General features: G+C 36.6%; 5 protein-coding genes, 4 long non-coding RNA genes and 1 pseudogene across 40 annotated transcripts; 3 read left to right on the top strand and 7 right to left on the bottom strand.

Annotated features, from left to right (window-relative positions):
* Window positions 1-7,386: 7,386 nt before the first annotated feature.
* On the bottom strand, window positions 7,387-7,824 carry LOC147482647 (uncharacterized). The gene has a single exon (XM_086579368.1). It carries the CDS (start codon window positions 7,822-7,824, stop codon window positions 7,387-7,389), a length of 438 nt encoding a protein of 145 aa, XP_086435494.1.
* Window positions 7,825-10,217: 2,393 nt separating this feature from the next.
* On the bottom strand, window positions 10,218-10,712 carry LOC147482646 (uncharacterized). Its single transcript, XM_086579367.1, has one exon. It carries the CDS (start codon window positions 10,710-10,712, stop codon window positions 10,218-10,220), a length of 495 nt encoding a protein of 164 aa, XP_086435493.1.
* A 4,821-nt stretch (window positions 10,713-15,533) lies between these two features.
* Window positions 15,534-18,302, bottom strand: LOC147482645 (uncharacterized). 10 transcript variants are annotated; one of them, XR_015205871.1, is made up of 8 exons: window positions 17,962-18,252; window positions 17,828-17,877; window positions 17,663-17,714; window positions 16,721-16,847; window positions 16,407-16,463; window positions 16,164-16,318; window positions 15,929-16,073; window positions 15,534-15,851 (listed from the first exon to the last, which is right to left on the bottom strand). XR_015205871.1 is itself a non-coding variant. In XM_086580303.1 (7 exons), exons 5-7 carry the CDS (start codon window positions 16,429-16,431, stop codon window positions 15,603-15,605), a joined length of 429 nt encoding a protein of 142 aa, XP_086436429.1. In that variant the 5' UTR covers window positions 16,432-16,463; window positions 16,721-16,847; window positions 17,663-17,714; window positions 17,828-17,877; window positions 17,962-18,302; the 3' UTR covers window positions 15,534-15,602. The 10 variants fall into 10 exon arrangements, 6 of the variants coding, with proteins under 6 accessions (XP_086436429.1, XP_086436434.1, XP_086436430.1 ...); XR_015205870.1 differs by having other exon boundaries at window positions 15,929-16,044; XR_015205873.1 differs by having other exon boundaries at window positions 15,929-16,044; window positions 17,983-18,153.
* Window positions 18,303-22,297: 3,995 nt separating this feature from the next.
* On the bottom strand, window positions 22,298-23,744 carry LOC147482644 (uncharacterized). Its single transcript, XR_015205502.1, has 2 exons — window positions 23,323-23,744; window positions 22,298-22,608 (listed from the first exon to the last, which is right to left on the bottom strand). It is a non-coding gene; the product is annotated as an uncharacterized LOC147482644 (long non-coding RNA).
* A 1,458-nt stretch (window positions 23,745-25,202) lies between these two features.
* Window positions 25,203-28,804, bottom strand: LOC147482643 (uncharacterized). Of its 6 annotated transcripts, none has more exons than XR_015206731.1 (7): window positions 28,646-28,804; window positions 27,611-27,697; window positions 26,982-27,063; window positions 26,690-26,806; window positions 26,530-26,615; window positions 26,266-26,447; window positions 25,203-25,515 (listed from the first exon to the last, which is right to left on the bottom strand). It is a non-coding gene; the product is annotated as an uncharacterized LOC147482643 (long non-coding RNA). The 6 variants fall into 6 exon arrangements; XR_015206732.1 differs by having other exon boundaries at window positions 26,530-26,605; XR_015206734.1 differs by having other exon boundaries at window positions 26,705-26,806.
* Window positions 28,805-50,671: 21,867 nt separating this feature from the next.
* LOC147482641 (uncharacterized) lies at window positions 50,672-85,165 on the bottom strand. Its single transcript, XR_015204149.1, has 4 exons — window positions 84,799-85,165; window positions 84,588-84,710; window positions 52,356-52,411; window positions 50,672-51,082 (listed from the first exon to the last, which is right to left on the bottom strand). It is a non-coding gene; the product is annotated as an uncharacterized LOC147482641 (long non-coding RNA).
* Window positions 62,390-67,910, top strand: LOC147482642 (uncharacterized). Of its 18 annotated transcripts, XR_015204146.1 has the most exons (11): window positions 62,390-62,404; window positions 62,493-62,607; window positions 62,715-62,829; window positions 64,208-64,298; window positions 64,922-65,350; window positions 65,456-65,498; window positions 65,604-65,676; window positions 66,203-66,348; window positions 66,534-66,660; window positions 67,476-67,509; window positions 67,663-67,910. XR_015204146.1 is itself a non-coding variant. In XM_086576703.1 (5 exons), exons 2-5 carry the CDS (start codon window positions 65,471-65,473, stop codon window positions 67,716-67,718), a joined length of 378 nt encoding a protein of 125 aa, XP_086432829.1. In that variant the 5' UTR covers window positions 65,218-65,350; window positions 65,456-65,470; the 3' UTR covers window positions 67,719-67,910. The 18 variants fall into 18 exon arrangements, 2 of the variants coding, with proteins under 2 accessions (XP_086432829.1, XP_086432830.1); XR_015204141.1 differs by having other exon boundaries at window positions 64,922-64,955; window positions 65,070-65,350; window positions 65,456-66,348; XR_015204147.1 differs by lacking the exon at window positions 65,604-65,676.
* A 15,517-nt stretch (window positions 85,166-100,682) lies between the features above and the next one.
* Window positions 100,683-101,503, top strand: LOC147482640 (uncharacterized). The gene is made up of 3 exons (XM_086579366.1): window positions 100,683-101,100; window positions 101,197-101,327; window positions 101,405-101,503. The coding sequence occupies exons 1-3, from the start codon at window positions 100,683-100,685 to the stop codon at window positions 101,501-101,503; spliced, it is 648 nt and encodes a 215-aa protein (XP_086435492.1).
* Window positions 101,504-104,434: 2,931 nt separating this feature from the next.
* Window positions 104,435-105,043, top strand: LOC147482639 (pentatricopeptide repeat-containing protein At3g48250, chloroplastic pseudogene; annotated as a pseudogene).
* Window positions 105,044-106,401: 1,358 nt separating this feature from the next.
* On the bottom strand, window positions 106,402-109,244 carry LOC147482638 (uncharacterized). Its single transcript, XR_015206856.1, has 4 exons — window positions 109,136-109,244; window positions 108,563-108,651; window positions 107,565-107,639; window positions 106,402-106,659 (listed from the first exon to the last, which is right to left on the bottom strand). It is a non-coding gene; the product is annotated as an uncharacterized LOC147482638 (long non-coding RNA).
* Between the last annotated feature and the right edge of the window lie 34,935 nt (window positions 109,245-144,179).

The raw sequence follows: 144,179 nt of genomic DNA, 5'->3' as shown, positions 1-144,179 counted from the left end.
CATCGAAAATCGTCGAGATTTGATAAATTTGCGAGACACATCGGTTGATTTTCATTTCTGTTGCTCACTTTCGCACAACGTTTGAAAACAATCTCTTTTATCTTCTTCGTCGTATATGGGCCGGGTCACGAAAAGTCCATATCGAAAAATGAGCCCAACTGATCGTGATGGGTTTGGGCTTATCTCGTTTATTGCTTGATCAAAGTCATCAAACAAGAGTACGATAATCTGATCGTTCGACAGTACAGTTGTCGGTAGAATCTCTACGGATTTTGAATTCTTTTTGTTGACAGTATGTTGGTCGTTTGGCCAAACTATGCTATAATACCATCTAAAATTTGTAGCATCCAACACAAAACCAATTCCCAGTTAGGAGGAAAAGAACCACAAATCTCAAATTATTATCTATCTAATAAGATAGGGTTTTTTCCCCACTAAAAGACAAAATAACAGACAAAGGACGGCTCAGATCTGTTTGAACAAGATCAAACGACTGTTCTTCATCCTTACTTTTCTTCTCGACTCTTTCTCTCCAATATCGAGTCTCTATCCAAAAAAGCTCGAGCCCGATCTACTCTCTCTGATAGAAGGCCGTCTTTCTTCAAAAGAAGGAAGGAAGCTCCCGATCCACTATTCCTAAGGAAATCGATCGACCCTCCATGTCCGGTGAGTCATACATGTTAAGCATAGAAAAAAAGTTTCCTGAACTAATGATAGTTTGTGTAATCTTATGTTTTTTTTCTTGAACTTTCTTATAATAATTAGTTGTTTAGCTTACTCATTTAGTTATTTTGATTTTTGTTATAAATTTGATAACTATAAACGCGGGAATTGTAAGTTTACTGTTGGATTTGAAGTTTAGCAAATAGTAGGCGAATTTCTCAAATGTAAACATTGTGTTATCAAGTGCAATTGATTAATTATGCCGAAGTTTATAGCTGTTACCCCAAGTATATAGGCTCTCGATTCTATTAACTATAAATATGTTTGACAGAGTCGACTGCGTGTAAGTAGTCTAGCCTATAGTATACCACATGAAATTTAAATCTATGTTCAGTGTATATTTTTTCCTTTTTTAGTTAAGGTTTGTGCGGAACATAGGTTGGTTTACGAAGGGAGAAACGCTATGCTAGGATTGTAAAGAGAGGGTTTGCAGTAGATTTGTTTGGGCAGAATTCTCTAATTTATATGTATTCTTCGATTAGGAGAATTTGGGATGCGAGGAAGGTGTTTGATGAGAGGTGTGAAGAATGGGGAAGTTGGTATTGCAAGGGAGTGTTTTGATGTGCTGCCTGAAAGAGATTTTTAGAGCTAGAATTCGATGATTGTGAGGTATGTTGTAGTCAGCGATATGGAGGCTGCTCGAGAGCTCTTTGAGGGGATGGTGATTAGAGATGTTGTCAATGTGCTGATGCTTTGCGTTTACCTATCGTTTGTGACATATTACAAGTTTCTTAGAGTATTTTGGTTTGGTTGATCTATGAGGATTGTATTGTTTGATTTTCAGGTTATGACAGGATTTAGGTTTTTGAAATGTTGAAAATACAAAGGAGACTCTGTTGGATTTTTTTATTTTAAAAAATAAAAATAAAAATGATGATGCTCTTAATTGAAGACTCTCTCCCCTTATTTTCCTCATTCTCATTTTGATATGTGTTGAATTAATGAATGTATAAGGGTATATGTAATGAGTTGGTTTGTGAGAAATGAAATGCATAGAATTGCAATCATTAAGCTCACTTGAGTATGAGTAGTATGAAATGATTATGAAGTATAAAACTGTTGGAAATGGTTATATCATCGATCCAATGTTACCATAGAGATGGTCTCTTGGGGTGTTGTTCAAAAAAAAATGTGTCTAGAGTGCCGACTGACATGGGCATTCACAAGTATATAAATACTACAAAGATATGGCCTAAAGACATTATAAAAGCAGAACTTAAACCGTTGAACTATGAACTCAGTGGTGGGCTTTTTAGTGCGTGATTGTTCATATGTAGTTCATGCTCTTAATGTATTTGGATGTTGTGGTTTGTGTCTTACAAGATTAGTAGTTCAGTGTATAGTGACCCTAAATCTCTCTCCCACCCAATCTCTCTTTTTTCTCTCTTTTCTTCTCTCTCACGATTCTCTCCTCTCTTCTCACCCTCGCGGCCTCTCTTTTTCTCATCACACCTCTTCTTTATATATCCCTCTCCTCCCTTTCTAGGCCGTCTATCTGTCGCATCATCGCATGGCTCTCCTTCATACCGTACGTATGCCACGTCGCGGTCTAGGGTTCTGCGGTACTGATCTCCTACTTCCCCTCTTTTCCATCTTATGTTGCGTCCTATCCGCTGCACCGCTGACCCAATCCAACTTCCAACCCTATGCCACTACAAATGCCCCTTCTCGACTCCGCGGTCCTGTTAATGGATCCGGGGTCGAGAATTTTCCTGGTGACACTCTTTTCACTATGCACGTTTCCATTTCCTCGATTTGTGTGTGATGGGACTGCACTCATCACGCGCGTTTTCAACCGCTCCTCGTACCTCGCATTTCCATGTGTCTCAATCTGGCTGGCGGTCTACCCAACTCCTCGAATTCCCCAATGTCCATAATTTCCTCTTTGCCCTTCCTTTGTTTAAACTTCCTTCTTCTCCCTCTTTTTCATTTTATTCCCCACTTCATCTTCTTTTTTCCACTACTCCTCCATTTTTGCTCTCTTTCTACCTGTTTTCGGCTTGCATGCGCTCCTTCGGTCTTCCGGTGGTTCCTTCCCCTCACTGGCTCTTTGCTTAAGCATAACACTCTCTTTTTGGTTCTCGTCAGTACGTTTTCTAGGCCTTGCTTATTTTTGTCCAAGCTAAATAGTAAATTCTTTCCATTATTTGCGTCTGTCTCTCTGTTTTTCCGATGTTGGGCTCTAACTCCGGCGATTCTTCCACTTCCCGTTCACCCCAAGTCGCGTCTCCGCCTCCCTCTGCCCCTACAGCGGCCCCCTCCACCTACGGCTGCCCAGCCTCTTTGCTTCCTCCACCCTCACGTTGCCGCCGCCCTAATTTAGACGCCATTAGGGCTGCTTATGGCATCCCAGCCAACATAACTCTAGAGCATGTGCCATCCATCACACACCATAGTACAAAATATCCTGATATATCGCGATATTTGGGGATATCTATCCAGATTTCAGAGAAAGATGTATAAATATCACGATATGTTCAGAGATATATACGACTGCAAATATCGGCAATATTTCAACAATATTTGCAATATTTGGGGATATTTTGAGATATTTGGTGATATTTTGTGTATATAACAATTTTATTTAATATTTACCATTATATTTCAAATAAATATAAATAATATATCATGATATATCAAGAAATATCCACAATATCCACGATATTTGTTGATATTTTGGATATATCTATGATATTTGCATGTGAAACAATGTCAAATATCTCCAAAGAGGGGGATATATCTACGATACATACCCAGAAATTGAATATCGATAAATACCCATATCCTGATATTTTGTACTATGTCACACACTAGCCTCCCTTAGTTCCCAGTTGCCCCAGTCACCTTGTGGTCACGGTGGGTCAAATTGTTGCCGGTCTACGGCTGCCCCTCACTCTCTTGGATGTCAAGGTGTGCAATCACTTCAATATCCCCCCTTGCCAAGGCATAGGAAACTTTTGGAGGACTATGTATGCCGCGAATGCATACAATAGAACTGGCGAGCCCAAAATCACCAGCCAAGACATCTTCTCCCACTACTTCCTTAAGAAAAGCACTAAAGACGTCGGCGTGGGATACCAGTCTTTTTGTGTACGCCCTCAGAAGCTACCCCTCTTGCTCCGCATTACATCTTCAGACAAAGTGTGGCACCATTACCCTTTATATGTATCAGGACAATTTCTGTCCGTAGACCTTCCTTCTGATTTACATCTTAACCACCTTGCCTTCATCCCCTGCAGTAAGTAACCTTGTTTTTCTCTTCTTTATTATTGCACTGTTACCATTATGCTCTAACTCGCTATTTTTCTCTGTGTTGTAGGTTGGCGGTCGGACTCCAAATCCCAATTCTACTCCGGCATATCTTGTCCCATTTTCCAAAGACTCCGTGACCTCGGTCCTGCTCAAGCCAGTCACCTAGGCATCCACTCTACCACCACCACCCCGCTGTTGCAAATTCCCTACCTACAAACCTTCCGTGGCTTCTCAGCTCCCTTTTACCGCCCTCCCCCTCCAAAAGAGCGAAAACCCAGAGCCTCCCCGCCTACCTGAAAAAGATCCCATCTTTCGTCCTCCCACCGTCGTCGTCCTCGCACCTCCTCTTAATCCATAAGATCTCAAGACTCTCCCGCCACCTCAGCGCCCGAAGACATCCCCTCCTACCGCTCCATTTCCAACTGGAACAACCAGTATACTTCTCCTCACTCCCCCACCGACGACATGGACGTCCATAAACAGAAACTTTTTGACAGTGACTCTGAGGACGATGAGGTGACTGAAATTTCCCCCACCGAGGCGGTGGGTTCTACCAAAATGCCCCCGTCCAAGCGACAACGGACCTCAGCCTCTGACGGGTCAGTCCCTGTAGTTCTACAGACCTCCAAATCTGAAGCACTTGCCCCCCTCACGTCGTCACTTCCACCCGCAGTCCCTTCTCCATGTGCCCGCCGACCTGGCAAAGAACCGGTTCCACCGGCAGCTCCGGTTTCTGAATCAGCCCCCGCAGAAGACTTCTGCCCTATCTTCAACATGCGCAACCACTGAGTATCCACCGCTGACTCCGCCCTAGACAATGCGGCGATAGCCTCCTCCTTGTTCTACAACGCCCATTTACCTAGGGACATTGCCTACGCTGATGGGGGTTCGTTTGACACCCACCGTACTTCTTTTTACACTAACTGGGCACGAGTAAGCCCCTCTCTCTCTCTCTCTCTCTATAACTCTCTCTTTTTTTTTTTTTTTTACCTATCTATTTCTGTTTCTAGGTAAGCCTGGATATTTCCTTCATGATCCGTGGTCTTCTCAGCACCAAGAACAAATTGGCTACCTTGGAGAAAGAGGTCAACAGTCCCTCCGGTCTGAAGGCTGCCTACGTAGGGATTCAATATGAGTTAGCCGCTGCTAACTTAGCCAAACTTAAGGCCCAGTACGAACTGCAGTCCGCAGAATCTTCACACCAGCACTACATGGATACTGTCAATGACCGTCTGAGTTGCCAGGGGGAAATGTTCCTTGAACAACACCAGCTCACCCTATCTGCTTTAGCCCAGCAACACCAAGCTGCCCTTGACACTCTCTCTCAAGAACAGAAAGACGCTACCGCCGCCCTACTTCAGCAACATCAAGATGACATAGTTATTCTTCGCGAACGCTTCAAGCTTCTTGCTGACAAAAGGGTAACCAAGAAAATCCAGGAAGAGCTTGCCTGCCTCACCCAAGAAGGGCGGCTCCTACTTGAAAAGCTCGGCACCCCATAGTGGCCCCCTCCAGCGACGCCCAGGAAGAAGTGGTTGCCACCGATAACCTTCCCCGCTCCCCAGTGTATGAAGAGATTTCAAACCCTACCGCGGCTATCGTTGAGACCCTTGCCGAGACACTAGAGAACGTTACTGCCGCACACACCATTGCACCTTCTGAAGAAGCCTCTGATGTCCTACCAGCCGCCGACTCTCCCTCTGAGAAGCTCTAAAAAATACTCTATGTCTTCCACAGCTTTTGTAATAAGTCATTTTATCCCCTCTAGGCCACTAATGGCAGTACAATTGTTATGTTTATGTTTGAATATTAATCTCTTTCATGTGTGATGTTTGATTTTGGTTGGCATATTTATCATCTCTTCCCCTGTGGTTTGGTCTCTTCACTTTACTCCGATGTAACTCTTGCCTTGTCTTTTTCTCGATGTTTGGCTATTCCACCAACTTTAAGCCAGCCTCCATGCTCCTCGACTAGTTCCTTGCATTAGTGATGGGCTCGTTCCCCTCGTTGTTTTTATGATGGTTGAGTATATCTGCAAACGACTCTAACTCCCCTCTATCTCTATCCATGTTTGGGCCTCATGCCCCCATGTGGTGTTAGTATCCTTAGTCCGCGAAGGGCACGCCCCGCTCCGCAGACTCTACCCTGTTATCAGCGAAGGGCTCCTCCCCTCCGCTGTCTCTCTCCGCACTGGGAATTCGTGTCCCCTTTGCGATTTGCACCGCTCCCCCGCAGAGGGCTTATCCCACTCCGCGGTTCTACAATCTCAGTAAGTCCCTTAAGACAACTCATCTTGCCCCGGGCTCATCTCTAGCCTCGTATCAGCGAAGGGCTCATCCCTCCAGCTGTCTCTCCCCATCCTTGGGCTCCATGCCTTATGTACTATGTGCGCCTTTTTCCCGCTCTGTGGGTTTCATAGTTTTTGAAAAACGATTGGGGACCCTCCGCAGTCTCATTGGCATTTCACGTCTCGTAGTTATTTTGGACTCCTACCTCTATAAACAATGATTTCTTCTCAAAAGTGTTGTTGCATTATATATTTACATACAGCGCCAAATTCAGGCAATAGATTTCCATTACATTCAAGTGTGGAATTTTTTAACATTCTCACATTCCACGGCTTCTCTATCAGTTTGCCTTCCGATGTCCGCAACCTATAGGTGCCCGCCCCTCCAATATCCACCACCATGTAAGGTCCCTCCCAGTTTGGACCCAGCTTTCCATCTTTCTCTTTCTTGGTGCTAGGTGTCACTCGGCGGAGCGCCAAGTCGCCTATGTGGAGCTGCTTTGGCTTGACCCTCCTGTTGTACTGTTTTTGCAACCTCCAGTGGTACTCCTCCAGCCTTATACGAGCACTGTCTCTTCTTTCCTCTGCTAGATTCAGATCTGCTGCTAAGATTCTCCTGTTTGAACCCTCCTCTACGATCTTTGTTCGCGTTGTAGCTGCCACCATCTCCGACGGGATCACGGCCTCCACCCCATAAGCCAATGAAAATGGGGTCTCTTGTGTGGATGACCGAGGTGTGGTCCAGTAGGCCCATAATACATGACTAAGCTCGTCGGCCCACGCCCCCTTCTTATCCTCCAACTTCCTCTTTAGGTTGTTCATGATGGTCTTGTTGGAGGACTCCGCCTGTCCGTTGCCTTCAGGGTTGTAAGGGGCCGAGAACCCCTGTCTTACTTTGTAGGTTTGCAAGAACCTGGCCACCTTTGCTCCAATAAACTGAGTTCCATTGTCTGCTATGATGGCGTACGACAACCCAAATCTGCAGATAATATTCTCCCATAAAAACTTGATGACTTGCGCTTCCTTCACCTGCTGTAGGGGTACAACTTTAATCCATTTTGTGAAATAATCCGTGGCCGCGAGCATGAGCCTCCTTTTACCACTGGCCATGGGCAGCGGTCCCACTATGTCCATTGCCCACATAGCAAAAGGCCACAGACTTGAGACATTGTGAAGGGTTCAGCAGGGGCGAATATCAACTGTGCAAATCTCTGACATTTGTCACACCTCTTAGCATATTCCACGGCATCCCTCTTCATGTGGGGCCAAAAATACCCCTGTGTCAGTAGCCGATGTGCCGTTGTTCTCCCCGCAGAATGGCTCCAGCAATCTCCCTCGTGTAGTTCTGCTAATACCTCTTGGGACAGTCGCGGACTCAAACATTTTAGAAGTGGTCCACTGAAGTTTTTCAAATATAACTCTCCTTCCAGTAGGACGTATCTCTGAGATGTCTGCTCCCATCTCCTTCTTTCCCTTTTATCTATGACTTCCTTTCCTGCCAAAAAGTCCTTAATAGGCTCCATCCAACCCTCATCCTCTTCCCCGACACGGAAAATCTCCATCTCATCCTCGGTGCTTTCGGTTTCTCCAAAATTTCTTCCCACGTATTATTACTCTCTTCCGACCCGGGAATTGCAGCTGCTACATATGCTAGGGCATCGGCGTGTCTGTTCTCTCCCCGACCCAAGTGAAGGAAATAGAGTTTTGTGAATTTCTCGGCTCATCTACGCACCACATTCAAATATCTTGCCATCCTGGGACATCGAGCGGCGAACCCTCCGTTCACTTGACACACCACCAAGTTTGAATCAGAATAGACTGTCAGCTCCTTCACTCCCAAATCTTCGGCCATTCTCAATCCGGCGATCACCGCTTCGTACTCCGCCTCATTGCTGGACGCTGCGAACCCGAGTTTCATGGTTTGCTCTATTCTGCTATTATCAGGTGTAACCAACACGACTCCTAAGCCACCGCATGCATCGGTAGTTGATCCATCCACGAATACCCTCCACCCATTCCTCTTATCCCACGGGTCTAGAAGGTCTGGCTCACTCTCCCGCTCCGGTTCCATAATCATTTCCTCTCCCTACGTGGGATCCTCTGCAGGGAACTCTGCCAGAAACTCAGCCACCGCCTGCGCCTTCTCCGCAGTTCTTATCGATCATCAGATCTCATAGGAACTTCGGCATCGCGCCCACTTCAACATTCTACCAGATTTTTTCCGTTTCGGCTTGCCTCAAAGGCAAATTCGTTACCACCACCACCACATGCGCTTCAAAGTAGGGTTTCAGCTTCAGGGTTGAAAATACTAATGCCAAGGCATACCTCTCGATTCTACTATATTGCGTCTCTGCATCTAACAAAGTCTTGCTCTGAAAATATACCGGCTTCTCCACCTTGTCGACCACCCGAACTAGAATCGAGCTGACTGCATACTCCGTGGCCCCTAAGTACAAATACAACTTCTCCCCGATCTCGGGCCGCGACAGCAAATGAACTTTGCCCAAATATTTTTTCAATTCCTGGAATGCCTCCTCGCACTCTGCCGTCCATACAAAATCTGGTGTGCTCCTCAACAGTTGGTACAGCGGTCTGCACTTATCAGATGACTTGGAAATGAATCTATTTAGGGTCGTGACCCTTCCTGCTAACCGCTGTACTTCCTTCACATTCCGCGGAGATGACATCTCCACCAGGGACCTTATCTGCTCGGGGTTAGCCTCGATTCCCCAATAAGTAACGATCTACCCCAAAAACTTTCCTGTAGTCACTCCGAAAGTACACTTCTCAGGGTTCAGTTTCAAGTTGTATTTACGTAGTATCCCGAAGGTTTCTTGCAACCCCTCGATATGTTCCTCTTCTGACATACTTTTCTCCAACATGTTGTCTATATAAATCTCAATTCCCTTCCAAATCTTGCTTTCAAACATTTTCTCACCCAACCGCTGGAAGGTTGCCCCTGTATTTTTCAAACCAAACGGCATCCTCGTATAGTAGTAAGTTCCGCCCTCCACCACAAATGAGGTCTTCTCCTGATCGGGCCCATACATCGCGACCTGATTATACCCCATCGACGCGTCCATGAAGGAAAAAATCCTGAACCCGGCCGTCCTGTCCACCAACTCATCTACTCACGACATGGGATAGCTATCCTTTGGACACTCTTGATTTACATCAGTAAAGTCTACGCACATACGCACTTTCCCATTCTTTTTTGGTACCGCGACTACATTAGATAACCAGTCTGTAAACTCTACCTCTCGGATTATTGCCGCCCCTTTCAATCTTGCGACCTCTTCCCGGATCCTTTCAGCGTATTTTGGTATAATACTGTGCATCTTTTGCCTCACGGGTTTGGCTTTCTCTTTCATATGCAATTGATGACATGCGAACTCGGGGTCCAACCCAGTAACATCTCCTCTATTGTCCAAGCGAAGACATCTCTATTATCTGACAAGAACTGTATCAACTTACCCTCGGGCAAACTGGATCCTATCGATGTGAACTTCTCTTCTTCCCCTATCCCAATATTCACCACCTCTATCTTGTCGAGCGTCTTTGGATTTGCCGCTGTCTCACCCTCCCCCTCCCCCAAGGTACACTGTAATTACTATGCCAGCCTCTTCCTAAGATTGGAAGCCTCTCCTTCTGATCAACCGATCAACCGCTTCACGGTTCCCCAATGACTATTTTTTGCAGTAACCTGATCACCGTAGACCTCATACATGCCCGTAGGGGTGGGGAATCATATTACCTGATAATACGTTGATGGGACCACCTTCATCTCGTGAATCCACTGCCTTCCCAAGATCGCATTGTATTGCGAAGCCGAATCCACCACCATGAAACGGGCGAAAACTATCACCGGCCCAATTGTCACGGGTAGTAAGAGTTCCCCCATGGGCTCTATCATACTTCCGTTAAATCCATACAAATTAGTTCGCGAAGGACGCAGCTACTTAGGATCAACTCCCATTTCCTCTAAGGCACCTCTGAACAACAGATCTACCGCACTCCCACAATCAATCAACACCCTTTTCACCATGTAATTCCCCATTGCCACCGTAATAACCAATGCGTCTTCATGCGGTGAGTCCACTACTCGTAGGTCCGCGTTGCTAAACACGATTCTATCTTTTTCCACCACTGCCACCACTCGCTGTCGAGGCCTATCCGTTCTCTCATTAATCTGCTGGATGCTCGCAGTCCGCCGTATCTTGTCTCTATGAGCATTATGACTCATAACCTCCCCGCTGTAAATCACGTTGATGGTTCCCAATATCCTTCCCTGCGGCGACATGCGCTCCTCATTCCGATCGTCTCTCACAAATTCTCCCATCCTCCCTTTTTCCACCATTCTCTGAACCAAACATTTTAGAGCGTAACAGTCATTCGTCTTATGATTCCTTATCTGATGATACGCACAGAAGGGCTTCTCCAGTATCTCCATTGGCGTGGTTCACGGTCCCTCATACCCCGACAAATTCTTTATTAAGGGTAAGATCTCATTAAGCGGTTTGTTCAGTGGAATTTGTTCCATCTCGCGGTATGGCTTCCTCTCCATGTACTCTCTTCGGATTCCTTCTCGGCTTCCCTCTGCTCGCGCTCCGTACCCGCAGTATCTCCCACTTTTCTTTTCCGACGTCCCTACTTTCTGGCGTTCTCGATCCTTCTCCAAAGACAACACGGCCTTCCCCGTCCTCTTGGACTCCTTCTGCATAGAATCTTCATATCTTATATACTTCTCCACTCGTGCATACAGTTCATGTAGTGTCGCGATCTCATTCTTGGCCACAGATTGGTGCACTCTTGTCCCCAGGTGCAAGCCTCTCTCAAAGGCTATCACTGCTGTCCTCTCATCCAGATTTTCAACTTTCAATGTCTCTGCCTTGAACCGACATAGAAACTCCCTAACTGATTCCGTTGATCTTTTTCACACATTGAATAGAGTCGCGATGTCCACCACCCGCTTTTTCTGATGTATGAAGTGATTTGTGAACGCTTGCTCCAACTCCTGGAAATTCTTGATGCTCCCCGCTGGCAATCTGTAATACCAATCCGACGCCCCTCCTTTAAGACTAGCCGGGAACATCATACATCGCAGACTGTCATACCGAGCCTCCTGCCAGAGTGGCATCTGCTGCCGAAAATGATGAATGTTGTCCGCTGGATCCCCTTTGCCATCATACCTCTCGAACCTCGGCTGGGTAAACCGCTTTGGAACCTCTGAAGCCCATATGTCATCTGCTAGTGGGTTGCAATTCAACCCAGCTACCACCTGACTGGCCGCTCCCCTGCGTTCCTTCGTCTATCGCCGGTTCGCCTCCCTATCATTGTCTATCATTTCTTGGACTTGCTCCATTGTCAACCCCGCTACCGGGTTTTCTACTAGATTCGGTCCGGGCTCCTCCTCATCTTCAGATCCCTCATTTTTGGACCCCTCATTTAACTCTTCTCTGCCCTCCTCCTCCGTCTTCTCTCTCTCTCTTCTCTTCGCAGCTCATCGTTCTCCTCTCTCAGCCTCTCAATCTCCTCTCGCATCAGGCGTGTTTCTTCCGCTACTCGCCCTTCTTCTAGTTCTTCTCCCTCCTCAATCACCGCTTCCGGCGTCAGCTCATGAACCCTAACCTTCTTTGGCCTACCCACTGCTCTCTTCGGTGCCATTTCTAAGTTGCTTTTCTCTAGTCCCCACAGACGGCGCTAAATGTAGTGACCCTAAATCTCTCTCCCACTCAATCTGTCTTTTTTCTCTCTTTTCTTCTCTCTCTCACTATTCTCTCCTCTCTTCTCACCCTCGCGGCCTCTCTTTTTCTCATCCCACCTCTTCTTTATATATCCCTCTCCTCCCTTTCTAGGCCGTCCATCTGTCGCATCATCGCATGGCACTCCTTCATACCGTACGTATGCCACATCGCGGTCTAGGGTTTCGCGGTATATATCTCGTACTTCCCCTCTTTTCCATCTTATGTTGCGTCCTATCCGCTGCACCGCTGACCCAGTCCAACTTCCAACCCTATGCCACTACACAGTGTTTGCTATGCTGCCATATATTTGTAGCAGATCGTTAAGACTCAGGTCTTTAGATCCGTTCATGTCTGGAGTGTACAATTGTTTTAAATTGGAATCATTATATATAGGAGCCCCTTATATATACCATGTTTTTTTTTTTTCTATTTTTTATTATTGACAAGCCTGTTTTAAATGAGATCAGCAACTCATTGATGTGCACTAACCTATGGTATCATCAACAAAAGGTTTTACCAACTTCACCAGTTGGCACTTGCCATGTCATGGTTTTTTATTAGCATAATGCAGATATATTGTCCATTTACTTTAATTTCTATAATATAACCATACATCTAACTTCGTAAACATGAAAGTTAAGTAGCATGATTAATGTAAACAAATCTGATTTCAATGAGAAAACAGGAGCATCTTAATTCTTAATTATTAGTTATTCAACTTAAGTAGATTGTTTTCTTTTACATTTTTTAAGAACAGGCAGGTATGGGTGTTGTGATCTTTAAATCAAGCCAAGAAACTTAACTAGCTAGCTTAATTGATAATACAATTTTTTTATCTCAAAACCAATCTGGATTCAGGTGGATCACATCTTTCCAAATGTTATGTTAGAATTCTCCTTTTGATATTTCAAAAGACTTATGTGAGCTTGGTTGAGAAGATGAACAAGTGTGTTATTTCCCTCCTTGCATTTTGTGTGATAGTCCCACATTGGTTGGTAAACTCTTGGAAACTAGTTTTGTAGTCTATATTACAAAGACATAAACCCATCTTTTTCATTCAAGCTTTAGCCGCCAGAGAGAGTTGTGTTGCTGTTCTAGTAGAGTAGGCTATTGAAGTGTATCTTAGTCTACTTCAGTCATTGAATCCTGTGAGTAGAGACGCCTGTGAAGCTTTTACACCATCTGAAGGGGCGAAATCTCTTCTTAAGGACAGTGTATTCATACGCCTTGACAGTCTGTTCTTCCTCTGTCCTTTTGTTCTATTCGATTATCTAACCCTATTACAACAATCTTAAGAAGAGATTTTCGTAGAACAAAGGATAGTGTTTTCAGACGACAATCAAAAAGATAATTGTTTTACTTTTAATTATTGTTTGGTTTAATAAGTTATGGCTTTAGAAATTTTCTAATAATTTCGGTTTTGCTAGGGAAATTATTTAAAGGTTGAATTTTTATCGATCTTTCATGGTTTATCAAACCCTAGATGATTGTATATATTTCTCCTACATTTATGGGAGTCAAATATGGGTTTTTCAATCAAGAAAACGTCAAAGTTTGTCTTTTGGACTACTCCGTCACTCGTTACGGAAAATGCTATAACTTTCAGCTCAGAGCTCAGTTTGCAATCCGCTTTTTGGGTTGGATAGCTGATTCAAAGAGTTTTACAATGGTATATGGCTTGATATCTAGTTTGTCCTGAGCTGGTTCAGCTTCACAGTTCTTTGGGACTGTTTTTTCTAGATGGAGGAAAACGTGGTAATCAAAAAATTTAATCAGATAGGTATCATATTCTTTCACTCTTTTGCAATTCTTTTAATTTGATTATATGATGATATTCTTACCTAGAGTTGCATACTAGTTTTTATTCTTAGGAGGGAAATCCCTAAGCTTAAACTTTTTACTTTTAATAACCTAGTCAACAAGTTATACGTGGGCTTTGTTTATCATTAATGATATTATTTGGTTTGACTAGATGTAGTGTGATATTAATTTTTTTTGTGCATATGAAGATGTATGTAGATGGTCTAAGAGAGACCTTAAGTTAGTTAATATAAACCACATTCAAATCTTGGTTAGTAATTATAATGTATTCAATGCATAATTGCTTATCTTATCTATTGAGTGTACATGTTGTTATACGATGGTTATAATTATAATGTTGTGAGAATACATGTTAGATGAAATAACTTGTAGCTTATATCCAATATAGCATATGTTAAGGTTGTGTAGCATGTTAGCTTTGGATATTAATCATCGTGGATTTACTTTGAACTTTGAACTTGATGATAGTTTATTGGTAAATTTTTTTCTAGTTGAAGACATTAATGGGTTGAGCCATTAGATGTTGTGGTTGCACTCGAGGTTTTGTTGATCGATATGATATTCTATCTTACTTGAGCTCATGTATGAAGAGGAGGTGGAGTCCTATGTTATTTTGCATATTCAGTAGCTGGATTTGCTTAATATCGTATATCTTTTGTTGTAAATGGTACAGTTAAAGTTTACTTTTCTTGAACCAAGGGTATGATATTAAGTATGTTTGGCATGAAGCGTAACCATGTCATATAATTTTTAAATAATGAACATCGTTGTCTACAAGAGAAAACAATATGTGAAACAATCAATATCTTCTTAAACCTAATTTAGTCAAGGAGATATGATGTAATGTTATGTATTGTCTTATTAAACAATATCCTCCTGTGATTACTTTAGACAAAGAAATGTAACGTTTGTAGATTGTCTTATTAGGAATTATCCGCCTTTGACTATGGATAAATAGTGAAAGTGATGTACAAGTGTGTGGATTGTCTCACTATGCAAATTGAAATTTTGAACGATGAAAAAAAGATTGATAATGGTATGTATTATCTTGGAGAAAACTTTTTCATCTAATTCTTCTATTCCTTAAAATTCATTAGAATCATTTGTAGATTTCCTTTTACTATAAAAAAAAAAGACTTTATATCACTGTTAAAAACAGTAACAAAAAGTCTTTTGTCACTTTTTTTTTTTTTTCCAAAACCATGACGGAATGGAAGTCATTTTTTTTTCTCTCAAAACCGTCACAAATATTTGTTCCAAACTAACCTATCTCTACTATAAAAAAATAGTAACAACTACTCAAAAACCGTCACAACAAATCATATCATTTGTGACGGTTTTAAATAAATTGTTATGCATTCATCCTTTTGAAAGGTCATAAAAAATATCATTAGTCAAGACGGTTTAGGTAAAACCGTGATATGTATATTTTTTTTTATTTAAAAAAAAACGTAAAATATATATATATATATATATATGAAAACTCACAAAATTAGGGACCTGCAATAAACTACACGTATTAATAAACTACATACCTGAATATTTCAAATACCACTCATATATGTTGTTAATTTCATTGAAACAATTCCTTTGGATAATCAATATATATTTGTACTTAATCGTAAAATATAATGAAATAAATAACACATTTCCAATCTAATTCATATAAATATAATCAGCCTAATCCAAATCCAAATCCAAATCCAAATCCAAATGAAAAAATAACTTAATCTCGTCAAAATCGATCAACTACATATATGTCTTCAGTCTTATAGTTAATCTTCGTTTTGATGATAGTTCATAATACATTCTTGGATGAACATTACAAATTTCAACTTATCACCAACTGGTACAGGAAGAAGAGCTTGATCTTTACCTTCCAAAATCTTCCCAATTGCTACATGTGTGTTGTATTGCCCTAAGGGAACATTGTGCAACTCAGTTTCTGGTACAAGCTCCTCATAGACTATACCCTTAGCAACAACATTGGATTTGAAATCCACAGCCAAACTGGGACTCTGGCCCTAAGATGAATTGTAAAGTCATAACGGGTTTAATTGCAAATACAACATAAAATAGGAATTCAAGCATTAGTATTCACCTTTCCAAGATCCAATGTATGATTTCGTACTGCTGCACGACTTGTTAGTTACTTCAACATTTTCCTTTTTAAGAATTTTTTGCTGGTATCGGAGAATTAGTCTTTTTGGTCTTCAACTATTTTTAGGTGAGAATATTTAGAAACTCTAAAAAAAAAAAAAAAAAAAAACAAAACTAGACACATGAAAAAAATATTTTAAAGTACTTCAAAATAAATTAAAACTTAATGAAATTACCTCAATGCCTTTCAATACTGAGTGCTTTGACCAAACAACTTGTGATCCAAGAGCATCTTTCAAAATTACCAGCTCATCGCGAAATGGTATAGGAAGAGCAACATGATCTTTACCTTCCAAAATCTTATCAACTGATACGCGTGCGTTGTTTGGCCCTAAGAGAACATTGTGCAAGTTTCAAACTATGGACAAAACAACAAATAATTTCAAATGGACTAAGAAAAGGTTAAAGAAAATATATACCTTTAGCAAGACACCACAAGCACATGCCCTTCTTCTTCCTATACCTTGTTCCTTAACCTAAAAGATAGAATCAATTCAAAGGCATCTATAGTGGCCCAACACTAGACTACAAAGATAGACCAACTCGTATTATGCAAAAATCAAAAGCCAATATCATCATAATTATTGCCAGAGTTTATAAATTAATAGTTGGAACACAACAGATCCACTAATAAAGGTGCACATTGCTCCTACGAATTATGTTCTCAAGCGAATCAAAATTTGCTTTGTACCACAAATTATATTCTAAGGGTAAAATAAAAAACAATAAGCACCTCAAGCCACATGAATATTTGGTTCTTCTAAATTGACAAAGGCTTCTGCCCGAGCCATTCGCATTGTTGCCACATGCCATGAGACCAGGCTCTTCATAAACACATTCACGTACTTCCCTTTCTCATTCTGTTCAGCGTTCCAAAAAATATATATATTAGTGGATGAACTCAATATAGTCTAAACATATATTCTCATTTTTCGTTTATAGAAATATTTGAATTTTAAACAAGCAACAAAGACTTGTTGTTTACTGAAATAAACAACAACTTCACGTTGTTAATCCTAGCCATCTAGGGCTTAAGACCCATGATCTAATACGTCTAAATTTCATAGTTGCTAATTAACTGACCAATTGAAAACCAAGGCCACCATATTTGATTAAACTAAGATTTCATCTTTGCAGGAGAAATCAAATCATGAACTTAACCAGTTGGTTCAAGAGTACGAAAGATGAAAAGAAGTCACCAGCAAAATCTTTTACTACATAGGATAGTCGTCTGTGAGTACTCATGGTTTCTTCTCTTCATGCCAATTACCAACAACACAACGACAACAATAACCAAAAGGAATGAAAGAAAATCGCAATTAAGATATGAAATATTTCAAGCAAATACTCATTGTATTACTTGTAATTAGAGTGAGATACCAGTAAATTCGAGGCAACCAAAATTCACGAATAATACCAACACCCCATTTCTTCCATAAAGTTTATGTTCCAGAGCACATGTTAATCCACCTTAAAAGAGCACATAAATAGGTAGATACTAGTTGTGGATTGAAATGGGCAGGCTCATAATTATTATTGTATCATTTTCTTATGAATGACTATGGTGTGAAATATACTTCACACCTGACAGCTCGCAAAGACGACTACAGTGTTAAGCACTAAAGAATCAGATGGTTTGTTAATGTCAATAAATAAATGGAAGAAAATAACTTACTGGAGTTTATCAGCATTGAAAAATACTGTACAAGAAAATATCCAACCTCAAGCTGTTAAGGCCAAGAAGAATTTATGTTTCACAAAAAAAATTGTCTATAATATAAAATTAGGAAAGAAAGAGTTTACAAAAAGACCAAAAGCTGTAATAGGAATAATTACTTACAAGTCCTGCCTCCACCAACTATCGAGTTCGTAATCCTTGAAAGCCTGGTGCTGGTGAAGATTGAATAGAAGAGTTTCACAAACGAAGAGAAAAGGGAGAGACAATTAAAATTCAAGGGAGTCGAGGTCAATTACCACTGAAATTCGAAGACCCACCCAAACTAGAGTTCGATCAAAGTTGATTATCCATGTTGTAATTGACTTAAAATGCACCCGGATTTTGGAAACCCCAACTAATCTTGAAAGCCCTAAGGGAATAATTGATTTGATATTTTGATATGTGTTACCGAAGTGAAGTCTTTTGTTTCAACTTTTGTTTTTGGTAACTGTGTAGTGGAGACGGGAGAGTCGTGGACTTATGGTGCGGGACAGAGTAAATTTCGGTAGTTATCTTTTTTGTTTTTCGAGTTGGTGATTCGATATTCTAATGTGGGTAGTTATCTACTGAATCCTATTGTAACTGTTTATCTAAAAATAGTGGCTTAAAAGGTCTCCACACTTATATATATTATACTAGATTTTTGGACCACGAACGGAGACCCTTTTTATATCATTTTTTTTTTTTTTATTATGTATCAAAAATCTTACTTCCAAACCATATTGAAATTCAGAAAGTAAATTAATTGAAATTGTTTTATGATAAATGTTGGCTTAATTCTTAGCCCATTAATTAGTATACTTAACACGTGGTCTCACTTTCACCACTTGTATCTCTAATTTCCACACGTGTATTCCCACTCTCACTTTTTTAAGAAAGTAAATGGGTTAAGCTATTTATCGAGTATCTATCTTCAGTTGACTTTAGCGAATAAGTAAATTCAGTCACTCTTAAAGGTACTTTTATTTTTCTCAATATCCTTTGAACTTGCTCTTGTTTTTTATAGTTTCCTAATTTTCTATCGTTTGTTCATTGCCAAGTTCATGATAAGCGTACTGATGTACATGTAATGTGTAAAGTAAGGTTTTTCATCTGTCACGGAAAAGAAATCCAATGCTGAAATTTATAGGTTGTTGGTGGGTAAATTTATAGGTTTTTCATCTCTTGATTGATTTCTAAAGCATTTTTATTGGGAATGGCTAAAAAAAGTTAAATCTGTCAAAGTATTGATGTATTCTGAGTGGTTTATGGCTGGTTTATCTGCTGATGTCCTTGAGTGGTTGTTTATTTTTTTACTATTCATTTATGATGTGTTCTCATACTTGGACGGGTGCCGTTAAATGAATATATATTTTTTGTTAAAAGACTTGCAACTATTTGTAATTAAATGAATAACATTAGTTCTTTGTAGATGTCTGAAAATTGTTGTGTCAATTCTTTATGCGTGTTCCAAGTGATGTGTTACTGTGTCAAATTGTAGCAGCTCTAAGAACGATCTTTTTTCTTCTATTTATGGCTTGGATAGCTCTCTAAGAGTCTGGATATATATATTCATTGCTAAGACAAATCTTCACCCCTTCTAGATTCCAAGTATTTCTACCATATCCCTGAGTAGTACAACTGATGTTGCATTATGTAACAAATTTCACGATACAAAAGAAGCCTCAGCTCCTATCCAAAAAACTGTCGATTCACAATTTTAAAATAAGTGCACGTCTTAAGCTTTTTATTTATGGGGTCCTTTCTCATCCAATTCCTATTCTATTCCCATAATTAAAGATTTGGAACTCCTGAAATTCAACCAAGAGGAAGCATGACTTCAACATAACGTCATATATATATATATATATATATATATATATATATATATATATATATATATATATATATATATATATATATATATATATATATATATATATATATATATATATTGGGGGATAGAGCCACAGTCTTTGTAGCCACAAGGCACAAACAAATCCGCCCTTTATCTATGAATCCAACGGATGTGACATAAAGTCTTTCTCCAGCCAATCTCCGGTTTTTAAGTGAGAAATAAGGGAGGGTATTTTTGGAATAAAAATTTGATTTGAAACAAAAAGGAAATCATTTTCTCCCAAAAATTTGGTCGATCTCTCTTCCAAACATTATCTTCTTCACTCAACTCATTGACTCTCTCTCCAAAATCAGTATACACCACCCTCTCTCCACCATTCCAACTCCTCTATCTATCTTTCAAGAGTAAGCTGCAACTCTCTCTCCAATTTCAATTTCACTTTCAATTTGGTGGACTGTGATTTCAATTTCAATTCCAGATTTGGGGATTTCCTTCCTCTCTTTCTTCGATTCGAATCAAGGTGAGAGATTCTTGGTTTGATTTTTTTTCAGTATATGATGGTATCAAGGATCAATTTGGAAATTGCAACTGGATTTTGATATATAAAGCTCTTGTTTAGGTGTCAAGGATATGATGGTGTGAAACGGGATAGAAATCCAATCATTTTTTTTTCTAATATATATTGGTTTTGAAAAACTAGAGTTTTGGAACTTGTCATTATATATGTATGGGTGTATATGGTTGAATATTTGTTGATTTGGATGATGACACAAAGGTTATTTAAAGGAACATGAAGAGGGTTGGTGCGTGGCTGATTAAAGTTTTGGTGCTTGAGTCTATGTATATACCCTTATTTTGTATGGGGGCTTGTGGGGGAGAACTTGCTATGGGACTTATCCTTCGTTTCGGTGTTATGTTATCATGCTACCATGAATATAGTTCTTGTGCTTATGGTGCCCTATGATATAAATATGATTATGTTGGTTTTATCTAGGATTAATGAATTTATTTTGTATTTTGTTTAGCTTTCCTAAGTGGGTATTTAGGAGGAAATTTAAAGCAAACCTGAATGCATATTGTTCTTGTTGGTTTGTGGCCTATGATAAAAAGTCATTTTTCCATGGCCAGGTCCTTCGTACATGTAGTAAGAAGTTTCTTATTGGGATGGCCTAGGTTCTAAATAAAGGTGTGGGTCTAGTGATCTTAAAGGTTAGTTATATGTTCGATTTTGTGGATTCTTTTTTCAGCATTTGCTTTTGTATTATATGGGTGTATGCTATTTTTTCAAATGTATGATTGTCACCCCTTATTCCAAAATTTTCATGATCCATTTAGTTAGATGCAAGTCTGTGTACAAATATCAGCAGCAAGAAAAGCAGCCGTGGCTACGACAACACCAACAGAAACAGCAATTTCAGATATCGGGATCACTGGACTCAAGTTCATCATCCGAGGCCACCTTCACCGATTCTCTGAGATAGCTTACCACCGAGACTGTTAGCAATAAAAGGCGAGGTTTGAAGAAAATGTTAATTCAGAGCTACCCAAGACTGATTTCGAACCAAGAAGTTTAATGCAGGCAAAGGCAACTCTTGGGCCAATTCTCCGAGAGAACTAAGTCAGGGCAATTAGCGAGTTTGGAGAGGCTTTACGAACGGGCAGAGACAAAAGGCTGCTGCAAGTGGTAGAAATGGAGAAGCAGCCGGATGGGATTTGCCAATAATCTCGAATTGCAGAGAATGCAGTTCTTCACGAAGACTCAATTGGAGATTACTCACGGTGAAGCAAGAGAAAAGAGTTGGCAAAAAGTAGCCACAATCATCACCATTGCAATAACAACAGAAATAAGAGTGATTAGCTCTCTCTATTCATGGGTGAAAACTCCAAGTGAAGCTTGTACTAGATATAGCATATTAGATTTCACTCTTATTGTAGACCCTTCTAATGTGTGATTGGCGGAGCTGTATTTGAAAGCACAAATGTTTTACAAATTCTACCCTTCTATTTTGCAAACACGGGAGCCTTTTCGCTCTCTACCGGTTGAACAAAGAACTCGAACCGATTGCATGAAAAATTTCAGAAACTATGATGCTCGCATGAATACACACCACTTGCACACAGCCAGCAGCCCACACAATCACACAACAACAACCCACACAGTCACACAACATCACACACCACCAACACGCCAAAGAACACACACCAACAGCCCACATTGATCACACAAAGAACACACACAACAACCCAAGATAGCAAAGCACACACCTACACCACAAGCACATCGCACACACCACACCAAAGAAACAATTTGCTCTCGGGTGTTGAATTGGTAAGGCTAAGGTTAACGTGTTTTGAGGAGACGGTATTGAAGCTACCGTTCTGAGGTTGAGGTAAGTGCTCGACAAGTGTAGAATATAAGTGCTCACATTTTCATTAGAATAACAAGAGTGAAGATCACAAGATTACCAAAACCAGTGCTCTGCCATGTTTTACTTAAAAGTGCTCTAACATGTGTTGTTAATTGTGTGTTGCTCCAATTATAGCAAACCAGTTTTGAGCTGCAAATATAATGGAAATCAGTTTTGAGTTGCAAAATATAAGTTCTCGACAAGTTAAAACCAATACTCTAATAATCACAAACTGCCCCATAACACATGTAGAATCCACAAGATTGTGTTTGAGCTTCAAAATACAAGCTCGATAGGTTAAAACCAATGCTCTAACAGTCACAAACCGCCCCATAACATCAGTAACAATCACAAGCTCAAACACAAGATTTTATTGCCTTAACAAACAAGTAAACTAAAAATAATCCCATAACACTAACAGTCACAAAAGATCCAATAACACTCTAGAATAGACAAACACAAGTTACAACGCTCAACACTCTAATACAAAAAATACAAGCTTCAAACAATTTCAATCATCTTCGTCATCATTTGTGTCCTCGTCTCCGTTCTCCTCCTCGTCGAATACAACACAGTGTGGTCACCGAGCGACATTTCTTTGAATAACGAGTGGAATCACCACACCTGTTAAAGAAATTTCTTTCCACCTATGGCCAAACCTACAAACCAACATATAAATCAATATCAATTACTCTAAATCAACAAACCACACTCAAAATCAAAAACCAACAAACACATTTTGAGGATAATTAATTTACAGTAATTGTAAGTTACTATAAATGCAATTTCATTAGGCTAAGTCCAATGGTGTGGCAAAACATCAAATATCACAAAAATTGTTATCCAATGATGCATCAAAACGCTATCGGTATAAGTTTCGCTATGTATACCGCTAATTTTAACGATATAGTGTAGGCTTTGCACGCCAGAACGAGTGGCGTCCAGAGAAATAAATCGAAATAAATCTACTCGCTTCTGTGTGTAGCGGCTAGAATTTCCAAATAAATCTACACGCCTATCACTGTGGCGGCTAGAATCGAAAAATAAAAAGTGTTTTGCACCCGCCATTGCCAATGGCGGCTAGAATCGAAAAAAAAAATTGTTTTACTGTTTACGCTAAAACCCATTGGGCACCTAAATGCCATCCCCCTTAACCTATCTACTGTACTATTGTGATTTGGTGTTTTTAGACACCAAACCATTGGACTCAGCCTTACTGGAAATTTGTATCAAATATAGCTAGTCATATATTTTGTGTTCTAAATTTCATTACAGATCGGATTACTCATGCCAAGTTGCCAACTAAACATTTTGCAAGCACTGAAATCAATGTCACAGTGTAATCACAAGTTGAAAAAGCAAGAAGCACTCACCTATTTTCATCTCCTCGTGGGCTAGTGACCTATTTTCATCTCCAATGCTTCAAATCCATTCTCATTGTTCTTCTTTATTTGGTTTTGGGTGAATTCGAAAAACTGAAAATCGAGCCAACGATGCAACTTCAAATGACGATTTTGACAAATCTTCCCTTTTCGCTTCTCATTTGAAACTTACTCAAATCAGATAAAAGAAACTCTTAATTTTCACCCAATGCTTCAGATCCATTCTCATTGTTCTTCTTTATTCGGTCTTGGGTGAATTCGAAAAACAGAAAATTGATCGAGCCAGCGATGCAACTTCAAGTGACGATTTTGACAAATTAGAAGTTACGATGACACACCCATTTCTTACATTCTTTCATTTTGGTTTTAAACCATCGATTCTTTTGCAAATACAATGATTTTTGGAGAGCAAATGTTTTTTTTTGTTTCAGTTTTATTACAAAAATACGAAAATACCCTCTCTTATTTCCTCACTTAATTGGAGATTGCTAAAGCCGTTGGACCGTTGGATTGGAATAGATGAAGGGCCGGGATTTGCTGTGCCTATAATGTGGCTACAGTACCTGTGGCTCTATCCCTCCCCTATATATATATATATATATATATATATATATATATATATATATATATATATATATATAAATATATATATATATATATGTAAAAGTTTCAATGAAATATGCATGTGATAAAGGACTACTTGATATCTTGGTTGGCCCACTTAGCATAAAGAAGGAAAAAAAAAATTAGATCAAAATAAAATTATACAAACTTATAGTTCACGACTTCAAGTATCCACATTTAACCTCTTTTAACAAAATCAATATCATTATAGTTGCCTTTGATATAATATAATGGACTACAATATATATTATGCTACTATAATATTTAATTTTACAGTTACAGAAACTTGGAGCTAGGATTTTACAGTTGATTTCGCTCTGGCTACTTTATATTACGCCGAATACAACAATTCCGGCCCAGGATCAAATACTTCAAATAGAGTTACATGGCCTGGTTACCATATCATAGATGCCACTGATGCGGTCAAGTTCACTGTCTCATAACTTATAGTTGGGGACACATGGTTACCTCAGACTGGTGTGCCTTATACTAATGGCCTTGTAATTTGAACTTCTAGAGGCCGATTAGACGTTTACTCGATTGTTTTAAGTGCATTCTCACTTATTGCTTACGATATATATAAATGCTGTCTTACGCTTAAAACAAATAATAACAAACGCTTTCACATTAATAGAAGCCTTTATCTCTAGAGAATTTGATATCTAATTCATTACCTTTATATTATAGCCCATCAATGTCACCTATGTCCAGAAGTTTCTCTTGTGCTCATTATGTAATTCGAATGTCCTTTCATCTCAAGTTTTGTTACTGCCCTTTTTAATGATTATTGTCGCTAGTTCACTTCAATTGTTTATACTCTTCTCTTCTTGTCATGCTTTCTTTCACTACAAAAAAAACAGTCGATAAACGACAGTCAATGACTGTCGCTTTATGCCTAAAACAAGTGCTTCTGTCTATTGTTAGGGCCGTAATAATAATCGCTGTAGTTTTTGAAAAACGACGGACCGGGACACCTGTTAAATATATAAAAAAACGACGGCTTTTAACACTTGTTTAATAAACAACGGCCTTCAGCACATGTTAATTTACAATTTGTCCCGGTTCTTATTGTAACTAAACCACAGCCAATAGCCGTCATTTATGCACCAATAACATTTGTGATGAATACACCATTTTGCTGCATTGCACCTTGTACCTAATATTCATTCCACTCATATAAAGTCTATACACATAAAATGGAACATACACTGAATAAAAGCAATTGAAACACAGTAAAATTAATAAAATTAATAGAAACAATATATTTTCATACTTGCAAATTCAAAAAATCTTGATCCCATTTAACAATCTTCTTTACAAACAAGTCTTTACGAGAACTTAAAAGTATTCATGCTACATCAGTAAGTATGGGCTGGAGCCACAAAAGTTGTAGATCCCACTTCGTCAAACGTCATTCCTTCATCATCAAGCAACTCAACATGAAAATCTTAAACCTTGTCCACTAAGATCCCGTACACATTTCATAGGAGGTATTCCCAGAGCTGCAACAGCAGAAGACATGTTCAACCTCATAATCGTGTGACAAAACCAACACAACGGCTGCAGCCACAAACTTACAGTACTAAGCTTGTAATCACATTAAGCACTCATTGATAAAGCAATATTAAAATTAGGATCACTTATAATCAGATTCAATGGTCCAACAACGACATATATCAAATTGTAAGCTATCTAAAACTAATCAAGTTAACTGCTAACAAAAGTATCAAAGAAGTATTAGTGATCCACTGGAAGACAAGCACCATGCCAGGAAGTGCTAACAGATTACGGCCAAAGTACAAAACGGCTATTGGAAATATCGAGTTACAACCCTCATTAGAAAATAAATAAACATTCAATCACAACACTAAACCATAGTATGCAAACATGACAAAGGTGACCCACCTAGCAAGACAATATGCATAAGAAGTGATCCGTGTCACACTTTAGGAAGTAAATAATGAAAATGCACCCCACAAATATTATAAGGACACTATAACAGGGAACCAAATCTAGGAATACCTTTTCCATATAATATCCAATATCTACAGCAAAGATAAGTAATTAAATCCAATTAACCTAACCAAGGTACACAACAAGGACCTCATCAGGCTGGTCACAAAGAGTAACCTAATAAGGTATGCAACAAGGAATCCCCATAAATTCAATAAACCAATAACATATGCATACTTCAGTACTTTCCTTAGATAGTATCCAGGATGCATTAAACCATAAGTACTTCAATATATAAGCATATTGCAACTAGCTTGTAGATGTCACCCCATAGCCAATATTAAAAACTTAAGATACCTGATCAGATGTGGAGTTGGTAAAGATTCGATTGTGTTTGTGATCAACTCCTGAGTCCTGACTAATTTCTTGCATAGTGAGCAATGCGTTCACTTGTGACTGCATCCATAAGAGTACATGGTCTTGGAGACGCCACTATATACGCAAGTTTTGTCACGACCTTTTCCATCAACTCCAAAAACCTAACACAATTTTATCCCCATTATATTTTTAGCAAACTGTAAAACTGAACTCATAAAATTACACAAGAAATGAAAAACACACCTCTGAAATAGGGTCAAGATCCAAGTCTTTATATTTGATACACGGGTCACGAGCAAAAATTTCATGGATTTTTATCCTGTAAAATACTAAAATAAGAACAAAACCACAATCAATAAGATTAATTCCCTTGACCTTAAGAAAGTAAATATATAATTCATACAAATTTCTGTCTAACTTCATCTGAAACCACCGGTCCATTCTTCCTAGTATGAGTTGCATTGTGTCCACGTATATATTGATTAGTTCGGTAGGAAGGGTTAGGAGGATCATTAGCAACCTATGTAAAAAAAAAACACAAAGTCGTATCACTATTCATAGATTTGGCACACTAGACTAACCCGACAAAAACAAAGCATTGTAAAGGGTTTTTATTAACCTTGCTTTGGATAAATACACCATAACCAAAAAAATAAATTCACCATTAATAAAAAAAAAAATAAGACGGAGATTACCTTCTAATTGGATGACTGTCAAGAGAGAGGCTTCAAAATAGGGCATAAAGAAATCCACCAGAACTAGAATCAAAGTGACGAACTAACACCAAAAATTAATCAAAACTTTCACTTTGGCAATTAATCAAACATTGGCAATTGATTATAGAAGAGATACAAAAAAAGGAATTTTCTAAGAAATTGGCCGTCGTATATTTATTTTGCTATGCGACAATTATTAATTCTAAGGAACCAACGATATGTAAATTAAAATTTCTGTCAGTGAGTTGCTCAACTAACTTAGCTTCTGTCGGTGTTAAGTTTATTTAAGTTACGTAAGGTTAAAACGTTAACCCGACTTGCTAATTACCGTATGTGTCCGGTTTCGAGCGTAATTTACCAAATTACTCTTAACGAGAATTCAAGACTTTACATGTCCCTCAATATCAATGGCACATGGAGTCTTAACAAAACAAACATCTACAAGAGAGTTCAAAACCATCACAACTTCAATATACAAGACCAATAGAATCTATAAATAATTTCACCATATGCATACACTAAGTCTATGCATTACCTAACTACAAAAAAAAGCATGAGTCCATGCATTAATATTCAAAGATTCACATAAATAAATGCCCCACACTTACTAGTATTTCTGCTACCCCAGCTGATCCTCACCTACTTGTCGCGTGTGGTTCTTCTTCAACGGACTTGTACAATGCGCTTGTATGAACCTGTACAAACTGACGTATAATAAGTCTTACTAATAGCAATAAAATTAAATATTTTAACTAACATGACCTATTCATTGAATAATGCACAAGTGCACAACCAGGTGGTAATAGCTATAACCCATATCAACACAAACACTTAAGGTTTTTCTAAATTTCTATACTCATAATCAGTCCCAACAAAATTACATACTGATCCAAGATGATTAAATCTAGTTGTGGTCTACTTAACTTCATAGTGAGGAGGTCTAAAGTTAATTAATATGGATAGCATGTCATTCAATAGCATGCTAAAGTGAATTAATACACAACAGAAGTGAAACTGAGCTACCAATTGAGCCAATATAAGACTTATCATTTGCAATAGACTTCATAGGAATAGATAAATAACAGTGAAATTCAAGCCACAAACATCACACAAACTGATCCAACAAAAATCCAGTGAACAAAAAACAAGGCACCAAATAATAGCCTTTAGGTGATAAATAAAACTAAATATACTAATCATGTATATACAACCCAACAACAATAAAACATGTGAAATCAAAATCTATTATATAGAATTTTGTGGTGCAAAATATTTTTCAAGCTAAAACACACTAATGTGGCTTTATGACCAAGCTAAAAAATTTGTTTGTGAAACTTCTAATGCAATTAACAATGAACCTAACATCAAATTTATTAGCTTTTAGGAAAAATTCAACCGTTTTGAGAAAAAAAAAAAATGCAACGGAGTAAAACATAACAACAACAAAAATTAATTCTTTGACTAATAACAGCCATTAATAAAATAATAAGACGAAAATTAACTGTTAATTGGACGCACTATTATAAAGAGAAATCCACCAGAGCCAGAACCCAAGTGAAGAACTGAAAGCATAAAAAGAGAGGATAACGAGAAATTACATGAAACCTAAGTTCTTCAGACAAAGAGAACGAGAAATTACTTACCCGAAATCCTAGTTCTTGATGTTGAAGGAGAAGAGAGAGAACTTAAAACCCTAGCTCTTGATGCGAGGTGAAGAGAGATAACTGAAATTTTGAGAAGTTTTCACCATAATTTTCGAATGCCCTCGAAAAATCAAGCGTGACCACTCAATATTTCACTTAAGTCTTAAGCGCGAATGGGCCCAATTTCTTAGATACACACTACCACGGCCTTTGAGTTACACAACTTCAACCACTGGCCGTTGTTCTATTACAACAGCTATTAACCGTCATTTATCGCCTCATGCGGGTGTTGTTCTTTGGCCTATTTGGTGTAATTTTGATTTCCAAATTCTATGCGTATTCTTAATTTTCTTAATGCAGCAAAAATTCTTAAAACTGCTATGTTTTGTGCAACCATTTCCTTCTTGTTCTTCTTTCCCTTAAAATGCATCAAAATTTGCTTGTGACTTCTTCACGCCTTTGACACAAACATATCAATAATTGCATGCCATGTAAACAATTCCAATTTTGTTTTTGAGATCATATATATACATGTAGCATTTAGAGCATTCCATGATTATCGGGAAAAAAAAAATAGTGCACTCCACATCTGGAAAACCCACTAAGATCTGTCAAGATACCATTGGCAAATATATAGAATTCACAAAAATAAGTTCCAGATAGTTATCACTTAAGAGGTCTCTAATACGATAGAAGCCTTGTTGATAATTTACAATACAATATAAGTACCAGCCCACTATTACCAACACTAAACAGATTGAAGTGTATCGGAATACTATTAAGAATAGATTCACAACTCCAACTGCCTTCAAAAGTCTTGCTATTGGTCGCATTTATAAGCAATTTATAGTATCCTCTCACATGCGTGGGTTGACAACGCAACAACTATCACTAACTTTGCATCTTCATGGGCATAAAATCAGCTAGTTGCCAATCGTATCTGCAATAGCAGTTCCTTTGCTCCTACATCAAGTAATTGATAATAATAGAGTTAGCTTCAAGCTACACCTCAACTATTACAATGCATCGTGGAAGTCTATGTTGAGTATTTCAATCTCCTTTTATGCAAAATTCCTTAGAATAATATCCTAAAAGACTATTGCAAGCTAAAAAAAACAGAGGACTCAAAGGAGTCTAAAGGAATTCAAACCCTCATTCAATGGAGTATACATACAAATAAACACATTCATATCCATATGTAGAGATATAACATGCCCAACTTACCAACTTTTGTGTCTGACGACGCTAAAGATTGAAACACCGTAGCATCATGTACTTGAGAAGCAAAGCTGACCAACTCGTAAGACTTCCCTGCCATTATTCTCAAGTTAAAACCCACAAATTCAAAAAAAAAAAAAAAAAAAAAAAAAAAAATATAATCTTAAACGATAAAGTCTCAAAGCTAGCAAAATTTCCATTCCTTTGCAACTTAAGTGTTATCTCTTGCCCATCAAGATCAGTAGTCTGAAAAAACCGTACCAAAGCTCCTTATTCACATTAGTTTAAAAAAAATAAAAAATAAAAAATAAAAAATAAAAAATAAATGGGAAGACATAATTACTTGATTAATTGGCCATCGAATAAGCCAAAGCTCCTTATTATTAGTCATTGAAGATATATCTAAAAGTGGGTCCTTATCATCCTCTTCAAATTGTGGTGCATTCGGTTTTTTTGCCATTTGATCTACTTCGGACTGATAATTTACAATACAATATAAGTACCAGCCACTATTACCAACACTAAACAGATTGAAGTGTAGCACAATACTATTAAGAATAGATTCACAGCTAGTTGTCAATCGTATCTGCAAAAGCAGTTCCTTTGCTCCCGTATCAAGTAATTAATAATAATAGAGTCAGCTTCAAGCTACACCTCAACTATTACAATGCATCGTGGAAGTCTATTTCAAGATGAGCACCAAGGTCATACAAAGTCTCAAGATAGGTCATTACAGTAAGCATATAGTTTATTGGCATACTTATCACATTGTGGAAGACCTTGAAAAAATGAAACACTCTAGACATTTCTATCTCATGACTCACGTACATTTTTTATTTATGCTCAGAAAACTGAATCAATGAACCAACAACCTAAAAGTCATACATGAAAATCGATACTGACTACAATAAAGTTACAAATGCATTCTTGTGCACCTATAATGTTGAACATGAGCTAGTTTTTGAAGGGTGAAAATGCATGATGTATACTTACCAATGCATACTTGTATAAGTGCTACTATGCTTGGTGCGTGTAAACCCACTCATAATGCAATGAAACACCCAAATATAAATAATTAATGCCATGAAACTACAATATTTTTTACCTCAAAATACAACTGTATGGAGACGTTCAAACTCATCTAATAGATTAAGACGTGTCTATTAAACAATCATCATGACCATAAAGTATTCAATATCGAATTTACAAAACTGTCAAACCCATTTCACATGAAAACTCTAAACCCATTTCATTGCATCATGAGGAGTTGCACAAACATGATTCTATGGAATATGGACCCAATTTTTTGAGAATCAACTAATTATATACATTTACAATAATAGAAATGAAATAAAAACCTTGTAATCTTCTAGGCTATAGCATTAGCAACTTGAAATAAAAAATATAACGTAGAAAAACAATATAGATAATCACTAAAGAAATACAATCTGTGAGCATAATTACCATACACAGGATGATTGGTCACTCCAACTATTCTTCAATTTTGAATCCCTGGTGTGTTATGGTTTGCCTTCTTGGCTTTTGCCACCACAGCCTTCATAATTTTCATATGGGGTTACTCAGTTCAACTTTCCCATTGCCAGGTGCATTGTTGTATTTCCTTAGGTTATCTCTAAAGAGTTTTAAGAAATACATGTAATAAAAAAATAAAAAAATAATTGACATAAGAAACCACTAATGCCTAGCATGCATAGAATGACTAAGACTAAGCAACGTCAAATACATATAAAAGCGAGGACAAAAATGCTTTGGTACAGTACGATGCACAACTGTAAGCAAGCATTAAGTTTTAATATCCAAGTTTCTACTTAAAATTCAAAAATCTAAATACCCAATATAATATGGCCGGGCTTGTTAAATTTATTTGGAAACTTTATCTTCATAGCCTGAACATCATTATGTTACCGACAACAGGATCTCTTTTTTGCATGTTTCCAAATGTGTTGACTTAAGGAAAAAAAATATAAAAGTAAAAGACTATGCATTCTGCGCATATAACTATGTTAGAAATTTACAAATGACCACGAAACTATTATTGTGTAGCATTGTTAAGCACAAACAATATCTTGCACAACATGCACTATCAACATAAATAGTAGACCAATGAATTGCGCATGATAATAATTAATAAGTTTGTCAAATCTCCACTATGTCATTCAATGTACACCCTAAATCTGACATGTTTACACCTTAGTATGTCTTAGATTATATATCTAAGAGACCTATTCATATATACGTCAGCCACATAACAATTATATGAAAGACACCAATAACAACAAAACATAACTATATGATTTTATAACCTACAATATAGATGTGCTCTAACATCTTGCATAGCCATTCCTATCTATCCCGTTGATTATTCCAACTGGATCTAAATCCATTTAAAGTTCAATGATCTTGAAGAACTCGTCAAACAAAAATAATAAATACAATTTTCCACTCATCAAACAAATTCAAAGGAAGATGGATGTACATGTTTTAATGCACTTACAATGAAAAGATGAGTTGTGATATAGATTTTTGTCGGGGAAATATTTAAAAACAAAGAACCAAGGGCAATATGGATTGCATATGCATTACTCCCAACTTATTCTCATTCTTTAAGTGTGAAACTCCGTTTGCTTCAGTTTTGGAATGTGGTTAAAAAATATGTTTCTGTGAAACATAATATAAAAGCAAATCAGCAGACTCATTTACAGATCTTGTATTATAAAAAGCATCACGTGATAAAAAACCAAATAAAATCTATATGAAAACTAAAGAAAGTATATATTAAACGTGTACCACATATCAACGTAGACGTAATCAAATCAAAACCGAGTCTACAAATCGACTTTTAAGCTGCACAAAAGTAAAACTCATAGATGGCATGATTAATGAATTTAAGTGAGGGTGCACTTTTTATCTGAGTATTTTGCCATGAAATCTGTTACAACTTGCATTGCAAGAATAGTATAGGTTCATATATGTATGTTTGGTTGAGTAATCTTGCCTTGGATAAAGATCTTATAGTGTTCAATTTAGTGAAAATCCTCTCTTGGCAAAATAACCTCTTAATACTCGAGCTCTAGCACCGGTTTGTGGCACAAACAATTTAACTTTGAGCTTTCACTACCATGTTCCACTCCATCATTATTGAAATTGCTCCTCTTCTATCTAGACTTGACCATTCATTATTGAGATCAATCATATATTGGGCTTTAGGTGAAAATTAAGAATTAAATTCATGTGGTCTTAATAAAGAGAAAAGAAAAGTCTCCTAGACACAAACGCAAAATTTAAGTAGGATATATCATTCCCACATCGACACAAAAAAGGAAAAATATAATAAGAAGAAGAATATTATTACAAAACAAATAAGGCATGGCATGAGAGTTTCGACTTTCAAAATGAGATCCACACAATCTATATGATGTCGAAGCTCAACAATGAAACATTCTATCTTCAAAGCTATGATGAGTACAAAATTAGCTAGTTACCTAAAATTATTTGAATAGATTCATATGGAGATTATATAGGGCAAACTCCGTTTAAATAAATACCTTTTGATCTTATCCCTTACATAGTCAAAATAAATATGCATGTCAATAACAACATAGAACACCGTGAAACACAAAAGGTAGAACCTAACCTCATTTAGCTTATCTATTTACAACTTTAAGAAACAACCAATTAACGTGACGAAGTGTGTGGATGGCATAATCTCATAACAGTATTTCTAATTGGTTGAAAGGGACAATAGAAGTTGATAAGCCATGGTAAACTGATGAAGCTTATAAGTGGAGTATCATATATTTATTTGATTCCATGGTCTTTTAAGCTTAAGACCCTCCTCAACTTCATTATCCGAACATTTTTATTGATTATTAGTGCTATTTTCAAGTCAATAAAAGTCTAAAACAACCACCAAAACAAAAGTTAATACCAATTTGAACAATACATGCTAGTTCAACATTGAAATTGTAAAAGTAACCGAATCAACTCAAAAATAAGAGACTTACATAACCGATTCAAATGGTGCTATAATCCACCAATGACAATTGGTACTCTGCCAGGTATACTGACAAATTAACCCGGTATAGAGAAGAAGGATGAGAAATAGAGCCATGTATACTGACAAACTAACTCGGCATAGAGAAGAAGGATGAGAAATAGAACCACTGCAATAACACAGTAAAAAATTCATCAAAAAGGGTGGTCATGAACTTAAGTATATCCATAGGAAAGTGAAATACATAAAGCGTATAATTGTATCCTTTAACATAATGTCCAATGGCCTACTGGTAAAGTAATCAAAGTCGGGTCAAGTATCTCGCATTCGGAAGTCAAAGAGTAAGAATTCTCACAAAAATGATTTCAAGGGGTGTGTGTTATACATGGAATACCTAGCAAACCTATATGCCAACTAAAATTTGATATAATCAAGAACCTCGACATATCCTATAACATATTAGTTCTTGAAGAATGACAAAAACACCTTAACCAAAATGGCAAAGTCCAATTACAAGAAACAAAATTGAAATAACTAAAGGATTTGAGACCACTTTTCTCAACTCATGTACAACTTAGGTTCAATAACATAGCTCAACAGAAAACTCAAAGGGAACTCATAATGAGAAGGATCTACATCATTATGAGTATATATCCTAGGCGAGATCCTAAAATGGGGCCTATGTGGTAAAACAAATGAAAAAAATAATGGCTTTTACTATATCAAAGAATCAACTGAATGACATTCATGACGGTTAGACGTACTTCTAATGTCAAATGCATTGAGTACACAAAACAATCTATAAGCAAAAGAGATGCAGCCAATTCCAAGCCTCTCAAGACCTCTGACAATATGAAAATCCTCTTCCCATTCCAATTATTACAATCAAACTTCCCGAAACTTTTTCCAACTCATTTCAAAGTAGTGGCTGGAAAATCATAGCCCCTTTAATCAAATCAAATATTGCCAATTTCTTTTTTTTTTTCCTTTATTTTGATAATACCCATTTTCCAACTTCAAAACAACCCGTCTCAATGGTTGTATACAAATAGTAGAGATAAGATAAATTAAAGTTCAAGTTTCATTATGATTATAAATTAGTATTTATTTCATACAAAAGAAGAAGGGAATACAATTAAGAATATGGTTACGAATGAAGTTAAGAAAATATAATTATTTATAGAATACCCATTAATTATAATGATATAACAATATCTCACCTACTGGTTGAAATTCTCGGTCCTGTGGAGGAGGTTGTACATTATCCCTCTGGCTGTTCGAGTTAGGTGTTGGAAGTGGCGCGACTCTACCCGAGAAATTATGGTTCTGACTGGGATGCTGCATTGGTGCACTCTGGTGATTCCAAGTCTGATTTGGAGGTGGAACATTTCCATTATGATATCCTTGCCTCTCAATTGGTTGCTGCATGTCCCGATTTTGAAATTCTCGAGTCTGAGAATGTGATTGCGGATAACTATTCTGGAAAGTCTGATTCTGAATTGGAGGTGGGATATCTCTGCTCTGATAACTTTGATTCTGTAATGATGATTGTAGCATACCAGTGTTCTGAAAGTTCTGATTCTGGAATCGGGGTGCTAGCATGTCTCTATTTGGAGTTGGCGATGGTTCTGATTGGTTTTGGACACGACCATTTGCATTCCAGTTCATAGCATTCTTGCTCTGATTATTAGAGTTTTCTGATGGCCAATAAGGTGTGGGTGGTTGTGAGGGAGGAGGCATGTTATCCCTCCGCCTAATTGGTCTGTCCCATGGCGCGACTTTCTGTCTCGTCTATTCTGCGATTGGTGATAGTTCTTAACCCATTCCTCATGATATACAGGATCATAGGGTACAGCCTGCCCATTAATGAATGGTTCCCCTTAGCAGGTTTAAGTAAAACAGAAGAAAGAAACATCATTGTGCAGTACAAGGCAGACTAAAAAGTAAACACTCTCCACTCAAAACAAATGGATTCTCAAAGATATTTGTAAAACAAATACCAATACAAAAAGAAAATGACCAGCAAACAATTGACTTCTCAGAAAACAGGAGCATCAAATACCAACTGCAACTACACAACAAAAAAAGGTACAACATAAAACAAATGACATTCGAGAAAAACTAATCATACGATATTATTTAGAACCAAACCGAGTCAGCACAAAAAGAACTTGCAGTTACAATTTCTAGCAAAAACCAGATTCAAACCTTCGTCGGAGTGATGGATACGAATAGATATTTACCTTTTAGTCAACAAAAAGTTGGAGAGCGGAGAAGGAGTAAACACGTCGATCAAATCAAATCAAAACTACTATGTAGGTTTCAACTACTACATGGGGTTTCGTTTATTTTTGGGTACGGAAGAGATATTCCCTCTTTTAGATTTGAGTAATGTAATAGGTTTTCGGTAGAATGTGTATAAGGTTTATTTAATTTGTTATTTTTTTTTTAATTTGAAGAGGTCATAATAATATAAAAATAGATTAGGGAGATTTAAACAAATCTAGGGAGGTGTCACTAATTATTATTACATCCGATTTTGTAGGAGCCAATCATATTGCTTAGAGTGCAAAATGGAGCGATATGGTGAGGAGAGAGAATGTGCGCGAGATATATATATATATATATATATATATATATATATATATATCATTTAAAAAACATTTGTCACTGTCTACATTACCCCCGTGACAAATACTCGATAAAAACAGTCACAAAAACACTTTTCTACTATTTATGGCCGTTTCGAACAGGACAGTCACAAATAACTTTTTAAAACAGTCACAAAAACCCTTTTTTGTACTAGTGGATTTCATATAGATAGCATGAGCATAATATGACTATGTTTAATATGATCCATAATCATAAACTTAAGTAATGTATATTCTTGTCATAAGAGTGTATATTATTGCTGTAGTTTCTTTTAGTGTTTGTGGTATAATGTGTTTTGCATGTAAGTTTGATTAGGTTGAGTAACCATTGAACTGTGGGGGGTTGGGACCTATATGAATTACACTATTTTACCATAGTTTACCTCACAAGATAACTGGAAAGGCACTGACCTATAAAGTATCGAAAGGTCTTGTGCCTATAAAAAAAAATGCTTCAAAATGTAGGGGGTGCCTTGCCAAGGCTATTGTAAATGAATCTAAAAGAAATATTTTTTTGAGACCTAGAACTATCTAGTAGATGTTCATTGGTTAAACTTATAATAGTGATGCTTGGTTTCTGTTGTCATAAAAGATAACAATCATGCAGATGCCACACTATTATTGAATGTCTTATATGCTAATTTAATTGATGTTGTGCTTGCTGTGATGTTGGCATTGAGTGGTTGAATGTTCATAATGAACTACAAAAAGAAAATCCCATAATTTCTGAACAAGAAATTTGGAAGACTATCAGTGTGTACATCCACCAATCATGGTGATGACATTTACATGTTTTTTAAGGAAGATTCATTAACCTATAAGGGTGTTGTCTATTTATGAGAAGTAGTCATTTTTTTCTGAAGGATACAACTCCTCTAAACTGGACTCTTGATTTACACAATCATTAAAGGGAGGTAGTTAATCTACCTCTTGGGGGATATATAGGTTGAATTTGGATCTTCAAGAGGAAACTAAAACGTGATAGTTGTATTGCAAAATACAAAACTAATATAAATAGCCAAGGGGTTTTACTCAGAGAAAAGATTTATACTATTTTGGAATCTTGCTCATGTAACTAGAATTTCTTATTTAGAATTCTAAAGACTCTAGTTGAGTAGCTGTGATCCATAATTTTATTCACCATTCATCAAATGGTTTTCTAAAAACTTTTCCCTAAAACAGTAATCTTGATGAAGAAAAATATATAGATCAACTTGAGGAACTATAACACCAAGTAGTACCAGGTGATGAACTTAAGGTATATAATTTAGTTAAATATTTGAATGAGTTAATACAAGCACCTATAAATGGCATGAGAAATTTGACAGTATATTGGTGTCTTGTGATAGTTAATTATATTATTTTATCTCATTTCTGTAATTGCTATATTTAGTTGTTAAGATGTTGACGTTTGGATATGGTTGTAGCCCACAACGTACCTTAAACCAGACCGGCTGGATGGTATAGGGGAATTTTGGGTATTACATAATTGAATGACTAGTAAATATAGGAATTCATTATGTTGTTATAGCATTTAGTCGAAATATTTTTCATTAAAAAGTATGGGTATTATAATAGTAAGTATGTGTTAACACCTCTTGTGGCAAATATCTATCTTATGAAAAATAATCTACTTGTGTTTCTCATACTAAATATGTCAATATCATTGGTAACTTATTGTACTTGATGGATTATATATGTGAGACATAACACTGCCTACATTAATGGCATACTGAGTTGATAACCCATTGTCCTTATAAGAAACATTGGATGTATATTGTCATATTATCCAAGTACTATAGTGGAGCCACTGATTATGGACTTATATTTAGTAGATTTTCATCATTATTGGAAGGATAATGTGTTATAAATTGGATCCAGTAATGTTTATGTGTTTATCCTTGGTGGAAATTGAGTGTCTTGGATATTAACCAAGCTAATCGCCTTAGAAAAGGCATGTGATGATGCTGAGTGGGATAACAACCTCTTGGCAAATATTCCTATTGGCTCTGAACAACCTCCTAATGTGTATATGTTTTGCAATTGTCTCATTGCAATAACTAAGACATAAATAATATGTGTAATGGGAAAAATATACATATAAGTTTGAGATGTAACTTAATCAAGCAGCTGCTAGAGATTATGTTAGGCTAAACTTAGTTTGGCCACATGTCTAACCGCACCACTTATTTGGAGACAAGTGGTTATACGTCGAGAGGGATGGGACTTATGCCCATATATAGGGCGACACTGACGACAACCCTACCTATGTGATTGGAGATCCTATGAAGTAGGTTCAAAGGGAAAAACAAGTCGATTCATCGTCCAGCAGTACTATCATCTTATTTATTTATGAGACGTCCCATTCTATGGCGAGATGGTACTATAGTATACATTGTATAACCAGAATTGCAGTGAGTAAAGATGAGTTCTTTACCTCTTATTGGATTCCATAGCCCATATTTTAATGAGGTGGTGTATTTAAACTGCAATGTACACCTAATAGAAATCCACCCATGTGAATGTAGAATTGCGGTTCTTATGGATATTTGGGCAGATATTCTAGAGCATTCATGTAGCATAGGTAGCGTAGGGCCAAAAAGTGCAACACCGCAGAACAAACAATACAATGAAAGAGCAGTGTAGGTGCATGTCATCTATCTCGCTACAAGGGAATATTGGTTTAAAGATTTTATTCTACCACTTTCACATGAGATATGATTTGTTGCCCTATGACTGGTTCAAGCCCGTAAGGCACCAGTATTTTATGCATTATAATTTCGATTCTCTCTGGCACTTCGTTAACCATTTTGTCATATCCTATTCCAAAATAGTGGGGGACTGTAAGTATTATGAAAGATATGGTTTCCAAAAACAACGATATACATGTAATAGCCATATCTTCACAGATAATCCTATAAAAAAAACATATCTTCACAAATAAAACAATTATATATTGATCACTGCATGAATTTCGTGGATTGAAAATGCAAAATCAATTGAAAAAAGTATTTAAGTATTTTGAAGAAACACGGTTCATATCACATGCATTGATACTTACACATTTCAAAGTTCGAACTGTACGGTGGTCATCTCCATTCTTGGAGAAGTGTTTGTAGTTTTCTAGCACTATTGATTTGTTAAAGTCAACATTAGGGGATAGATTTGTATCATCGATTATGTTCGAACTTTGTGAGTAAAATAATCTTCACGAGCTTGTTCAATTTGTATAATCTGTTGTCAATTTGTTCAATTTTCTTGTACTTACTTGGGCTATTCACACAATCACACTCAACTTTTCAACTTCTTTAATTTGACCCCTAATTGTGATTCAAAAATGAACTATACTCTTCTAGATTGAGAAAAATGAAAGTCAGAATGCATGCAGTGAATACTAATCCAACTACAAGTCGATCAGACCACGTACATAACCATCAGAAGTGAAGGCCTACAAGTTTTTACACTAATAATCCAACTCCAAGTCTACTCTTCTTGAGTGACATATCTACTATGATGATTATATAAAATGTAAATTTCTCGTACAGTCCTACATTGAGCAAGGTCTTGCGCCGACAGCTCTAAAATAATAAAGTGCTATGTTTTTACCAACAAAAAAAAAATAAACAAAAATACTGGAAGACACGATAATAATAATTAATAATAATAATAATAATCTTATCTTATCTTATATCTATATAATAAAACAGCTTGGTTTTTATGTGTTTATATCGAGCGGTCCAGGAGAAAACAGTTTTGGGGATGATCCTATGGTGATAAATCAATTTCTTTCAAGAGTCATACTTATTCTGAAAAACTTGCCAAAATCACAACCGAAATAAAAACCCCTGCTTTTCCCCTCTTCATGTAAGAACCCTTCCTCCTTCTTGAAATAGTGGAAATAATAGGTACCCTCTTTGTTCTTTTTTAATTATAGTGGTTCTGCATACTAATCAGTTAATTGTTTTGATAGAAGTAGATATCCATGGGAATGAATTGATAACATGCTTCCACTTCAATTGCTCTTTTAATTTTCTATTTGTTTAATCCCATGGAATTGAAGTAATTGGAGTTTGGAGTTTTGTTAGTTGTTATTTCAATGTTTTTGACTTAATAAAGTGACTCGAGAATTAGATTATGGTGTTTACTTAACATGTGGCATGTTAATAATACGTACTATAATAAAGTTATTTCACTGTCTTTGCTTTAGGAACTTTAAAAACAGTGTTAGACATGTTAGTACTTCAGGCCAGCACATGTATATGACTATGTACTGATATGCCATAGTGCTCCATAGTGCTCAATCATTTCATATTTACTCTCCCATTAGACTTTACTCAACAAAGTGTTAAGCGGGGGGTAGGGCAGACCCCTACCTGTGAGAAACCAACTTATTGTATAACATTTTCCCCTGAAATCAGTTTTGGGATGATCTGACGGTGATTATAAGTTTATAATAACAATCGGGCATTTAGTGGGGAAAAAAAAAAAAAAAAAAAAAAAAAAAAAAAAAAAAAAACAACAACAACAACAACTCATTACTGAATAGCAATCATCACTAAAAACCTTTTGTTATTTCTCTTCATGCAAGCACTCAAGCTTTTTGTTTTTCTTCACGCTAATCGGCACTCCAAGTTCAACTCTACTATAATTTATGGTATATATATATATAACGAAAAAAAAAATAATCATTTTAGTAGTTTTCGAGGAACCAGAAAAAGTTTTTTCTATCAATGGCGACAGTGAAAGTGAAGTGGTTGGTTTTATCAATCTTTTTCACTATCATTTGTGTTAATGTTAACGGAGATGCAGGGGCAGAAACTGTAATTGCATCTGATGTTGTTTCTGATTCGTCTTGGAAATTGGAAATATAACAACTTAAATCTAAGATCTCTGTCCTAGGTCAGTTTAATAACTTCATTTGTTCATTAGATTTCATTTATAGTTGAAATAGTTAAGGATTACTAATTTGTTATTGATTTTGTTGTGGAGTTAAATGTTGAGGATAAAGATAGAGAATTGAAGAATAAAGATGAGAGCATTGTGAGGTTGGAGGTTGTTGATGAGAAGGCTGGTAGTATTTCATATTTGCATTGCAGGGAGAGATTGACTTGATTAAGGTAAATGTTTTAGTGTGACATTAAGTATTGTTTATTCAATCATTACTTGGTTATAAATGTATCATTTTTACACTATAGATTGTTATTGTTTAATGAGTATAAATATCGTGCACCTTTAATTTTATGCCTGACTTTTGGAGAATCAATTCAATCAATACTAGATTGATAGTTGGTTTTGGTTTATACTTATCATGTAAGCATTTTTGTTATGATTGTCGTTGTTTTGGGTGTTTGACGTATCACAGTGAATTCATCTCTTTGTAATAATGGTTTCGAAGAAGTTATCAGGGTTTGAGATGTTGGACCAAACAATTTGGGTTTGTTTATGCAGGTTGATGAATATATTTAAGTAGTTTTATACTAGATTGATAGTTGTCTTATATTTATTGTGTAAGCATTTTTGTTATGATTGTCGTTGCTTTGGGCGTTTGACGTATCACGGTGAATTCATCTCTTTGTAATAATGGTTTTGAAGAAGTTATCAGGGTCTGAGATGTTGGAACAAACAGTTTGGGTTTGAATATATTTCAGTAGTTTTAGCACAATATTTCTCCCCAAATTTTTAGGAAGTCTTCCAACAATCTTTCATAGTTAGTTGAAATATAATAAGTAATTCAAATTTTGTCTTAACATTGTTGGTTTGTCTATTTATGCAGAAAAAAGGCTCGATAGTTACTGAGGAACAAGTCGGAAAGGCACATGCACGCACAATTGAACTTGAAAAGCAGGTTAGCTAAGGATGGAAGAAGACTCCACCCTCTTGAAAACGATTATAAATGTTTAAGTTAGTTGATTATAAATGAGTGTCTTTTAACCATTTATTTATTTATTTTTGTTTTCTGCTCTACACACCTTAATTGAAAGTCGCAACATCTCTCTGAAATAACTCTCTTTCTCCCCCACTTTACTCGAGCTAAAAATATATATACCCACGAAATTAGGAAATGAGAATAAGAATCCTTCAATCCCCAGATCCCTAGGCACCTCTTGACAGAGCTAGAGTTTTTTCGTCCTGCTTAAGGTTACTCTAGGCAGTTAGGTTGTGCCAAAGCCTACCTAAGCTTCTAAAGTTCTGCCTATACCAAATCTACTCATAATAGTTATAATAACACATTGCATCTTAGATCTACCCCTTTGCGTTTATGTAAATAATTTACATATAAAAAATATTTTCTAACGACAATAAAAGGTGTTTTCATCCAATTCTTATGCGAGTTTTTAATTCTTAGTTTGATTGTCACCTTATTGCCTTATTCTTAGCAATTCACTTATGCTACCCCATCTACTTATACCGACTGGTGACTACAGTCCACCATATTCCTTGAGAAAGCTAGCTAGCTAGAGTATTTTCATTATTATTATTTTTTATTATTTTTTTGTATCGATCAACTTTACAATCTAGAATGGAGCCTCTAAATGAGTGTATGACTTAACTTATCAAAAACAATTCACTGATGCTACCCCAGTGACTTATACCCACTGGAGACTACAGTCCATCATATTCTTTGAGAAAGCTAGCTAGAGTATTTATTATTATTATTTTTTATTTTTTTGTATTGATCAACTTTACAATCTAGAATGGAGCCTCTAAATGAGTGTATGACTGAACTTATCAGAAACTTAAAAATAAGTGTTTTGGCAGGTTATCTCATGCAAGGAATGGACTCAATTTTTAATACTTTGCGCGACTTTGAGATAATGTAGTTCAAAAGGTTATTAGTTCAATAGTACCATGTATTTACGTTGTGGAATGTCCAAGCTAGGACACCAAGGTATTTGTGTTGGATGCTTACACTCTTTCTATCAAACAAAGGTGTATGCACTAGAAAGTTAAGGAGTATGCATTATCAGTGAAGACTAAGCACTACTGTTTTTGTGGGGTACCATTTGAACATTGATTAATTTTGGCCATTATTTAATTGGTTATGTGATGATGCAGGGAATCAAATGAATATGAAATGAAGCCTCTCCATTTTTCAACTTCAAAATTATGAATTAATAGCATTGATTAATAGAGAAAGCTATCCATAATTGCAGTTAATTTGTGGTGCTTATTAGTCAGATCTGCATATGGTTTCATGTGCCATCATAACTAATGTGGGTGCTTAATGTATATTTTTTGTTCTTGGTTGTTTGAATTGCTTGATGATAACGATTTTGAATTTCGTTAAGTTATTGTCATAGTTCATAGTGTTGCTCTGTAATTCTTTTCATTGTCTTTTTAGACATTTTTTGAGTTGTTGTATGCTTTGAAAAATGAATTTATAAATAACTTAACTGGCACATTGTCGTGTGAAGTTATTTATAATACATGTCATCTCTAATATCAATTCATCTCTAATATCAATATGACGCATACAAGTTCATTTCATATGTAAAAAAAAAGGGAAACCATGCCAAATTTTTAAAAAATAAATTGGTGTAAAATGGCGTTTGATTCAATAAATTCACCCATAATAACAATTGAGTGGCATCGCCACGGGTTAAATTCTAGTATAATATATAATGGGAAAACTTGTCGCCATTTATTAGTTCCCGTATTCTCGATTTTAACCCAATCTTTTAAATCAATAGGGTACCTGAAAGTTTCACCCCCTAAATTTTCGGACAGTTTTATGTTGAAGGGCATATTCGTCATTTAGAAACAAATCAGTTACAATCTATACGGTGCGTCTTTCAGTATCCAAGGCCATCTTCTCAACACTCATAATCAGATCGTCTCTCACTCTTTCTTCTCTTATCTAACTTTCTATTTTATCTCCGCAGAAACCAATTATTTCATTTCTATACGCAAATGCATTTTTTTCCCCTTTATTTCTGTAAACAATCCTGTAAGTACTAATCTACAACTTTGGTTTGATTAGGTTTTCTTACCTTTTTAAAGTGTTATTTTTCTTTTCGTTTTTTTTTTCTCTGTACTGTTCCAATCATTGAGTTAAAGTATTATTTGCACCCGACAACTTTCCCTTTAGACGTGAAGGTATTTTCTTCGGCCATTCTTCTTAGATTAAAGTTTTCTATTTCATGTCAAATAATTCATAAAATTCAAGTTAATGTAAATGGAACTTCATTTCAAATTTTTTGTTTATCTTTTTAGTTAGTTACTATTTTGTTCACTTATTGACTATACGTCAATCATGGTTTATTATTTATTTTTGATAGGTAAGCGAGGTTTTTAGAGAAGTCCCCTACCCCTTTTCATTAATGAAAGAAATAATTTTGTCATTATATTCATAGATATTCTTTCGCCATTGCATCTTCATATGCAATTTTCTTTACATCCTCAGCAAATGAACTATGTATAATATCAACGAAGCTCACAGTAGGTTCATTTACATCCAGTGCCTCTGCTATATTTTTTTTATTTCCATATACAAATGTACTATGGGAAAACAACAAAGTTCTTTTTGCATGTCTTGTATGGTCTTCATCAGTTGCTTAGCTTGCCACAGATATCTTAGGCCCAAACATCTAAAGTTCCAACATGCCGTATTAGTCATTTAATCTATTATAAGAAGATGGGTGACTATACCACAATTGGTCATGTGTGTTACTGTACGTGCTTAGCTTTAGCTAATCTAGGACTAGCAAGAGCTCTTGGGTGCCTACTAGCAGTAGATGCTCTCACTGCAGTCGTAAAGTTCGATCCAAGCTCCCCCTTTCCAATTGTACCAGTAGCCTCTCCCTCGTCAGTGGAGTCAAAAGGGCGCCCGCCCGCTGGTTTGCCTTGTTGAAGGGGCGTCCGCCCTTCCTTCACAGTCGCAATTCCAGTATTCTTGTGTGCGCCTTCCACCTTCGAATTCTTGTGTTCATGTCTCGCTCTCACCAATTCCACCTTGTGTTCAGGTCTCACCCTCACCATGTGCCTCCTCGTGGGTGACTGCCATTCACAATCATCTTCATCACCTTATTCTTTATTCAACAGACCTTAAGTGTGTTAAAAAAATTTTAGTGATAACTCCTATAAGTCATTTGTTTTTGACGTACTATATATTGTTGATTCTATTCTTCGTACTCTGTTCGATTTTGTTACATGTGGTTCAGTTTTATATACCTATAATTCCCAATAAATGCTATCTTCCAACCATTTAAAAAAAAATAATCACATGTATATTCAGACGCTACAACGATATAATATAATGCAACGGTTATAACCAAATTGTATGTGTTAGGTTGGAACACAAGTGTCAGTTCCTATTGTACAATCGAGTATTGAATGGTTGATTTATGGGAAATGTTTTATTGATAAGATGCGTAGGATGATAATCAGTATCTATTTAGGTGAAAAATTTATTGCATAGGATGATAATCACTATCTGTTTTGGTGACAAATTTAGAGTTAAAAGTTTCCAAGTAGTTCAGTACAACAAGTGGTTTTTCAATATACCATAGTTTCAAAACTGTACTTCAACCATATACTTTCAGAGTCATGCATGCAACCCTGTATAGAGAATCTTAGTATCGATAAAGATGAGAAGTAAACTTGGCATCATTATGTTAGCTTTATTCATCCTCACATTTTTTTTTATAGTGGGCAAATTAGTATAACTTTTATGTATTGTGTGTACTTTGAAAGGTGAGAATTCTTGCAAGAACATTGATCGACAAACCGATCGTGATGAGATGGAAGCAAATTCCAAATAGCTTTACTGTGTCAATGTACATGCCTAGCGCACGAAAGGAGACTAACCGATGAATCCACAAGGTTAGCTAGTTAGATGACTCCAGTCACAAACTCACAACACAAATTAATGTAGTTTTCTGCTAAAATCGTCGATAGTATAGTACCTCCTTTCGACTTTAATTTGATCTTGCTAGCTACAAACACTATATGTTTTGTGGTGTCTTTATTAGAGTTACTTAGTGCAATGATATATCCACATCAACTATCCTCTTTAACCCTCTCCTCTTCATACGTCGCTTAATTTGCAGTGATTTTTTACTTTGACAAATAGAAACTTGCAATAGGTATGATTTATTCACTCATTTTTTTTTTTTTTTTTATGTTTATTGATGTTCAAAATTGAAATAGCCTTTACTCTTGCAAGGTTCATAAGCTTTTATTTTATTGAATCAGTCCATATTTTGTAACTTTTTGTTTTTAAGTAGACAAGTAAAGTAGCCAATTATAGTTTGAATCTTTTTGTACGAGGTGTTCAGTCATAGTCATATTCAGGTGTAGATAAGCTTTTTGTACCATAGGATTCCTTATTATTAGTCTACTTTTTTCTATGGTGTTTGATCAGGGAGATAATTTGAGTGCTGGTATATTAGATTTGCATGTTTTTTAATTTCCATTTTCTTTATTGCACTATGGATGTCATTACATGAGATTGTTGCTGGTGAAGATAATGTTAAGAAGTGCATGCGTATTGTGCCATTCCTTGACAATAGAATTTTTTCCAGCAACATATGTCTTGATAAGAAGTAATTTTAGTTCTTTATTGTTGTTTTCTGAGTTTGATCATTGGTTATGTAGGTTCCCAAAAAAATGATATGATGGTAAATTTTAAAACTACACACTTCAATTTCAATGTTTCAATTGTCTTCTCCCTTGAAATGACTAATCAGAGAGCATGCTACTACCTGCAAAGCTAGCCATTCTCCACTAGCAACTAACAGGTATATGCTTTAGATCTCTTGGTTTTGAAGGTAAAACGTTATGCAACCATCAAACGGTGACTGAAGCCTAGCAAAAGAGGGCATCGGAAGACCTAAGAAGGAAGGTATTAGATATGAAGACTCCACATGTCACCAAACATTTAGCTGTCTAATGCACATGAACAACATATATCAACTTCTCATGATCAAAATAGCCTGCCAATACACCAGAATTTTAGAAATAGGACACACTCTTCTCATGATCAGAATAGGCTGCCACTACACCAGAATTTTAGAAATAGGACACACTCTTGGGACTATATACCCCATCTCCAATTAGGAATGAAAAATGTCGTTGTAAGTCCTTTGAACCCGTCGTACTTTTTTTTAAGGTTGACTAAGGTTGACCGAAGGACACTAGTTATCGTCCCAAAATAGAGACGAGATTTATTGTCTTTCCCGATTTCGGTGATCGTCGTAGATGAATTTTCTGAGAAGGTGATTGCCCACGCGCCCAATATTTCACTATCCCGCCCAATAATTCTTTCTTTTGGTAACCCTAACCCTACTAGTGTAAAAGGAAAATAAGGGGTTGGTGGGAGGGCTCTGAAGTAAAGCTTTGTTAGGAGTCACTTAATAGTGAGAGCTTCAAATCTTTCTCAAATTGGCAAGAGCTACATCTCTCTCTCAAGTTTGGTAACCCCCTCATCTCTCTCTCTCTCTCTCTCTATCATCAATTTTCGTTTTTGTTCAATACCTCAATTTCTAAACCCCAATTTCCATTCTAGGGTTTCTGAGATGTTTACTTTTATTTTCAGCTTGCAATTCTCGAGGGTATGCTCTACATGTTCACTTCAAGGTAACTTTTTTTTTCTTCTTTCCTGATTTTAGATCTGTTATTACTCATTTGTAGACAGATTAATGATGATTAGCTTAAAACTAGTATCTGTTGTACATGAAATGAAAACTTGGAAAGATGAGTTTTTTTATAAACTTCATTGCTGACGTTGTGGACTGAGGGAGCTCTCTGTTGTTGAAAGAGTGAACAAATCCCTTCACTAATTTGTCGACACAGTTTTAGCTACACACTCTACTGCCTTAAGATATATGATTTGCGTCTCAATATAGTATTGTTGTATCCCTGGGCTGCGAAGATATCGGTTGGGTCAGTGGGTTTAATCATTCTTTTGTTGAGGGTGGGTTATTTCAAATTGTTTTTTTGTTATGAAGATTGCAACTTTATCAATGTATACCTAAAAAATGGTCTGGTCAAATTAGCTGTACTGGTTTTTAATTTGGTATTAAGGTGTTGTGAAATGTGAACTTGGAAAGGAAGCTTTGGTTATCTTGATTTTAAGCTATTGAAAATTAAAGATATAGTTGTTCGTGTATGCTTATAACGAGGATAATGTGGAGATAATATGTCAAAATAACATGTTTATACTGGATATTTCTAGATATAAAAAAAATTGAATATCTTTCAATTTTATTTATAGTCGAGTGTCTGAATTGTTTGACTTTACCTTATTTATAGTAGTGTTTAAAGGTTGTCTGTTTAAGTTGTCTCGTTACTTTTGAGTGTACTTTTTTCGTGACTACATACTGATGCACATACTAAAGCACATCTTTTTCATGTAAAAAAGATATATTATACAGAAGAATTGGAGAATGTTCAAGCATCTTGAGAACCCCCACCCCCGGTAAAATAAACTCTCTAGTAACTGTTGAGTCTTTTTGCAGGAATGTGTAATGCAATTTTTGGCGCAAAAGACCGTCATATATGTCACTCATCAATTGGAGTTATTGGATGCTTCAGACCTTGTTCTGGTATGTCATTAGCATTAATTTGAGGGTTAACTAGTATTACCCCCCACTAGATGAGCCAATTAGGATTTCTCACTCAGTAGATGCCCCCCCCCCAAATACACACAAAAAAAAACACAGTCAACAGGTTAACCCAGTTTTTTTTGTGTGTATTTAGGGGGAGACCCTAATTTCCCATCAAGGGAAGAGGGGTTAATACTTGTTAACCCTTAATTTGATACCATATATTTCAATAACTCACCTCAATTTTGAATGGCACGCAATGGCGCCAATACTAAGACTATGTAATAGATGTTGTCGTACCAACATGACTTTAAGAGAAATTGCAGCACCCTTTATACTAACATTAAGTCACAATTCTTTTTTTGCATATCCCTCGATCCAAGGTAATAAAAGATGGGAGCATTGTTCAGTCAGGAATTTATGAAGATCTGATTGTAGACCATATGGTGAGCTGGTCAGACAAATGGCTGCCAACAAACAATCCCTAAGCCAAGTTACTCCACATGAAGATAACATATTGTTTACCGGTAGAACAAATCCGATCAATCAAACTGATCACACATAAGAAAAATGGGCGAATCTGATATTAAATAACAATAAAGAGGAAGTAACAGAAACCGGCACAATGTAGTGGCAAGTTTATTCAACCTTTGTGTCTTCAGCAGATAAAGGATCTCAATTATACCTGTTATTCTTCTCTGTCAAGTACTTTTCCAATTGCTACAGATAAGAAGCAATTATAATCATTGTCCGATTAAGGAAAATGTCATCTCCCTCCTTTTCTCTATATATATACATGTCTCATAGTTGTGTATTATGTCAATAAAACACATTAGGATTAGAGAAAAAACTTACGGTGAGAAACAAGTTCTCATTCGCCGTTCTACGTGTTTTATTTATTATAACTATGGATTAAGATATGTTTGTTTACATTTAATTATTGATTTATTATTATTATGATGTTGGTGAGTTTATGCGATTCAAGATCTTTGGTTTAAATTTAAGAATATGTTTACATATGCATTACTACCTCATTGATTTTATAGTTGTAGGATATCTTAGTTTTTTTTCAAGAATTTTTTTCGAGAATCAATTTTTTTCAAGAATTTCCAATTGCTACAGATAAGAAGCAATTATAATCATTGTTCGATTAAAGAAAATGTCATCTCCCTCATTTTCTCTATATATACACATGCCTCATAGTTGTGTATTATGTCAATGAAACACATTAGGATTAGAGAAAAAACTTACGGTGAGAAACAAGTTCTCATTCGCCGTTCTACGTGTTTTATTCATTACTAGGTATTACCCATGTCTACGACACGGTTTCTTATGGGAGACTTATATGTTGTTTGTGGCATTAATCTTGGTACACACACCCTGTATTTTAAAATATGTAACCTATGTGGGAATTTGTAGACAAATTTATCTTGAAATGGTATTACACATTAGATTAGATGACATACTTCCGTACTGTTGTTTATTGTGGATGAGCCTTCTGCACGAATATCCTTGAAAAGCTTTTGCCATGGTTAACTTTCACACTTAGAATGACATTTGCTTTCTAGCACATACCACTTGATATACAAATTGAATATTTTGCAATGGAGACGAGAGTCATATATTATCGCAATTAATTGAACTACAACTATCAGAAGGCATTCGCAATAAAAGTGAATTGAAAGAATTACAATAAAGTAAATAGTGAAATACATGCACTTATGTCAATTCTTAGATAGTTTCTTCGTGGGAACTCCCATTTCAATATCCATATGGCTTCTGTAGAATTTTTCTACATCCTGATGTGTTACCTAATTGCATGTCTAGCTGTCTGGTTGTCTATGAAAAGTCTGCTTCCCTCCTTAAGGCAATAGTGCAGCTCCTTGCATTCATCCCATCTTTGTTTAATTGAGCAGTCCAATCAACACATCTTTGCTTTCCAAGATTTATAAACATTCAGCCATGTAAGTGGTGTTCTTGTCATTGACTCATTGTTCCTGCAACTAACCTAGATAATTCACACATTAATTTTTTTTAAAACAACACCACTAAGCCAACTCATAACAAATTTGTGCTACGAAGTGAGCAATTTAATCAACGGATCAGAAAAGAGGGTAATTGTTTAAACCCATATACCAGAGCTTACAGATTGAAAGTCATATCTACTTCAAACAAACACATGCACATATACACACAACAAAAATTCCAATAATAATAATAATAATTGTTAACATAGATTAAGTTTTATAATTACACCAACTCTATTGATGAGTTGATATTTCAAAAAAATAAAAGTTAGTGTCAAAATAATAACCACCCAATCAGATACATCTAACATTTCGTACACTCACATTGAAATTAACAGAAAAAAAAATGTCATTATTTTCTAATCGAACAGCTCGCCGGAACTCAATGGGCACTTGGTGCAGGGGAATTGTTTTTTTTCTTTGTTGCATCTTTCTAATCAAATATACCAAATGAGATATTTAAGTTTTAGGTTTTTTTAAAGAGATATATAGATAGAGAGAGAGAGAGAGAATGTGTGTGTGATAACCTATAAGCGCCCCGCTTGTAACATACTAACATAATATATTATAGAAGGATGAATTCCCAAAAAAAAAAAAAAAATAAGTGAAATTTAAAGTAGAGAAAATGATAAAAAGATTTGTCAATAGTCCAAAATGAAATGATCGGCACTTTGAAATTCCTTGACAACTATTTTCTAGACATTTTTTTTACATTAGGGAGCTATAAAACTCCTAAAATAATTACATTTGTTGGACTTGCAATGAGAAGATTCTGCGCTTTCAAAATCGTTAAGTTAAAATCATACCGCAATAGTTAAAATCGTTTAGACAAAAAAAAATCCGAACAAAGAATGTTGCATCTTGGGATTCTTTACACTGATGTGAATTAAGGTGTTTCATTGCCTTTATCCAGTCATCTTCAACAAATAGTTAATAAACCAATCCCTCAACTTGATCTGATAAGTTAATTACTTGCTATTACAAAAGAACAATTAGGAAGCACGTTGTCCTACCATTTTGGTTGTAGAAATTTTATGGTGTAAATAGATGCATATATATATCCAGGTGATATGTGTGTCTACCTAATATCATCAAATTCAAAATTCAATAGCTTTGAGACATGGCAAACAGACTGTACATCACATACAATCACTGCCAAGTATATCCCACATCATAAGATTCTCCAATTATAAAGTAAACATGGTTTTGAAGTTATGGGTTGAAGTTTACATGACATGCAATATGTGGAAGTACCTTATTAGAACGGATGAATTATGAACTCTCTCCCCAACTTGAAAATAGATAAGGACCTGAGAGAATCAAAGCATCATAGTTATTTAGTTTCTAGGAAATCCAAAGATAAGTTTCCTACAGAAATACATAATAGTTATCACGTACATACTTTATTTTGTCCAGCAAAATCATTTCACAACAAATTCAAATTATATTGTCTTATACAGGGCTGCACTGGTTATATTCTTTATGTACTAAAAAGGTTCTTTAATTTAGACCAAACACGTAAATTGCTAGTCAAACTACAATTCAACCCATCATTAGATGGATGGGAGATTCACAGCGTCGAAAGAGCAACTTGAATATCATACTATGATATCTTGCGTTAAGAGGCAAAACTTGAAACCTATTCTTTTCATGAATAATTTAGTAGATTGTGTTGTCACAAAAAAACCAAACATTTAGTCACTTTTCGTGTAGTCTATATATCTATGTTTAGTGTTCGTGTAGTCTATATTTAGTCACCAAAACCCCACTATTCATACTATATTTCACTCTTACAACTGTGATTGTAGTCTATATATCCATGTAATTGGTAAAACCAAATGAACGTATGAAATTGGGTGTTTTCAAAGATCCAAGTATATAAGATGAGCTAAGATTGAAGATTGATCTATGCAAAACTTGTTTTATTATATCATACTAAGTACGTGCAACCTGTCAAACTAATGCATGTGTGATCAAGTCATTCACAAAGCTATGCAATAATATGTGCTTTAAGCTAGATACTCCGGATCCAGCCATCTGAAGTTAACATGCGCTTAAATTTTTTGGTGAGACGACAATTCTGTCTCCTTATGAATTAGTAATCAGTGAAGAGCAACTATCTAAACATCGTTATACATAGTAATAACCATAAAGAGTCGTGAGTGGCAGAGATGCCAAAAATCTGAAAACTAAACAATGGGTAAAAGGAAAGGGAAAAATCAAACAACAAACATAGAAGGTTTATAACTTAGCATCTCAAGATTCGACTACCCACATTAAAAAGCGTCAGTAGCCACATTCAAACAACAAACCACGACTCTTTTTACTAAAGTGCAGAATTTTTTTGGTAATGTAGTGAAGAAAACAAATAACACACGCAGGATGTCCAATGACCAATCTCGAATCCCGAATCCCCAAGATTGGAAAGATATGAATACTGTGATGCTAAGATTAGAAGAGGAAAACATTTTAGAATAAAAAAAAATGGTGAACTTTTTGAAACTACCATTAAAACCATGATCACTATGTATTAGCATTTACAAATGGTTTTGGTTACCATTATAGCTATCGGTAGCAACACTCACTACAAGAAAAAGGGGCTTTAGCCACGGACCAAAGCTGTAGAATTATTAGCCACGGTCACCAGCTGTTGACATAGTTATAGTTGTCGTAGCAGGGCGTGACACTATTTTGCAACCTTTCGCGACGGTAACAGCGCGTGGGTGTTCCCACGGCTTCGACCGTTGGATCAGATCTTGGCACAGTATGTTTTCACCCACGGTTATCTTTCCTCGGTATAGATCCAACATTGCTCCAAAGTTTTGGGCGCGGAGCACCAAAATTTCTCTCCCACAAAAATTAGATACCCACAGAGAAGTTGGAACTAATCTCACCACCTCTAGCTTCCACCGCCTTTGTAGCAAAAAAAAAAAAAAAAAAAAAAAAAAAACTTCCACAGCCTCTCTCACCATCTCTCTCATCTTCTTCCCTTACAGTTCGTGACTATTATCGGTTCTCTCGCCATCTCTCTCATCAAACACCAAAGTAAAGCTTAAAGGTATTTTTTTTAAAAGTTTTTAGTTTATTAAAAGTTTTTTTTTTTTTTTTTTTATTTTGGATGGAAATTGAGTAAAAGGTGTTCTTTTTATTGCTGTTACACACAACGAACGTCTGACTATACACAAAATCAAACTCTTGGGCTGGTGATATTGTAGGTAGATGGTACATGTTACTATTATCCTTCTAACTAGTGGGTAGCAGTATGGCATGTATTTTTCTGTTGGATTTTATTAACTGAACTTTGTTAGTCATTTCTACAGTTCAAGAAAATTAGCTAGTGAATTCGTAAAGCGCATTTTTGTTCCCGAATTGATTTAGATGGGAGCTTCATTCCTCTTACACACTGTGTCAACAAACATAATTTTCTTTTCAAATAACATATAATGAAAACTTTTTTAGATTAAGAAAAGTGGGATAAAGATAAAGAAAGGGAGAATGTGGACGTGAGTTTCGCCATTTTGTTAAGTTGTATATCTAAGAAAAACTTATATGACTCTGTGACTTCCTTTTTGAAGCTATCCACCAGTCCCAGTATATATAGAGAGAGCTCTAAGGGTGGGTGTTCTTCAGCTCGGCCACTTGTCTGGCAGGGCTAATGGTTTGCCTGAGACTTCTATAAGCGATAAAGTGGGTTGGCTTACTGCAAAGACAAATAAAATTGCAGTCCAATGCTATTATGTAGGATGGAAAACATTAACCGATGGCAGTGATGAGTCCGGTATAATATTACAGAAAACAAGAGCAGCAAGAGCTCTTATATGCTAATAACTCTAAGCTATAGATCTCATAATAATGTTGGGGAAAAGCGACTTATTATTATAGATTCTATATGTCAAATGTAATTGTGGAAATAGCATAACAGAATACTTCCAACAACAGTCACAAAATATATTCTTAAGTCTTTGCTTTGATTTATTACTTCATCTATAATAGCCATGCTAAACTTATTATGCCCTTTAAATTGAAATCCAAGAAACGCAAATAAAGGCTATCTAGATTTATAACAGAGGTTTAATTTAACAAACAAACAAATATTTTCATCTGAATTTCATTTTTGTTACAAAGTTGTTGAACTTTTGAAATGCTTTATTCTGTATGGGTTAAGCTTCACCTCTATATTCTTCTCACCGCACGAACATTACACTTTCGGTATACAATTTAGACTGTGATAAAGAAATGTACCTTCTCGATCTACATATGCATTCTTGACAGTTGATATGAGAAATTGATTTGCTCAAATGCCTTTGTTCCTCGTATAACTTTTGTCCGGCTCGTGCTCACATGGTGCGAGCAACTGGCTTCAACTTGGTACCAGTGTGTACTTCCTAACAGGTCACAGTTTCAGTCTCCAAGTCCACCACTAACACTGGGGGTGCGTTTTAATGAATGTTTTCTCTTAAAAGTGTTGTGGTGTTTGTTTACCTCTTAAGTCTTGGTCCCTTTGATATACATTTTTGTGCCCTTCTCCATAATCTCAGTTTTTTGGGGAAACATGGTATGAGTATGGCTTGTTCCTAGGACGTAGCTGAGTTTGAGTTTGCTCAGCATGAGAGCAATAATGCGGGTGTGGTGTGGTGTGTGTGTGTGTGTGTGTGTGTGTGTGTGTGTGTGTGTGTGTGTGTGGGTGGGTGTGGGTGTGGGTGTGGTATGGTATGAGTATGGCTTGTATATAGTTTGAGCATATTGCACACATTTATTTATTTCAAAAATGGATTTACATTGATATTTGTTTGGTTACTGTCTCTTTTGCTTTATCTGTTACAATTTTTTTTTCATTACTTAATTGCTTAGGTTTTAAATATATATTTATGTGATTTTTGCTAGTCCCAAAAAAATAATTCATTTTTAGAGATTTTGTTAATTTGGTTAGACATTTTTTGCTTGAGATGAGGATTTGGGATAGGTGTATTCATGAATGGATCATGCTATTTATCTTGTATATAGTTTGAAGTTTTGAACTTGTGTGATTCTTGTTTATTTGTAGATCGTCATGGAGGGTTTTCTCCAACCGATAGAAGTAGTTGGGTCAATTAGACTGCCATGACACCCGCTTTATAAATGGGGTAAACTATTTTATGGACTTTGTGGTAAAAACTACCGTAACAAGCTCTTAATGCCGTGTCCTTGTCGTGTGTGTAAAAATGGAGGGAAAGCAAAACCTACTTAACTCGTGAGGTATCACATCTATAAAACCGATTCGACCCAACATATTTACAATTTGGATATTTCATGGTAAAGAAAGACATGATCCAAATGTGGAGTCCCATGGGAACTCTAATCTGTATGAGATGAATATAAATGATGCATTTTACTACCCGTGATTGAAGAATTTGGTGGTGAAGAGTTAGATTCATTTCTTGGAGGTCTCGGAGTTGATAATGGAGAGGCACCGGAATTGATGATCTTTGAATCAATATTGTCGATAAGAACTTTGAAGAGGCCATGAGTGCTTTGTATCCCGGGTTGTAAGAATTTCACTGTCTTAAGGTTTGTCATAAAGCTGTTTTAGAATCAAAGTTACACGTGGGTGGTCCGACATAAGTTTTACCGAAGTTGTTTCGCCATTATTTAAGGCAGTGTTGCCGGCGGATAATAAAGTTTCGAAAGACACGTATCGATCTGAAAAATTAGTTAAGGAGTTGGGGCTAACTTATGAGAAGATCGATGCATGCCCAAATGATTGTATTTTATATTGGGGGAAGAAAAATGAATTGTTGCAAGAATGTCCTACTTGTAAGGTGTCGAGATATAAAATTGCAACAATTGAGGAGAGAAAAAATCGTGTAAGACTACCTGCGAAGCAGTTGCGGTACTTTCCAATTGGGGATAGGTTGAAGAGAATGTACAGTGTCGGTTGGGTAGCCAAAGCTATGTGTTGGCACTCCACAAATAGATTGGGGGATGGTGAGTTGGGTCACCCAGTTGACTCATCATCTTGGAAACACATTGATAGGACATACCCAAGCTTTTCTTCCGAGCCACGTAATGTTCGATTGGGCCTTGCCACTGATGGGTTCAACCCCTTTGGAATGCAAAACACATCGTATAGTTCTTGGCCAGTGATGTGTGTCACATATAACCTCCCTCCTTGGCTATGTATGAAACCGCAATTCACTATGCTAGCACTGCTCATTGAGGGACGGCAACAACCTGGTAATGATATAGATATTTATTTACAGTCGTTGGTCCATGAATTGCAATCCTTGTGGGATAAAGGAGTGCTAGTCAAAGATGCTAATAGGGGTGATGTCTTCAATATGCGTGCAGTTCTCTTATGGACAATTCACGACTTCCCATCTTTTGGGAACATCTCTGGATGTAGGACTAAGGGGAGATATGCTTGTCCCCCTTGTGGTCTAAATATATCTACTGTGAGACTTGTTCATGGGAGAAAAAATGTTTACCTTAGTCATAGACGATTTTTGCCGCAATTAGATCCAAATAGACTTGATGTGAGATAATCTACTTTCAACAAGGAAGAAGAGCTCAGGTCACAACCCCTGCGTCTGTCTGGGGAGAAGGTTAAAGAGTTAACTCATAATCTCAAAGTGAAATGGGGAAAGTTAAAGAAAAGGAAACGGGGAAAGTTAAAGAAAAGGAAACGGGGAGGTGGTGACTCTGAGGATGAGGAAGATTTGGTTGGGGAAGATGTGGACAATGATTCTAGTTTTTTTAAGCAGTCAATATTTTCTAAACTTCTTCCATATTGGGAAGAACTCCCCGTTCCTCATAACATTGATGTGATGCACACTGAGAAGAACGTATGTGAAATTCTTATTGCTTTGATGTTGGACACGAAAAAAACCAAAGATAATCTCAATGCACGCAAAGACTTGAAACTTTTGGGGATAAAGAAGAAGTATTGGGTGATAGACAATAATCGTAAAAAGCGTGGAGTGTTCTGTCTTACACCTGCCGAGAAATCTTTGTTTTTTACCACCTTAAGAAACATCGCTGCACTGTTGGTTTTAGTAGCAATTGGAGGATTATTGTCAAGGAGGGGTCCATGGAACTCAAAGGGATGAAGTCTCATGACTATCACATTCTAATGCAACATCTGCTTCCTGTATTGATCCAACACGCATATAAAGATCGGAAGGAGGCCCGGCTGTTATATTGAGTTTTTGTACTTTTTCCGTGCTTTATGCTCGAGGAGAATTGATGTTGATTCTTTGGTTATACTTGAGATGGGTATGGCGAGAACCTTATGTGAGCTTGAGAAGATGTGTCCTCCTCCGTCGGTTTTGTCATAATGATGCATCTTCCCATTCATTTAGCCTATAAGGCCAGCGTGTTAGGACCAGTGTTCTATCGATGGATGTATGTCTTTGAAAGGTATATTTAGATCAAAAACTTTTCACATGATTATTTGGTTTTATTTTTCGTACTTTCTATTTAAGTTTTGTTATTTAAAGGTTAATGAAGCAATTACAAGGATTATGTTACGAATAAAGCACATGAGGAAGGTTGCATTCTTTGAGCGATACTTGAAGGAGGAGACAATGATATAGTGTGGAGGATCTGAAGGAGGGGGGTGGCCTCCTTCAAAAGCTAGAAGAGTGCACCGAGGGTTTTGAGGTAACAATGCCTCCTGGTTTGCTCGATGAAGTTGATGAAGTAGGTCCTCTTGGTCCAAGTAAACATTACCTTTTAGAGGGTGTTGAGTGGGAGCAAGCACGTAAGTGGATATTGAAAAGTCATCCAAAGTATGAAATGTGGGAGAAGTAAGTCTATTGTAGTTTACGTGTATGTATTTTTCAATTACCAAAGTGACATTTTTATATTATTTATTGTGCTTTTATTAATGATATTGAACAGAGAGTACAATAACTTCCTCGAGGTCTGCAAGAGAAACACAGGAAGAAAGTCTAGCCAATTCAAAGTACCTGAAAAAGACGAGTTCATGCCATGGTTAAGGAGACAACTTGATGTTCAAAACCCGAAAGATGACGAGCTTATAGAAATAGCAAGGGGACCAGCACGTTTTGCTATAACATATGAGAAGTATGCAGTCAATGTTTATGAGTTGACTAGAAGAAACCAAAACAGTGGAGTTTGTACCAAGTGCCCAACTACCTTTCGCTCGAGTGCTAAGGATAAAAATTCTATAGAAGCATCTGTTGAATACTATGGTGTTCTTAGGAAAATTGTTCAATTGGAGTACCCAAATACTGATTACAAACCAGTGTTATTCAAGCGCGATTGGGTTAAGCTCCCAAACGGTGTAAAGGTGGATAACGAGTCAAAACTGTTGTTGGTCAATCTATCCAATATGCTTGGTTCATCTCAAATGAATGACAAACCATTCATTCTTACTGAGCATGTATCCCAGGTCTTTTACTCTAAAGACCCAGTCAATCTTGATTGGCATGTGGTTATTGAGGTTCCAAGAAAGGTTTACTCTGATATGGACTCAACAAGAGTAGTGTCAGAAAATATAGTTGTGGATGAATCGTTCGCAAGGCCTATCATTCCAGAACGTATGGAGGATGAGTTGATCTTTAATGAAGAGAATATGGTTGCTGCTGTTGAGGTTATCAACCGAAGAAAAAGACCTAGAAAGAAATGAGATGTTATTTTATTATATGAAGTCTTTTGTTCCGAGAATTACATATTTAAACCTGTTTTGCTACTTTTTTCTGAATTCATATTTAAATTAGTGGTTCACGTTTTTAAATTAGTGTTTCACATTTTGACTAATTTCTGAATTCATTTTTTGTTATTTGTACATTGATCCTTATTGTATTGATTATTAACTTAAATGTATATGCAAGTGCTTGCTTAATTTGCAGAGTTTAGTGATCGCTTTGTACTATGGCTACTAGCACATCCCCAGATTCAGCTCACCCACTAGAGGACTCCCCCAACACTAACACTGGTAATTAGTTAATAATTCATGATTATCTGATTAAGTTAATTATTTCCATTTCATCCTTGTATAACATCATCGGTTTTGCATTATCGGTGGATCGCTACTTCACGAATCCTTTCGGATAACACTAGAGGTCCTACTCTACCTATATCCGATCATTTGGAAGAGGGGCAAAGAATTGAACTTTGGCTTAATATCTATAACCAGCCTGATTTTCCTGAAGAAGGTGTCAGTAGGCTATCTAGTGAAGATGCTTGCCTTGCGGACCGTGAGATCCCATGCTTCTATAAGGATTGGCCAACTATGATGAAACTTAGTAAAGGAACTCACTATAACAGAATCATTAAAAGCTTGAACGACACTTTTGTATTTGTTAATGGTGACGAAGACAAGGGGGTAGACTGTAAGTATGTTCGGGATAAAGTCATGGCCGCATGGAGGAGCCACAAGGGTGAACTGAAAAAGAAATATGTTGCTGGTAAGGATCCAGAAATTGTGAAAATGAAGGCACCAGACGGAATCCCTTTGGAGGATTGGAAAGCTTTTGTGAATCATTGTCATTCAGATGAATTTAAGGTACTGTCTTAGACATTCTAACGATATACTATACGATATGCACTGCCCTTACTAGCTTATAAGATACAAAGCAAATTGTAACTAAATTTGTGTATGTTATGTAGGCATTAAGTCGCGAGAAATATTGAACCGTGCAATGAAAATTGAACCAAACTGTGGGGAGGACACCAAAGACAAGTTTATCGCCGTAAAATTGCAAAGAAACAAGGTGTGTCGGTGGAAGAAGTTGATCGGGTGATATGTAACGTAGAAATGCACACACTTAAAAAACCGGTACACCCCAACGCATGTGGTTTGGCAAGAAGTCTTTATTTTATATGTTTTTTTTCTTGGATGCTTAGTTAATGCATCACTTATATATATATATATATATATATATATATATATATATATATATATATATATATATATATAAGTGTATGCTTAGTCGATGATACATCCGTGTTATTTATATGCTTTTAGATTTTTTTATGTTTTCCATTGAATAGGATAAGATTTCTCAACGTTCCCCTTTGAACTCTAACACGACCTCAACTCCGACTTTGAAGCATGCGACAATGATGTTGTGACAGAGAGGTATGAATTTATACTTTGCTCAATTTTATTTTTATTCCTCAATTAAAATCTCCAAGTACATGTGTTGTTGGTAAAGACTCAAGAGGGCGATGCGGTCATGGGTTCTCGTGTCTCTAAGTCTTCATTTAAGCATTCACTCCTTATAGGAAGAGATATCGAAACAGATTAAGGTCACCGAGGAGTTAAAAAATCAGTTTGAAAAAGAAAATTGATGAGTGAAGGACTCATTTGATGGAAAAGTAAATCGATTAATGAAACGGTGCAGAATCTTGTCCGCCAGATGCCACCCACATGTAATTCCCCTGTTGGACCCTCTTCTTCTGGATCACATGATATATTCTCTCAGGTATGAATACGTATGACTTTATTTTATTCTCATAGTAATAGTAAAATTTAATGGTTTGTGTATTTGAAATTTTAACTAATGTATTTTATTTTATTTTTTATCTATTTTTGAAGGGACCTGATTACATAAATGTTGAAGTCAATGTGAGAGCCTTTTGGCCCTTGAGAAAGGTTGCATCTGGGAGGGTGAAAAAAGTTGATCCAACATTTAAGATTGGAAATAGAACTTTGGGGGATGGAAAATTCTTGGTTTACATTGAGGCGATTACTATAGGTTCTTGCGAATTGCCTGAGCCCTATAATCACTTTCGTACCCTTGGTCAAGTTGGGCAGAGACATGTTATTTGGCCTAAAGAATTTCTGCAGTTTCTCCCCCCTCGTTGTTAAAGGCCATTTCCCCTTTTTTAGTAGACACATAGTGTCATTTTCATCTTGGACTTGGAAGTATTTTATTTTGTATTAGTCAAGTCAGGATTTTGGACATGTTACTTTGCTTTCTGGATACGTTGTTTTGTTATGGATACTTCCGATGTGTTGTTTTGTTTTATGGATATTTTGGTTGCGTTATATGTTGGATGAGCTTGTTTTATAGATATTTTGGTTATGCTATATGTGGTACTTGCAATTGTGTGGTTGTTTGTTTACTTTTTCAGGTGGCGGGATTCTTTGTACTAATCTAACCCCTTTTTAGCTCCGCCAATGCAAACTAGATATTTGTGTTGCTGGTCCCAAGCCCAGATAAAGGATATGCAAACAATTCAACTAGATATTTGTGTTGCTGGTCCCAAGCAACCTCACTTGTCCCTTGAAGCACAAGAATATGCAGGTTTAGTTCCCGAGTTGAATAAGATAGTCTCTACAATTCAAGTGTTTGGTAAGTATTGCGTATAGCCTTGTTACTTTGATAATTATCCAGTTTTTTTCTTCCAACGAATACTGAATCTCTTGATAGTTTCTTGAAGGTGAGAATTTTTCGTAGCCTGAGAGGTTTGAATTTTCTGGAGGTTCTTCTTGGAATCCAGAAAATTCCAACCAGCCCGTGATGTGGAGATGGGAATTTTCTGCAGGCCAGTCACTGTAAGTACATCTACATTGATAGTGCATTAGTGCCTGCTTACGTCATTGACAATAATTTTTTCTCATTCAACCTCTTTTGTTCGCTTACGTCATGATTACTATGCAAGGAGGCTATGGGAGGAGCAGCAAAAAAATCACAATCAAAATAAGCAACATGTGGATATGGAATCAGTACCAAGTCTGCAGAAGGAATCAGCCCAAGTCTGCAGAGTACCACGGCTAGTAAGCTGTTCGATCTATTTGTTTATTTGTTTTGCTGAGGATATGCTTCACTAGTATCACCTCAAATCTTGACATATGATAACTGATAGAGGCTTGGAGACTTCTACAATACCAGCAAGCACCTCCTGTCCATTAATTATCTTCTCTTATCTCAAGGAATAAAATGCAATTGTTGCATGTCTTATCCCCGTTAACAAAGCTCCATAGAGTTAACCCTGTTTATACCTTTCATTTCCAGGTCAGCACTAGCACAGATCTGATCTTGTTACTGCCATTGTAAGCTAGCCATCATATATAACTTGGCCTTCATAGTCTCTAATAAATCCACCAAAGTTAACTTCACAGAGCAGTCGTAGTAGCATGCAACATGATACAAGCATAGCAGTTGCAACGTAGGGCAATAACGCCGCAGTAGTAGCACTACGTATTCATAATAATATTTCTCGTTACTAATTATTAGTAATAATGTATAGTAAATCTTAAGAAGACCATACCAAATTGGTTTTGTAGTTTTGTACATTTTCATTATTGGTGATGTCGTGATGAGATACACTTGATACTGATGAGTTTTGATATTTATGCCATTTTTGTATTTTATAAGTCGTGAATGAATAGCATTATATATTGCAGAGTTATCACTAATTCTTAAGGAAATATAAAACAATGGCCTATCTAGGGATGTTAGTAATAACCCTAGGAGCTCATCGACTAATAAGACTAGTAAGTCAGGCTCACTGCCATGTGATGATTCTGTAAAGTTGCTAAGTAATCAACAGGAACTGCTTCCTCAATTTGCCCGGCAGCAGAAAGTCCAACCAAATTGCACTCTGCAGACTTGGTACTGATTCCAAGCCGTGGTAGAATTTTAGGCGAGAAACCTTTGGAGAGAAGTTACAAAGATTCCAGCCCATTCATTGCTTCTGCAGCTCGGGTCCTATTTCTGGCTTTTGACTATATTTCCCGTCCCTAGATTTGGGTGTTTTGCCTATGGTTCTGTCACTGACACAATCTCTTTGCAGCCAACTTCCATTAATAATTTTCCCAAGTTTTATGATTGCTTATTATTCACAATTTTCAGACTGGGTTTTGTATTATTTTGGGCAAATCTATAAAGCACTAGTCCTCCTCAAAGTTGTGGCCGTGTTGTAGTTTGTATATATAGCGTGTCAGGGCAGTACCTTTGTATAAATAACATATACTATTTTGGATATCAATTTATGGTGTACAAGCTCTGTTTTTAAGGATCTTATTGTCATCATGTGATGTACCTGTTATTTAAAATTTCTTATATACTCGTGTTTTTGCTCTTTAATCACCAGATTACTTATTTTGTTCATAAAATCATCCGCATGTCTTTTTCTTCTTGTGATTTATGCAGATGAGAATTTATCTTGTGCTGTTGATATCCAATCAGGAAAGGGAACCAGTATCTCTTTTATCCCGAAGTGATTGTTGATTGACAATAATGAGTATGTTTCGTTTTATTCTAGTATTTATGTTTTTGAGTGGATAGGAACATCTCAAATTAGGATGGAAGATTAAACATCAAACTTTGATCTCTGTTTCGGTCGTGCACACCCTTGGCTTCATAACAATGTCCACATTACACTCCCCAGGGATTCTTGGGAACTGTCATGTACTACTCTGCTGGAACGAAATGAAAAGATATCTTTCACTAGAAATGAAGAAAACAAAAAAGTATTGTGTTTTGACCAAATACTAATCAGTTGGCACTGTAACTATAACAATGCATACAGCCATACAATTTCCTTTCCAATTTTATCAGGAAAAGCAATTAACCACACCACATGTATTGAGGAGAATATATGTTTCTGGTTCCCTTGCTAAGGAAAGCAAATGTGGCGGCTTTTTTCTCTTACATATTTTATGGGAATTTGGACCCAAGAAGAGACAACAATGTCTAAAAAACTAAAAAGGGAATGGTAGTTTCTTGTTTCTTTTGTTCTATGCTTCTTTTTAGCGAGTTATTATTTACCACTTCTTTTATTTTATTTTTCTCAGTAATATTTATATTTATCCGAAAAAATAAAACTCTTCTAATCTGCCTATGCAAAATATCTTAAAATGTCAGGAAGAAGGTGTCCTAGGAAGCGATTGGCAAAAGGGTGAGGGTCACACCTGAATGGATTGTAGAACATTAGAAATTCCGTGTAAAGGAAATTCACAGGAACACATAAGGGCCTTAAGAACTGATTTTGATCCCTTTCACTTGACTTTAGAGACGTCCCTTTCTCTCTTTCAACCATCCAATAAACTGCACGGCGCTGGTAGGGTCTCAGTTCAGGAAGCAAGTCAGGGATTTCATCCTCCAGCATAGGTGCATCTCTGTTTCACAGAATTAAAAGGTGAACAGCAGTATTGTCAATTTTTCACAAGATTTGGGAAATGCAACAAGGGTGATGGAAAGTGTCCATACATTCATGATCCTGATAAAATTGCAATCTGCACAAAGTTTCTGAAAGGCTTATGTTCCAATCCTAGCTGCAAATTGACTCATAAGGTGGGTTACATATTGTCATACCAAAGGGATTTCTTATAAATTATGTAAGTTATCAATTGATTTTGTTTAAGTTGCTCCGAAAATTTGTTTTGATTTATAATGCAGGTCATTCCAGAAAGAATGCCGGACTGTTCATATTTCTTACAAGGTGAATTGTTGTTCTCTGTTATATTGGTTGAACATGATCTGAAGTACACTAAAGTTCTGACACTCCTTTAACATGATTATGCACGAACGAGAGTTGTCCATATAGGCATGTGAATGTAAACCCAAATGCTCCTGTTTGTGAAGGTTTTCTCAGAGGCTATTGTGCTAGTGGTAATGAGGTATCGCTCTATTTGTGCACTTTATTGTTGCTAGTGGTAATGAGGTATCGCTCTGTTTGTGCACTTTGAGACATCTATTCTCTTATATTGCTTTGCAAATTTGCAATACTTATCGTATTGAATTGTGTCCGGATGGACCACTGGAGAACCAGAATTGAGCCTGTCATTTTGCCATAGTTTTGGTTCTCTGTTAACATTTGCAGAAGATTCTTGGCTAATTTTCCACCTGGTGGCTGCTTTAATAGTTGGTAAGGATAAGAATGTTAAAGAGTCGGGCTTTCTTTGCATGTTTGGGAATATATAATTTAGATTTAACTTTCCTCTATCCCTGTGAGACTGATATAGACTCTGTTGATGTGGAAATACCGATTTGCAAGACATTACCGCGCCTGTTCATTTATAGACTTCGTGAAGATGGCTGGTTACACAGTATTTATTTTTCAAATCCTAAATTATCATGGGGTTGTACGTTTTATACAGTCCTATCAGGCAACTAAGCTCGGCTTTTCTTTTCTTTTCTTGGCAGGCTCCAAAGTTCTTTATGGCTTCAATTTAAACCTCATCATATTGCTGCTGGAGCTGCATATCTTGCTGCCAAAATCCTTAATTTCGATCTTGCTACTCATCATGGAATGTGGCAAGAGTTCCAGACAACATCGTCCATTTGCCAAGGTATAGAATATTTACTCTTAATTCAAAGTTATTTGGAAGTATTACTCTCGTAGTGAAATCTGACGTATAGTTAATCTGCCAAAATAAAATTTTCTATATATTCATTTCAGTTTTTCACTTGTTTCCTCATCTCTTTTTAGGGATTAACTATAGTCCTTAAACCATGTGTTATCATTGAAATGCAGATGTGGTCAAGCAGTTGACAGAGCTCTTCTAGAACGTAATTATAAAATAACGGGATCAGCTGAACTTTGTCAGAATTGTATGAAGAGATTTTGTGCTGTCTTGGAGTTTGTGAAGGCTTATAGAAAGGTCAGGTTTTTGTTTTGAGACTGGGTTTCTTAAATCCCTAAGATAATTAAAATAATTGATTGTGTGCAATTGAATTGGGTCATACCTTAAGGAATATGTGTCAGTGAACTTCTGAAGAAAACCTTGTAGTACAGTTTTTCACTTTTTCCTCAATTACATCCAACTTATCTCTTTCCCAGAAAAGAATAGAGCCGGGGAAGGAACTCTCCATCAGCTTCATTTCATGAAAGAACTTAACAGAAACATTTCTGCATCCCTACAGTCTTTCAGTTCATGTTGCTTATTAACATGTGAATGGGTCTTTAAGCAATGACCATGTGCTGTCTATAGAGAAGGCGATAAGCAGTCACTAAATCCAAAGTGTGGAGTCTCAGTTGTGAATGGTTAGATTATGATTATGTGCAGGGATATACACTTGACATAACATTTTTCACTTCGAAGAGAGTAACAGCAGTAGAAAATGCATAAGTATTATTATGACAATCAGGTCTGCATGATAGTCCCTAGCTTCAGTTGATGGTCCTTGGGTTGGTAACTGGTGTTAAAAGTATATGAATGCCAAAAACTATTGTGGTCACAATGAAGTTATGTTTTCACTTGCTAATAGTAACATGTTGGAGCTTCTCTTGTTTTCACTTCCGTTTATTTCTAGTCAAGTGTGACCTGCTACTGTGGTAAGCTAAAGCCAAGGACTGTTTCTTATCTTAAGTTCTATTGAATTACACATGCATCTTATTAAACGTTGTATCATTTTATGTTCTTCACAATATACATGAAGATTTATTTCTGACATATATGTCTAACTATATTTGTAGGATGATACGAGGGAATGGATGTTGATATAACTATGTAAGCATGTAGCAGTTGATGACAACCAAACTTCATGAATTACTATTGATATAAAGTTGGAGCATTATGGTTTTCCATTCAACTAGGTTCCGACTTTTAGACTTATGGGATTTTGACTTTAATATCATTTCCTTGTGATTCATTTGTATGTAGGTATTTGTATGCAGGTGGATGCTCATGAAAAGATTATTAAGGCTAGGGTTCTATAAAGCTCGGACTTCAAATTATTTTCAAAAGTATTCAAGTGCAAGGGAATGATAAAACGTAACGGAGAAACATGCGTGAGGTGAACTAAGGCATTATTACTTGTACGGGGTGATGAAATATATTGAAAAATATTTGGAAATTCATATTATATTGAGCTTGTGGTAATAAATTGCTACAAACTTTTTTTTTTTTTACTTGTATGAATATTTATCTCTTTATCTATTATTCGGCAAAGGAATTTTGATTGGGAATGTGGCTTCTTTGTAATATTGTTATTAGGAAGGATGGATTATTAGTTGGATTTAAAGGCAAAAGTGGATAAAACTAATATATATATATATATATATATATATATATATATATTATTTTTGTTTTTGTTTTTGTTTTAATTCTAAAACATTTTAGCCACGGCCAATGTCCGTAGATAACGCAAAAAGATGTGTGTGGCAGAGGTACTTTTACCACGGATTATGCCACAGTTTTTATCTATCACAAAAATAATTGCAACAGATTATGCCACAGTTATTATCTATGGCACTTGCCACGGCTTATGCCACGGTCAAGAGCTGTGGTAGTTGCTACGGCTATTTCCACGGTCATTATCTATGGCACTTGCGACCGCGTTTGCCACGGTCATTCACAGTGGCAAGTTCCTACGGCTTGAGCTGTTGCGTGGACCGTCGCAATTACCCACGGTCATTCGCTGTAGCTAACATTTTCCCAACAGGTCAAAACCCCACGGACTTGCGACAGCCGATAGCCGTGGCTAAAGCCCTTTACCCACAGTTTTGGTTCGTGGCTAAAAGTCAGCTTTTTTATAGTGACTTAACATATCTCACAAACACCTTAACCCAAACTGAGCCACTCATAAGCTCCTAAATAGTCAAAATGTATTGCTACATATTTAATTACCTCAATTGGAATTCATAACATATGGCCAATCAACATTTAACTGGGTTCCTAGATACATGTTACAAAACTAATAAGATCTTTTTGCCATTTGTAGGAAGGACCGCCTGATGTTTTTCTAGCTTTCATTTTCAACCGAAATTTGAATGGGATCGAATACTTTCTGGACCAAAATGGAGGTCAAAACTACCAAGATATTCTAGACTCATAACAAATGAAGTCCAAGGTTACCAGTTAGAACAAAATCACTAAACTCAATGTAGTCAATTATTACTTTTCAGTAACTATTGTATTGTCATAGCCAATTACCCAATAAATTCACTATTCACTGAAAAGGAGCATAAATACAAAACAAAAGTACAAGGTGATTCCATTGGGCACTCATCAAATTGGATTGGGCAACCCCTCAAAAAAAAAGAAATTTTACAAATTTGCCATATTACAAATTTGCCATAAAGCCCAAGCCCAAAGAACCAATTCAACCGGTGCCAAAACGAACCCTCCCGTCGTTTCTTTTTACACTCAAACGACACCGACCATGTCACGTCGCCGTGAAACGAGCACAACAAACGACTTGGCAAGTCGTTTACGTACACTCAAACGACATGGTCGCGGTCGTTTGAGTGTAAAACGTAAAACGACATGACCAAGTCGTTTAAGTGAAAACAAAACGACTTCGCCAAGTCGTTTGAGTGTACACTCGCATCGGCACATGACCAAGTCGTTTGAGTGTTACTCACACTAACACCGAAACTACGGCGGCCATGTCGTTTGAGTGTACACTCAAACAACCATGTAGTTTGAGTGTACACCGAAACCACGAGGCCATGTCGTTTGAGTGTGCACTCAAACTACATGACCAAGTCGTTTGAGTGTACACTCAAACCACATGGCACAGAAGTTGTTACTCACTCACACTAACACTCAAACTACGCCGCCATGTCGTTTGAGTGTACACTCAAACCATGGTCATGTAGTTTGAGTGTACACTCAAACTACATGACCGCGTAGTTTCAGTGTACACTCAAACTACATGGCCACAGAAGTTTCAAGTGTTACTCACACTAACACTCAAACTACGCGGCCATGTCGTTTGAGTGTACACTCAAACTACGCGGTCATGTAGTTTGAGTGTATACTCAAACTACATGACCGCGTAGTTTCAGTGTACACTCAAACTACATGGCCGCGTAGTTTCAGATGTTGTTAGTGTGAGTAACACTCAAACGACTTTCATGTCCATATCGTTTGAGTATACACTCAAACGACTTGGCCATCTAGTTTGAGTGTAACTCAAACTCAAAAAGTAACACTCAAACGACTTGGACATGTAATTTGAGTTTACACTCAAACGACTTGGTCACGTGTTTGAGTGTACACTTGGACACGACTCAAACGATTCCAAATGCACTCAAACGATTTCAATTGAATTAGAAAAATTGAAACCGATTTAAAAATTGGGTTAGAAACAACACAATTACATCAATAAAACTACATGCACTCTACACTCTTTTATCTGTTATGACATAGTATCTTTATAAAAGTTAAAACATGTAATCAAACATGCTATAAAATCTAAAATAATAATTTGTTTTTTAAAATCTAAATCCATGCAGTAGTCTGGTGGCGCGGTGAATTGGGCCACTCATACCGGGGTTGGGGTGTATTGCATGGTCAAGTACTTGAATCCAACACCCCACATTACATTATAAAAATCTAAAGAAGACTCTTGTTTTATATCTAAACTTGTTATTATTATTATTTTTTCAATTGTGAATCATAAACTAGTTTGGGGTTTAGAGTTCAGAGTTCAAAGTTTAGAATTTTCGCACCAACATATTTCACTTAATTATTTGAAATAATAATTTGTTTTATATCTAAACTTGTTATTTTTTATTTTATTTTTAAAATTGTGAATCATAAAACTAGGTTGAGATTTAGGGTTTTAGGTTTAGAGTTATTTACAAAATTCGTGCTAACAAATTTTACTTAATTATTCAAAATAATAATTTGTTTTATTTATAAACTTATTATTTTTATTTTCTTTTTCAAATTTTGAATCATAATCTAGTTTGGGGGTTTGGGGTTTGGGTTTAGGGTTTAGGGTTTACAAATTTCGCACCCATACAAAAAAAAAATTTAATTTCAAACATATTTCACTAAATTATCCAAATCTAAAATAATAACTGTTTTATATCTAAACTTGTTATTTTCCATTTTTTTTATTCAATTGTAAATAATAAACTAGTTTGGGGGTTTACAAATATATTTCACTCAATTATTCAAATATATCAAAATTTCAAATATATATAGAATACTCATTCACTTTCGGTTTAGAGTTTAGGGTTTACATAGAATACTCAAGTTTCTCTACATACTAGTTTTTTCTACATACTCAAGTTTTCTACACACTCAAGTTTCTCTAAATGGAACATGAAGATGAAGAAGAAGTATTTGAGGTAATGTTTGATGTACAACAACAAATTAGAGAAGAACAACAAATTAGAGAAGGAGAAAATAGAAGATATGTTGAAAGTGAAGAAGTGGAACAAAATGTTGAAGGTCAAGGTGAAGAATTTGAAGATGCAACAAGTCGAAAGCAAATGAAATTCGGAGAAATCGTTAACGACAAAATGCAAAACCTAAATAATGAGGTAACACTTGATTAAAATGAATACAAAACACTTGATTGATTGAATGAATGAATAAATGGATGCAAAATGAATGAATGCAAAACCCGAGCCCAAAACGACATGGTCGGGTGGTTTGGTAACACTATCAAACGACATGGGCCTCGTAGTTTGAGAACACTACGGAACGACATGGCGGTGTAGTTTGAGAACACTACGGAACGACATGGCGGTGTAGTTTGAGAACACTACTAACGAACGACATGGTCGTTTCATTACACTACAGAACTACATGGGCGTGTCGTTTCATTACACTATATAGAACTACATGGCCGGTCGTTTGGACTCTTGATGAAACTACATGGTCGGGTCGTTTGAAACTAAATGCATTGTTTGAGACTCTTGTTTTATTCTTCTATATGTAGAATTCTTTTGCCGCTATCCGGGAACCGATCTTACGCAAACTCGAATGATGTGGATTGTCAACCGATTTTAAGTGATACAAACGTAAATTTTACTACGTAAGAGGTATGATTGAGTAGGCATTGATTTCATTTTTTTTTTAAATTTTCTAAATATAATTTTATTAGTGTATTAATAATAGTTGTTTTTTTATGTGTTTAGGTCTTTCATACACGTAGCGAGGCAATAATCGATTGGGCAACCGCTAGAGGAAGACAAGTTAATGTTGTTGTGGTCATTGAAAAGTCTGAGTGTGCCAAAGGAAACCGAGAGTAAAGCAAGATTGAATTTGGCTTGTGAGTGCTCGGGTGTGTATCGGTCACACAAGAAAGAAGGAAGGCTAAGAGAAGGCTAATAAGAGAAGGTCGGGGAACCAAGAAATCGGGATGTCCATTTAAGTTAAAAGGTATTTTCCAACGCCGCGGACCGTCGATAGTTGGAAAATTGTCGTTCTTAATGGTGTTCACAACCATCCATTGGCGAAGACCCTTGAAGGACATGCATTTGCTACCGACTAACCGTTCCGAGTTCGAAAGTATTTGTCGAGATGAGTAAGTGTGGAATAAAACCTAAACAAATATTGGATTCCATCAAGAATAGGTATCATGATAACATCTCTAGTATATCCCAAGTCTACACCGCAAGGCGCGAAGGTGAGGAAATGGATATGAACGGTCTCACACAATTCACAGTGCGTGAGTTGTTAGCAAAAGAACATTATTTTGAGGAGTCGAGACAGGATGAGAATACCGAGGAGATAACGGGATTGTTATGGGCCCATCCAGGAAGGTGTTAAGTTGGCTCGGACTTTTCCAACAGTTTTCATGTTAGACGCTACCTACAAAACTAATGGTATCGGTGGCCTTTCGCACAGCTTTGTCAGTGACTTCAACATGGAAATCTTTCACCGCGGTGTCGTGCCGCTTCACCAAACAACAAATCGACTATGAGTGGGCCCCTGCATCATTTTAGTGGCTTGCTTGGTGACATAAGTCCATCCGCGGATCGTGGTCGACGCGGGGACTTAGCCCCGATGAGTGCCCGCCGATGAGTTTTTCCTAACGCACACAAGCATCTATGTAGATGGCATATCGCCACGTCGGCCCTTTCAAAATGTTACGATATTTTTCCAACTACGTAACTTGTAGAGAAGGCCCAGTTCGTGGAACATCAGAGTCAAATCGAAGACAGAGGTTATTTTCCAGTAGTAGATGGGATGCTTTGGAAAAATATTACGGGGTTGAGTACTCAATTTTGTTTGTTATTTGCGAGAGACTTGGTTTCCTCTCGGGGATCGATTCGTGATGTTGTTGGAACCGACCAACACATTCACTTTGGGAGTACAACGACCAATAGAGTTGAAGGGTCTCATGCTCGTGAAGCGGTACTAGGAAATGCAAACCGCCATGATTTTTTGAGTATGTTTAGCTTAATCCACCCGATTCTAGAGATCCGGATGTCCGAAATTAGAGCTACCTTCGAGAGAAGTATGATTGTAACTCAAAGACCACCACCGGATTCCTTTGTTTACGTGAACTCGAGAGGCCTTGTCTCACGCAAGTGTTTAGACTTGTTATTTGAAGAAATAGATACCCGCCGTAAAAAGCGTGTTAAAGATGGAGAGATAAGGTGTTGGTGCTATTTAAGACGAGCCATGGACCGCCATGTGCTCATGAATTAATTGAGTTTGAAGAGCAAGAGCGGTCCATCCCTTTGATCGCTATCGACCCATTTTGGAAAACATTGTCCGCTTCTCCCAATGTGTCGGTGGTGGTGTTGGTCCCGATGTTGCACCTTCATGGACTTGTTCATGAATAGGTTTGCAATGGTTTTGAAGAAGAGAGCGAGGGTTATGATTAGGAAGCTTATGGAGATTGCCGCACCGAAAGAAAGTACATGGCTAGTACCGCCTTTGTGAGGAAGCAAAACCAAAGGTCGGCCGAAGGTAGCTGCAGCAGTAGAAAGCTTCAAACTGGAGATGATAACTCTTCAAAGCGAGATCCATCTCATTTTGAACATTCTCAACGTGACCATGAAGAGTGGGTCTCTGGCCACAACCAAACACTACGCCACCCAAAACACCCACACTACACCAAGAAAGAAGTCTTCTCCAAAACTACCAACCCAAAACATCCACACCACACCAATAAATAAGCCTTCTCCAAAACACCAAAACAACCACACCAAGAAATAAACCTTCTCCCCAAAACACCAAAAACAACCACACCATTTAAATAAGCCTTCCAAAAAAAACCACACCACGAAATGTGAGAGATGGCTTAGACTTTGGAAAGACGAGGGTCCTAAGGATTACGGGTTGGATATTCCCGAAGAAATGCATAAATACATTGTTAGAGTCCATGACCCATTGGCGATGGTAAATAGCGGTTATAGAGCTTCTGCATTGCATTAGGAAGAAGTCAAGAAGAATGGCCACGGATGAGAAAGGGAGTTTAGACGAAGAGTTTATCGACAACCTCCCCTTTATTGTACTTTGTACAATCAAAGTGAGGTTTTATATTCGATGAAGGAAATCCTACATGAAGAAGGTTACGACCCTTAAATAAGTGGATGAGCATGCCTTTTTTTGGATACTTATTTGCTTCAAGATTTAATGTTGTCCTTATGCATTTAGGAGCTCGTCGGTGCTTCCTTCTCATGCCGAGAACCCAAGCAAATCCCTCGAGAGAGTGACCCAAGTGTTGGGTAGCACATGTTGGTGGAAATCATTTTGTCAATGTTGAACTTGTTGAAGATTGTCCGGTTCCTCGAAAGAATGCCAATGGCTTAGAGCTCGATATGATATTCTTTGAAAGTTGGAATTTGGCCTTGACAAGAAGGCAATTGCAATTTATGGCATTGAACATTCCCAATTTAATATGGGAAAATGAGCTCGTTGAAGACCCATTACATGTTATCGACTAAGTTTGTTTGTATGTTGTCGATATGATATTTTGATGTAATTTGTATTTTGATGTAATTTGGAACAAGTGTAATTTGATTTGATTTTTATGTTATCAATGTTAGGGCTTTTATTTGATTTGATTTGGAAATCGAAGTAATCGACTAAGTTGATTCGACGGCAAATTTTGAAATCGGCGATCGACTAAGTGATATATTGATGTAATTTGATATTTTGATGTAATTTGGAACAAATGTAATTTTATTTTATTTTATTGTTATTTGGAAATAATGTTAGGGCTTTTATTTGATTTGATTTGGAAATCAAGTGATCGATTAAGTTGATTCGGACGGCAATCGAAAGTGATTTGGAAATAGAGCGATCGACTAAGTTGATTCGGACGTCAATCGAAAGTGATTTTGAAATCGAATGATCGACTAAGTTGATTCGATGGCAATCGAAAGTGATCGACTAGTTGATTCGGACCATAATCGAATGATTTGAAATAACGTTCAGTATGTTGTCAATAATGACCGAAACTACACGGTGAAGTCGTTTGGCTTTAATACAAAAACCCACCATACCATGTCGTTTGGCGCTTTAAGACCAAACGATGTGGGCATGTCGTTTGGCCTTTAGACCAAACGACATGACCACATCGTTTGTCTAAAGGCCAAACGATCCGGCTGGTCGCTTGAGATTTAAAGCAACCGATCTTCCGTGGTCGATTTTGGTATAAAGGGAAAACGATCTGGCCGAAGGTCGTTTGGCCTTTATGCCAAACGATGTGGTCGGGTCGTTTGGAAGAAAAAATTTCAAAATTCGTTTTGTTTTACAACACTTTCATATTCATCAAATTCCACTTTTCATCGATATCAAACATTCAAACATTAAACCATACATCAATACATAAAATTCCATATATCAAATTCCATATTCATCGATATCAAACATTCATCCATACATAAAATTCCATTCATACATTAAACCCTAAACAAAAAACAAATTACATTCAAACATTAAACCCTAAACCCTAAACATTAAATTCCATTCAAACATTCATGTAAACATCATATCCATCAATGTATGAATTACATCCATCAAACTAAACTACAAAGTTACAAACACATTCTACAAACCCTAAAGCGGAAACAAATCAACTATAGCCCACCAATGTATCTTTGCACCTAGTCAAGTTGTGCGCTGTTCAAGGAGGTCCTTGCTTCCCTCGGCATATCATTCCGACCAATTGCAGACCTCTCTCTAGCAAACGATCGGGTTTCATCGATGACGCCGCTCACGAAAAAAGAAAAAATCAAGATAAGTTACCAATCGAATGCAAAAATCACGGTTAGAGAAAACTCAATTAAAAATCACAATACTTACAATCGGTGAACGGTTAGGCAAAGTGTCTCGGGTGGAGGGATGAATCGGAAGAAGCTCGGGGTTCACCAAAACTACATGAGAATTCCTCGCGATACCAAGTCATGTAGTTTTGATGACACTCCCATGGATAAGGCGAAATAGGTCCTCGGTTGCGAGAGTTGAATCACGCGTGATTACGCCACGACTCAAATAAAGTGGCCCAATATTGGTCCAAATTTCACCTCATACCGCGCCCCGCCGCCAGTTCTTGTTCTCCAATTTGGCATTGGAGGATCTTTAGGTACAAGTTGCCGCGTGACCTAACCGACGCGACCACCCCTGCGCGACAACAGTAAAGCTCGACAATGTTGAAAAAACATAGCAATCCCTCAAAAATGCAATGTCATCGATCGGGTTTGTATCTCTCGATATTTTTGTAGGGATGCCAAACAACCGAAACAAAATCAAATGTGTCATTAACAACTCTAATGATCAATTACTAAAAAATAAATATAAAGAAACTTAAATACCAAATTGTCATTGAATTTAATACTTACATTGAACTCATTCAAATCATCAATTATCGCCGATAAAACGCAATGCATACGCCAGGTCGTAATAGTGTGGAGTTTAATGGGATGTGTCTATGAGCACGCTTGGCCGAGGCGAGATATAGTTGAAGTTTGGGGGATCGCGCGAATACCGAGGAAAATACTCATAGATCCATGCCTAGATATACACAAATAGTTAACATATTGATAGAGTAATAAAATTAACATTAAAAAAAAATAAACTCTAAAATACTCAAGTTTTACGTAGAAGAGTCATATAGCCCAGAACTCCTTTCACCTTCGCGCATCACGGCAGCCCGAGACCTCTATATAAAAACGCCAAAATTGTCGCACCCCATGCATACTCTTCTATCTCATCGAATTTCAACAACGGCCTCCGGATAACATATAGGCACTTTCCGGTCCGGACTTGTCGATAAAAGCGGCACATCCAAAGAAAAAAGTAAGAATAAAAGCTCTAATAAAGTCCGTTGAACATCCCCGAAACTTCGAGGCCTTCTACCACATTCCCAAAGAGCGTCACATATAGGGCTATCATGAATCTTGTTCGCAAAATGCTTCCGGATGAATTCTAGCCTTACTTTTGAAGTGAACCTCGCTAGCTTCCATCTCCGCCCTAATCAAATCAATAGGGAGCCCGCACCAAGATGTAAAGAGATTTATCGATTGTTGTAAGTTCAAATTTCATCTCCCCTCAGACCGCTTCTTCCTCTAATTGGTGGACTCCACAGATTTGGACAACATCGCCCAAAGTCACGATCATCTCCCAACTGGCATATGGAAGGTGTTGGTCTCCGGATGCCATCTCCACAAACGCCGAGATCAATGGTGGATCCATATGCTTTCGTGATAACCTTCCACGAGATCAAACAACCCAGTCCTTCTCAATCGCGGCAAATCTCGGAGACCTTTCACATTCATTTTGAAATTCCATTGGGATAACTTCGCTAAGTGTGAAACACACTTCAACGCCCGCGATCCTCCTCAAAACAACCGAAAGCGCATTAGATATATATGAGCGTAAACAAAAGATTTTATAAAAAGAAAATCAAAGTACACAAGAAAAACAAAATATTACCCTTCTCTCCCAAACACAATGACGACATGCACGCATAGTCATACAACAACAACTCGACTCATACGGGCCTCCCCATACACACCTCTTTGAAACTCCAAATCATCATTGGATTTTCTTACGAAATCCATCTGGGAGGTGCTTCTTCCTTTGGTGGTGCGCCTTCTACCACATATTCTTCAACATCATCATCATCTCATCCTCATCCTCCTCCTCCCTCCTCTCCTCCTCCTCTCACTCTCCTCTTCTACTATACTCTTCCCTTTGTCTAAACCTACATCTAAACCTACATCTAAACCTACATCTAAACCTACATTAATATCACTATCTACACTATCTACACTATCTTCACTAAACGAATCAACCTCGGGAACCTCAAGAACCTCTTTTTCCAAATGGTCCCTCTACTACCGATGGATTAAAGCCCGTCGCCCTATGTCTTTTTCTTCCAACCTGCATCACCGCTAGAGGAACCGCCACCAAACAATTTCTTAACACCCTTTAATGTAGTTTTCGCTACATTCTTCACATTCTTTGATCGAGGACCCATCGCTACAAAGAAAAATAAAACAAGTATTAGTAAACCATATTTAAATAAACAATGTACAAAGAAAACCACTAGAAAAAGAGATCATCTCGTCAGTAAAACTAATAGACTTATAAGCTTGCTATGATAACTCCAAGTATATATGAAGAAATAGAATGAGGTGTTACGCTATTTATCCAAATTCTATCGAGATTTTTGGGGCAGAGTTTCCTTTGTTTGGTCAACATTTCAGTATACTTAAACCCGTCATAACACGGAAATCAATAATAACATCCTTCCAACAACCATATGTACATATAACCTAACTTTTTACACGACAAATTGCAAAATGTATATATATACAAGGCTGTTTACGTATGAACCGTCATTTATGTACATCAAGTATTACAACAAAATAACTGGACTCTCTACAACAAAATGAACTTGACTCGTCCCTCGTCAAGCATAGGGAAACCACCCAAAAAACCACCTTGATAACATACATTCAAGAAGTTTGAAAACCAAAGAAAGCTTCTCACCTATAATGCTTTTTCAGTTTGTTCCCCCAGTATCGGACCCTTAAGCAAGTTTCGTAAAAAAGCTGCATGTGATCAAGGTCATTACTCATTAGCCAAGACTCAAGAACATAAGCGATTATGAAAGGTGAGTAATGTGAATGTATGTAAACACTAATCATAAAATGGTAAAAGTATCTTCTCTTATAACATCATTCATCATTCATGATCAAAGTAGCTTTCCCCAAGTAGTAACTTCATATTCATCATTCATGATCAAAGAAAAAGGTTTCTTTACAGAAAAAACGATACATTTAAAAACATTACCAACCACTAAATCATCTTCGACAAAATAACTGGACAAAAGAAGAGAATCTGAATTTGTATTTTCAGAAATTACAAATCATCTATCCGAAAAGTAGTCTTTGATCTATGATACATAACCCTAATGTATTGATCCTCAAAAGAGAAAGCCTCGTATAACAGCAGTGCACCTTGATGCTATGACACATTGTCACCCTCTTCTAAGTTCTAACCATACCACAAAAATATTTAGCTTGGGGGCCAATCTTAAATCAGAATGCACCAAAAATATTTAATTGGGCATGCTCGCTGCACTAGCTTAACGGCGTATCGGCCACTTAGAGTACACTACTTACAGCACACTACCGATTAAGGATTACGGATAGCAACACATGACTTAGAGTTCGACTCAACTCTGTTGAGTTTAATCAATGCTTGAGGGGTGGGTATGGTTTGCTAATACTATTTGTCTCGCTGCGATTTTGATACCTAGGAATTCTTTTGGTTATGTTCACCAATTTGTTAGAGAGTTGGTTCGTTTCAATTTGTTGTTTCTTTTCCCCCTTCTCGTCCCTTTGTTTCTTGTTTTCCGATTGGTACCGCTACATCCACCGCCCTTTGTTAGCAGCAAACATTCATCATCATCTCTCTCTCTCTCACTCTCTGTTTTGTTGTTTTTGGTGTTTTGAGGTGGTGAGAATGAAAGCGGTGTGTTTTGAATACAAGTGTTAGATTTGTTATTGGGTTTTGAAGTGGTGTTTATTTTTGAAGTGTTGAAGTGTTCGAAGTTCAAACGGCCACATGAATTCAAATCAAATGCTTATTTTATCACTTTGCGTGTAGAACCCATTGAATTTCAAACAAAAAAAATCGAAGTTTTAGGATCATATTTCTTACCTCGAGGTGAGCTTGAGATGAGAGATCGAGACTTTGAGATTAAAAATCTTGGTTTGTCGGTTTGCCTTTGGCAACGGATGAGCGAAAGTGACTAGTTTTTATAAAAGCGTGTTTTTCGGACCAAACCGTGTTTATTTTCCCAAAAGCCTTTTTTTTCCCTAATAAATCGATTTTTTGTTTGAAATTCGATGGGTTCTAGTATTACCATGTTTTGATATCGTTCATGGGGTTTTTCTTTTGTTTGCTAGTGTATCACCGCTTCTCTGTTGATTTTTCTATTGGCGAATAAGCTTGGAGAGGGTGGTTTTGAACCAGTTTACGAGGTAACATTCGAAGTTTTAGTCGCACAAATGTTATTCTTTGAGTTAAGAGTGTAATTAGTTTGGGGTAGTTAGTTTTCTGGTTTTAGTTGAAGATGTTGTGATGTCAAACTAGCCATTGTTTGTTTGGAGTTAAGGTTGAACAATCTACTCATAGTTGCTTTCCGGAAAAGGCCGCTTCTTGCAAAGAAAGGATCATCCTTAAAATAATAAAAGTTAAGTGGGCATGCTCGCTGCGACTTAACAAATGTATGGATCACTTATGGCAAGTGGTTCATCTGAATCACATCCTAGAGGAAATGAGCAAGATGATTCTACCATTGATCAATCCTAGATCATACATACACTACAAGTGTGGTTTGATGGTGTTGTGTTATGTTAAGTTTTTTCATATATTCTTGTGGGATTGAAACACACCGACAGCTTATTCGATCGATTATACTTCCAAACTAGAATTTACTAGACTTAGAGCACACTATCGATTAAGGATTTGGGATAGCAACACATGATTTGGAATGAATATTAGAGATACCAAAGACATGTTCCTAGTGATTTCTATCCCAAGAAGTAATTATAAGTAGTAGTAGTTCTCTTCTTTTTTTTTCGATAATAAGTATTATAGTTCTCGTAGTAAGTAGTAATGGTGGTGATGAAGAGTCGGGGAATAGAAGATGAAAATGAAACAACTCCTTTCGCTTCACGACAATGGCCACAGAGTTATATGCAAGTGTTTCTTTCCTTTTCATTTTTAGTACATAGGTTATTGTGTAAGTTTTAAGGAATTGACTTGTTGTAATATAATGTACAATGCCTTTTCTTGCTACCTTTTTTTTTAACTTTATAGTACACTTGTTTACTAGATACACTTCATGCCCACTTTAACATTACAAATGGCTTCAAAACTATCATCTTTACTTGTAATCTCGATATAGCATGTTCCGTTAAGGTTTCATACCAACTTTTTTTTTTTTTTTTTTTTTTTTTTTTTGAGATACTTTTGTTTGATCCCGATATATATAGAAGGGTTACTTGAGAGTTAATCATTTGTTACTGTCACTATATATAAATGAGTAAAAGTACCACTTCTGGAAAAATACGTGCAAATTGGAATGACGCCCTTGATATGATCTTTTCGGATGCGGTGGTTAAGTATGGTTAAGTAGACTTTGGGTTCACCAAAACTGGTTGGAATAATATATCCAAAGGCTCGTTTTCTTTTATTTTTGGAGTAGCTTATGTTTTGTATTTTGACTAACTTTTTATATCCCAACTCCTAATTCTAAAAGAATAGAGCTGAGTCAAGTGGATTGGCAAATTATGTATGGAGCATATATATGCCAAAAGATGTGTTCTAAATTCTTATTAGGCTTTTAAAATAGGTTGGTTTTAATAGGGGTAGAATCAATTGCAGACATACAACTTATGGACCTCACGTCATACTGATTGCCGGCTTAGAAAGTTTAAAAAAAAAGAAAATATTGACATGGCCAGCATACCTGTATTCACTTACTATTGCCATTTGTCTACGTGCTTAACACTAAATCACGAGTGGAGTTGTTTTCTATCTAATTCTTTGATAGGTGATTCAGTGAAGTTCTTATTAAATAATCAATATATGTAATAAGTGTTTATTTTCTCAATTGACATCTTGAAAGTTTGGTACATACCATATTATACTCACGCTTATGCTTAGACATTTTGCGGTGAGAAAAATGCCGCAAAGGTTTTAACCTCTATCATAACAAACTCACAAAAACACTCTTGTACCTGGCCGGTCAAGTGTTTAATTTGCCGCCAAATTACAAGTGTTGTTATTCATCACAACACCTTCCAACAAAACAAAATATCCACAAAAATCTCCAAACATAACAAACTATTTCTTCATTTTGAATAAGTTAGTTTCATCTCCTTATTTTTCTCACTATTTCTAACTGTTAAACCCAACAAAGTCTTTCTCTCTTCTCCTCAAAACCCAAACAAACACAGTACTTAATAGTTTTGAACAAAAGTACTAAACATGAAGAAAGACACTACTAGTACTCCATTTTTTGATTACTCACCAAAATCTAGACGATCGAAGAATCGCTGAAGTCACCCCGTTTTTCTTTCCCCAACGTCTTCAATAGATAGTGGAAGTGGAATGTCTTCTCCAACTCAAACTTTATCTCTGACCAAGAGGAAAACTAGATCAACTACTATAGATACTCGAAAACATAAAAAACCTATGATCTCTATTGACTTTAGGAATAGTTTGTACTTCGTATCTATAAACCACAGGTGCATGATTTTGGCGTGGAATTAGGGATTGAGTTATGGTACAAGGTTAAATTCGTATGCAGAATGACGACTCAACTCTTTACTTTTAACAGAATGTATAGACTATGCAATTGACTTCGGTTTCTAATACGCTGTCGATAGATTTCAGCGGCACCACAAAAGAGATGGGCGATGCTAGCCATTGCCTACTTACAACAAGAGCCTAATATTTACACATAAAAACACACGATTGTATAGTGAATTGATCAACCTTACGACAGATCTGATTTACGGGATGATGACACCCTTCCACAATGTTCCTATAATCGGGTAGAGACTAGTTGTGAACTACATCACGGAGGGGCCAAATCTCTACCATCATCGGTGACTCAAATACTCAAATCTTTCTTTGAATGGCTAACACAATTGAAACACACACCATACAAGATTACGACCGACAAGCGGGTTATCAATAAGAAACAAGACCAATCAATTGTATGTAAGATAATGCATATATATTCAGAATTGAACGCTTTCGACTTGATGCTTATGTACATAAAGCTATTCCCGATGAGAAAAGGAAAGCAGAGCCAAAGGCAATGGCTCTTGCCTTCCAATCACAATTACAAGATAATTGAAGTCACTCTTATAACCATGTTCTAATTATGAGAGAAAGAAAAGTGATTTCCATCCATCTTCCACCAATGCCATGAAAGTTGAAACATACTTAGTAAACGATAAAAATGTATACAAAGATCATCCATGGTCGCTAATAGATTCAGAGAGACGACTCTTTTGTAAACAGACGATCGGGGTGTTTACCATTGTTACTTAATTCATACATCATGGACTCCGATCGAATTGTGAGAAACAACTCCATTATTTCCGTTATTTGGTTATTATACCATAAGAAAGATATCATCGAGCAAGTCGATCAACTACTATCGAGGATTATGGCCTTCTCAAGATTCGTTAAAAGTAAAACACAATATTCGATCCTTTACAAAAAAAAAAAACACAATATTTGATTTATATCTTTAATATCATGCTAAATCGAGAAGAACAAGATACGAATCGGGATGAAGAAGATTGAAATAAAATCAAGGGCAAAATTTGTTGGCGATAAACTTGAGTTTGATGAAGGGAAGCTGTTGGCGATAAACACGGCTTTCTTGCTACTAGAACAAACCCTTCCTCATAGTCGAAGGTTCAATTGGATTGCTTCAATTGGATTTTGATTTTTTGGTTAGGTTTGGCGATAATTTGTCAAGGGTTTTTGAGAGATGACCGAGAGAGATGACCTAAAAAACAGGTTTTTCCGGTTTGCGATTTGGTGGGGGGGGTGTACTGGGCTTTCTTGTTTGGACTTTGTTGTTTGGGCTGGGCTGGAGGCTGCCCGATCTAATCTCAGTGGCGCCCAATACAGCACTCAAGTACAAATGAGATTCCCAGTCACATAAGTTGTGGAGGGGTGTGCAAATGCTCAAGCTAAACTTTGGAAATCTAGGTTTAATGTGTGTTAGCCAAATGTGGATTACTAATAAATGTGGGCTATGGCTGCTTACCCAACATTGGTGTAACGTGCTAGGGAGAGAATAAAATTGTTTCCTTTCAGTCTTAGCTACGATATATCCCATTAAATAACACTATTTGCATCAAAATATGGGTCGGTTATTGACGGATTTGATGCCATTTATGTACACTAATGCATTTGATGGTCTACCTTTTACCAATCCACAAAAAGTCCAGTAATCTTTTTTCTTCCTCTCTAAATGAATTGTACCATGTTTTTTCAAATTGAAGTGGAAAGCGGAAACACAAAATTAAATTAGAAAAATGAAGGAACTAAAAAAAAACGAAAAAAACTTATCCTGTAAATGTGAGTGTCGAAAGGATAGCAAGACACCCTGCAAAAAGAGAGAAAATTTTGAGAAATTGAGAGTTCCAGATAGAAATAAATGAATAGATAGACTGGAGAAAAACATTTCGAAAAAGGAGAAGCTAGCATCTTAATATTTTATTTCCTAAGAGAGGCAAAACAGATAACAAAAATATAATCAAACCTTCATATATACAATAGCTACAAAAGCTTCATAGAAAATAAAAAATGAAAAATAAATCAAAAGGGTCCGAAGATACCTGAAGAGGTGGAAGGAAGAGGAGATTAGTTTGTAGTCTTGTAGAAAAAGGACTGAGTCCACTGGGGAGAGTGAGCCGCGTATGAGAAGTTGCAGACGTTTACATGTATCTGCATGACATACTCTAGAAAACAAAATAAGAACATTACAATCGGTAGAAATTTAATAATTACTAATTTGGAAGAAATTGGTAAGAAATAACTACTAATTACCTTCACGCCAAAAATTGGTAGATAGAGCTTTGCGAGTTGGGGTTTTATATGGAAAGAGTTGAGAGAAGCAAATGAATAATTACTAATCAAATACGTTACTTAATCCAGCACGCTCTCACTGCTGCTTTAACTCAACTGAATGGGAGAGAAAAATCAGAGAGTAACGGAAGGATACAATCAGTTGTGCTCTAACTACTAATCAGATACCCTTTAAACTCTTCCCGTATTGTAACTTTTTAATTAATTAGCTTAATAAATAAGAATTTTAGCGTTTTAAACGATTTTGATAGAGACAACGACTGGGTTTTATTTTTAATTTATTTTTATAGATGTTTGAACTGTTGGACGGTTGGAGACTCCTCAAAGTCTGGGCCGTAGGATGCCTAAGCTGGATACTGAATGCTTTTAAGAGTCTGGGCCGTACGATGTGGGCTATTGTATGTTGAGTGTGGACTTTTATGAAATTAGCTTGGATTAAAGGTAAAAGGTATAAATCTCCTGTGGCGAACCCAACCTTTAATTATGTACAGCACATAAAGAGTCACACAACTACTAATTCCTGTATATATAACTTTAATTCCATGCCCCTTAAACGTGTTTCAAAACTTATTTATGTTAAAGCCATATTAAGAGTCACAAAATGTTTTCTTAATTACAAAACTTGAATTTCATTCACACTCAAAGAAGTTTGAGAACAATAATATCCATGCATTTAATTTGTGAAATTTAATCCATTCAAAGTGATTCTTACCGCACATCTGCTCCCCACCTAACTCAGATCCCTAGACGATCCGTACCACTCTTTATCTATCCATTTTGTTTTATTATAATAGACTAGGTATAACCCATGCCTCCGACACGATTGTTTTTACATTTATTGATGCATGTTAGGAAAAAAATAATAATATATAATTCAATAAATTCACTCAATATCATTTGTTTAGTGATCACAAAAAAAGCATAAGTATATTTTAGATGAAACATGAAGAAAAAAAAAGTAGAAATGAAAAAGTTCACTGTTAAATAAATGTGAAAATTTATTTTATACATAAGTATAGCCTATGGAAGTTAATCATCTGAAACGTTTCAGAAGTGTTGTATTAGAGACCCAAGCCAACAAATCCTTTACTAATGTTTCAATGAGCCAACTTACAAATTGTGTTTTGGTCCATCTATCCATTTAATACGACCGTTACATTTAACGAATTAAACCCAACATTTAAGAATATATTTTTTTGCCTTTATTCCAAATTTTAATTTTGGCATTTTTACATTTACATATTAATTAATGTGCTTTAAAAGACTACTCAAAGCCTCAAAGATGTTTCAAAACAATATCTACCGTACACGTGTTCTCCATCTAACTCAGATCTCCACGAAATCCCGACCACCCTTTGTTTACCCATTTTGTTTTATTATAATAGACTAGGTATTACCCGTGCCTTTGGCACGGATTGTTTTAATGCTTTCTTGATTAATATTATGTAGAATTAATTAGAATAAAATGATGGAGATAAATATTGGTACACTATCTTATTCTTTATGTTATGTCTCTTTTTTTCTTGTTCACTACTAACCTGTTAAGATAAAATAATGTTTTTATTTCTGCTATGTCTCTAGTAGCCTGCAATTCAACTTTTAATTGAATACCTAATGCAAAAGAAAAGGTACTGGTGTTGCCATAAAATAACTTAACAAATGAAAGCAACTTGTATTTTGCGCTTCCATATGAGATAGTTGACTCAAGTATTGCACATGCATACATGACTCTAAAATCCTGTTACCAAAAGAAAATAATCCAAAGAATATAAATTGATGAGAACTCTCTAAAATCCTGTTATTACCAAGGAAAGCCAAGGAATATAGATTGAAAAGATTGACCATTGACGCTTACATATCTTGTTTTGAACACGCGAAGACCGTCTAAAAATTGATGTTTCCATATTATTATAAGTTTAATTCCCGCCACCACACCCATGAAGTACCATTTTCTAACAACAACTTCATATTGCGTCCATTTTCTAACAGCAACTTGGATATTGATAACACACTCAAGAGGGAATGTGATGCCTAAGCTTTTGGCCGGCCTGTGCCACTTTCACCAAGCCAGATCAGCTTGTACTGGAAAGGTCTCTTGCAGTGTGTGGTGTGCAGTGAATAAAGGTGTTTACTATGAATAAATGTTCTTTAGCTGTATTTGAACTTGAATCACCGGCTTTCATCATGGCGCAAAATCGCCGCGTCAATTGAATCAAGTACCTCCCTGAATTCCTTATTCCACTTTTAACAACCCGCAATTCTCAACATTTACCAAAAAGAAAAAAAAAAAAAGTTAAAATTTGGTTACAACATGATCTAGCAAGCAATTTTAGACAAACCCATAATGAGGTGTGCCAAGTGATCAAAACAACTAAAATTCAAATATTTTAGAAGGTATGTGTCTGCCGAAGCTTTTGCCCCATACAACTTTCATCCAAACATGTCTAATGCAGCATTGCAGCCTATGCTCAATAAAAACTCCAAGCTAGATCAGTTAAATTCCACTGTAGTCCAACCTATGCCTCCCTGCAATGCTTACCATTCAAAAAAAAACACTGATAATGTAACAACAAAATCGAACTACAAACCAAATTAGGAGAACCCCCAATGAAAAGAAGTATGGGTGACTAATTTTTGATGTCGGGATATGCTACGTACAAATCAATATAATACGTGGATCCAAAACAAACCATCAGCTTATTATTTGAAAATTTTCATGACGTGGAAGAAAATGAATTATGATACATATGGCACTAAAACAAAAAAAAAAAAATTGTATAAGCAACTTTTACGTTGGGTCGATTTGGCCACTGAATGGAGAATATCAAGATGGGCCGATTGTATAAGTTTGAGAACACGTACTCATGCATCTAGGAAGATCTTTTCGAAATCCCTACACACTTTTATGAAACCCAACTCCTCATTGAACAACCTAGTAAGCACCCCATTCTAGGCTCAAGGTTGTATAACACCTTGACCAAATTTACATTTATCGACGGTGGACTGAAATGTCCCAGGTTGGATTGGCCGACTGACCTTACATTTTCATATATTAATTTCACTATGCGCTAAGCATTCCGAACCAATCACAGGTCTCCCATAAGCATGGCTCAACAAAAGATAAGCAAATAATCAATGAGTCGACCATCAAAACTCCACAAAATAAAAATGGGAAAATAATGAAGGAGAGTACCGCAAAGAGGCACAATCAATAAAGTGGATCAAAGAAATAGTTCAGGTATGAAAGTTACCAATTTCGGTGACAACCTATTCCCAAGGAATTACTACATCATTTGAAGCTTCGATTTGGCATAATTTAGACTTATGCTCAACGTTCAACTTTAACTGCATAGTTCAAAAATATAAATAGAGGCAAAGCAAACTATGAAACACTCTACATGATAAAATTTGGCAAATAATAAAGAAGTACAACAAATAAGGAAATGGGAAAGGAGAACACAATTTGTAATGAAATAACGCCATCAAGCAGTATCTTAGGCACTTTCCCAACGGCACTATAAGTTGCATTTTTCAATTCTAAATAGATAGTAGTGCTATGTTCAACCTACTCAGGCAGATGAGACATACATTGCTCAATCTAGTGAAGACTTCACATAGTATCCTATGGTATAAGAACTACAATGGTCAAAAACATGATTCTTTTGGTAGGGTTTAACTAATATATTGTTGGGGGGAATTATTAAAGATATCTTTTTGTGTAGACATCATTCCTTTAAGGTAAGCAATCTTACAATGCCAATCACATTTAAAGAAACCTAAAACCTAACAAATCCTTTTTAAAAAGATAGGCGACCTCTATAAGCAGACTGAAAAGGTGATCAAATGAAATCAAATAGAGAATAAAGTAAGGAAAGTTCTATTGTTGCAAGCTTTAGATCAATGAAGATTGGGAGGTAGAGTTGGAGAAGAAACTTCCTCAAAGAGAGCTTGGAATGAAGAAAAGAATAAAGTGTATAATTGCGCTTAAAAATAAATAAGTTCCAAATAACTTACCTTCTATGATGGTCTTAGTCAAATTAACTTGCTTTCATCAATCTTAGCCTCCAAAACACTATTGATTTTGTTATTTAGTTATCTAAGCCACTTGATGTAGAGACTAATACCATACAAAATGTTTTTGAAATAAACAACTACTCTAATAATTGCACGGGGAATATATTTTTCAAGATAGAGTTCAACATTATGGTGTATGTACTTACGCTTATGACAAAAATGAATGTGTAATTGTTTCTCTGAACCAAGACCTGAAAAGGCAAAAGATGAGATGTAAGGTGACTTGCAAGGAGAATTGCTACCATGAACAGATGAATAGATAAATTCTTTTTGCATTAGAGATAGGAAAACAATATACTAAATCAAGAGTACCACTTGGCGTAAAACTATATTCAGCGATTAGTAAGGCTTTTGCATTAAAGAAAAAGAAGAAACAACTCACCTGTTTTTATGGAAATGGAAATGAACTACTCCCTTGATTCCCCTTTTTTCATGGTGATATCGACGACACTCAAACTGAGTGCAGGAGGGGTTTGGAGAAGAGAGCGGAGAGTGGGGATTGCATAGGGTCGTGGGTTTCATTAAGCAAATTAAGAATATGAAGCATTTTGGGAAGAATACGTGGTTTTAATTCTCAATCATTATGAAAACCTACCCGTTCTCTCTCACTAATATAGTCTAATACTAACCTCAAATGTAGCATACACATTGTCATTGGCCACTTCTTGGCCCCAAATAAATGTGTGAAGACTCTATCTCAACCACTGATTTTGTTTGTCTTGTCCTCACTCTAGTGCAATCCCAACAGTAGAATATCTGACCGCTAAAATGCCTTAACCGTAATATATTTTTGACTTTAATTATTCTAAGACAAACAACAACTTAAGAAAACATAACAACTAATAAATCATATCAAGTGTACCAAGCATATCATCAAAATTTAGAAAAGCAGGTTAAAAAAAATCGCACCACATACTTGAGTAATTCAAAACACTTCTACAAATGCTAATACCAATGCCCATTCTATCTGGACTGCAACTGCTCAAGTTTGATCATGCAAGAATTAAGATAAAAGGAGCTATTGCCCATGTTGTTTGAAGGTCTAAGTAATCCACAACAATGTAAAGAGTTGTATCCACTAATAAATACTATCTTCAAATATATAATCACAAATAAATTGAGGTTGAGATCACGCACACAAATCTCTCCGATTTGCAGCTTGAATAACTTTTGATCACAAATAATTAGGAACATGACAAATGGGTAGAATGTCTAAGTATAGTCGCAATTAAAGAGATGCTTACGATGAATAAGTTAAGGGTGGAAGCGTTCCTAAGAATAGCAACCCACTACAGTAATGCAATGCCCTTAAGGTTACGCAACCAATTCAAGAAGGTTTTTCAACCTTTTCTGATATTAGATCTTTCTGGACATTGTGCTATAAAGCAAAGAAGGCGTATATATGTAATGATATTAGCTTATGTTAGTAAGTATACGATAATGAACTTCGAAGCTTCAAATGTGTAGTTTAACAAAAGAGATTACTTATTGGAATATCCCATGTTAAACAACATAAGAAAAATTGTTTGGGCATGGTATCGTGGCATCAAACTTTTATTTGAATTCCTAAGTAGATCCAACGTAACAATCTAAAGTGCCATTATAAGAAACTATTCACATACATACAACGTACAACTCACTCAGTGTATACCATACTACTTCAAGAACCATAAATAATTTTGTGTGCCTATACATATTCAGCGTCAAAGACCACTTAGCCTTTCCAATCTTTGCTATTGCTTCAACCTCACTTAATCATAAATTGAATAAATTTAATCTCTGAAAGTTTAAATAAGAACCCTTGTGCATTGATACTCCTTTAAAAGCCTACATTTATTCTAGTGGAAGAGAAGCATCACATTTTTCAAAAAGTTGAGGAAAAGAAAAAAAATCTAAAGTTAGTGCATAAAAAGTTATCAAATTGAGACCAATAAACTACCTACATCTCAATAGCTAGCAACAACAAAATATTTTCTTTTTCCTGATTGATTAGGATCAAAGTGTGTATCGATTTCAATTCAAATAGCCCAACTAAACTATAAATCAATCTAGTGCTTTTTAATGGCGATTCTTTCACACCAATCCAAATATCCATGGATTAGAAATTAAGTGTGCCCATAAATCAAATCAGAAATTTAAAGCACACTAAAATGCATATAAGCTACAATCTTAACAATTACAAAACATTTCCTTAAATTCCGCAACTAAGGAAAGATAAGCAAAAAATTAAACAATAGTAAGCAAAAACTTTTAACCCAACTGTGCACTCGATCAAAACATTGTGATCATAGTAAGTGAATTTTACCAGGACTGGTTAAAACCGATTAGGAATGTCGCGAAAAAATGCTACCATTTCGATGACATAGAATGATAGAACCATGAAAAACAAAGAATCACACTCACATCATCAAAAAAATAAAATAAAAAATGATCAAAATAAAATGTGTACGGCCGTAGGGAGTACCTGAGAAGATAATCAAACTACTGTAGAGAGGGATAGCGGGTTTTAGAAGGTGAAAAAGGGATGGAGAGAATGAGACTTTATCAGAGAAAGAGTTGAATGTTAGAAATTAAATGATGGAGTAATTAATCTGAAGAATCCCATGCTAATGAAGATAAAATTGATCCGAGGTATAGATGTTAAAGCATGCGTGAATCTTGGGCGTTTTACGTTGTTTTCATTTCCTTACTCCTATTTTTACTGGCACTTAATTTGAATATTTGGAGTTATTTATGCCCAAGAATCATAGTTTCTACCGTTTATTACAACCTTAATTAAATGACAATTAATCTTAATATTTGGGGTTATTTATGACCAAGAGGCCAAGAGTCATGGTTTCTACACTTTATTACAACCTTAATTAAATGACACATTAAAAACTACTCAAAGGTGTTTCGAAACGATATGGAGCGTACACCTATGCCCCATCAAACGCAGATCCCCACGCGATCCCGACCACCTTTTGTCCTGCCATTGTGTTTTATTATAATAGATAAATATGGATTAAGATATGTTTGTTTACATTTAATTATTGATGTATTATTATTATGATGTTGGCGAGTTTATGCGATTCAAGATCTTTGGTTTAAATTTAAGAATATGTTTACATATGCATTACTACCTCATTGATTTTACAGTTGTAGGATACCTTAGTTTTTTTTCAAGAATTTTTTTCGAGAATCAATTGTGGGATACCTTAGCATGTTAGCAAAATGTGCTTGGTTGCCCATTCATGGTGGTAGCTTGCAATGAATACTATGTTGTAATGCCCGTATTTAAAATACATATTTATTTATTTATTAATTTATTTATTTAAAATTTGTTGGATTGGATTTGGGATATGTGGGCCTGATTTCTGGGCCCGAGTCTGTGTTGGGCTTAGGTTTCAAACCCGAGTATATATTCATATTTTTCTAGAGAATAGGGTTTAGAGATAAAAATAAAATAAAAAAAATAGAGGCGTAGATAAAAGCTCGTTGGCTAGAGTGTTGGAGCGCGACGATTCGGACTTGGAAGGATTCGTCGAGTTGTTAATAAAGGTGAGTAGATTAGTTTTCTATTTCACGAAATATGTTAATTATTCTGTTATTAATATTCGTCCTGTCATTGTTAAAACTTGTTAAAACTGTCGTTATTAAAACTGATTAAACTCTGTACTCGAAAATTGGATTTGAACTGTTGAAGCTCGAAAGAGCGTCAATGGCGACTAAAGCCCAAAGAAAATATCGTTTAGTAAATGGGTTGAACTGGGTATACAGTTTTGATGTTTGGCTGATGTCGGGGTTTAGGGATGAACGTTGGGTTGTGTTGGTACATTATTAGGGAGCTGTTCAAGCTCGGAGAACTCGTTAATGGAGGCGACAACCCCATTAGAAATCGGTTCTGTATGTTTATTATGAACTATTATGTTGTTGGGTTGGTAGATGCGGTTGAACTGTTAAACTGTGATTAGTGATGGGTGATTGAATGTTGGTCGGATGGAGCTGTTGAAGCTTTGACAAAAAGCTCGAAGGCTCATCAATGGAGGTCGAGTCTTTCTGCAAAGGGTGAATGAGGTAAGGAATCAAGTTTTTTAGTGAGATGCGCGATATTTTATGCCGAATAATGGCAGTACTCACATAATGGCTTTCGTGTGAGGGTTACCTGGTGTGCGGCATCCCACTCAGGGTAGTTACGCACGGAGTGGTTCATCATGTGAGGGGAGGCATGTGGATGTACATGTTCGGCGTTGGGAAGCAATTTTGGTAGCCAGGGAAACTAGGTAAGACATAGATACGACGTGATTTTAGGGACACGCAAAGAAAGCCTTAAATAATATAATTATGGTAATATGTTGGTTAATGATATATATTTAGACAGATGATTGTATATGGTTTTGCATAAGAGTGGGTCAAATTAATTACTTGTGCAGAGACGACCCACTCTGTAATTGAGCATGGAATGCGGTAAGTATAGAATTTGCTTGGCTGCTTATTAGTTTAGTTAGAACCTAAGGCGCCTCGTGGAGGAACTAAATGCCTTTGTATTATTGTCGGAAAGCTAAGGTGCCTCAGTGGAGGAACTACCTGCCTTAATTATGGTACTTAAGGATGTTGTATTATTCGTTGGATGTTAAGGAGCCTCGGTGGAAGAACTAATTGCCTTATTTAGTATGTAAATATATTGTATTTTAGGGCAACTCACACCAGCATTGTTTATAATGCTGACCCGATTTGCATGTTTGCTTATCGGGTGTGTTCATTAAATGAACATAGTTGATAAGTCTTGACAGGTTTAGTGTTGAAGAAGGTTAGTTGCTGCTTGTGGTTTGCGTTAGCGTCGCATTTCAAGATAGGCTTTGTTTTCCTTTGAGATGATATTGATTTTCAGTTGAGACAATGTTATTTGTATTTTCATTTGTAATTTTAAATAAAGAGTTATTGAAAAGAGATTTGTAACCTAATCTTATTTGTGAATTTTTGTAATGAAGAGGACTTTTGCTTAAGTTAAAATTTTTATTGGTTTTTAAATTTTCCACATGTTGAAACTGTTTATGGGTTTTTGGAAGTTAAGAGTGTCTCACACCTCGAAAATCGAAGAGTCGGGAACAAATATTGTTTTTCCGAATTCTGTCGAAATTCGGGGTGTGACAGTTTGGTATCAGAGCATTTGGTTAACTTAGACTTAGGTGAGTCTAAATGATTCCCGGATCGTGGTTTATGGGTAGTGTTTAAGAAGTATTATTTTCAAAACTATTTCCGCTAGTTGTTTTACTTTTACAAAGAAAAGAAAAGAAATACAGAAATAAAGAGAGTCAATATTTTTTCGTGATTTGTTTATATGTGTAATGTGTATATTTATATTAGTTACTCTTGTGGAGTGCATATGAAATGCTTTTATTTTAACTTATCATATGAGGAGTGGTTATATGTGTAATATGTTAATTATTAATGGATTTGATCAAAATAATGTGTGCTGCTATAATATTGTTTTATTGTTGGTGTTCATTCTCACATGGAGTATGGATTAAGTACGACAACATGTCTGTTAACTTTGTATTTGAGTGTTATGCTATTATTCAAGAAACAAGGAGATATTTTAATCTATATTGAATGTGCTGCATTAACTGATGACTTTGTGACGTACTAAGTAAGGAACTAATTGCCTCTGTGTTGGAGGAACTATCTCGCCTCTCGTACACTTTAATGAATGAATAATATTTTAAAGTATAAGAGGTTAATTTGTTAGATGTGATTAGTAAGAAATAGACCAAATAATAAATAAAATATATGTGCATTCCTTTTGAGATGTGTATACTTGCGTATACACGCTTTATTATATTATTATATATAGATGAACTATTACCGTGTGTATATGATCATAATATTGTTATGCCAACATGACATGTGTACAATTGTTTTTATAAGGTCACGTTATTAATGATTAATTAAAATAGTTGTGGTAATCGGTGGTCATGAACCATATTGGAAGTTCTGTGAAGGATGTCCTAATATAATATGGATCTTATTTCAACAACAAACGGATTTTTATTTTTGTTTTATAAGTGTGTTTCGTGCCTATAAAATTATGACATGATGGATTATTATTGTTACATTCGTTTCACATTGATATATATATATATATATATATATATATATATATATATATATATATATATATATATATATATATATATATATATATATATATATATATATATAAAATAGTTGTGGTAATCGGTGGTCATGAACCATATTGGAAGTTCGTGAAGGATGTCCTAATATAATATGGATCTTATTTCAACAATAAACGGATTTTATTTTTTTGTTTTATAAGTGTGTTTCGTGCCTATAAATTATGACATGATGGATTATTATTGTTACATTCGTTTCACATTATATATATATATATATATATATATATATATATATATATATATATATATATATATATATATATATATATATTTATTTATTTATTTTTATTTTTATTTTTATTTTTATTTTATTTTTGCATATTCAAGTATTCTTAAAACATATGCCTTAATTTATTGTTCATAAATATTATATTGAGAATATAACTTGTTGTGGGTGATATATTAGAAGTGGGTTTGTATTATCTTAAATTTTTTAAAAATTCGTGTTATACGGTAGCAAGTCTTATTTTAATTGTCATTGTATATGGAGATTAATTTTTGAATCTTTTCACCATTTAAAATAATTAGTACTAATAATAATAGCAATGAACGTTGAGTATTTATTCTTAATTGTTTTGTTTCAGTCTATATGGTTTTGATAGATGAATATGAAAAATTATTTTTTGAATACGTGTTATATGTGATCAAGTTGCATTCCTGAATTAGGATTTGATAGTCGTTCTAAATTTAATATTTCCGATTTCTATAGCTATATATGATTCATTTTTGTTTTGCTGAAATGAGAGTATTATAGATTTGATTATTTATCTTCCTCTCATGTTGATGAATCATAGTTGCATGAAGTTGAGTTAGAGTTAGAGTTCCTTAATAATTTGTTTAACAATGCAAGTAAATAATATTTGTAGATACAATAAAATAATAAAATAAAAGGGTTTCTGATAGCATGACTAAAGTAAATATAAAGTTTTATTGTAGTATCAATGACATGAGTGATTTTTATTTTAAGTGTATCAGGGCACTAATTTTTCTTTGGTGCAGGATAATAAAAGACTCCATAATGTTTTATGCAGGGATGAACTTACCCCATATTATTGATTAGTTAAGTAGAATATTAATTTTCGTAAAGTTTGCTACGTGTCAAGAAACTACATGCTAAAAAGAAATGGTGTATTTATCTTGCGTTTAAGTGACAATAATAATGTGTTTTAATATAGACAGTTAAACTATGATAGATTTTGTAATGGCATGATGACATATATTCTGGAATTATTTAAAATAATTAATATCAACGTTATCTTGTTTAAGTTTAATCTCTGTACATTTTTATGTAGGTTCTAAGTTAATAACCAACGTTATTTGTTCGTATAGATTTACTTCCGAATCTCGGGACGAGATTCTTTTGAGATGTGTATAGCTGTAGCGCCCGTATTTAAAATACGTATTTATTTATTAATTAATTAATTTAGTTATTTAAAATTTGTTGGATTGTATTTGGGATATGTGGGCCTGATTTCTGGGCCCAAGTCTGTGTTGGGCTTAGGTTTCAAACCCGAGTATATATTCATATTTTTCTAGAGAATAGAGTTTAGAGATAAAAAAAAATAAAAAAAAATGGAGGCGGAGATAAAAGCTCGTTGGCTAGAGCGTTGGAACGCGACGATTCGGACTATGAGGGATTCGTTGAGCTGTTAATAAAGGTGAGTAGATTAGTTTTCTATTTCACGAAATATGTTAATTATTCTGTTATTAATATTCGTCCTGTCATTGTTAAAACTTGTTAAAACTGTCATTATTAAAACTGATTAAACTCTGTTGAAACTCGAAAATTGGATTTGAACTGTTGAAGCTCGAAAGAGCGTCAATGGTGACTAAAGCCCAAAGAAAATATCGTTCAGTAAATGGGTTGAACTGGTATACAGTTTTGATGTTTGGCTGATGTCGGGGTTTAGGGATGAACGTTGGGTTGTGTTGGTACATTATTAGGGAGTTGTTCAAGCTCAGAGAACTCGTTAATGGAGGCGACAGCCCCATTAGAAATCGGTTCTGTATGTTTATTATGAACTATTATGTTGTTGGGTTGGTAGATGCGGTTGAACTGTTAAACTGTGATTAGTGATAGGTGATTGAATGTTGGTCGGATGGAGCTGTTGAAGCTTTGACAAAAAGCTCGAAGACTCGTCAATGGAGGTCGAGTTTTTCTGCAAGGGGTGAATGAGGTAAGGAATCAAGTTTTTTAGTATAGTATAGTGTTGGGTTTTGGTGGGGATCAAAACCCAACTGTTTCGATGGGTGGTAAGGTACTGTTGAAGCTTGGAGGTCCATTAATGGCGTAAAAACGCGATTTTGGAAGAGGAATGAAAATTTAATTGAGTGGTATCGGCATGTGGGGTTTTCCAGGGGGTGCAAAACCGAACTGGTTTGGGTTGGTTTGGAGTGCTGGTGGGTGGTGGATGGTGGCTGGAAGTGGTGGAGGAGAGAGCTGCTAGAGGAGGAAGACGACCTGTCTTGGGTCAGTTGGGCTTGGGCCTTAGCTAGTTTAAGTTGTTGGGCAGAGCTCTATTTTGTTTCTTGGGCCCGATTCTATTTGGGTTGGTTGGGCCAGTTCTATTTTGTTTCTTTGGGCCCGGTTTTAGTTGTTTGGTTGGGCCAGTTCTATTTTGTTCTTGGGTCCGACCACTTTAGTTTTCTTTAGGCCAAACCAATTAAAGTTTTGGGCCAGTTTCAAGTTTGTTTTGGGGCCGGGTTCTAAGGTTTGGGTTTGGGCTCGGCTAGTTGGGTCCGAACCGTTTCCTTAGTCATGAGCCCATGAGCCATGCACCTTTGCCCTTAGCCATGAACCAGGGCTATGACCCTGAACCTGTGGAACATGGAAACGACAGTTTGACTTTGTTAATGACAGGTTGACTTTGACATTGACCGTTGACCATTGACCGTTAACTGTGGAATGTTGACTTTTTCCAGATTTTCACATATTTAAGAATATGGACAAATATAGTAATAAAATATTGTCGAAAATTGTATAACTTTGTTTGTCATTATCTAATTCAGATTTGACGTGAGTACTGTGTAAAGAATATAAGTACTGGCACGTAACAAGAGGGGAATTCTTATAAGACTTAGATATATACGTTTTTATGAGAATTAAATTATATACAAACTTAGATTCATGGACTTTAGTATTGAGCTTTGATGGTGACTTGAGTTCACATAAATATATTGAACGAATACGTTACATAATTGATTACTATTATGAGTTGCTACTTAAATGAATTGTAGTATTTATGAAGGCTTGAGATATTCCATATGGTGTAGTGCAATATATAATTGGCACGTGAAATAATAAGTTTCGAGATTTGATATAGAGATATTTGGATATCGTGCAATAAATAGTATTGGCACGTGATAATGTGGATTGTATTATAATGAGAAACGTTGAGCTTCAGTACAATTAAGTATACTGGCATGGGATAGAATAAGAATTATTCTGAGATATATATGTCTGACACTTGAATAAATTACGTAACGAAAATCTTAGAACCTAGCTTCCACAACTCATGGGATTTGCCTTGGTGATGGGCGTATGTGATATGATTGGCCCTTCTGGCGTTTCAGTGAATCTGAATGGCCGCCCGGTAAGTAATGTGATTGGCCCTTCTGGCGTTTCAGTGCATCTGAATGGCCCTTCTGGCGTAGGCGAATAGTAGCTTGATTATTCCGTTCGCAAAAATTAGAACGAAATGTGCGATATTTTATGTCGAATAATGGCAGTACTCACATAATGGCTTTCGTATGAGGGTTACCTGGTGTGCGGCATCCCGCTCAGGGTAGTTACGCACGGAGTGGTTCATAATGTGAGGGGAGGCATGTGGATGTACATGTTCGGCGTTGGAAAGTGATTGTGGTAGCCAGGGAAACTAGGTAAGACATAGATACGACGTAATTTTAGGAACACGTAAAAAAAGCCTTAAATAATATAATTATGGTAATATGCTGGTTAATGATATATCTTTAGACAGATGATTATATATGGTTTTGCATAAGGGTGGGTCAAACTAATTACTTGTGCAGAGACGACCCACTCTGTAATTGAGCATGAAATGCGGTAAGTATAGAATATGCTTAGCTGGTTATTAGTTTAGTTAGAACCTAAGGCGCCTCGTGGAGGAACTAAATACCTTTGTATTATTGTCGGAAAGCTAAGGCACCTCAGTGGAGGAACTATTTGCCTTAATTATGGTACTTAAGGATGTTGTATTATTCGTTGGATGTTAAGGAGCCTCGATGGAGGAACTAATTGCCTTATTTAGTGTGTAAATATATGTATAAATATATATTGTATTTTAGGGCAACTCACACCAGTATTGTTTATAATACTGACCCGATTTGCATGTTTGCTTATCGGGTGTGTTCATTAAATGAACATAGTTGATAAGTCTTGACAGGTTTAGTGTTGAAGAAGGTTGGTTGCTGCTTGTGGTTTGCGTTAGCGTCGCATTTCAAGATAGACTTTGTTTTCCTTTGAGGTGATATAGATTTTCAGTTGAGACAATGTTTTTTGTATTTTCATTTGTAATTTTAAATAAAGAGTTATTGAAAAGAGATTTGTAACCTAATCTTATTTGTGAATTTTTGTAATGAAAAGGACTTTTGTTTAAGTTAAAATTTTTATTGGTTTTTAAATTTTCTGCATGTTTAAACTGTTTATGGGTTTTTGGAAGTTGAGAGTGCCTCACACCTCGAAAATCGAAGAGTCGGGAACAAATATTGTTTTTTCAAATTCTGTCGAAATTCGGGGTGTGACATATGTACAATTAGTTTGGGTTCATACAACAACATATCATGTGCTTTTAATTATTTTTTCCCTATTAGAAAGCTAAGATGTAAATTTCTTCGCAGTCGCATCTATATATCACGAACCCAGTTAAACTCACATCAAATCCACATTCCCATCCACAACCAAGACCTGTAAAGCACACACCAAATCGAGCCTTTATACATATATACCTACCTTAGCTTCTAGCCTATGTAGTTTCCCACTGGATGTTGGCAATCAAAGTTTGAGTTAATGCATAAATACTTGAAGAAAAATGTTGATGAATTGAAAACTTACATTGATGGAATGAAAAGAAAGTGGAAGCAATATGGAGTCACAGTTATGTGTGATGGTTGGACAGGGCCCACTAGGAAGAATATCATGAACTTTATGGTATATTGTGATGGGCAGACCGTCTTCCATACCTCAAAGGAGGTGTCAGGGCATTGTAAAGACCATATTTTCATACTTGCACATATGAAGGAGGTGATTAATATGATAGTGAAAGAGTACGTTATTCAAGTTGTTACAGACAATGGGAGCAACTACAAGAAAGCTGGAGAAGTGCTTATGGATACTCCTGGTAAATATGTTTAAATTATAATTGATATAAATTTTTGTTAATCTATTGCAATTGCTTATAAATACTTCTTTTGTGTCTTCAATTTCAGGTTACAATTTGTTTTGGACACCTTGTGATGCGCATTGTATTGACTTAATCTTGAAGGAGTTGGGGTAGAAAAATAGCTGTGAAGAAAAATGTTGAGCGAGCTAGGGAGGTCACAACCTACATTTACAATCATCCTCAAGTTCTTGATTTGATGCGAGCTAAGTGTGGTGGAGAACCTGTGAGACCAGGGCCTACTAGATTTGCAAGCAATTACATTGCTTTGAAGTGCATGGTGGAAAAAATGGACAAGCTGAGAGAGATGTTTACATCACCTAATTGGTTGGCGCTTAAAGGAAGAAAACCATCAGTGATGGCACTTAAGGTTGAGGATACCATAGCTGATAAGTCATTTTGGAGGAAGATAAAGACGCTTGTTAGAGTTTTTAAGCCTTTGGTAAAGGTTTTGAGATTAGTGGATGGTGATGAAAAGCCTACCATGGGATATTTGCATGTTGCAATGGAGCAGATGAGATATGAAGTGCAGAGGGCAACCAAATATCATGCTTGGATCTTGTGTATTATTGACCGAAGATGGGACAAACAATTGTCACATGTTTTGCACAAGGCTGGTAAGCAATTATAGGTTTTGAGTTCTTTATTTATAATGAATGAAAAATATATTTTGGAGTTTTCTATCTCATATTGAATGCGTATGTGTTTCTCAGCTTATTATCTAAATCCGAGCGAGCAATATAGTAATGATTTGACAAACCGGGGGGATTTGATAGATGTTTTGCAAGTAGTGATTGCAAAGTTGGTTGTCGAACCTGCAAAACAAGCAAAGTGCATGATCAAGGTAAGAAAGAAATGAAACATGCTACTTTATTACTTGCCTTCACTTTTAAATATTTAATATTTACAAGTGATATACAGTTAAAGGTCTTTTTGGATGCAAATGGTTCCTTTGGTACACTAGCCGCTATGCATGGCAGGAGTTCAACTCAACCGGGTAAGCGTGTAGGTTTTAAATAAAAATTGTGGTGTTTAGCTTTGTATTAAAGCTTTACTAAAATCATGTAAATGAATATATGCAACTGATTGGTGGTTTTCATATGGGAAGAATGAACCTAATCTCAGGGAAGTAGCCATTCGAGTTTTATCTCAAACGTGTTCGTCATCTAGGTGTGAGTGAAACTGGAGCACATTTGGGATAATCCATTCGAAGAAAAAGAACACCATGAATGATGAAACTCTGCATGACTTTGTTTATGTGCATTACAACTTGAGGTTGAAGATGAAACACTTGAAAAGAGTAAAGGAGCAAGATGACCCGATTGATCTACATCATTACTTTGCTGAGTCTGAAGCCGAGGACCCTTTGTTCGAGTGGATTAGAAATCCCCCTCCACTACCTGACTTAAATAGTGAGGACGGGTTACCTGACCCCCTCATTGCACAGATGTTAGGAGAGGATATAAGGAGCCACGCACCCCTACCAAATCGCTTTGATTGGGAAGAAGAAGAACAGCCACCTAATGACACCATTGAAGATTATCATGATTACACTGATGATGAAGTATTTAATTCCGATGGGGAACCAGATAATAATATCATTAGTGATTCAAGTGATGATAATGGTGGTGGTGGTTGTGGTACTAATGGTGGTGGTGGGCAGGGCGGTGATATGGATGTTAGTGGGGAGGGCGATGATGATGATGATAGATGTGATGATGGTGGTGGTGGAGGTGGTGGTGGTCTTGCTGAGGATGCATATCAATTGTATTGCCGATATGACAGGGATGTAGATTTTGACCCTTTCGATGGTGATGGTGAGAGGCGCATGGAAGGAACTAGATGAGTTTCTGGGAGTCGCCAGAGAACTAGGAGAGCACAACCCGGTGGAGCAAGTGATACTTCTTCTTATTATGGGAACTACTCTCGTGAAAGTAGTGCTGCCTCTTCCTATTATCGCTATCCTTCTGGGTAAGAGAGCGAGCCATATCATTCCCATTCTGGTAAAGAGATCGAGTCGTATCATTTCCAACCACATCAGGAGATGGGCCACTAGTATGCAGTGTTTGAGGTATTTATAAAGTTTATTTCCAAGTTTGTTTACATTTCAAATCATTTATTTTTCTAATAGACCAATGCTTGATTTTGATTTTTCTTAGGCTCGTCTACTAGTGAGTCGGGTTTTGTGAAGGTAGGAGAAATTTGGGCTCCGACTGCTGTTGTTCAATACGATGGGTATCCCATCATTGGGTACCTACTTCAGATGGGCACCTACCTTACTCAAAGTTCTTATGATCAATATGTGTATAATTATAACTGGGCGTTCATGAATGCTATGAGTTGGGAGCAATATTGCACTCAATTCATTTTTCTCAAATGAAAGTGCATAACTATGTATTATGAGATTTGTGTTAGTTTAATTTATGCTTCTAATTAGGCTTTTGAACTTAGACTTAGGTTTTGGAATTATGTTTCTAATTGATGTTGGGAGACATTTGGACTTGGACTTTTGAAGACATTTGGGTTGTAATAATTTTTCATATCTTAGACTTCTTTGTTATTTTGTAATTTTGTATTTTAGGTTACGTATGTTTGGATATATATGTTTGTTAGTATAGTAAATAGTTTAGTATTTAGTATTTTGTATGAATTTATGACAGGTTTATAGCGTGTAACGTGAAATTTACAGGGTAGACTATGTTAGAAGTTTTTGTGGCTATGCATATATGTATGATTGTATGTTTGTTAGTTTATGACGCGTATGAATTTATGACAAGTTTATGAAGTATAATGTGAAATTTACAAGGGAGACTATGTCGAAATTTTTTGAGCGTTTTATTAACTTTGAGCCTTCAAATGTTGTAAACTAATTTTCAAAAAATTTGGAAGTCGCTTGGGGAAAAAAATGGACCTAAGAGTCTAAGACATGAAAAAAAATTGACTTGGTAATTTGTATTTTTTCAAATTGATTTGCAATTTAATTAAAATTCCATTGAATATTTATTTGTTTAAAATTAATTGCTCATGTACTTTTATTTCATTTTCATTTTTATTTAATGTTTAAATGAACATAAAATGATAAAAGATATGATGAATAAAAAACATTTTAATTCCGGCCATGTATAATTTTCCGGTGAAAATGAAGACCTTGCATATTTCGATACATCACCCGGAATTCCGAGCGAAATTCCGGTTTTTCGATTTGTCGCTATGAATGAAACACAATACCAATGGGCAATGGCTTTTATGTATCAAAGTGTCATACTCCCATACTAACTAATTAAAGCATACAAATTAAGCCATTAATAAACGAGTTGATTAATTATATATATATATATATATTATCTATCTATTAGTAAAGTACACTATAATTAACCTGGCCTTTTAAATTAGACCAGCCTTTTATCTACCACTAAATACCCTTGATTAGATTTTAAAATAAAATATTCAATGCCTTTAAAAATGACTATTCTGTCAGTTCAACTATTATTTCCATTTATGCTCTTAAATTATAACACACTCACAAAGGAGTTTAGTGTAAATTCAGGTTGAAAACCAAATGCACGCACTATATGAATTGTACGCCTATATTTATTAATCATAAATTAAGACTAAAATTACCATAAATACACTAATCCTTTCTCTTTTCGTCTCCCTCTCAATCTCTACGTATCCCACCTTTTTTTTTTTGCAAACAATAGGTTAAAAAAATTAGATTTTTTCTTGCCCCTCTTGAAATACTTGGGATCAACAACCTTCTCTTCTCTGTCCTTATTTCTTACGTTTCTGATCTTTTGCTCCTTTCGATGTAATCAGGAAATCTCTCTGCTTATTCAGGTGTTATACATGGTAATACTACCAATTTCTATCTTATTTTGATATTCAACTGATGCTCTCTCTCTCATCACCCTTTTTGCATTGGCAACAGGAATATCAAATACTGCTGGAACAATGGCTGCTATCATAGGCACTGTTGGTGCAGATGAAGCCTATATGGAGATGAGGATTTCTTTGGATGCCATTGTGAGAGGTGTAGTTGATGTGGTATTAGGATCGGATTGGAATGACGATGTTAAGAAGAAATTGGGGAAGATGAATGTTCAATTATCAGAGAATGTCTTATTAGAGATCTTTACGGCGCTTCGAGGACAACCTTTTAAGGCTTTATTCTTTTTCCGTTGGGTGGAGGAGCACATGGGATATACACCTAATGCTGTTACTTATAATGGTATTTTAAAGGTTCTTGATAAGCAAAATTCAATTAAAGAGTTTTGGGATGTAGTCAAGGAATTGAAGAGCACGGGTCACGATATAGATAGTGATACATATATAAAACTCTCAAGAACTTTCCAAAGGAGGATGATGTTGACAGATGCAGTGGGACTTTATGAGTTAATGATGGATGGCCCTTATAAACCTTCAGTTTTACATTGTGGTTCACTTTTACGTGCAATCTCATTGGCCGACACCCCAGATTTGGATTTGGCCTTTAGAGTTTTCAATAAGTATGAAGCAACAGGCGCACATTCATTAAGTCTCAGATATGGACGGGTTCCATAGGTCTTTTTGACCTCTGTGGGTAGATTTGATGAAGCTGAAAAGTTTTTGGACAACATGAGAAATGCAGGTTTTGAACCGACCCGACAACATCACTTACGGCAACATAGTGTTTGGGTTCTCAGAAAGCAGGGAGGATGGAGGAAGTCTGTAAAATGTTAGGGGAGAGATAAGCACAAGGATATGTACTTGATTTCGGACTGGCCCTATTAATTCAGAGGCATTGCTTGGCAGTGAAATTGACCAAGCATTAAAGTTTTTATTTGAGATGTTGGAGAAGAACTTCGATCTTTGATCCTAATCTTTTGGATGTCTTGGTAAATGGTTTGTGTAGTAAGGGAAGGGTTGATGGTGCTTACTCTTTGGTCCTTGAGACGGTGAAGAAGGTGAATATGAGACCTTTGTTAGATACATACAAGAATTTGATACAGAACTTACTAGGAGAACGTAAACTTAAAGAAGCATTGAAACTTCTTCGCCAAATGAAGATACACGAGTTTCCACCCTTCGAAGAACCATTTTATGATTATATTTCAAAGTTTGGGATGGTGGATGATGTTATTGATTACTTTACGGTATTGAGACAATAATAGCAAATATGAACATAAAACAGATATCATAATTGAGACAATAATAGCAAATCAAATAGGGGAAGAATCTATATATTGGTTATTAGACTATTAGTCCATAGAGAATAGCTAGAAACTCAACCAAGGTCACTAACTTGACCTTTAGAACTGCTCCTATACTTAAACCAGAAACTACATACAGAGCTATAGTTCCTATATTGATTGGTGTGTTGATAGTACTGCACTCACCTTGTATGCATGTCAGAGCTTGCCTCCTTACTTCATTCACTTGAACCGACCGAACCTCAATGCATGGCAGTGTTGGTATGATTTTGAAAGTTCTCTAAAAATGGAAAAATTAACTTAGAATCGAAGTAGTTATGCAGTTCCCCATTAAAATAATAGAACAAAGAAGTTTATATTATCTATGCATTCATTTGTAGGTGCCAAATTACACTTATCAATGAGGTAGTTTGGTTCCTTATATCTCTGATACAGGTCAGGGTAAACATGATTGACAATTTGAGGAATGCATCTATTGTTGTTTGCTGGTATATAATACAAAAGTCAAATGGTATTTGTATCTAAGTAGGTTCTGCTCCTTAATAGTAAAAAATCGACATGAACATACCTATACTTCTTCGTTTAGGAAAAAACAAAAGATGTCGCATGAAAGAATTTCCACTTTGAAGCCTGGAAATGAAGAGAACAATTTAGGCAATCAATTATAGTACTATAAGGTGAAAGGGCACCAGCGTGAAAAATATGACACTATATGCTTATTTTAGTACTCAAATCTGGACTTTGGGATGCATGTTCGGACTATATGCTTATTTGTTTTCTTTAATGTCGCGTGAAAGAAAACATTATATGCGCTGTTGATTCAGGGGAAAACACATTAACAGCAAAGATTCCAATATAGTGTCAAAAGGCACAGTTTTACAACAGAGGATGAAGAAGCCTGCCTGAGTTCTTTGCTATTGATATATTGAGCTCGAAGGGTCTCAGAATTTCGCCGTCTTAACTTGGGAATAGTCTCAGAGAATATCCCTGCAGAGTAATGCCCGGAAGTTAATCAATAGAATAACACGTCTAACTGGAACTTTTAGCAGCAACAATAAATAATATGAAAGCTGAATAAAAAGAGATATTGATCGCTTCAAACTACACAACTAAATTGGTGTTTTCAATTAAAAACTACCAAACGAAGCAAAAAAGAAACATAATAAAGGAGCAACACCAAGATAGTTGCTCAAACTGGTAATAGTTAACAACGGTGAAATAATGATAGCTAATCATTCTACGTAAGCCATATGTGACTAACTGAATATTTCAAAATTCTCCATATAAGGTTCTGTTAAACTCAAAACTATACAAAACACAAACCGATTCACTTCTAATTCAAAACCAACCTAAACACAAACTGATTCGACAGATTTTTAACTCAAAACCAATCAACACCAAATAACTCAATTGAACCTAACCGAAACCCCTTCAATAGCTAAATGTTGCATGGATAGTGAAGAAGGGGATTAACTCAATTAGATGCCTTTGTTATCTTTTTCATAAGAATTCAAAAAGTATACTTTAAGACTTTAACTAACTGTTTCGGAGGAGTTGGATAGGGCATAGAGCAACATGATTTTTTGCTTGCACCCAATGATACTCTGAAGGTGGCGAACTTCGGGTCTTTGGGAACTGGCCTAATCTCTAGAGGCTAGGACCAAAACACCTCTTGCTTAGCGAGCATCATCATTATAGATTAGCAATTGGCTTTGCATGTATGGGGCAAAAATCAAGAACGTAGACAACAACAATCATATTCCATGGCCAGAAAAAATAATTTTCAAGTAAGAAATAAGAAGTGAATGGCCAAATCAAATAGAAAACTTGAAAAATATTTCATTATATAATTCAAAGGCAAAAAGTCCGAAAAAACAATAATGGAACCAAACCTGGGGGTGCTACAAAGTGGCAACGACTCCATAACAGGTTGGCCAGCTTTGGTACATATGTGGAGTAGGAGACCACTGCGAAAATGGGCAAAAGCTAACCATTGAAGTACTTCCATAATTAGTAAATGCAGTTGAGTTTGTTACTTTACAAATAAGATCGAAGTGTTTTGCACTGGCAATGACATAAAGAGCTCTGACAATTTATGAAGCTAGTTAAAATATGTCTATTTCAAGAAAGCAAACCCACACGGCCACACACACGCGTAGATAACTTCCAATCTAACTATGCACACTGACTTTTTTTTTTTTTTGGGGTTAAAGAAAAAAAATCGCATATTTATGATAATACCTGTAACCTGTATGACCAAGATGGACCAACCAGGCATCATCTTCCTTTCACCTCATTTGCTATCTCTCACACGGACGTACACTCACACACACACAAAAGACATACAATAATGATTTAAGAATGTGACTTGAATGTCTTACGGCAGGTTGAGTTGAGAAACCATGGCATACAATCATGATCAATAATGTGATCTTGTTTGGCTATAATAAGTTGTGACAACCGCTTAGTACTGATAAGCATCTAGACAAACAAAATGATGATCCAGATTAAACCAAAATAAATTAATGCGTGAAGGCAGTGAAGCATACATCTAGACTGTTTTTTTCAGTTGTAGGAAAAGGAAAACATCATTACATAGTTCAAAATACAGCCAACACAAACCTTGAGTCTGCTAAAGACCTCACCAAGCAAAGAACAACAGACTATTAACCCAAACAAAAGACTTATCAGTATTCACCACAATATGCACCGTGGTGAGCATGTCATTAAGGGTTTTTAACAGGAGATAACTCTAAGACCAATAAACCTATCTAAAACTACTGTAACCAGCTTTAACAATGGCCATGGAAGTGTAATGAACTTGACCGAGATTCAAAAGTCAGTTAATGTGGCTGCATTGCATTTAATCCGATAGGTTGTACAGTTGTACCTCTCAATCCTTTTCCTAGCTAATGGCCTCTCTAACCGCTCGAATCTTTGTTTTGCATTTGTAAGAGTCCTAGCCAATTGAACCTGCAGCTGTAATGATAACCACAATTCATCATAAAAGAACTATCTGAATCTTCTTTCCCATCTCCCTACAACCCTCACAATTAAATTTCAACCATCTACACGGTAAAATAAGGCCCGAGTTGAGTGATTTCGAATTTGCTATCGTGTTTGGATGTGAGAATAGTTGTGTATATACTCCACCAGGCATTTCGAGATAATTTACTTTGATCTCCAATATCTACTCTAAATGTTTCCCCTCTCCAGACATACCAAAGGGTGGAAAACGTTGTTGTCAACAGGACAATTCATCTTCCGTTGACACAGAAAAGGCCGAGCTGATAACTCCATACAACTTTTTCTAAAAGGGCAAGACTCATCATATTAGGGCAAAATTTTATCCCAAAACCCAATTTTAGAAACTAACAAAAAGTCATCAAGATATTTCATGCTTCTTAAAAAAAAATCATAAATCTTCAAATAAATGATTAGAGGCCAGTAGAACGAAACTAACCTTCCTGCCAAAGTAGCGAAATAGTTGCAGATCCTCGAATGAGTAATTTCCAATCTATGAAATTTTTGAATAGGTTAAATGAAATATCTTACCTTTTGAAATAGAGATACTCATAATCATTATTTGAACTACGCACCTTTATTATTAGGACCGCATTGTTTTTTTTTTTTTTTTTTGTTTTGTTTGGCTGTTATCTTTTAGGAGGAAGCGAACGAGAGATTTGAGAGAGAGAAAGCACCATAAGAAGAGAAAAGAAGAGAAGACGGGGTATATATATATAGATCAGGTCATTAGACAATATAATTGAAACCCGAGCGCATGATTGTTACATATAATTTAATAGAGCATATCAATTAAATGAGAGGCGTGCACCATTAATTGCCTAGCTCCTGCCTCCTGGTCGTCCTCCCCCTCTATATTTGAATCTCATGGAAATGAAAATGAGATAGTAGGTGGCAGTATCGTAAATTAGAAACCAAAAAAACAACAGTAACCAAAAACCAAAGCACATGGGCTCATGCATAAGGTGTCAGAGACTCAGAGTGATGGGTCCTCCAAAAGTCCAATTCTTGGTTAAATATTTTAATAACCCATTGGATCAAATTAATAGGCCCAACTATCATGATACAAAATTATCCAAAGGCCCATATCAATATTAACCATTAAAGCGGCCATGTCATCAAAATAACAATCAAAGCCTAGATGAAAATAACCATCAAGGCCTACATTAAATAACCATCAAAGCTCATGTCAAAAAAATCATCAAAGCCCATATCACTAACCCAATTATTTAATTCTAGCTACCAAGTCAATTAGAAAAAATAGCATACTCTCATAAGCAATATAGCATATAGCATATAAAGCCATATAGCACCTAGCATTGTTTTTTTAATAAATTGATCAAAACTAATATTTATCAATACCAAGTATATTACATCTAACAAAATAAATAATTTAGCCAAACCCTGCCAATAGAATAAGTATCTATCAAACATTTTGTATAATCTTAAATAATAAAATTATGCATCAAAATAATAACTATGCATCCATTGTATACAACATTTGGCAGATTATACGTGTCAAATTAAACTACACAACCTCACATGCAAAAAATACCGTTTTAACAAGACCAGTCCAACACTATTACACAAAAGAATAAATACAGTGTCCACACGTAATTTTCTATAACAACGCTAATGTAAAATGATTAGATTACCCTTGGGTGAAATTCCGAAACATTACAATTTGGTTCATTTGTTGATTACTTGGTGTCGTGGTTGTCAAATAATAAAGCAGGCATCTAGTAGAGAGAGATGTTTGAGTATAGTTCAAATATCTGATCCCTTTCTCAAAAAAATTCTGAATTATGTAAATTATGTAGAACATATAATTTTAATTTTACTCTTAAAACAAAGACCGTCTATTCAGTCTATGGAGATTTTTATTTGTTCTATTTTCAAAATTAGTTTTTGGAGCAGGATGAGGATGTTGGGATTTTGTTCTTTTATTTTGAAAATAGAAAAGAAAAAGAAAATGGGAGTTAAATTGTTGTTGTTTTTTTTTTTGATAATACCATATATATTACTTATCCATCAAACCAGAATAGGGGTTAACTTGTCTTTCAAGATACACATAGGAAGCTGGTCCATTTGCTGCTTATGGAAAGCCCATTGTGCAAGCAAATGTGCCTCTCCATTAGACCTCCTAGAAATCCACTTAAACTTGCAGAAAGCAAAATTAGAGGTTAACTTTACTACATAATCTCTCAAACTCTCAAACTTCCAAGAACATGTCCGGCTATTAAGAGCCTTAGTGACTTCTAAGCAGCCCCTTCTATATACACAATGCTAGTCCACCCATGAAACTTTGCAAGTCCTAGTGCCACTTCAGCAGCCACCATCTCTGCTTCCTCTGCAGACTTTGCTCGGAATCTCCTAATACCTGCCCCTACTACCTTTCCTTATGAATCCCAAGCTATAGTACCAACAACTGCTTCTCCTGATATACCCTGAAAGGCAGCATCATATCTTATATTAATGCACTCATTAGGTATAATAGGGAACAATGAATCAAACTCAAAAAAGTTTTGATTTAAGTAGTTTTCAAAAGGGAGAGAGTTCTCATTCTGCATTCTGGTAGTAGCAAAGCCCTTGTAGCAGTTGCATGCCTCCACCTCACTCCTTCTGAGAAGTCTTTCTCTATTAGGGAGCCTTTGTTCAAATTTGGCTTCATTCCTAGTTTTCCAGATGTTGTATAGGAGATAACAAGCTTGAACTCCTGCTTGAGCTATGTGTTGGCTCTTATTGTTGCTCCAACTTATGAATTTGGAGATCCAATCCTTAGTGTTGTTCATGCCCTGAATCTCCATTCTTAAACCCAAGCTTGAAGTGAACCACAACTTTCTGGTCCAATCACATTCAAAAAACAGATGGTTTTCTGCCTCCAAACTGGTATTGCATAGGGGGCAAGAAAAGTCCCCCTCCATCTTCCAAGAAGCCAACCTATCTCCCATAGGTAAGGCATTCATATAGGCTTTCCATAAGAACATCTGAATGTTGGCTGATATTTTGGTTTTCCAAAGGAGCTTTACTGTTTTAGTATTAAAACTAGAGCTCTGTCCTTCACCACTATCTTTGGCTAGGTACTTGTATACAGATTTCACAAATCGGTCCTCCCTTTTCTCCACTCCATTTCAGCCTATCCTTTCCCGGACCCGGAGGTCCGATCATTATGTCTTTGATTCTGCCACAAGGGAAGGCCGAAAGAAGCTTTGAAGCTTGGCCTCATCCCATCCAGTTCTATCCTCCGAAAAGGTCACCCACATGAAGGCCTTCTAGTGCAGGATCCTCCACCCCTAACTCTCTCGAGTCCGGGTTTTCCATTGCAGATCACCCAAGGGTCATCTAAAAGAGAGGTAGAAGTACCATCATGGAATACCCCGCACTATCCCTCCACTTATGAGATTGAAAGTATTATGGATTCCTTTCCAAAAGTAGGAGGCATACCCGGGGAGGTTTCCTGACATCCCCTATCCAGCTTTTACTATAGATACTAGCAAGAGTTTTTGTCCAAACCATTTCAAGATCTCAGTAGTGCCTTTCCAAGGGAGCTTGGCTAGCATTGTTACATTTATATCCCTCATCTTTTTCTAAACCCCAACCCTCCTTGGGTGTTTGGGTTTACATAACTTGTCCCACTCAATGGTATGGACATTGTTAGAATTTTCAGCACCATGCCGGAAAAAACTCTCTGCATGCTTTATCTATCTTGTTGCAAGTAGACATGGGAAGCATATAGGTAGACATAGCATGAGAGGAGTAGCTTGTACCACTGTGATTGGATCGGGGTAGCCCTTCAAACTGCGGAAAGGACTTTAGCCTTCCAACCTTTTATTTTCTTATGGATCTTATCTACTAAAAAAAGTCAAAATCCTCAACCTTTTTTTTTGATAGCATGATGGGTATACCCGTGTATTTGTCTTTTGGATCAAAAGCCTCATTTTCCAAAACTTCTTTAGCTTTATTTTATTTCAAACTTGATGTTTCTCTGAAAAAATGCTAGATTTGTCAAAGTTATCGGTGACTGTGGCAAAGACAATAGTCTTGTAGGATATCTTTAAGATGCCCCCATCCCCAAGATTTCCTCTCGTAAACAGATCAGGTCATCTCATCGATACGTAAGATGGGAGATGGGAGGAGAAGCCCTCCGGATCTTAATCCCATGGACTTTCTCCTCTGCCTCAGCTTTTGCAATCATCCTAGAAAGGGCCTCAGACATGATGATAAAGAGATATGGGGATAGGGGATCCCCCTGTCTGAGGCCCCTTTCAGGGATTATCTTATTCAGAGGACTCCCATTAAGAAGCACTTGAAAAGAAACAGTGGATATGCATTGTTTTATAAGATTCCTCCACTTCTAACTAAAGCCCAGTCTATCAAAGATGGTGTCCACCAGGGACCACTCCACTCTATCATAGGCTTTTGCCATATCCATCTTCAGCGCTACCCAGCCATGTTTTTTATCTTTCATGTTTTTCATGTGATGAAAAAGCTCACAAGCTAACCCAGTGTTATCTCCTATATTTCTACCTTTGATGAAAGCCCCTTGGAAGGGAGAGATGATTTTATTTAGATGTTGCTTGAGTCTATTGGCAAGGATTTTAGAGACCACTTTGTAACAAAAGTTGCAGAGACTTATAGGCCTAAATTGTGCCACAGCCTTCGGGTTATTTATCTTAGGGATGAGAGCAATATAAGTTTCATTAAACACAGGGTTCAGCTCCCCCTTATGGAAGAAATCCTTCACAAAAGCCACAATACTATTTCCCACAATCTCCCAAGTATTTTGGTAAAAAAACCCTTGGAACCCATCTGGCCCAGGGGCCTTCAGGCTTCCCATCTTATTGACAACTCTCCTAATATCTTCAGAAGATGGGATGGCAGTAAGCAGCTCATTTTCCCTTTTCGTGATACAAGGAGTGAACAAATTGAGAATACTTTCATTTTGATGGGGTTGGTCTGATTTGAAAAGAGCTTGGAAGTAGGAGTTAATGTTATCTCCCACTTCAGCTCTTCCTTCACTCCATCCCCCCCTGCCTCTCAATGTTTGTTTTCCTTCTTCTGAAAATGGTGGAGAGATGGAAAAACCTCGTATTTTTTCCCCCATCCTTCAACCAGTGAATAGTTGATTTCTATTTCCAGAAACTTTCCTCCTTAACCAACCATTCAAGCAACTCAGATTTAAGTCCTTTTGCTCTCTCATAGTTGGCTAGGGAGAAAGGTTTAGTTAGGATCTCTTCCAGCTCCTTGTTAACTTTTTTTCAGATTTGTAAAGATGTTACCAAACACCTTCTTATTCCATATAGTAAGATGTTGTTGTGTCAACTTGTGTTTTAGGATCACATTAATGTCAGGCAAATCATGATAAATAGAATTCGTGCGGTTTCAATAATGAGGCATGCATGCATTATCGCAAAACCACATATTGTAAAATCGAAGGGTTTTTTCATGTGTGGTTCTATTTTCCTCCTTTTGCTCGAGATTTATCATAATAGACAGATGATCCGAGCTAGCATTAACCACACATTGCACATGCATGTTAGGAAAAAGGACCACCCAGCTTCAAGAGCCGTGAGCTCTATCAAGTCTCTCTAGGATATGACTGTTGGGGGCTCTGTTATTGCTCCAAGTATACATAGGCCCTTTAAATCCTAGGTCAATCAGCCCAAGGTCATTTATCAACCCATTGAACTCTACCATACTGTTATTAAACATGCTTCTTCCCCCTATTTTTTCATTTAGCGAGGTAATGGCATTGAAGTCCCCAAACAGCAGACACCAAGGTCCTGGGATCAGGGTTGCCACATCCCTAAGTTCAGCCCAGACCCGATGTCTGTTGCATGCAACAGGTTCCCCATATACAAAAGAGAAAAACCAAGTTTCAGTGAAAAAAAAATTATTTAGTTTACCTGTCACTTGATTCCTAGTAGCTCCCAAGATTTCCAGGTCCACCCCTTCTTTCCATAGTACTGCAAGGCCCCCACTTCGACCAACTGCTGGAACACAAAAACAACCCCTATACTTAACCATTATACTAATACCTTTCATCTTATCTACACCAACCTTTGTTTCAGACAGACATATGATATCAGAATCAAACTTCCCTATTAAGTCCTTTAGATTCTGAATTGCCGCGGAGGAACCTATTCCTCGGCAATTCCAGGCTTGTATCATGGCTGGCGAGGCCGCTGTTGTGGGACAGCTGCCGCGAACCCTGGAGGAGAGAACATACCCCCACTGTTTCCAGACTTAGCCCTACCACTCCCATATCCACCACCTGTGCTACAACACCCCTCCTTACCATTTGGCTGCCTTGAACTTTCCCCTTTATACTGTTGATTACTCTTAACAGATCTCTTGTGTACCACTGAGGAATCATCAACCGCTAAAGGCTCTAGCTGTGGAACCATCACCTTCGAGATGCTTTCCTCTGATACATACCCATCTCCTTCCATACTGCCTTGCGCAAGATCCCCAGGCACATTTCCAATAGATACTTCCTCTGGCCTTTCCTCATTTCCAACCTCTATATCATTATAGTCTTCCCCCCATTCTGTAAATGCATCTGAAGGGATCTGATCTTCTGGAATTGAATGTCCCGAGAAGTCAGATGGGTTAGTTGAGTCCAGAGATCTTCCCGAGTTAGATGGCTCAGTTGAGACCATAGAATCACTTGAGATGCTAATCACTGGGGCTTCTTCTGGGATAAGTGTCCTAGCCCTTTGGCCCTTAGATCATCTGCTTCTCTTTTTGCTCGCTTCGATTCTCTTGCTATCTTCCTCGACAATACTGGCCCATTCTTTATCATCCATTTTCTGCCTTTACTTCCGGATCTAGAGCAATTTTTTCTTTTTTTCCCTACTTCATCCTCTCTTCCTAACTCTTTTCTTTGTTTGGGTGCTCCTTGACGCCTTCCTCGAGACACCACCGTCTTAAATCCCCTTCCACGTGTAGATAAACCAGAGAATTTGAAAAAAGGTGGAGCTTTTCCAGCTGTTGGAGTGGATTGATATAACTCATCTTTGTTGGTCTTCTCAGTGCTTGGTATGATTGTATTGGAGACTGGTAAGCTAGGTAGCGGCAAAGTCTGCTCATTTCCAGCTCTATTCTCTGTTTCCAAGGAGTCCTCTCTCAGAGCTAGAGGATCTAGGTCTCTCATGTTATTGTCTTCCAGATATGCCAATCCAACCCCTTGGGCCTTATCTAATCCATCCTCCTCAGACTTTTTCCTATTGTCCAGATCCATCTCCCTAGAGGCCGTAACCCAGACAATTAAGGCTCGTTCCTTCTGTTCCATCCCTTGTCCTGACCCACAGCTGCTTTCTTGGGCTTCTATCCTTTCAGACTTTTGGGCCTGGGCTTCTCGCATATCGATCCTTTGGGCTTGTTCCGATTCTTCCATCATCCGGATTTCTCCATTTTGGCCCGCCATGTTCCGCTTCCCCAACGGCCACCGTGACGGCCTTCCCTATTCCCGAAGTCTACCGCTCGACTTGGTCCAAACAGACCGTTGCTCCTCTACCTCCTCTGTCCTCTCTAGGCACCCCCCCCCCCCCTCCTTGGCTGCTCTTGGCGGTGTAGCAGGGGTCCCCTTCCCTTGCCATGAACGTCTACCCAGTGAGCCCCGTCGCCCTTAGTCGGTATCCGACATTCGAGGCTTTTTGGCCCCCGAAATGGTAATAATAATTGGGAGAAGAAGAAGCAAAGCTACTCCATTAAAGAATACATTGGCCCGTTTGGAGGAAGGAGAAATTATTTTTGATATCCCTAGGAGATCCCCCCGGGCTTCTCATCTCTACACGAGTTTCTCTCTTAGGTTGCAATAGTACAAATCATGCCCCTATGCCCAAGTAAATAGCAAAAATGTCCAGTTTTTCATACTTGAACGTCACTGGAATAATTTCCCCCCAGCTCCGTGCATAAATCTATTCCCTTAAGTAAGCGTTCCTTGATGTCCATCCTCACTCTTACCTTGGCCACTGGGTTTTTAAACTCCGATGAACATCCAGTATCAACTCCCTTCACTTTGCCTAGATTCAGCCCAATGGTTTTGATATTCTCTTCGTTTATCCGATCTCTTGGAAGTCCATATATCTGGATCCAGAAGTCCACTTTGTCAAACTTCCGATAATCTACATATTTTCCTTTCTTGATGGACAGGATGAAACCTTGTATCAACCAAGGCCCATTCTGTCTAACATAGTTGTATTCATCTCCATTTTCAAACACCATCTTGTACATTCCTCTTGCAATCATTTATATACTTGTTTGACCTTTTGTTTGCCAATTTCTATGTACCTCCTCCGCAAAGACTTGCAGAGGAATGTGTTTACCCCAAACAACTTCCCTATCGTGGTCGTGGTGCTCTTTGGGGTCTACCGAAGTTCTTGCATCCTATCGCAACCACTTTTTTTTTCTTTTGAGCAGAACAGATTTTTCATATCAGCTTGGAGTTTTTCTATTTTTTGTTTTGTGTTTTCCTGATTTTCCTCTTCATTTTCCTTTATCCCATCACCTTGTATCACTTCCATCTCCTACCACCCCAGACTCCTGTGAACCCAGAGTGTAATGATTGTTAGGGGGAGAGCAAGTTGTTCAAGAAGTTGAAAGACAGAGCAGGAAGAGAAGAAAAGACAAGACAGAAAGATAGAAAAAATATGCGCCAAGGGAACCTACGAACTAAAAACAATATCAGTGGGATTTTCGACCTAGCTACTTTATCTTACACATTCAAAATTCAAAAAGAAAAGAGGGGGAAAAAAGAGTAAGAAAATCAGATAGAGAGAAAACTGCTTTCAGCCGCAGGAGAGCTCTTTCCGTGTTTTGTATTAATTCATTTCCAATCAAAGTGTTAGTTAAATTGTTGTTAGGAGAAGGACACGCGGTACCAAAATTTATACCCGTTATTGCATAGCCGGACACTCTGCCTCATTACTACTAGGCGGTATTAGAAGTAATTATATTGTTAGCTGATATGCATATCTCCGTGACACGCATACTGCTTCAAAGAAACTTACTTTACTGCCATTACGTATTGTGGGTCCCTGGACTACACTTGTGCCCTGTACCCAAAAACTGACTTCGATATATAGTCGTAATCCACAAATTCAGGTCAAACCGTGCGAAGTGCCCACCGTTTCTGGTCTCAAATCTCGCTCTCACGGTTTAAGAGTCAAATCGCCATAAAACCGGCTCTCAAAATTCTGAAATTGCAATTCCAAATCGCGCTTTCCAAAATCTTGACAAAGAGTGTCACTTTCCCCCAAAGAAAAAAAAGTTAATGACTGCTTTAGAATTTGTTTTTTTGTCTATCTGCAAGAAATTTCAACCAAAAAAAAAGTAGTATTAGGAGATAAAAATATTGTGAGGGACGTTTGTGTTTAATGATATGGTTATGGCTTCTGCTACTCGTTTTTGGCGGAGAAGAGAGAAAGCAGAAAAAAGAGTGAAGTTAAATAAATAATAAAAAAATGGTAAAAGAATGATGAGTAGTAGCATTCTCTCTATTATCTTGTTGACTTGTTGGTTTCTGTGCCGAATTAATGTGATAAAGTACTAACTACGTAATAATTAACAAGTCTTTTTTGTGTTTTACTATATGTTAGTATGTTAGTATTTATTTTTACTTACTTAAGATAAATAACTTTTTTAAACAAAACAATACCAATAATTATGTATTAGATACTCAATAGTCAATACCACTTTAAGCTAATATTATTACTCATATTATTTCACGTGATAAAGATTGAAATGACTTGACACTAATTTTGTTTATTAATGTTATTTATTTATTTATTTTATAAAACACATAATTTTCATGGGTAAAAAGCATATTTAACAAATTTAATTCATAAAATCAATTATTAATCAACTATTTAGTATTTAGTAATACACAAATATTATATAATTTATTACGTAACGTGAGCGCTCCCACCATGCTCTAGATAGTGGAGCTTCTCAAGTCATGCACTTTGACACGCTCGCTTCCGCTTTCGCTCCCGTTTCCACTCTACGTTCTGGTGACTATGAGCATGACAAAAAAAAAGGTACAAATTACTCTGTACTACCATTAATGCACGTGCGTATGCACATGTTTTTAGAGTGACATTGGGTGTTGGAAGCTGTGTATTTAAGGTTCGCTTGGTTGGATGTAAAAGTTGGCAAATCTGGAAATTATTGTTTTAGAAAGTTTTGTGTTTGGAAACTTGTACAAGAGATTTTTTTTTTTTTTCAGATTTCTACATGCTTGGCTGAATTTTTTTTTTGGAGGTGTTAGGGATTTTCATAAATTTGAAAACTAGGGAAGAGTGGGGGAGGAAGCTCAAATTTCGCGAGATATTTTTTTTGGAGGTTTTAGGGTTCTTCATAAATTTGAAAACTAGAGAAGAGTGGGGGAGGAAGCTCAAATTTCACAAGATGAAATTTCAATTTCGGCGATATTGAAATCAAGTAAGTGAAAGAAGACAGAGAAAAAAAGCGGCAAGGGTTTTAGAAAACAGTTTCAAGTTGTAAAAATATCTTCACATTTTCATAGTTTTAGAAATATTTTCATGGGGTCCCACCCAATCACAACTCAACCAAGCACCCGGAATTATGGAAACACATGGAAAACTTTCTAAAACAAAATTTTCTCATGTTTTCCGGCTAAACAAGCGGACCCTAAGTATAAGTATTATATATATAAGTAACATTATAAGTATATAAGTGTATAAATTTGTAAGTATAAGTGCAGTTGTGCTCTCATCCGGACTCCCTTAACATAATAAAGTCAGGACCTACTAAAATTTACATGAGCACTCCCACTTTTCTCTCAGTTTCCAATTCCCTCTCCACTACTCAAAAAAATGTGACATGCATCGTAGATATGTGCTATTGTACCCACATTACGTCTAAAAAGATTGTTTTGTCTTAAGGCCTATTTTCTTATTTCGTTAATCAAGTGAAAAAGGAATTTCAGTTGTCTTTAGAAATTCTAGAAAGAGAAAACACCAAAACTCTCACTTTTCAAGACTATAATATACTCTGAAATTTACAAAATTCAGGGGATCTAAATGGTTAAGGATATGATGAGTTCGTGCATGTGAGGACGAGATGACCATCTTTTGTTTCATAAGACTCTTCTTACGTTTGAAAAAAGAGTTAACGACTATTTACACCACAAACTTTCACATTTTTTTTAAATAAAGACTGAACTTTGTTTTTATTTTATTAGATGCTACAAAGTTTCAATTTAGTACCTCAGTTAATTTTCCATCCAATTCCGTCCAATTTCACTAACGGCGTTAGCATTATTCACACAACACTATTCATGTGAACAATGTTTTCACTATTCACGTTAACAATTTTTTTTTAAAAGAATCTTTAATCAATCTTAAAAATAAATTCTTTAATAAAAAATAATAAAAAAATACTATTCACGTGAATAGTTTTTTTTTTGGGTATAATAATCTAATTTTTAAGATTGATTAAAGATTATTACCCCCCAAAAAAAAACTGTTCACGTGAATAGTAAAAACACTGTTCATATGAATAGTATTTTTTTTAAATTATTTTTCATTAAATAATTAATTTTTAAGATTGATTAAAGATTCTTTAAAAAAAACAAAAAAAAGTGTTCACGTGAATAGTGAAAACAATGTTCACGTGAATAGTGTTTTTTTGTTTTTAAAATTTGAATTAAAAAAAAAATTGTTCATATGAATAGTGAAAACACTGTTCACGTGAATAGTACTAACGCCGTTAGTGAAATTGGACGAAAAATTAACTGATGTACTAAATTGAAACAAATTGAAACTTCAAGTGGTAATGCGAATGGTAAACAAAGTTCGGGTACCATTTAGGAAAAAAAACGAAAGTTCGTGATACTAAATAGTCATAAACTCTTTGAAAAATGAGGTTATGTACTGTATTTGTTACGACTTGGTCATCGTCGTACTTTTTCCGCAACGACTTCGACCCTACAAAAACCACATCCACTCTTTTCGCCAAAACTTGGAACCCGCTCCCACTCACTACTAAACAATCCCATACCCAAAACTTGATTTTTAGATTAGTGGCAAATTTGTAATAACTAGGATCTCCTTTCTTAGAAACGAGGTGTGCCAATAGGTGTAGATATTTCATTTTTTTCCCCTGTTAATCAAGTGATAGAGAAAAACCCCAAAACTCTCACTTTCGCATTTCATAAGACTAGGACTCTTCTTATGTTTCAAAATTGAGGTTACGTATCCAACTTGGTCATCACGTCCTTTTTCCACAATGACTTCGGCCCCTACAAAAACAACATCAACTCTTTTCGTCAAAAATTGGAACCCACTCCCACTCACTCACCAAACAATCCCATACCCAAAACTTGATTTTTTGATTAGTAGCAAATTCGTAATAACTAGGGTCTCTTCTCTTAGAAACGGGGTGTGCCGCTAGACGTAGACATTTTTTTTTTTGGGTTAATCAAGTGATAGAGAAAACCCCCAAAACTCTCACTTTCGCATTTGAAAAGACTTTAAAATTGAGGTTACATGTCTGTTGTGACTTGGTTATCATGTCCTTTTTCCACAACGACTTCGACCCATACAAAAACTGCATCCACTATGTTTATAAAAAAATTGGGAGTGATAAGTGCCTAAAATTATATTATATATGTCCAATACTTGATAAGCACCCAAAACCGTAATATTAAACCCCGAGAGACATAACATTTTGGTCAATTATGTGTTTAATAATCATGAAATAATTATATTTTTATACTTTTGTAGGTTTCCGCAGTTAACGTAAATATGATAATAAAACATGCATCAAAGTACGGGAATACTATGCATATTTGAAGTCTTCCCACTCAGCCCCAGTGAAGCCCAACAAAGCCCTGACTAGAGCCGATATTTCCAAAGGGACAAAACTATTGCAGAACGGGTCCACGTGTAAAGAAGCAGCAAACTTTCGAAGCTCACGTCTTTCAAACCTGGATGCCGATTTCGGCAAGTGAACTGCTAGAGCAACCAAGGCGACGAGCTCTACGCAAAGACAAAAAGTTGTAAAAACACTAAAATTCGAGCCGCCACTGGGCACAACACATGGACCCACTCTGTAGGCCCACAAGGCATGATGAGTCACCAGGGACAAGTGGCAAGTTAAGGGCACACCTTGGTGGCACCTTGCTTATAGAAAAGGGGACCTTAGTTTTTTAACATTCCTGCTTTCACTTTCATTACGTATTGTTGTATTTCCCTTCCTGTAGCTTTTCATTCCAGCATCAAGTACTGTAAGTATTTGCTCTAATAAAATTTATTTTTCTTTAAGTTAAGTTCCTGTTCTTTATTTACTTGTTTAGTGTATACAATAAGATCAATCAATCCATCATGACCATGAGCTAAAATCCTCCCAAGGGGGAGGGTTAATGATGCTCATGTGAGGATCTTGATTAACACTTTAATGTTCCAGAATCACTACTTAGGTATTAGGTGTAAATTATGCATCCGGTCCCAAAATGATTGAGATTGTCCAAGTTTGGAGTGCTGATGCTCCAGAATAGTCTTGCGCGAGACCCAATTTACACTAGGTCCAGTCTCGTGCGAGACTCTATGGTGGCAGTTAGCTCTTTAGTTTGTCTAGCTGATGTAGAATCGAACCAGGAGCTGAAATGATATTCCAGAGATGGAATATTAGTTCAACTCCTTATGCTAGTGAGATGAGCTCAGAGATCCGTGCATCTCACTAGGGATTGATACTCGACGCCGTCTCGGGTTTGTCTATGAACTCGAGACGGATTAGAGCTGTAGTGATATGTACTCGAACTGTTGAAACTGATTTTTGCATGAGTGCGGTTAACCCTTTTCTTGTATCTTTATCCTTGTTTATTTTATGTAGAAATCAATCGTTATTATATTACGTTACTTGCATTACCGTTAATTTATCTAAACTTGAGAAATAACCCTAAAATCCTACTCACTAAAAGCTGTAAATCCAGTTGTGAACCTTGCCGAGCCATAAGGTATGGACGATCCCTTACTCGACCTATCCTACCAACCCACGTGAGAAAGGTAACTTGACTAATTGTACTTTTACGGACTTTGGACTTCGGACTTCGGACTTAAGACTTAAAGGACAAAACCTGAAATTACCGTTTATCAAATGGCGCCACAAGACTTCCCTAAGGACTCGGACAATTAACATAACAACTAGACTACATCATTGAACACCTCCTCTCCTACCCCTTCATCTTTTTGATTTTCATTTGTTTTGCGATACTAACGTGTTACGTACTTGCTTGTACCAACTTTTCTTTTTCTACTAGCAGATATCTATGAACTAGATCTTGATTATCATCATTAGCTCAGTTTAAGAATTCCGTAGGAAGTTGAAGTACTGCATTGATCTTGCAGTCGCAGACGAGACTTTCTATAGTAGTGCGTGTGACCAACCTGGAGTATCAGCACTCTAGTTTTAAAGCCCAACACACTTTCCTTCTCAGTACTATTTTGGACTCTCTAGACTGTTTATCCAACTTCCAGTAAGTTCACAAGCTCAGGAGTTAATTCGATCGTTATGCGAGGAAAAGCGGGACGCCAAGTTTCGAATTCTTAAACTCTTCAAACTTTGTTGAGGATATTATTTGTTTGATTGCTATAACCTATTTTACATCGCATATTTGTATGTTCGCATGAGAACTCTTTTCATGGATAGAAATATTCCTCAGTATGTGTGGTTCGTCATTTGACGATAATACGGTTAATGTGATTCGAATATATTTAGATGTCTGCGTGATTTCAAACCACTTGCTTAGATTATTTTTGTATGTGTATGTTATATCCATTCACATACGCGGTATTCATTTGCATGAGTTCGTTCTCGATATTCCTCTAGCTCGCATATAGTTGCACGTGTAGATTTTATATTATGTATGCATAACTATATATTATTGCATGCATAGGATGTGTACTATTCACGTTTGAGTAATATAGGATTGCATGTGTACCTTTCCTGTGTATAACTAGCCTGTGCTTATTGCTTATTGCATGATTAGTCATATTTTAGCAATTCTCATCTTTATTTGCATGTTTTGTAATCCAATCACATGTTTAGGTTGCGCGAAAATATTACCTGTGTTTTCCCCCTTCTCCATAATACATTAATTACGTAAACCAAAATAAAAAATAATAAATAAATAATAAATAAAATAATTAAATAAAATCTAATAATTAAATTTCATCACAATCCTACTAATAATAATCGCATAATATACCATAATAAATCATCATCCTATTCCATCAATGTCTAGGAAACTTAAAAGATTGAGGTTACCTAATTAAGGAATGTGCTAGCACGGACAACCTTCTTCAATTCTCTCATGTGACTGGTTCTTTGGAATATTCACACGTTATCCTAGCTTACCTGCTCATGTTAGCAACATCTCAGAAAGACGTGGTTCACCTCCCTCCTTCCGTAATTACTAATCCTCATGACATAATTCGTTCCTTATGAGCCTAGAATTAAAATTTGTGTTTGCATGAGACTACGGTCTGGTACTAATAAGGAATTAGAACTTACATATCATCGCCAGAAATACAATAAACAACTGCATAAGTTATCCCCTAGACATAGTTCTTCCTTCGTAAACCAACCTCGTCAAGTATCTCCATTGCCATTATCTCTCATAGTTATGGCCCAGGAAAATCCCACAGTCGAGAAACCCCTTCCGGACTTCTATATTGCCTTACAGGAAGGACTTGCTTCCTGCATTAAACTCGATGAGATTGCAGATGATTTTCGCATTCCGCCAAACATTTTCAGTTTGTTACCTGTTTACCATGGTCTAGACCATGAAAAACCATACAATCACCTTCGTCGGATGCAACAAGTAGCCACCACTTTCCACTATCCGACCGTTACCAACGAACAAGTCTTTCTTAGGTTGTTTCTCTTCACCTTAGCTGATAAAGCTTCGGTTTGGCACTACAACATAAATGACATTTCCCATCACTTAAAAAGTGATGTCAAAAGTATAAGACATCACTTTTGAGAGTGATGTGAATGGTGGCGACGTGAAAAGTCAGGGTTTTCCACATCACTTTTTAAACAATATCCACAAGTGATATTATTTTACATCACTTTTTAATTGATGTCCACAAGTGATGTTATACCTTTGCATCACTTTTTAATCGATGTCCACAAGTGATGTTATAACGTTTAACAGCACTTAGGAAGTGACGTTTCATTCAGATTCCAAATTACTTGTAAAGTGATGTGAAATAACTCTATAAATCACTTTAAAAGTGATGTCCCATTTATCAAAATAAAAAAATAAAAAAAATAAAATATAATAATAATAATAATAAAACAAAATTGCCAATATCATCCCAATATAATACCATTTTCCTGGTAATTTATCACCAAATAAAGATGAAATGTATCTTAAAATCACATTCATCACACAAATTACACTATATACAAATAATTATAACGAGCCAACATATACCAACAAAATCTAATCTGCACAAGCTCTGCGTCACCTCTGCACCTCTTTTCTGCGACAAAAAAATGTGACATTTTAGCCGCATGAAGTTGGTTAAGAGTAATATACATATACATTTTTTTTCAAGTGAAATTGAAAAAATATTACATAGTCTGCTTTAATAAATCTATCGTGCCATTTTGAACTACCAAAAATTAGATAATATAATTGGATATATATATCATTTGATCCAAATATCCAATATCAACAAGTGATGATTTTTTAACACCATCGCAAAATCAAATAGGTTTGAATATTCATAATAATATAGCATACCGATATATGCGAGTGTGAAGAATGAGAAGAAGCTACCAGTGACAGACAAGAGCCATAGACAAACCACGACTTGTCGGTAAAAAAATTTCATTAGCTAAGCATACCTCACAACCCAATTAAACTGTTTTCTCATATATATATATAAAACGTCATAAGTAAAAGGACAGCAGTATATCCTGAGCAGAACAATTATTGACCTGCCTTACCAAAACATGCAAAGTTATTTTATATGGCCAAACAATTAGATATGGTTTATATGTTAACTATATGATGTCAATGTTAATAAATATTATACTAGTGGCATCTAACTAGTACAAGCCTGGGTCCAAAACTAGTTAGCACTAGTCATGTGAAGATTACTATAAAACATAGTGTTAGCTAGGGTAGATGGAAGTAATAAATTAACGGACAGCTGATGGATAATATCATTGCTGCTAAGTTTCACCCAAACATTAACAGTAACTCTAATACAACAAGAATAATTAGAGTGCAAATAGTAAATTTGATATTGCCAGTTATCAAAGATATACATTATCGATCAATAATTCGAAGAAATAATTCAAGCAAACTATAGAAAACCTAACCAGATCTAAGAAAATAAACTTAGCAATCAGTCTAGTCACCAATATGGATTAACTACAACAGCATAACTTTTAGCTGTCCAGGACGGTTTAAAGCTATGGAGGCCACTTGATACTCAGCTTTGATTGGTGAAGGCGTTATTTTGGGAAATTTTCATGGGGAAAAGGACCACCATGTTTCTTATCCAAAACTTAGCGGTAGATATTTTACCTCCATTGCTCGAATGCACGTAGATAGGTGTTTATTACTGTGTGCATCTATTATATGCATTTAGGTGGCAACTATTATTGCATCTCTAAGGAGTGAGTGGATAACTACATTTTGTTTAACAAGTATACTTCTTTGTTTATATGATACTAAAGGGTCTTCCTAGTTTCCTAACACCTCAATGGCTCCTCCCACTAAAATCAGGGACGAAAGAGAATAATGCTTGTTAAATCTAGACAACTTCATACCAATTTCATCAATAATTAAATATAAATACACATTCATAACATCAAAGATGACATACAACTCCAATATGCTCCTTTCTTTCAAGATGTCCCACCGGTTTCCTCAAGCATGATGCTTTTCGCAATTTATCTCCAAGACTATGCATAAATCACAAAATTAATAATCATGACTAGACACATTTTAAATTTTTCCAAAATGCCCGTCATTCGAAAAGTAAAAAATTGTGCAAAACTAGTTCCCACTGTGGTACCTGAAAATGGGGCGAAGCAAACTAGAGTCCTCATGGATCCAAAGTTGAGAATTTTGAGTGATGGAATCACAATTGCTTACGTCAACTAATTTGTCTTTACATAAACCTGCCGTCAAAATACAAAATAACAGTTAGTTTACAAGCACATAAAAATCTAATCACACAACAAATCAAAACCCTTCTCTAACAAAAACTTACAGAAATTGGAGTGACTTCAATTTAGCCAAAGATTTCTAATTACTTCCTTTCCTTTGAGCGCATTCTCCTAGAAATCCAAGCTTATTAAATTCTTCAGTGATTGAGAGTGACCTCCCAGTGATAAGAGGAGAGAAAGAATAAGGGGTTTCAAGAAGATGAGAGAAAGCGGAAAGGGTTTCGAGCATGGAGGAGGGACACAATTTGGTTTCAAGAAGAGAAGGTTTGAGTTATCCACTGAAATTAATTGAGTGCAGTATTTGGCAGTGGCAGTAGTAGTGACAGAGAAGAGAATGAAACCCTAGTTGGGAAGAGGAGGAGAAGCGCCACTGAGAGAAAAAAGAGAAAGAGATTATGCTTTCTATTTCACGAAATAATACAAACGCGATTTTTTTCAGTTTCCCTCTTTCTTCAAATTTTGAAATTTGATTGGTTTTCAGGGTTTGTAACACTTATCACACGGTTTTATCTGATTTGACCTAATTTTTTAGATGGTCTTTTTCTAACTAATTAACTTAATTAAGATGTATATTAATAATAATACTTCTGGAAGTCACATTATAAGTGATTTCGAAAACTTAGCAAATTCACTTTTAAAGTGATGTTGAATATATAAATATTACATCACTTTATAAGTGACACGGTGAGTGACAACACCTTGAAAGTGACGTTGAATACATAGATATTACATCACTTTATAAGTGACACAACGAGTGACGTAAAAAAGTGTTACTACATCACTATCTCGACATCACTAATTAAAATGATGTTGTACAACTCTACTACATCAGTGATAAGAGCCCAAAACTGTAGTTTTAACCCCTTAATAATCATACTGTTAGACCAATTATGTGAATAATAAGTAAGAGTTAACACTGATTACGCGTTTTTATGCATTTCAGGCTTCAAAGTCCACTATGTGTAGAAATGTACCACTTTAGCGAGATCTGAGGAGCAAAAGTCGTGAGAACTTCCGAAAGCCGTATCTTTGGACTCGGACCTCGAATTGGGCATACCTTATGTCAAAACGACCGCTCGGAAAGAGCTTTGTAATGGTCCAAGCCTTGACCCAATCAGAGGAGCAGAAGTGGACGAAAAGTCTGTGGAAGTCAACTGCAGCTGAAGAAGGCCTTTTGGATCGAAGAATTGGGTTTTGGGCCCCGATTTCGGCCCAACCCATGGCTCCAAGCCCATGCACGAATTTTGGATCTGGATGTATAAAAACAAAAAGCTTAGCTCTTCATTAATGGTAGCTAGTTAGACCTAAATTAGGATATAGAATTATAGATCTAGTTTTATTAATTAAATTAAGTTTTAGTTCCATTTAAATTCTTGTTTTAGATTAAATCTACGAATCATTGTTCTTGATTGATTAGATAAATAAAGTAGTATTCTTTATCCATTTCGATTTTGTCAATTCCAATTCTAGATCTAATTTCAATTCATGTCCTTAGTTCAATTTAGTCATTAAATTAGATTTCATTATTGTTCAATTAAATAAATTTCAATGCTTTATATTATGTTTAGTTTTAATATAAATGGAAATGATTCTTGAATGATTCAAGGCTAAACCTCCATTAGAGGGGGTTGTGAAGCCTTGATGAAAGCTTGATTCCGATTATCGTAGAGTCGTCGTATTTTCTATTCCACTCTAGAAATGATTAGTTCACCATGAGAATGGGTTTAATTGTTCACATGCTAGTTATGATTGGTAGAAATGCCATGTATAATTAGAGATTAGGAATAACCAATTGTTCTGCTTGTTAGATTCAATTCGATTACTGACGATTAAAATTCGTTAGTGGATTAAGTTGAGTTAAGGTGGAATCAATCCCCCTCTAACTCCTTATCATAGAATCAACGTAACATTCCCTTAGTTGACTGATAAGCGACTAGTTGCATCTTGTGGGTAGTTGCATCGTAGTCTAATTCCCCTTCGTAAAACTCTCATAGACTTAAAAACGACTAGTTAGATTAGAAAACATCCATGCTAGAGCACTAGGAGTGGAACGAACTTATCTACTCCACTATATCTCATAGGATTGAGAGTAGAAAGATTTGATAAACCAAGTATTAGATCAAGTTTAGTTTTACTTGCGTTGGTAAGTTTCATCGATTTATCTCGTAGGTAAACTAGTCATTTGAGTTTATCAATCAGCTTCTGAAATAAGTGATGTTAAAAAAAAATTGTGATAATTATTACATCACATGTTAAGAAAAGTGATGTCATAATTTCTTATGACATCACTTCGCTGAAAGTGATGTAAAATTAGCAATGTCATATGTCATATTTGTTGTAGTGTGGCTCACGAGCGAAGCGCCTCAATCCCTTGACACATGGGCCAAACTCATACAAGCATTCATGATAAAGTTCTATACTCAGAAGAAAACTACAGAGATGCTTCAGAAGATTCAATTCTTTCGCCAGCATCCCCAAGAATCATTTACGGAAGCATGGAGCAGATTTACTGATCTACTTCTCGAATGTCCCCATCATCAACTCGACACCGCTGTCTTAGTCCGGTCATTCTTTAATGGTCTCTCTAACCATCAAAAGGAAACATTAGATATCATGAACGGCGGTTGTTTCATGGACAAATGCACTAGTGAAGCATACACTTTTCTTGAGAAACAGGCTTCACGAAACACCCATTGGGGTAACACTGATTCTTCCATATCTTCTAAAGACACTCCTACCAAAGTTACGTCTATGTTCGAGGTCAAACTCGATCCAGAATTAAAAACTCTGATCGAGTCCCTAACCAAAAAGGTCGATGCTCTTTCAGTTCAAGTAAATGATCAAAAACCCAAACAAGTCATGGCTACTAACGCTTCCCCATGTCTTCTTTGCTTAAGTCTTGAGCACTCCGATTTTTATTGTCCTTTGACATATGAGTGCCCTCCCCAACCATCTGAAGAGGCTTGTGCTTTCAACATCCCTAATGCACCTTGGCGAGAACATCCAAATTTGGCTTGGCGTCCCCCTGCCAAACAACCAGCTCCTCCGGGTTTCAGCAACCCTCCTGTACGACCACCCACAAACTACAATTCCTACCGTCAAGGAAATCCTCCGCAATTCCAGCAAGGGAAAACTCAGTTGCCCAACACTACCAATATAGGGTACTAAAACAACCGCAGCCTTGTTCCCACTAATCAAGGTTATGGCTACTAAAATCAACCCGTAAACAATAACCATGAACTTTTTCCTGCTGCTCCAGTGGGACAATCAACTGCCGATAAAACAGCTGAAACTTTTCTGACTTATATGAATCAACAATCTCAAATCCTAGCATCTATCCAATAGTCTCTTCAGTTGTTAGCACAGGATAAAAGTCAGAAGGGTGTATTTCCTGGTCAAGCAGTTCCCAACCCTAAGCCCACAAACACTACCTTTGAACTCAACAATGCACCATGATCTAGTAATCCCAGCCAGGGTGAGGTGAATGCTATCACCACTCTTCGTTCTGGCCAAACCGTCGACAATCACATACATATGCCAGACATTGAACCGACGAAAGCCGCGGCTGACGTCCTTCCAACTCCTACCTCGCAACCTATATCGGATAAAGTTGTTCCTTCCAAATCTACAACCCTTAACCACGGGGAAAGACGCCTCGATCCATATCGCGATTCCGCCCAAAAGCTCCGTTCCCTACCTGTTTGGCAAAGAACAAACTTAACGAACATTTCAATGAGATCCGAAAAACCTTCCAAAATTTGACCATAAACCTACCTTTTCTCGATGCACTTAAGCATTTACCCAAGCATGCCAAGTTTTTGAAGGATATGTGCACCAACAAACGACGAACAAATATTCCTCAACAAGCATTCCTCACTGAGCAGTTTCCCTCCATTATTGCTACCAATGGTTTGGTTAAATACAAAGACCCAGGTCGACCAACTGTACCATGCACATTGGGCGACAAGTATATCGCTACCACACTTTTAGACTTAGGTGCGAGTGTTAACCTACTTCTATACTACTTATTTAAGCAGTTAGGTCTTCATGAATTAAACCAACCAACATGACCTTGCAACTCGCGGATCGCTCCATCAAGTACCCAAAGGGCATAGTAGAAAACGTCATAGTAAAGGTCCAAGATTTCTACTACCACATTGATTTTGTCATTCTAGATACCGAAGTTTCCTGTGACTCAATTCCTATCAATTTAGGACGTCCATTTCTTTCAACTGCTAACACTCTCATCAATTGTCGGGATGGTTCAATGACAATGTCTTTCGGGAACCTTTCTATAGAAGTCAATGTATTTAACTTAATAAAACAGCTTCCTGATCTTGATATTGAGGGTGAGATTAGCATAGTTGATAGTCTCGCACAGGAATATTTTGCAAACTCTTTTCCCCCAGACGAGGTACACCAATTTCTTTATTTTGATAATCCCGAGTTTGACGATGACTCGTACATTAAGGATGTCCACGTATTATTAGAGTCAGTACTACTATTTAACCCTACTGTTGTGTTGCCAACTAATTAAGAATAACCGGACTCACTCTTTTCCATTGAAGAGATGGCCCCTCACGAATCCTTGATCCCAAATCTTCTAACTCCGGATTTAAAACCTCTACTCTCTGAATTGAAATACGTGTATCTTGATCCTGATGGTAGTCACCCTATAATAATTTCTTCCCATTTGACTACCGATGAAGAAGCACATTTGATTCATGTCATTCGTGTACATCGCTCCGCTATCGGTTGGTCCTTAGATGATATCAAAGAAATAGCCCCTTGTGTATGCACAATGACATCGCGGGAACCGCAACGTCGCCTTAACCCCGCCAAGAAGAAGGTGGTGAGGGAGGAAGTTTTACGTTTACTTGATGTAGGTATCATATACCCTATCTCTGATAGTGTTTGGGTTACTCCTATCCACGTTGTTCCCAAGAAGTTCGGCATTACAGTTATGCGAAATGAATATGATGAATGCATCTCCACTCGCGTCCCGGTGAAATAGACAATTTGCATTGACTATCACAAACTTAATGCTGTAACACGTAAAGATCATTTCCCTCTTCCATTCGTTGACCAAATGCTAGAACATTTAGTCGGTCATGCTTACTACTATTTTCTTGATGGCTATTATGGCTACTTCCAAATTGTCATCGATCCAGCTGATCAAGAGAAGACAACTTTCACATGTCCCTTTGGCACCTTTGCAAACAAACGAATGCCTTTTGGTCTTTGCAATGCACCTGATATTTTCCAACCCTGCATGCTTCACATTTTTAGTGATATGGTGGAATGTTATATGGAAGTCTTCATGGATGAATTTTCCATTTAAGGGAATTCCTTTGACAACTGCCTATCCAACCTTTCTAAAGTGTTAATGCGTTGTGAAGAGAAAAATCTGGTGCTTAATTGGAGAAGTGTCATTTCATGGTGACCAAAGGAATTGTTCTAGGACATATTATTTCAAAAGATGGGATAGAGGTTGATAAAGCTAATTTTTTAAAATTGCTTCTCTACCTATCCCCCAAATAGTTCGCGATATCCGTGCCTTTTTAGGCCACGCTGGGTTTTACAGGCGATTCATTCAAGATTTTTCTAAAGTTGCTCGACCCTTAACCAATCTCCTACTTAAAGATGCAGTCTTCGACTTCAATTTCAATTGCAAACAAGCTTTTGAAACTCTAAAAACCGTCCTGACTACCGCTCATATCATTCAACCCCTTGATTGGTCTCAACCATTCGAACTGATGTGTGACACTAGCGACTTTGCTATTGGCGCTGTGTTAGGACAATGACATGATGACACACTCGTTGTAATTTACTAGACTAGTAAAACTCTTAATGACGCTCTACCTAATTACACGACAACTGAGAAAGAGTTACTAGCTATTGTCTATGCTTTGGATAAGTTTCGCCTTTACCTGGTCGACTCTTCAACCATCGTATATACTGACCATGCCACACTTCGGTACCTACTCGCAAAAAAGGAGGCGAAACAGCGATTGTTTCACTGGATTCTTCTCTTGCAAGAATTTACCCTGAAAATCAAAACAAGAAAGGAACCGAAAATGTCGTGGCCGACCATTTATCAAGGCTGGTTGGTGACATTGATAGTGATTCTGGCACCATCTGTGATTTCTTCCCAGACGAGCATTTGTACTCCATTTTCTCCTCTCCATGGTATGCGGATATCGTTAACTACCAGTTACTGAGGAAGTTCCTTCCTCTTGGTCACGTCCTGATCGTAAAAAAATTCTTATCCACTATAAAATATTATTTATGGGATGACCCCTACCTCTTTAAGTATTGTTCCTACCAACTCATTCGTCGCTGCATTCCCAACTGGGAACACACCGACGTGTTATCCTTTTGCTATGAACAATCTTCCAGTGGTCATTTCAGTGGGAAGAAAACGGCGGCCAAGGTTTTACAATATGGTTTTTACTAGCCTACCCTTTTTCGCGATGCACATGAACATTGCAAAGCTTGCATTCGTTATCGACACCTAGGTCGCATTACCTAACGCAATATGATGCCCCTAAATCCCATTTTAATTATGGAAATTTTTGATGTTTGGGGCATTGATTTTATGGGGCCCTTCTCTATTTCTTAAGATTTTCTCTACAGTCTAGTCGTTGTAGACTATGTGTCTAAATGGATTGAGGCACTCGCATGTCGCTCAAATGACCATAAGACTGTCGTGAAATTTGTAAAAGAAAACATTTTCTCTCGTTTTGGTGTTCCCAGAGCTATCATCAATGATGGGGGTACACATTTTTGTAATAAAACTTTTGGGTTTTTAATGAAGAAATATGGAGTTACTCACAAAGTTGCTACTCCATATCACCCACACACAAGTGGCCAAGTGGAAGTCTTCAACAAAGAGATAAAGTCCATTCTGGAGAAAACTATCAATCCCTCAAGAAAAGACTAATCTCCTCCCTCAAGAAAAGACTAATCTCTCCGCTTATCGGATGCCTTGTGGGCATACCGAACGGCATTTAAGACACCTATTGGGATGTCTCCTTACCGCATCATTTTTGGAAAACCTTGTCATTTGCCGATTGAACTTGAGCATCGTGCCCTATGGCCCATCAAAAGCCTCAATTATAATATCAACGTGGCAGGCGAGAAGCGAAAACTGTAATTAAATGAGCTTGAGGAGATTCGGAGTGATGTTTATGATCTCTCGAAATCCTACAAAGCTAATATGAAAAGAGTGCACGACAAGCACATTTTGCGTAAAGATTTCAAAATTGGCCAAATAGTTTTACTTTACAACTCCATATTACACATTTGTTTTGGTAAATTGAAAACACGATGGTCTGGTCCTTTTATTGTGTCAGCTGTGACCCATTATGGGGCAATCTCTTTGCTTAATCCATAAGATAACAATGAATTTCAAGTAAATGGACAATGCCTCAAACATTACCACAAGTTACACTCCCCAACTGTTGAACAGACTCTTCTCTAGGATTCGATCTACATAGACTAGATATTTCGTTTGGCATACTCAATCTTGTTTCTATTTCTGTAGAGGGTACGCCTTTTTGGGTAGCTGGGCCATCTTCTATTTTATGATCTCAAAAGTATTTTGAAGTGTGTGGTTGCAAGTGCCAGAGCCATAGTCCACAAAAACTCTATTTCAGAACTGAGTATAAATGTCTTTTGCAACACAAGCAAACGTTCCTACTGGTAAACGATGGGTACCAAAAAATTCCCCTCCTTCCTTTTCTTCCCTTTTATATTCTCTACCTCGCGAACTTCAGCTAATCATTTGGTATAAGTCTCACTCATCACGAATAGGTAATGGTCGTAGTACTTTTGCTCGTAAACAACGTGCGTGAAGGATGGGGTGGTGTATGCATTGTCAAACACCTTTCTGTCCAGGTCTTGACTTCCTATCCAATACTAGCCAGTATAAGGTATACTTTTTTTTTCTGACACCAGCTTAGCAGGATAAACTTCATCGCCATGCCGTTTCTCCCATAGGTTGGGATTCGTCTTGAGGATCTAACGTTAAAAGACTTGCAAACGTCTTGAGGATCTGACGTTAAAAGACTTACCTTGTATATATGTATATATGTATATATTGTTGTCTTTTAAAATTCCTTTTGCATTAAGCTGTGCACATAAAGATTCATGTTCAACCTCGGATGTTGCCTACTTAGAACACGTACAGGCAATGGATTCCACCAGGCTAACCCCTAGAATTGGTTACTTTGAGTTCCCTTTGGGGTGGTTTGAGGATAGCCATATGTAATAAGGGCAATATTATTAGACCGTATGGCGCACGGTCCAGGATGGTACAGTCCTGCCCCTAGACCCATAATACATAAAGGTGAAGCCACAGTCTGGCTGGATTGGGTTTGCTCCAGAGCCGACATGACAGTTGCCTAAGAATTTAGATGGTGACTCTTATGGACATCCAGTGTTGTTCACATTAATCCCCCTTGTATAGAAATAAAACCATATAAAAAAAACATTGTTCATAAATAAAACATCCCTCCTTATTTTCAAAAATTCTTGTGGCCTTTGAGAATGACTCATATAATTGGATGGTATTTTTTGTGCCGATTATTTCGGTAGCTCATTTATCCAATTCGAAGTCCGAACGAGTCATGTGTGCGCGTTTACATTTTTTAAGCTTGATTTGGGCTGGGAAATTTTTTTGGGCCCGACCAAATCTCGTGATTCTAGGCTTATGTATAAACCGAGACACCTCTCCCACGCGTCACCATTTCCTCTTTCTTCCCCCACAAAAACCAGATCTCGTCCCTTCCAAATCCAGTCTCGCACGAGACAACCTCTAGTTAAATTTGAGTCTCGCGCGAGACCACCATAGCTTGGTTTCAATTTCCCTTCCATCAGCAACTTCTAATTCTTCCTCTCATCTCAAATCAATATCCATCCTCTTTCTGCGACAAATGGCTGGAAACAGGTGAATTTCGGTGGAAAGAAATTTTAGATCCCTATTTGAAAGTGGGATGTTTGCTCCATTTTTTGATACGGAAATACACTTTAGAGGATGGGAGTATCTCTTGTATGCTAATGGCGGGCTGTATTCAATGGATTTGGTGTTGAAATTCTATAACAATGGCGGCTTTAATGGCGATAATTTTTGGGTCACCATCGATGACGTGCCACGCCAAGTCACACTCGCCTTGATCTCCGGGATCACGGGAATACCTCTGGTCGACCACGTGCTGACTTAGCAGCAGTTCATATATCCATAGACTTACGACCTCATGCTCGACACGCTAATCGAGGGCGAGTATAATATGGATGGGAAATGTGCGTATCAACATTCTGTGCGGCCGAACCAACTTGTCGTAACTTAATGGCTGGGTCAGAATGTCATTGGCACCTCTAAGCCATCTGACATTAACAAGATGTTTCTGCACCTACTCTGGGTTCTCCAGGAGTGAAAGGGTAACTTAGGCATTGTGACCTTCCTATTCGACATCATTACACATGCCACACTCAGGTCAACCCTCTTGCCGTTTTTGTCACGCAAGTTATGATTAATTTGGATTTCCTGTCTACCACACCCCATTAGTCCCTATGCTGCCATATGAGAATATGCATATTTTCAAGAAGTGTATACTGTCCCCATTGGATCGGAACCCACAGCACCAATGGCAGCTGAACACGATAACGTGGGTTCAACTCACCCATACCCTCCACCTTTCTTTGATGAGGCTACTATGAGCAAGATGAGCCATCCCATGGATGCCTTATGCACTATGAATAGTGGCATGCAAGACATGTATACTCGCCATGTATCGATGGAACATACCATAGGCGAATTCAAGGAGGATATGACCACTCGCCACGAGTCGATGACAGACACCATGGGCGATTTTCAGCAAGAAATGCGCACTTCCATGAAATCATTTCAGGGTCATATGTCTACTTGCCAGAATCAGTTCCAGCAAATGCTCATGGCGAACCAGCACCAGTTTCAAGATCAGGTGATGCATACTTTAGGCGATATCCAGGAGTAGTTAGCCTCCATGGGAGCTCATCTTGCATGCTGTCGCCAGACTCCTGGCTCTTCTTCTGCAGCCTCTGAGGATTCTCAGTAAACATTTTATTTTCCCGGTCTTGTATTTTATTTATGTCGGATATTTTATTTACATGTTTGCATTTTCATTTTCTACCCTAGTATGTTTGTTATTTCGTATATTTTCCAAATATTCTGCCTTGTCAAATATTATATCAGTTCTTATATATCTCCAATATTATATTATATATAGATAGAAACATTTTCCAAATATATCTCCAATATATATATATATATATATATATATATATATTTATACATATATATATATACGAGCTTTTTTGTCCAGCTTTAATGATTAATGATTTGGAAACTGTCGAAAACGGTATTAAAAAGTCACCTAAACGGTCAGAAAATGGTGTAGAAACCGGCGAAGTTCCCATCACAACATCTTCATTGAAAATGCAATACACAACTTATTTAATCCTATGGAAGGCCTTCGTTTAATTCACCAAGGCCTAATGACATTATACATACGTCGTAACATCATCATCACTAGTCTTCTTGAATTTCACGACTGCTTGGACAATACAAGGTGAGGAACAAGCACAATTCTTGCATAGCCACAACCAGATTGATCTTGGCAAATCACACTCTCATAATGGAGAACCAAGCCGAGATTTACCAAACACAGGAGCCCTATATTGAACGGGCTGCAGACGGATCGGGATTTACATCGAGAATCTTATAAATGGATTTCTCTCACCTAAGGATCCTCACCGTTACTTGGGCTCATGACACAAATTAGATTTTGCAAATTTATGTTCTTTGTCATTTTATTTTTAGTTTTTAGTATAGTGCAATTTTCCTATGGTAATAAATGTCATTTGTTTTTACTTAGTCATTTCCATCGTATTCTAATTTTTGGTTTATCTTCGTCTACAGGTGGTATCTTTCATCACACGTCTTCTACAAAGGCATCTCCAAAGATTATTCCTGAACAATCTTTCCATGCTTTGTTGAATTCTCCTGCATATGGACATTGATCTTAGCACTTTTCAGTGTTTTTAGAAGTTGACTTACTACGTGCTAAAACTCAATAATTCCTTACTCACTGTTTTTTTTTTCTTTGAGAATGTCAATCTAGTTCGAGTAGGGATTTCGTTCCAACTTCTAAGACAAGAATTTAAATGATCACAACTGGAATCTACACTTTGGAGAACTAAGTGAGAAGGATTTTATAGATAGATTTTTTTACACAAGTTATCTAAAATTTGTAAGTTTGTTTATAGTTAAATGAAAGAGAGAGAGAGATAGGGAAGGATTAATCCTCCTCATGCAAGGCCTAGCTACAAGTCTTTTAGAAACAGGTCACTACCATCTCAAATCCCTAACATAATATACCTATCTCTAAACATATCATGCTAGCATGTAGAATTGAAATGATATTTCATCTCTGAAATATCATTCCAACTCCTAGTTCTACTTTACAACAATTGATCAAATAATTGTCAATCTGGTCATTTTGGGACGGGGATGAAAAATAAAACCTAAGTCTTTTTAAGTAGTGATTTTGGAATCCTAAATTTGTAGCATGATCCTCACATGAGCATCATTAACCCTCCCCTTGGGAGAGTTTTAGCTCATGATCCTAGGATTGAATTAAACTACAAGAAGATATGTGAAATGAAAAAGAAAGAGAATGAAACAAGAAAACTACAACCTGTTTACCTAAATGAAGAAGAGTTTATTAAAAACTAAAGAGAGTTCTCCCATTAACAAGTTACAAGCTTTTCTCTAAAAACTAAGAACTAAAAAAACAAAATTAAAGACATGGATGTAAATGAAAAGTAAAAGTCAAGGAAGTAAAAGCTTCCAACTCCCAAAATCAGCCCCCCTTTACATAAGAGAGCCTTTTTCTCTTCTCCCACGTGAAACACTCTCCTCTCATTTATTTTTCACTTATCCACAACTAACCCCCATTTGACACCTTTCATTTTTTTAGATAATCATCACCTAAATCCAACTAACTCATTAACTTCATGTAAGGTGTCAAATTTGCACAAATTATTTGCACCTTTGTCTTGACTTGCATGATGACTCATCAAATCTTATGGGCTCGCCTAGTGGGTCCACGTACAGTGTCCAGTGGCAATCCGGTCTTTTGGCATTTTTACAACTTCCCGCCTATTTGTAGAGTTCATCGTGACGATCGTCGGACAGCTCACTCGTCGCGATTCGAGTCCTGGTTCAAGAGATATGAGCTTCGGAAGTTTGATGCTTCTGTGCACATAATCCCGTTTCTGACTGGATTCTGTACTATTTGAGTCTTTGGGCTTTAGTCCGAATTTGTTGGCCTTCACATGGGCTTGATCGGAAGGCATGTGTATACTCCCTATTCCGTGCTTAAATGTTGGCTTTATCATAATTTTTACATTAGTTGCTCCAACCGCAAAAAGCGAAGATCGCGATTATTTCATGATTATTAAGCACAAAATTGACCGAAATGTTATGTCTCTACAGGTTTTTATAATACAGTTTTGGGTGCTTATCACACATCTTTTTAGAGACTTCATCACCCAAGTTGGTTGGACCTCCTTCATTTTGCACCCTGAGCTACTCTCCAGGTTTGGCAGCTTATTTTTATGATCATATGGAGGATACACCTAGTGCACATGGTTTCTTTTTGAATGAATTTGCAATCTGTATTGGTAACACTAGACATCTCTTTTACGAGCCAACAGTTGTTACGACTTTGGACCTTCCCTATAATCAGCCAACCCCCATTCAGTACATCATACAAAACACCTTTAATCACTATTTTTGGGAAGATTTCACCGCCCTTTATGGCGATGGCCTCGCCCAAGTCATTGAACGTGAGGAACCTGGCCGATGGCTAGACAACACAATTCCCCTAGCCAGTATGACAATGAATGTTGGGACTGCCATGTTGTTTATCCTTCTGAACATCATGGGGGATTGGCATTTTTCAACTACCTCCGAATCAGCTTGTAAGACTTTCCATGCTCTTGCTCAGCAATATACCGTCTTCGACATCATGAACCTAGTAATTGAGAACCTGAAAAGGGCTTGTCTTTTTCGACAGCATTATATCACTTTGCCAGTTACAGCATGCCAGATAATGAGGACATTCTTCCCACAGTTTGCGGCCACTTTTCATGACTGGGTACGAGTAGATTCTAAGTGTTCGATGAACAGGATAATTCGTTCTTTGAGATTTCGGGTCTGGCGTCGGTGCTCTTCAAGGTACCTGAGGTATGTTCGTTGCTTCCCTAATGACAAAGACATTATAGCTCATTTGGACACTTCAAGAAAGAGAAAAGGGCTTAAGTTTGGCAAACCATGATAAACCGGGCGTGGCACAAAGGAATGACATTTCGATAAAAATGAAGCTAGAATGAACATACCCTAATTCGTAATTAGGGTAGTGTAAGTTGATGTACATATTTGTTGTTTTACTTTTTGATGAGAAAAATAAATAACCTAACAGTGTCCTTTCCCTTTTGTGTTGTATACTATATGTGGTGTTAACATAATTTTCTATTGAAGATATCAGCTTTATTTTTGCTCAAGCCTCTCAGGTATATTCTTTCTTCCTCTTGACACTTTGAGGACACAACGTCCTACTATTTGGGGGTGGTGAGAACCTTTCGTAAAAATTAAGCATTCATAGTTGTATATAGTTTTATTTTATGTCTAAATAAGTGTATTTAGTGACAAAGTTTCGTTTCCTTTTTTATGATGAAAAAATATCTAGAAATCTCACCCTAGCATTAGAATTATGACTTGTTCTTAGAAACTTTAGTTAATACATATGCAATAGTTTTTACATCTTTTCATGAGCATTCATGCACTGATTATCATTAAATGTATATAGCAGTAAGTTTTTGGTGCCTACGGTTAGATAACTTAATTTCTATATCCTATGAGAATCTAACTAAATAGCCTCAAAATATGTGATATGTGAGTAATGACTCGAGGAGGAGTTTTTCGAATAGAAGTTCACACGCCTACTTACTTGATCACTACCCAAATCCTAGGCGAGAATTTAGGCCTTCTTTGGATCGATATAGCCAAAAATTCACACCTGTAAAAAAAATTACCACTAGTCGCCCCACTGAACCTTTCATTAACCCTTTCTATTTCACCAAAAATTCATTACCCATATATTAACCACAAATAAATAAACCCACCTAGATGATGAGTATGAGAAATAGGATGATGTGCGGAAAAATGAAGAGAAAAACTTGTCACAAATCAAAATCAGTTACCTACTTCAGAAGAAAAGAAAAAGAAAAATAGAAATATGTTTTCAAAAAAATCAAAAGAAAAACCAAAGTTAGAATTTCCCCCAAAATCAAATCAAAATGGAATACAAAAGCTTAAAAAAGCTAAGTATGGAAACTCATGTTAAAAGCAGGAAAGAAAATAAGGATTTCTCTAGTATAAATATCTCAAAGACCTTATTCTCTCATATTTATCATTTTTCAATTTTCCATTCCATTTTCTTCTACATTATCACCTAAGCCCCATAACACCTAATAAAGACCTCTAGCTCCATTAGGAGTAGGGTGGTGTGATAATAAGTAGTAGATGTGAATTCTCGACCTCAGCTCCTCTGACTATCATTAAGTATGTGAGGAAACGTGTGGCCACTGCACACTAGAGTTAGCAAAACTTGAGTGGAAAAATATGAGAGAATTTGTGTTTCGACAGATACCTGTGAGAACCTACTTAAAGACGCTATCCAAAGGATCCAAAAACGACCCTGCTAGTACATTTCATTGAAAAGATCACTACATGCATGTTCATATGTAGATGTTTTGATTATTGTATGTATATTAACTTGAATTTCGAAAGAATTAATCCTTGTTTCCCCCGCTAGTGAGATGTATAGATATCTGATATTAATTAAGGGAACAAGCCTTTGTTACTGAGTTGTTGTAGTATAGATGAAGTTTGTGAGTATCTTTTCTGGAAAACTCTCACGAGGCTATAACTCGTCCACTTGGGAATTCCTAGTGGTTCAAGGCCTTGTTGCATATGGTCAATGCAACCGCACTCTGCGAAATGAGACTTAGTTTAGAACAACACATTTTTGGCCACTTATCGTTTTAATGTCTCTTCTTTGCTTAAAGACAAGCAAAGTGCTATTTGGGGGTGGTGTGATAAGCACCCAAAACTATAATATTAAACCCTAAGAGACATAGCATTTTGGTCATTTATGTGTTTAATAATCATGAAATAATTAATTTTCGTACTTTTGCAGGTTTTCGCAGTTAACGTAAATATGATAATAAAACATGCATCAAAGTACGGGAATACTATGCATACTTGAAGTCTTCCTACTCAGCCCCAGTGAAGCCCAACAAAGCCTGACTAGAGCCAAAGTTTCCAAAGGGACAAAACCGGTGCAGAACGGGTCCACGTGTGAAGAAGCAGCAAACTTTCGAAGCTCACGCCTTTCAAACCTGGACACCGATTTCGGCAAGTGAACTGCCAGAGCAACCAGGGCGACGAGCTCTACGCAAAGACAAAAAGTTGTAAAAATGTCAAAATCCGAGCCGCCACTGGACACAGCACATGGACCCACTCTGTGGGCCCACAAGGCATGATGAGTCACCAGGGACAGGTGGCAAGTTAAGGGCACACCTTGGTGGCACCTTGCTTATAGAAACAAACAAAACATTAAATGAAAGTTTTGTTTTGTATAAAAGTTTTGGAAGTTTTTACAAAGTAAAGTAAAAAACAAAGTAAAGAAAAGACAAAATAGAATTAAAAAATGGGGAAGGCTTCACATGGGAGGGGTTATATATTTGAGATATGAGAAGGGGACCTTAATTTTTTTACATTCCGGCTTTCATTTTCATTATGTATTGTTGTATTTCCCTTCCTGTAGCTTTTCATTCCAGCATCAAGTATTGTAAGTATTTGCTTTAATAAGATTTATTTTTCTTTAAATTAAGTTCCTGTTCTTTATTTACTTGTTTAGTGTATACAATAAGATCAATCAATCCATCATGACCATATGCTAAAATCCTCTCAAGGGGGAGGGTTAATGATGCTCATGTGAGGATCAGTATTGACACTTTAATGTTCCAAAATCACTACTTAGGAATTAGGTGTAGATTATGTATCCGGTCCCAAAATGATTGAGACTGTCCAAGTTTGGAGTGCTGATGCTCTAGAACAGTCTCGAGCGAGACCCAATTTACACTAGGTCCAGTCTCGTGTGAGACTCTATGGTGGCAGTTAGCTCTCTGGTTTGTCCAGCTGATGTAGAATCGAACCAGGAGCTGAAATGATATTCTAGAGATGGAATATTAGTTCAACTCCTTATGCTAGTGAGATGAGCTCAGAGATGCGTGCATCTCACTAGGGATCAATACTCAACGCCGTCTCGAGTTTGTCTATGAACTTGAGATGGATTAGAGCTGTAGTGATAAGGTAATATAACTGTTGAAACTGATTTTTGCATAAGTACAGTTAACCATTTTCCTGTATCTCTATCCATGTTTATTTTACATAGAAATCAATCGTTATTATATTACATTACTTGCATTACCGTTAATTTATCTAAACTTGAGAAATAACCTAAAATCCTACTCACTAAAAGTTGTAAATCCAGTTGTGAACCTTGCCGAGCCCTAAGGTATGGACGATCCCTTACTCGACCTATCCTACCAACCCACATGAGTAAAGGTAACTTGACTAATCGGACGTTACGGACTTTGGACTTTGGACTACAAACTGCGGACTTAAGACTTAAAGACAAAAACCTGAAATTACAATTTATCACAACTGTATATCAAAATGAGTGAAGAACATTTTGGTGTACAATACTGTATATCTATATATGGATGAATCAAACGTTACAAATTTGAACGACCATTTTGATTCAACTTTGTGAGTCCATCAAACTTTACTAAATCTTGAACGCTGCTCTAGAATTAGTGAAAAATATAACTTTTTTAAGAACATAATAAAACATCTCAACATTAAATTAAATCCTCTATTCTCTTTAACTCCAAATGAGGAATTTTTAGGCATTCAATGTCCACAATAAGTAGGACAAAAAATTCCCTATTAACTAATAAAGTCGAGTCGATCTAAAAAGATTTTTAACAAAAAAAAAAAACGAGCAATTGAAAATATCCTATATTTTCAACGGTGATAGAAACCATACACATTTAACCTTAGTATAAAAATCAATTTAAAAATAGATATA

The sequence above is a fragment of the Coptis chinensis genome, chromosome 8 (assembly GCF_015680905.1).
Source record: "Coptis chinensis isolate HL-2020 chromosome 8, ASM1568090v1, whole genome shotgun sequence".
Taxonomy (NCBI): Eukaryota; Viridiplantae; Streptophyta; class Magnoliopsida; order Ranunculales; family Ranunculaceae; genus Coptis; species Coptis chinensis.
This window is presented reverse-complemented; position numbering and strand designations above follow the sequence as displayed.

Excerpts from the sequence above, each read along its gene's own strand:
- LOC147482647 (XM_086579368.1), bottom strand. The coding sequence starts at position 7,824 with ATGGAGATTTTCCGTGTCGGGGAAGAGGATGAGGGTTGGATGGAGCCT.
- LOC147482646 (XM_086579367.1), bottom strand. The coding sequence starts at position 10,712 with ATGGAGATACTGGAGAAGCCCTTCTGTGCGTATCATCAGATAAGGAAT.
- LOC147482645 (XM_086580303.1), bottom strand. The coding sequence starts at position 16,431 with ATGTGCTTGTGGTGTCTTGCTAAAG. Across the intron at positions 16,319-16,406 it reads CTTGTGGTGTCTTGCTAAAG|GGCCAAACAACGCACGCGTA; the intron begins GTATATATTTTC and ends ATGTTCTCTTAG. Across the intron at positions 15,852-16,163 it reads CAGTATTGAAAGGCATTGAG|GGCCAGAGTCCCAGTTTGGC; the intron begins GTAATTTCATTA and ends AATTCATCTTAG.
- LOC147482642 (XM_086576703.1), top strand. The coding sequence starts at position 65,471 with ATGCCGGACTGTTCATATTTCTTACAAGG. Across the intron at positions 65,500-65,573 it reads TGTTCATATTTCTTACAAGG|ATTATGCACGAACGAGAGTT; the intron begins TGAATTGTTGTT and ends TCCTTTAACATG. Across the intron at positions 66,349-67,662 it reads AACATCGTCCATTTGCCAAG|GTATTTGTATGCAGGTGGAT; the intron begins GTATAGAATATT and ends ATTTGTATGTAG.
- LOC147482640 (XM_086579366.1), top strand. The coding sequence starts at position 100,683 with ATGCGAGCTAAGTGTGGTGGAGAACCTGTGAGACCAGGGCCTACTAGA. Across the intron at positions 101,101-101,196 it reads ACATGTTTTGCACAAGGCTG|CTTATTATCTAAATCCGAGC; the intron begins GTAAGCAATTAT and ends TGTGTTTCTCAG. Across the intron at positions 101,328-101,404 it reads AAGCAAAGTGCATGATCAAG|TTAAAGGTCTTTTTGGATGC; the intron begins GTAAGAAAGAAA and ends AGTGATATACAG.